The sequence below is a fragment of the Melanostigma gelatinosum genome (assembly GCF_949748355.1).
Source record: "Melanostigma gelatinosum genome assembly, chromosome: 5".
Taxonomy (NCBI): domain Eukaryota; kingdom Metazoa; phylum Chordata; class Actinopteri; order Perciformes; family Zoarcidae; genus Melanostigma; species Melanostigma gelatinosum.
Genome location: NC_136638.1, coordinates 20841397 through 20985575, shown reverse-complemented (window position 1 = coordinate 20985575; position 144179 = coordinate 20841397). Strand labels below are relative to the sequence as shown.

The 144179-nt window shown below is 42.2% G+C and overlaps 1 protein-coding gene across 3 annotated transcripts; it reads right to left on the bottom strand.

Annotated features, from left to right (window-relative positions):
• Nucleotides 1-29671: 29671 nt before the first annotated feature.
• pcdh19 (protocadherin 19) lies at nucleotides 29672-82902 on the bottom strand. Of its 3 annotated transcripts, none has more exons than XM_079268199.1 (5): nucleotides 80604-82902; nucleotides 77759-78104; nucleotides 54446-54504; nucleotides 52485-52657; nucleotides 29672-32264 (listed from the first exon to the last, which is right to left on the bottom strand). In XM_079268199.1, exons 1-5 carry the CDS (start codon nucleotides 82748-82750, stop codon nucleotides 31705-31707), a joined length of 3285 nt encoding a protein of 1094 aa, XP_079124325.1. In that variant the 5' UTR covers nucleotides 82751-82902; the 3' UTR covers nucleotides 29672-31704. The 3 variants fall into 3 exon arrangements, with proteins under 3 accessions (XP_079124325.1, XP_079124327.1, XP_079124326.1); XM_079268201.1 differs by having other exon boundaries at nucleotides 77972-78104; XM_079268200.1 differs by having other exon boundaries at nucleotides 77759-78086.
• Between the last annotated feature and the right edge of the window lie 61277 nt (nucleotides 82903-144179).

The following is a 144179-nucleotide window of genomic DNA, read 5'->3' as shown; positions in this document are numbered from 1 at the left end:
GGCAACTCTAGGTATTTTTTGTCTTTTTCATCAAGTGAATATCCTCTTTTTAATAAATAAGTCCTGCAAAAATTCTAGCAAACTATGCAAATCAAAACAGTGATAATAATATTGAAATGTGGAGCAAAAGACAAACTAGTGCTAGAGTTATTACAGGATGTGGGAGCCTGATTTTCAACTCTGATTTTGACTTTGGTTACTCAGTTTACTAAGAAGGGTGTTTGCGTCTTTTTCAGTCAGGGAGAAGTCCCCTTATTGTGGGACACACAGCAAGGGGAGGTTCCGACTGCGAATCTCAGATAGCTTTCTAATGAACTCCGACCAGAACTTTTGGATAAGTGGGCTGAGCCAGAGGGCACGGAAGTGATCTTCTGTTGAGGTGGGACGGCTGTGATGAGTCAGAGTGAGCAAATGGAAATATGTTATGGCTCTGATGAATAGCTTCGTCAGCCTCAGTCAGTGACCTTGAACCTCACTCAGTAGTCTAAAGAGGTAGGCTCTATCATGAGCACATTCACATCCCTTCCATTGAAATATGGTGTCTCTTGACTTCCCATGATGAAGCCATGTCCACTTCCATATGATGAAAGATTCGAAGAAGCGTCGACAAACATGACAGCTGATGTAGCTCGCCACAGTATCTTGTAAAATATGGCACAGTTCAGCTTGATGCATTTTGGTTTCACTCCACGTAAAGGTTTAGTAAATACTTTTGCAGGGGAATTTCAACGACTAAAGGTTTGAGTGGCTTTTTAACACAATGCAATTTCCTTTAAACCGTCAGTGCAGACACTACAAATGAGTGCTATTCATTTTGATATCAGGAAACATATGCACCTTTCAGTGAGGGAAAAACTGAGGCACCAGACATGTGCATGAAAGTAGAAGGAACACTAAGGAGAATTTCATTTTCAACGATAAAGCATAACCTTTGAAACGTATTGAGATGCAGACACACATATGAAACATTTAATATAAAGAATAATACCCTAATAATAACCTATATTATTATTATCTCTAATAACTAACAACTAAATGTAGCCAAACACTACAACAACAAAATAGAACCGAACAAATATCTCACAGTGTCACGATTGTCTGCTTACTTGTTCTTATTGAGGAAAATAAGCATGAGTGCAGCCTGGTCACAGTCAGTCTAGCATTCGAATGAATCTTTGAATGTCTGTCGTCATATTTTTGAATTTATCAGTCGGAAAGAATGGGGAAAATATTGTGTATAAATGAAATTAATGGTGCGGTTAGAAGCCCTGTTAATACAGGTGCATGCAGGAGAGGAAACACTTTTTGAAATGTGAAAATGTCGTTTTTGAAAGGCTAAATGCAGGCCTGTAAAACACCCGCTTAGATGGTGTGTTGCGGGCATGCAGACGTGGATCTATCGGGATGCTTGTTTTGCCAGATGAACAGATATCTTTGTATCCAAGGATTGGGGAATTTCCCGTAAAAAGTTCTCTTTTCAAGACCATTGATGCCACTGATATAATGATAATATAATAGCACGATGATGCAAGTGGATTCTTTCAACGAGCAATGAACTTTTCATTCTTAATATTCAGGCATTGGATCTGGAATGTGTAAAAACATGAAAATATGCTAAATAAATAAAAGATACCACAAAACCAAAGGCATATATAAAATAAACTGCCAGACTCCGTTTATGAGAAATGCAATGTCTTATGTAAATGAAAATGCATGTAAACACAGCCGGCAATATTAAGGTAAGCAGAAATGATCACGGTCATATCTTAAGATAAGTCGATTTTGAAATTATTGTGACAAGCCAAAGATTTATAATGAATGAATCGGTGAGTGAAACTTACAGAAAAGAGTTCAACAGATAAAACATAAATTTGAGAAACTGAATGAAAAGTTAGAAGTAGTAAAAGTAATGGCGTGCCAATATTTAGTGTTGATAGACTTTAGAGTGTTAAAATGGCCGAAAGAATGTGTTTTAGTTCGACACTATGCTATAGTGCGAGAATCGGTTCGTGGCAACCAAAAATTAGACTGTCAGATTATTTTTTTCAAAATGATCAGTGACAACAATGATCGAGAAAACATAGCCCCTTCCATCGTTAAAAGCTATCGATTCATAACAGCTGTGAACAGTTTCAAAGGAAAAATGCAACAGAAATTGATATATCAATATGCAGTTTTCAGCATACTGAGCATCAGTACAATCAAGTACAACTGAGAGATCTTTGATGTGGCTTTCTCTCATGGCGACTGCGACGCCATTACCATCACTCACCAGTGTTTGTGTGTCAACATGCTGTAATAATGTTGATTGTGCTTTAAAAGGATGTTACCTAATTGTTGATGGATAAAACTTGAGGTGAAATGATCAGTGGCGAAGTCAATCAACAAAGTATATTTAATCAATTGCTAAACATGTGATGAATTCGGTATTTTTTCCAAAGTAAAAATGCCAAACATTGCAGTTCCTGCTTCTCAACTGTGAGTATTTAATGGTCGTCTATTTTTGTAATACTGGAAACTGAATATCTTTGAATTTGGATGGATGGTCGGCCAAAACAAAAGAAAACTGTGATGGACAGTATATATTTTCTGACATTTTACAGATGATTAAGCTAAAAACAAAGGATAACCACATCTGAGAATGTCCAGGCCTGGGTAATAGCATCATGTCCGTTACATCGGCAGCTCTGTTAGATAACGCAGAATACCAGCAACGACATGCACACGTCCTTGCATAAATAGATATGTAGACAGCGAATGGACATGCAGAAGGAGGTGCAGGATGGGACAATGGCACCAAAATAGCCCTCGTAGGAAGCTGTCTGCATTTGAAAAATAAAAACGTCCCATGAGGGCGCACCGCTGCCAGCCTGTTCCGAGTATCTTTCTGTGTACGAGACAGCAGACGACAGCGCAAGTGCACAATTATGTATTTGTGCAGGGGATGTCAGTGGTTTTGAGTGTACTACTTGTCAATTTGTCTTAGCATTGCATGAGTTATCAAAGTTATGCGGAAGAGAGAAAACCGACAGAGAAAGAGATTAGGGTAGGGGTCCTAGGGAGAGAGCGTGATTACTGCATTAAGCATGCATCAGAGACCCTCGGAGCTGTCTCTGCAGAGGCAGGGCATCTAGATGAATAGCTTTAATATCCCCGCGTTGCGATAACGGAGCAACAGTTGTTTCCTGTTGATGGCTTAGGGGTACGACAGACGTAGACACCGACCTTTGGAAAGCAGTGTGACAACCCCCTGTCCTTTCTACCCCAAAGAGCCTGTGACCCGTCGAGACCCCGGGGACAATGAACCAGCAGCACCAGTGGGAAAAGTCCATGCATGCTGCAGGAACAAAAGGCTGGCTGATGCACTGTTTTCTCTTTTCACATCCTGGTGGGGGTAATCTGACCTTCTGCCTCTTGTTTCGACATGGTGAAGGCAGCACCCACTAAGACGTTGACCTGCAGAGCCTTGTCCTCAACGACCCCCCCCCCCTCCCCCTCCCCCCAAGAACGCATGCACTTTAAACACTGACTTTTTTTTGCCCTCCCCAAAACATAAAGAAGAATCAGATGACGTTCAAAGACGGTGAGAGGAAAAAAAAAGGAAATTGACACAGAGGTGTGATAAATGTTTGAATGCACTCCCATTTTGAAATGCAGACTATGCAGTCTTTTTTTTTGTTTCACTCGTTTGTTGTCAACATACCGAATTCGGCCAAGGAAATGCTGATACTGTGTAATCAGTTTGCCGATATGCTTTATGCAAACAGACCATTACTCTTCAAAGCGCCATGATGAGGCCCATCATGGTGTTTCCTTTGAGCACAAAGAGTCCAAAATGTGTAAAGGAAATGGAATGCATTGATTCCACACGCTGCCGATTGTTCTTTAATACTTTTCGTCAAGCCTTTGTATGTCGACATAATCAACCTGAATAAGAGCCGCAAGCTCTCTGATTTTAAAAATAAACCTTCTTTTTGAAGCCCAATTTACAGCGCTGCTGGGTAACTGCCATGTTGCTCACACCATCAAATGAACGGACAAACTAGCAGAGAAAGACCCAATCAATTAAAAATAGATACATTTAAAGCAAGCAAAAAATAACAGGTAACACAGTGTGACAGGCAGCTTCTTTTTGTCACTAAAATCGGTCCTTTTTATCCTAATTAGCTGAAGTGAAACCTTTCAAGTTATGTGCAAAGGTGTAGTTTAAATAAATAATTAGATTTCAATTTATTTTCAGTATCTTATAGAGATATGTTTAAAAAGGTATTGTCCACTGACAACAGAGAATTCTGACGGATTCCATTTTTCACTTTTCCAACTTCTGTCTCAAGATATTGACACTGAAAAAAAAAAAGATCACAAAGTAATCTCAGTCATCTTCCACTTTCTATATACCCTCTATCTTTTTCCCTTTTTCCTTCACAAAAGACAGATTTGAGTTGGAGTGATAGCTTGAGTGATGACCATCTTGGGAAATGAAATATTTGCTGAAACTCTGTGCCCTTGAAAGTTAATTCACAGGAACACAGAAGGTATGGCGGGAACCGTGGAGGAGAACAGAAATGGGTTTTCTATCTTACTTTATCAACCTTTCTCTTGTGTCTGTCACTTTGCGGTACCATTCACTTCACGTTTACAATACATGTTATTTTTCGGAAAAAGTGACTTTAAAATATGTTCAAATTCATACATCATCATGAAATGACTGAAGATGTTAAAATGTCAGTGTTTAAAATGTGGATACTACGGTGCTTTCATATTTCAGATCAACCAATTTAAGAAACACTGGAGCTCATACTTTACTCATACTGTACTGAACAAAAAAAAAACAGTACAAAAGGCACTTTTTACCGGTATGAAATGTAACGCCAGAACACAAAAATAAATCGACAGCATTTGGCTGCAGAGCTGAAAACAATCAGCAACGTTTTACTGAGTCATTTTTCAAAGCAAAATACCAAACATTTCTTAGTTCCAGCTTCTCAATTGTGAAGACGCACCGTTTTTATTATATTTTGTGAGAATAAATGATTATTTGTGTGCTGGAGTGTTGGGCTGAACTAAATGCAATGCTACGACATCCACTCGAGCTTCAGGAAAATTGTACATTTGTTCTTTTACATTTTTCTGACATTCTACGGACCAAAGGATAAGTCCCATTAAATGTTGTCTGGTGATAATTCAGTCGTCTGAACTTCCATGACAATCATATTATGAGCTTGATGATCGACATACATGGTGGTGACGCACATACTGGTGTGATATTTTGGCGACAACCTATGGAATTGACGCCAATGTGGGAGAAAATGCAGAGTAGGGCGCATCAAGAACAATCAGGCTGTACAGTGCAATGTTATGTCGAGGATGATAAAGATTTGCACTTGAATGGCCCACACGATCAGGCTAGGTCAAGCATTTGTGGGTCTGTCAGTGAATATGTTTAAACAAACCCCTCAAGCAGGAACAAGAGAGTATTTTTCATGGCAGACACATCTTTTGACACAGAAGTGTCACAATGTGCTGAGTGGTTTCTTTTTTGGATGAGCTACCGACTGCTTTTGAAGGGAAGGGAAAAGAGCTGATTTGACTGGTCATCAGTGACACCACACCATGGGGCACTCGTTCAGCTTAATAACCATCAGTGGAGGACCATCAACAAGCAGACATCCAACATCACACGTGAGGAAAGGTAACATTCTGAAGACTCAGGATTGTAGTTGATGACAGCTGCCACAGAAACTAACTGCCAGCACCAAGTCTCTCCTGTCTCTCACTGTGGCTGACTATTGTGCAGCTGACATCCAACATGAATGCTGTGGTGCATCATCCAGTCAGCTGAAAAATCACTGAATGCATCTCCATCTCCTTTCAGGCCTGTGTGACACGAGGACCAAGAAGTGCACTTAAATACACATCTCTTCACCGATACCTCTCACGCCAGCCATTTTCGGGTACACTCTGCATAGAGATCAGCGTAGGTAGGTGTTATGCACTCATTCGTGTTGCCTCGTGTAATAGGCATGCAATTGGCTCAAGCAACCCTCCAGTATGAGTTAATTGCATGTGTAAGTTTTGGTCTACAGAGTCGATGTGGAATATGTTTGGAAGTTTGACATTTACTTTAAGGAACCAATGCAAAACTAAATAAGTGCAGTCCCGCTTCGGCTTATGCTTGATTTTGATGAACAAGAAATACAATATGTGCAAACCTGGCATATAAAAGCCTTGTTCACAGCGCGCCCACGCCGTCTTTTCAACAGACTTTATTGGCACTGTTAACCAGCATCCATGAGACCTGACAAGACATTGCAAGCCAATCTATATTTCTCATTTACCGAGTACAGCCACCCACTTGAGTAATTGGCCAAAAGTGTCAGTGGTACATCCAAACCACCTCTCTGTTTACACTTCTCTCCTTTCTGTCTTTACAGCGTCTGGCGATGCAACAGCGGTGCGGTGTTCTCGGCAGTGATTGCAAGCAGTGAGAGGGCCAGGCCTCTCCGAGAGGCACCTATGGGTGGCTCAGAGGTGACTGCAGTTTGAAGTGCCGTCTGCTTGAAAGGGAAGTTGACCTTGACAAGACAGGAGCCTCTCATTGCCTTGTGGGGAGCAACAGGGAGGGCAAAGGGCGCTTCTGTCTGCCCACATCGCATTAGTTAGACCTAGTGGTAAATGTCACGGAGGACCACACCTCAGCCACAAAGAGATGTTGTCGGGACAGAGGCGAAAGAGACCGCTCCAAGGTTGGACAGTCTTTGCCAAAGGGGAGTTTTGAGTTGATTCCAATGGACCTATCGTTTATCGTCTCCAGGCTAAACAATCTTGGCTGATGTGGTATTTCTTTTTTTCCTCCCAGTAAATAAAGGTGTGAAGGAAATGCCCGACATAGTGCTGTCATCGCTCTGTTTATGTTGTGCTTTGTATTCCTTTAGGTGACACCAAGTAATCTCTGAAACGGCTTATGTCTTTAAATGTAGATGTATTCATCATTATATTCACAACAGTTGAATTGGTCTGGTTGGCATCATTACCATATCCACAAAGAACATTTAGCATGTTTCTAAAGTTTTAATTTCTGTTAGAATTGCATATCGGTGAATTTATTCCTTTTTTATTTGTTGTGCTTAGACCTGAATGTGATAAACATCACAGTGCAGCAGCGCTTCTGAACAGGAACTGTGTAGCCATTTCAAAGTGTCTCTTTTTGCAATCGATTAGATATTACATTTCATACAAGAGCCATTTGGAGTTGCTTATTTTTGCAGTCTCTCTCATATTAAATTTCAAACTGGTTGTTAGTGGTTGCCATCACTCATCATTCAAATGATATTCTGTATGCATCGTCATAGTGCCGGCATAAAGTCACAATTTGCTTCCCATAAATGTAACTGTTAATGTGTGTTTCAATCGGAATACGCCATTGCCGGCGTGCCAGGGTGAATAACAACAACGGTTCGATGTGTGGGTGCTTGTGTTATTTCAAACATTGTCTCTACTTGTTTTAAAGACCATGTCAAAGTATAATTTACAACACAATGCTTTATATGCTGACTGTGCTTCACTGTTTCCGTAGCATATAGTGTTTTTGCAGGACCGTGACACAATAAGGGAAATATGCAGAGCTGAGACCTCCCGGAGCTCTCCTGATCACTCTGTGCCAAATTCCTCATCTCTCTCCACTCTACAGTTTGCTGAAATAAATGAAGTTCTTAGGAAGGGTGATATGCACTCTCTCGCAATAATAAAAAGATGGCGTAGGCATATTCTCAATGTCTCTGAACTTCAATTCTACTGCAGTGTAATTCTCGTGGCTGAACCTCCCGAGTCAGTTCTTTGGACCGGATGAACTGTGATCTGAATGCTACAAAGTTAATCCCATTCTGCGGCTTATTTTGTACTTAAAATACATCTAACTGTAAAGCAACACCCTGCAGATGTGAGTAAGACCCTGACTTTTGTATGTAGTTTAACTACTGTAACAAAATTCGTATTACTTAGTATACATCCATACTTTGTCTTACTGTGTGATCACTTTCAAAGAAACAATCATTGCAATCCCTCATATAACCAGTCGGATGATTTTGCTTAAATCCTCCATTAATAAAACAAAAGTATACAAACTATCTGTGGTATGTGGTATGTTTCCCATTTAGTGGCACAACTCAGCATTTTGTCCTGATGACATTTTAAAACTTGACTAAGGACAATCAGTGCAGCCGTCATGTTTTTCTCATTTGTCTGAACCACACTGCAACCGACACGACTCAGCTGTGTCACTCAAAGAATCACTGTGTCGCGCTATGTCATGTATAGATACATAAACACACTATGTACACGACAAACTAACTACAGTCCAGTCTGATGAATGACAGCTTGCTCTCAGTCACATCACAGATAACAGCTGCAGACTCTGCTTTAATTTCAGTAAATTCCTACGTCAACTTATCAGAGTGTGAGAAAACAAGAGGAGCAGCGATACTCTCATTGTTGATCAAAGTGTCTCACACTGGACGTGCACAGCAACCCTCAATAGGTCCGACAACAAAAATGACAAGATGGTTACCAATTGAGCGTCAACATAAACTGGTAACTTCTGTATATCCATATCTATAAACCTTCTTCAGTGCAGCGAGGACAACTTTGATCAATAGGCAGAATAAAACTGTTTTTGCAGAGCACTACACACACTTGTCAGGATTGGATAATTAAACTTGGCAAACTGAACAAACTCAAGGAGGAGAATGGCTGCAGGTGCTCCACAGATGTATTCTGAGATGTCCTGAAATAACTCAATTTCTTTAAATTAACACAGTTATCACTTTAATTTCCTTTTTCCTTGCCCCCTTAAGCGCTCTCTTTCTCAAACTATTTTGACATGGTTCAGCACTCTTGGTCCACTCTTTCCTGAGCAAAGTATGACCAATGCGTCAAAATGCTTATATAAGCCTGTCAAACATCCACTGCAGTACAATCCTCTTCTCCAGTTGATGGAACATTGGCACCACCCCCTCCAACTGGTCAGGACAACCAGCAGTCTTGAGTTTGGTGCCTATATGAGCTACAAGGTTAGAAATAGTTACATTAACAGATACCGTGGGCCTCAGAACCAGATCCGGTCGTTTTACATGCATGTAGCAGATTCAGTACAGCAAAGACTGCCCAGAGCTTTGAGCTGAATTGCTAGATTAGTCCATTATTGATCTGTCAACTGACTCAACTCAAGCAAAAAGGCCAAACATTTGCTGGTTTCACTTTGTCAAATGTGAGGATTTGCTTTGTCTCATGTGATTGTAAACTGAATATATTTAGGTTTTGGACTGTTGGTGAGATGTAGCATTCCTTATTTTATGATTTCATGATCAAAACAATTAATTAATGAATGAATTAAAATCATCATAGTTGCAGCCCAATAACAGTTATCGTGCATTTTTTATAGAGTAGTAAATACAAAGTAAATGTTAACTATGGTTTACAGTACAGATGTACGTACGTCTCCGGCTCCGGCTCCGGTGTGTCCTTGAGCAAGACACGTAACCCCAAAATTGCTCCCGTAGCTGTGCTGTAGAAATGTGATATAATCTGAATTGTACCTCCCTTTGGATAAAAGCGTCTGCTAAATGACTGTAATGTAATGAGTTGAGCGTTCAATACATTTGCACCTTAGATTTACTGTATACATATAGTATATAACACTACTGTAGTTTAACCCATAAGTTTACTCGATCTATGTCTCTATGTATCTGCAGATCTACTGTATCCACGGCATGTCAACGTATAGATATACACGATGACAACATCATGATGCAGACTATACTAGGTACACTGTAGAACACGACGAGGTCTAAATGTCAACAGAGAAAGAGAAGGGCATGCACACCTAATGTGTGTTTAAGTTGCATTATTACAGTTTCATATGACAGCCCATCTGAATGACTGCTGCAGCCCACCACTACCACTTCAGCACTAAGCTGTGCTACTCCACTCATAGCAACAAAGGTAACAGACTGTCAAAGGGCAATAATACCAACCACTGACTGAGCACCACAGGCCAACATGTCTGTGTAAACTGCAGCTTATAAAAACAATGTCACACAGAGATGAATCCATAGCAGAGCCGATGTTCATTAAGCATCACAAGCAGCTCAACCAAGCCAAACCGAGCCACAATAAACATCCAGCCTCTGAATGCTGCACCATAAACAAACAACTAGCCACCAAACTGTATCACACTACACAGAGTTAATGGAGTATGGTATTACCTTGAGAAGAGTTTCCTCCTTGACTTTGTGAGTGCAAACCCGATCCATCCAATCCTCAAACTCCATCGATCACATCGGGACGGACTCCGTAGGCAGCAATGACAGCACACAGCGTCAGTCCGTTCTGGGCCAATGACAGCAATGTACAATCAATGCCAAACCTCCTGATGGTGATGAAATAAGCTATTCTCTTGGTACACTTTGTCCGGATGGAAGGAATGCAACAGGTCACTGGTAAGGGAAGATGTTTCCTTTAAAAGGTCATCGTCTCACAGATTGATTCAGCGGTTTTTTTCTGTGACGTTTGATGAACAGCAGCTTCCTTGGCATGCTCCATAACAGCTCTTCTTTATTTACATAAATATTGTCCTTTTTTTTTATGTGGTTCCCCTATCTCTTTAAACATCCATGACATGGCGCATGGGCAGAGTTCCCTCTCATCTTTGCTTTATCTGCCCCAGTGCACCATAAGAGCTGTCAGTTTACAAGCCTTACAAAAGCAAACACTGCTTCCGTTGCTGATGACAGCCCTGATGCTGGCGGTGAGACTAATGTGTCTGCTGCAACAATACCATTATCTTCGCTGCTGATGTCTGATTATGGCTACTCCTGGCAGCAGGTCTAACTGATGACAGCACCTGTTGCTGATCATCCGACTTCAGAGGCCGTGTCATGTCCCCCGTGGTGCTTTAACTGATAAAAAGGTTGAGATGTTGGAAACGTTTTGAACTCGTAGTCAGGGCATGCGTCTCTTTCTGGATGCTAGCTAAACGGGCCAATAACGTAAACCATTTATGTGAACATGGCTTGAGATTTCTGCATCGTCACTGACCGGAGAGCTGCTTGCCAGTACTTTTAGTTTTGAGGCTTGATTACAGTAAGCTGTTAATACTTCTGTATTGTCTCTTAAGGTCCAGTGTTAAATGATTAAACGCAAATGGCCCTATCTGGAACAAGTGCTTGCTTTGTCCATTCTGGGCTACTGTAGAAACATGGCAATGCAACATAGCGGACTCTGTGAGAGGACCTGCTCTGTATGTTAATGTAAACGGCTCATTCTAAGGTAACGAAAACACAACGATTCTTATTCTCATTTTCAGGTGATTATACACCAAAGAGAACATAGTTATGAATGTCATATTCCATTTCTGCCATTATATTTGGAGGTGTTCTTTGTCCTTCCCATTTATATACATGAGGGAGGCAGAATATGAGAAACGCCTCAAAATATAATGCAGTTCACTACAACGCCACCACTAACTATGACCTTACTCAGTCTAAAACACATGTTGAATTCACACCTTTTTGTTTGGCAGTGTCAAAAAAACATTGTAGTCATACTACAAGTAGACAACCTTTCCATATAAATATATATTCATATAAATAAATGGTTATTCACCGCTGCATTGGACAGTAGAAGCCCCTCGTCATTTCAGTGAAGATTATACAACAATTATTTAGTTTGCAAAAACTAAATACAGCTCTCATGAGGATCTAACAGCGTCCCACTGGATAAGACCCATGGGATATGTTTACAACTGACTCAATGTTTACAGTTGGTTTATACAAGGTTCACAACCTGATTTACATTTGGATGAAATTACTTGTGTTGCCTGGGTTCTGTTTATGGTTGTTACATTCAATTCCTCAGGTCCTTACAAACCAAGAGCACGTTGTAATTACCCAGAGTTGCACGACACTGATGATGCATCATGGAGACCAGAATCTTTCATACAGCAAAACACAACTGTTGCTCAGTTGCATACTTTATTTTTGCACATGACAAATCCTGCTTGAATTGTGGCCTCGGAATTGTTTTAATCCATGAACATGGCTCACTTTCTTTGCTTATGTCTTTTCACTGTGCCTACAACACCCCAAACTATGAAATACTTGAGGGCTGAGCTGGATAGATCTCTTTTGAAAATAAGGCTGTGATGGTTCTTAAATAAGACAGAGGTTTGCCTCGTGGGAAAAGCTTTTTTTGAGTTTTTCAGAGATACAAGATAAAGCTATCATTAGCATCTCCTGGGTATGAGCTGTGTCCAAGGATACTGTGCCTGTGAAAACACTTCCTGTGACATTCCACTGTTTGGTTCTCTGCAGTAACCTTGGCAATTGCCTCAATCGCAGGGAATTAATTCCAGTCATGCCACTCCCTCCCCCTCCCCTGAGTTGTATCGGGCCCATGCATCGTACTACTGGCCCTGATTCACCCTGAATACCAGCCAAGCCCAACGATTTTCAGGTCCCCAGGCCCCTATTGCTATCTGTCTGCCTCCACCCTCAAAATGGGCCAGTCTTTTGTCTGCACACACGTTATAGCTGCCAGATTGTGGTAGATTCAGGCCTTCTTTTATATCCACACTCACAGATGATGTCAAAATGAAAAGCTTTTCGTTGCTTAACAATGTTCAGCCCATATAGAAGACTGTGTATGTCAACCTTCAATTTTACCAGGTAATCCACAGTTTCAGGTTGAATTTGATTTTAAACCTCAAAGGCTGAAACATTTAAAGCTGCCATTTAAAGCAACATGATGACACGTTTCATGTTCAATGTATAATATAAGATCTGCATCATATTTAGGCCAGTATCGATTTCAGAACAATAAGGGAAAGTTATGACAATTCAAAGTTCCTATTTGTAATGTTGTCACATTAAAACTGGTAGGCATTTTACAGCAGATGTGCATCAATGCATTTCTAGGTAAACGTGCATTCCGTCAGGCCATGAGGCCTTTTTCCAAGGAGCTTAGGCAACGATTATTGCTCCCAGTCTCAATTCAGAGTTTAGTCTGCAAACAGCAGCTGCTTTCTCCCATTGTGCTGAGTACAGCCATGCCACTAAGCCTGCCTATTTAAAGGGCCATGTAGTTGCTCTATCCAATATATGGGCTGCTGTGATGCCAGGCAGGTAGCCTTATTTCCATTGCCTCAGCTTTGTAATGCACAATTAATGAGCCACCTCGCATGGGTTAGACAAGGCCTTTTAAACACTGCGGTGCCTTCAAGAGCACTATTATTTGGCTTTTGACATGCTAGACTGGCCACCTAGAGGTTGATATTTTACAGGCTTTCTATTTGGGCCCACTGTTTAATGACATCTTCATTGGAAGCCATGGTCCAAACTCTTACAGGACTCTGTTGGGAAGGTTTTGATGAGTCATATTCGACTATTGAGGGGGGGGGTCACCTCACAACAGGAAGGCCATGCTTTTTAAACCTAACTCGACCAAATAGAGCCTTTTAGTGTTTTTAGTTGTGTATGTGTTTCGTGCTCTCCTGCTCTCTCTATGTCTGTGTGGGTTTTACAACAGAATGTAGGATAGGTAAATTGGAGACTATGAAATTGTTTGTAGCTGTGAATGTGAGCGTGGGGTTGTGTGTCTGTGTATTTGTATGTTAGCCCTGTCATATGCAGGTGGCCTCTCACACTGCCTTTTGCCCAGTGTGTGCTGGAATAAACTCCATCCCACCATGAGCCTGAACAGGAGCGCTTCAGAGAATGGATGGATGGATAAGTGAATCAAACAATGCACGTTTTACCATATAGGATTTAGATAAAGGTTAAAGGGACATTTTCTTTATGGTTTTCAGCACTTGAGGTTTTCCTTTTACAAACCATTGTTGGTGGTGTTTTTATCGGCAAAATTCCGCATAATATATATCCTTTATGGATTTGTGTCAGGGGTAAGGAGAAATTATGCATGAATGCTCATGTAAAGGAATGGTGACTGGGAGGAGGTGGGGGTTGAGTCTACAGTGGGAGGTTGTCTTGGACCAAAGGCATGTGACTGGGAATGGCTGTAATTGGCTGCAGTGTGGCGTTATCTCATTAATATGGAGCCCAGGGGAAGTTGACAGCCAACTTCCTCCCTCTGTGTTTGGTTGTTTGACTGTATCTCCATTGATGCTAAACGCAGTGCTCCCAGGGCACCCCATGCCTGTTGCCTGCTTCGTTAAAACCAAGAAAATGAATGTTAATGTCATGCAGACTTGAAGCTGCATGTAGCAGAAGGGGGTCGTCAGTCTAAAGGCTTACAGCCGATTTCTGGGTGTACTTAATAGGGGCTATTCGGGAGGGTCCAATCCTGCAAGAAGGCATGCTATCAATATGCAAAGTGATGTTGACACCTTATTTCCCTGTCTGCAGGGGACTGTCGCACAATGTGCACCTAATCAAATCACGGGACACATATGGTAAAAATGGCCAACTCTTAATCACTTGGAAATATACAAAATAAACATGCTAGGTATAGTTCCATGGTCTGATTCCCTACAAGAAATGTTGAGAGTGCAAATACATATTTATGGAGTTCACTGGCAAAGAGTGAAGTAAATTGAAAAAATTGTGTGCATGGGCAACCTTGATCTTGGGAAGGCAGTAAATATTGTCAGTAACCACCACAGTAACATTTATGACAGCAACCACTGCCTGTTTTCAATTTACTTGACACCAGTAACACCAGCAAGCAGACGTGCCAATTCATCCATGGATATAAGTAAACAGCCCCAGACAGCAGCATCATACACTCTCTCTAGTCCATAAACTTGCTAGAAGGACACAGATCAGACAAGAAATCGGAATCTCATTCTTTATGACTTATTAGCACACATTTGGAGAAGAGGCACTGCTGAAAAAACACGGCGTTCGACACAGGAATAGTTGGACACTTTGGGAAATATGCTTATTCGCTTACATGAGTTAGACAAGAAACACAATGATTCCACTCTTATCTGTCTGTTAATTAAGAAGCCACCGGCAGGAGACTGTTAGCGTAGCTTAGCACGGTCTTATACAGTCTCTTTTCGACTTCTCATCTAACCTTTGACAACATGAATAAGTGTATTCCCTATGTCTAATTATTCCTAAAACATCCATTCATCCAGTGTAACTACTCTGTTTCACGCTGTGCAGACCCACTGCTTCTGCACTCCAATTCATACAGTCAGCGCCGTAAGTTTTCAGGGAGAAAATGTAAAATGCAATGGTCAGGGTTTTTCACGATATGAGCCATGTGTGAACTTCAGAAGATAAATTACTTCAATGAGGAGTGAACATCATCTCTAGCTAATGATTTAAAAAGTCTCAAAACCACTTAGCAATTTCTTGTTTTTGTTCAAAGCTAATGATCAACGAAGATCTGACATATGGACAGTCCTTGAAAGTATAAATGGCGTCAGAGGAGGTCTTGGAGAAAAATATTGACAGTGGTAGAAAGAAGTAGAAAGTCAATGTTGAATATAGCAGTGTTACATGATCAACACCGGATTAAGGTCGAGTGAAGAGACTGCCCTGAACTACTAATGTGTCAGTCCCTCCATCAGACTGCAAGCAATGAGCCAATGAATTATTAATTATGAATACATAGAATTCTCACTGGGGAGCTACCCTGGATTCTCAGAGCAGACAACCGTAGAGGGACGTTCAAGGTTAAAGGAAATAGGTATGTAAGGATAAAGACACTGGAAAATAGCTATGATTGGTTTAAAACACAGCACTGTTGAAGGCTCCCCACTAGCCCTGCGGTCGTATCGGCTCTTTTTCCAGTTGAATTTCAGCAGCCTTAATAAAACTTCAATTAACCATCAGGGGTCCATCTTCCGGCTCACCTCCCTAATCCAGTTTGATGGAAGCAGTTAAAGAATCAGCAGAGACAATTTAAAGCCCTCCCACCTTAGTGAGTGTGAGTGTCAGATACTTGTTATAACAGTGATACCCGTTCACTCTCAGACAAGGTGTGGAAGGCTGCATCATGTAGTTTCACACTTTCTTAACCCTGTCTCTCTTTAGCTTCCCCAATAATTTGTAGCTCTATAAACACTGCCACGATGTAGACCTGATGTCACACTGGTTAATTGGCTCTGACCCCTGATGCTTGAATTATTTATGTACTTTGAAGAGAGAAACCCAACAAGCCTCCCTAATTGAGACAAGCAACACACAAGCACACACACACACACACCGCTGTGAAAGGGTGTGCAGATCCCCGACATTATAGACGCCTCTTGAGCCCATTGCCATTCTTTTTCTTAGCAAATTGGATATTTTTAATGAGGGACCACCTCGTCGCTCCAACATTGAGCAACAGCTAACCACAGCTGGATTTTAGGGTAAAAAAAACCGAACAGATTTTCATTCTGTACCAGATCAGTTCTCAATTATAGGTTTCCTCATATTTCAAATATCGGTAACAATACTTTTTAAATCTGCTAAACTCTTCTAAGTTGTCACAACCATTAAATCATTCAATGTCTTCCAATATGACAATAATAAAGAATGATTAATCAGCACATGCAACATTTTGTTAGTTGCAAATGTTAGTTCAATTTAGGACTTTTTGAATATAGTTTATTTCTTTTTCCTTTGAAATTACTTATTTTATACAATCAACACAGGAAATTATAATAATACAGGAGGTAATACTAAATGTAAACTGTAATTTGTTGTCTCATTTGAACCTCTTTCCTTATAATTTCATTAAATGCTTTGGAAAATGTTGTCCCCTTGTCCAAGTTGGCTCCCCTGTTGGAGCCGAAATGCGCTGAGCAAAATAATCATCTCATCAATAACGTGACAATTTTGTAATTACATTCCATCTTTTTCCTCCAGGGGTGTCTTCAGAACATTTGAAGGAAGAACTAGTGACCAGAGAGCAACAATGAGCAGAATGCCATTTGTGAGCTCCATGGTGCGTAGTTAATAACATAACAGCATAATTGCAACACTTTCTTGAAAAATAATCTTTAAGTCTTTAAAAGGGACAATGGCTCACAAATATCATACCTCAGCCAAAATACAGTGTACACATTGTTGTTTGGGTGTCGTGAGGGCTGTCATGGCTTTCATCTGTTGTTGTCGCAAAATGGGAGTCAAAGTGCATTTCATGGACCAGCGCTTTGTTTGTCTCCCTCAGAGCAGACATGTTTGGCAGAGACACTGAATACATCTTACAACATGTGCTGCTGTGGTCAATAAGAGGAGAATTTGTATCCGTCAACCTCAACCTCACTCTTCTATTCGTACTGTTCTGTACTCTATAACTACTTAAAGGACTTGAGAACTTCATATACAAGTTGTATCTGTTGTTTATGATTTTTTAGTATTTAACCATTTCTGACCAGAGCCCATTTTTCCGACATATCTACCACCATAATCAGTTTTGACCCAAATCTCATCTACTGCTCCACAACAGTAACTTATGCCTTGCTTGCCAGTTCATGCAAGTCCCCAATACACTCCAACAAGGTCCAACAGCTTCAGTACTGCTATGTTTACTCCTCAGCAGCCATCTGCTGCTGTCTGTTAATACGTGACACTGTGTAAATAAGCTCAAGAATAAATAATTGTCACGCCATGCATAAACTGAAAATGTCTCATTAGAATAAGTGTCTCAGCATGCGTCAGCATGATGGACGTCAGAAAACTTCACCAAACGTCTTCATAGAAAGTCTCAATGTATACAAGAGCTCACCTGTAAGACATTCTTCTATCAACTTAATGTCTGCAATAGTACACAACAATAAAGCATTTTATAATGATGAATGGTTTGTATAATGCTAAAAGCTGTACGTATTCTAACATGAACGACCAAGTCAAACCTTACTGCATAAAGAAAACACAGCTGAACAACTCCAGTCAACACCAAGAGGCCCGAGACTTCACTCAAAGATGCTATTAATGAATTGTTATCATTGGTGGTGGTCATGTTTTTGTTTTAGACAATTAATGTAAATAAATGGAAACGTGCCTGTCGATACACGCACAGAGAAGTGAAGGGGGTCTGCAGCTGTCGGTTTGTCAAGCAAGGTGATGGTGATGTTATGCTCCCTATATGCCTAATCATGTAAAACACACAAACATGGTTGTGATTTGTTGGCTGCCAGTTTTCCCCACAACCAGGGTGAGCCAGCGGTTAGATCAAGCCAGCTGGATGCTTCATGTCCACTTTCACTTTAAAGCCATTTCAAATCAAGAGAGACTTCATTTAGAGAGGACAAATAATGTCATAGTGCACAATAAAGACCATTGTGGTGCGAGTCGTTGGCGATTAAAGCCCATGGTGATATAGAGGGGGGTGGTGATGCCTCGGTTAGTACAGGAATATTACCTCAACAATGTGATTGATCGTGAACTTAGAGTGAATGCTCAAAGTCAGCTGACAAAGTAGAAGCCAGAGAGCAAGAGACAGTGATATTTGTGAATGAATGCGCGTGAAAAGAGAGTCCTTCTGACTGAGCATCTGCTAAACTTAGTTAATCCAGGTCTGTCTTTGTGTTTTTGCGTTGCTGTTATTTGACGGAAATTAAACAAAAACACTCCCAACAAACAAAATCGACTTACTTGAACTTCAAGTTATCAGGAAAATACTATCTGCACCCCACATTAGAGATCAAATTCCCAGGTTAAGTTACATTACAAGAAGTTATCAGGGCTTTCATCTATTAGTCTGCAGGTACATAAATGCATGTATTTCTTTTATGCATTTTCTTTCTTCTCCAATTAAACAGAACCACAATAAACCAAAGAAGATGAGAATGAATCTAGTCTTAGGTTCATGACAAGTGTGAATATGTATGAGTTCTGCACTCAAACTCTGTTGTTGTCCATTTATGTAAAGTAGCGTGTTGAGCCAGGTATATTGAAAATATTTAGAGTTGAAGCAGGGTCCTATCTCCTTCTCTCCATATGTCTATTTCTATCTTCATCCATCTACATGTATGCACAGAATATAAACACTGTCAAATATGGCCACACTGTGACGTTAAGTACCATGGATGTCATCTTTGACAGGAAAGCGGTAGCTATAAAACCTTTTCAGGCTTCATGTGCATGTTTATGTTCATGAGAAAATGCATACATATGATACTGCCTGCTGCAACTAATCCCTCAAAAAGCGGGTCTATATATGTACTATATGAGGTCTTCCATGCACATCTTCATGGCACAATCAGTTAATATTGACGCCTATGTTAATTTTGACTGGAAGTATTTATGGATGTTTAATCCGGGATTTGAAAAGGTTAAACTTTGCTGGGGTTTGAGTCGAACAAATATCAAACAAATGAAATGTCAAAGTTGGTACCCATGAACAAATGAAATGTCAGGGACAATACCTTGGCCCCAGCCCTGGCTCATCATCTCCAGGCAGTCATATTTGTAGTCAGACATAAGAGGGCAGACCAAATAGGCTTTCTTTCACTGAGCTGACCTATTAGCAACCTATTATTTGAACTGCTGAATGAAAAGTGCCAGGGTCCCTTCTTCAACCCACCGCAGACAGTTAAGGTCACAAAGTAAAATCCTGTGGTACTTTCCTCCGACCTTTGGCTCCCGACTCTGCTTTCTCCTATTTCCTCTGCCTGGCACAGAGCCACGATTCCTCCCAGTGTGGACAGTCTCCCATGCACCAACTCTGACTATCAAAACAACAGTCATTAGGCAAATTTGCCCTGGTGCAGGATTACGTTAATTATCATGAAATTATCACTTCATTAAAGCAGGCAGAGATAAATTATCTCTGATGAACCAAATGCAAAATGAGGAAATAATGATCAGTCCACACAAAATTAAAAAAAATTGAAATGAAGAGACTGCTAGTTGAAGGAAATCAAGTCATTGTGTTCCAGAGAGTTGGTCCCTGAGAGACATTGCAACATGACAGAGCAAGTGGGTTTCCACAGGACCACCCACCCCTTTACCCAATGCAGTGAAATCTCCCTCCCCAAGCCTCAACAGAGCCTCTACTTTCCCAGCAAATTGCAAGCATCATTAATCATGCCAAATACCATTTTTAATGAATGTCTACATCGGCCCAGTAACGCTCTTTGTTTCCAGGCAAAAGGCTGTGGCGCTGCAGCAGAGTGTGATTTTATAACTGTACTGACGATTGTTTTATTTCATGACCTCACTACGACCATGATGACGAGTATCTAGATGTCTCTATCCAACCAGGTTCATACTGTTCATTTGCTTTAAAACGAAAAAATATTGAAATATATATTCTTTGCTTATTTGTGAGGGCAGTGGCAAAAAGAAATCTGGCAACTGATAGTTATTTGTCAGACAGTGTGCTCCATTTAAACATTGAATAAATCAGTGAGACAACCTTGTTTTCCACACTGCAAGAGAGGACTATGGGAAACATACATTTAAAAAAAATATATGGTTTGTCACATCATTCGCTCTTTTCCAATGATCTCTTTAAGGTGCGACAGAAGACAATAAATCCCACGGGGTGCTCAGATATTCTTTTTCCCCGAGTCTTTGCTTTTGATGATCTAAATGACTGCAGCACAAGGACTCTGGTGTCTGCTTGAATTATAATCATTAAAATAACCATCTTAACATAACACAGTGGCCAACCTTCCATTGCTTAGCAATATCAACTGATGTGCAGTATGTAGCCTAAGAAATAAAGTGTTTCTATTAAGCGCCATACACTGGTTGGGAGAGAATATTGTGAGAGGATCATGGGGAAAATATTGCCTCAAACCACCCTTGACCTTTTATCTCCTTCATAATTTATTCATGTACTCATCCGTTGTTTTGTAGCCGACACAACTATGTATTTTCCTTCTGTGTATTTTCCTAGGACCGTGTGAGTACAAGTACAAACCAGTGTTAAATGCCTCATTATTTATAAAAATAACGTGGCAGCTAAGGGGTTGTTTGTAGTCGTCATACTATGGCCTAAACCTGGAGGTATATAACTGAAGGAAGATCATTGACTATAAAATCTCGGTCTATCCTCATTGCCGTTTCCAATAACCTTCCCTCTTCCATTGCAATAGCCTGCGATAGACTGTGCTGATCTAGGGACTTGATGAACTGCACCACTGAAGCTGTAATGCAGACTCCACTGAATCCCTTAAGGACCTTCTCCTAATGGTGGCACACTGTTCCATAAAAATGCGAGTTTGCTTTGCAAATTGCGGTGCAGGTTCATTAGAAGCCATTGTGTTGGATTTGAGAATAAGTTCCCAAGTGATTCAGGGAGAGAGGCCAAAGGAATCACCAGAGACGGGGGAGGGAAGTGTCTTATACACACAGTGTGTATTTCTAGATCTATAGTATCGGTTTTACCCTCTCCCCCTCTCCTGCAGTGTTGGTGGCATCACTTAGGCCTTCCACTGTTTGAGTGTTTCAGGGTGAAAACCTCACACCAGGTTACTTATTCTTCATGAGGTCACATTAAACAAAGGCACTTACTCTCCTGGGATTCATGACTTCTAGGAGCTCCGCATTGCTAGAATGAGCTGCATCAGCAAGACGAGTCAGAATACAACTTTCTAAAAAGGCACAAAATACTTTTACACATCAATTTGAATTCAATCACCAGAACTGAAGTTTTCACAGTTTAAAAAAACCGAATGGAAATAGTAAGAATGGAATTTGACAACAAAAAAAATTGCACCAGAGATGACTTGCATTGCATGGTGAATCAAAACATGCGTGGCCACAAGTCTTGGTAAATCTTCAGCCATTGAATGCTGAACTGAAGCGAATTTTAGCGACACAATCCTCTCAGCATGGTGATATACACACCGCTGTGCCGAGTATCCCGGTGTCCAGTAACAAATTACATAAACCACCCACAAGAAATCTGTGAAGATGCATTTGTGATGATGCAGCTATACTCGCCACTATGGTCGGAGCGCACTCTTTCTATGCTGGCGCTTCATTCCAGACAACTTCATGATCTGCTTTTTGTGCTGTGGACGAATCTGTCTGCAACAATTTCTGCAACTTAGGCTCAACAAAAACCGTGTCTAATTTTCTTCCACCAGCTGCACTGGAACTGCACACACCTGTAGCCAAAGCTCCAGGCGATCCATTCACTTTTGTTCAGAGATTTAAATAACATAGAGAACAATAAGTAGCGTGCACTCTACACACTGTTCCAATTTCAGCTCTCTGAGTAATCTCATTCTTCACTGCAGAATAGTGAGATCCACTCAACCCTTTTCCCTCCCTCCTCTTATAAGAAGTGCAAAAGCAGTCATGTGTAAATAGTATGCATATGTAAATGTGTTGACACTTAATTTGCACACATTGTCGATCTCGAATAGTTTGATCATATGGAGTTTATGTACAGTAGGCGTGCACGTTATGCATCAATGCATACTGAAAAGATACACCTTTTGTAAACTAACACTCAATTGGCTACAAACTGGCTGTAACGTATGAGGAATGGCCTTTAGAATAAACCCTGACATAAAGTGAAGGGTTTAACTCGGTAATACTTTTTAAATCTCTTTGTTTTACAAACTAAAGTTGTAATGATCCCTCCAGCTGTTCTCTAGAAATTACATTTATTTACTATAATCTGCAAAAATGTTTCGAAAGAAACAAATTTCGTTTTTTTATCAACATAATCAGGAAATGATGATTGATTGAATGTTTTTGATATTGAGCGTATTTGCAAAACGTATACAATCTCGCTCTACAATTAACTACTGCATGATAAACACATGGGCTGGGCTGTAGACAAAGCAAGGAGAAGCTCGGATAAGAGCACACAGAGGGAGAGCGACTTCATTCTCTGTTCAGGGAGACATTACTCCACTATATCTTTACATAGCAAATAGGTGTTTGCTGCTATATTAACATATATAGAATGTTAAATACATACAAATGCTGTGGTAGCATAAATGTCCACATCGGATCTGTCACAGGAATATAGCTGAATCAAAAAAGGCCGATATCACTTTCTCAAAGCAACATTTCGAGTGAATATTAAACACAACAACTAATCATTTAGAATTGTTAACAACCAATATTTTTTGGATCAGATTTCTCTACTGCAGCTCAGTGAAAACAGCCTTGTTCTGTCACAATGGCACATCACAGGGAAATTAATTAGGTGACATGCAGGACAAAACTAGTGTTTTTTTTTTTATATCCCAGCTGCCAGCCTTTGATCTTTCCACTGTTTAAATGACTTTGTTTGCTCTGTCAGCAGTAAAATACATCTTTCGTGGCTTTTGTACAAATGTCTTGGAGCCACATAGATCACAGTAGGTAACTAATGCAAGGCTACAGTGCAAAGGGAAATCAACACCGTTATTGTCAATATAGTATATCAGCAGAAATGAAGCAGAAGTTGCTTCACTGAAGTTGAAAAGAAAAACAATCTTTTTTAACAGCTAAACAAGGTCACATGAGAGAAATCAATAATTTAGTTTTGACATATTTTGTGACACTTTTGTTTTTTTATCACTGACAGCCACATTTGTATTCTCCTTTAAGCAGCAGAAGTTGTGTTGGGAAAGTAATAAAAGCTGTAAAAAGTAGCCATATCTTGTATAAATATTTGTTCATTTAAGTCATTTTTGCAGTCGAGCTGACAGCCACAATAGTTGAAATTGATCTTCAGATGGTTTGTGTCTCAACCTCTAAGTTCCAAGTTGCTTAAATGTGACATAGTTATTTCACTAGGACCCGACACACCTGACAGCTGACCTCAAAGAGCTAATTTCGACAGAGGCAGGCTCTCCATCGCTTCATGGCCAACTCAGTTGGAATTTATCAATCCTCAGTGAAAATAGATGACCCCCGCTTGCCAACTAACACACACACAGGTTCTGCTCCTGGGTGAGAGGAAATGCTCAGTAGTTTATTTATAATTTGAAACCCATCACTTTGATTATGTTTAATCTGTATGTGCTAGAAACCATTGGCAGCTAAATCAGAAGCGTAATAGTCACAAATGGCGTTGCCAGCCAGTGGTCTTTTGCTTTTAGGGGATTTAGGGGCTTTAAGGCAGATGCAATAATAAGGAAAGGGGCACTGAATGGAGAAAACCAGTGGTTTACCAGCCAGTCAGACAGCTCTCTCTCTCTTATTGACTGCCTCCACTTCAACATGTTGACTCGGCCGAATGACCGCTGATGAGGGCCAACTACAGCCAACAGTGTCGCACACATTGCAAAAGCTGTTGTGTGATTGTGCTAAAGTGGTCATCTTCATTCGCCATTACCTCGGTGCTTGCAGAGTATTTAGTGTTACAGGCCTCCCTACCAAGAAGCTTATTTTCACTGTTGCATTCCTCTTTACATGCACACAATGGAAGCATTATTTCCCCTGGCACTCCATGTGAAAACAGAGGTCCCAGAAACAGGCACTGAACCGTGTAAACTGCACAGCCTGCTTGAAAACAGTATGTTGTATGGTAGCAGAACAACAAAGGTTAAAATCAATATGTCATCAAATGCATTGTAGATGATGAAGAAAGCAGGTTAAATTCAGTGACAGCATGAATCACACAGAGGTACCCAACCTGTTTTGCACCGGTTTCATGTAAGACAATATTTTCACGGACCGGGGCCTTGAAGGTGTGGTGGAAAAACACGACGAACTAAAATGATACGATCGGCAAGAAAACAAATATAAAATGCATAAATAAATACAACTCACAATGACGCTGAATCAGTGGGAGCCCTGAGCTTGTTTCTCTGCAACGAGACGGTCCCATCTGGGGGTAATGGGAGACAATGACACCCGAAGTGTGTTCCTGATGTCCAGTCTACTCCGCCATTTTGTTTTGAATCCCGCTTCAGGAAGAGGATGTTGGAAATGGAAGCAGGGTTTTCAGTGCTTTAGTGGCGATCTCAGGATATTCAGCCTTGATTTTAATGCAAAACACCAGCAGAGTTGTTGTCTCAAACATACTGTAGCGACCCTGTAAAGTGGGTTTGCCGGTTCTGTGTCGGGAGCTTGTGATTGTGGGGTTAGACCGGAACCGGAAGGAGGGTTGTTGTTCTGTAACACACTGTAGTAGTTCGACGACTAATGTTCGCTACAGACTCGGAAATAAGAGTGACGGTTGTGATGAATAAACCTATTGAAAGGACCGTGTATTGTAATGTTCCACTTACAGAGTCGGAGGACTCTGTAAGTGGAACATTACAATACTTTTAAGGTCACCGTCATTTACAACCTCCAGCAGCTGATCTTCCTCTGTCGACACATATACTGCAGAGCGGGTTTGGACGTCAGAATTACTCCTGATATTTAATCAGACTCCTGATATTGTCTGTTAAATGAAGCTTTCATTTTCTATGAAGCTGTAGGCTCTTCTTCTGGCTCCTTAGTGGCCTTTCTCCCTTTGCAAAGAAGCTCTCCAAAAGTTATTTTCTCATTTTCGCTTGTTTGCAGGCTTCACTTTTGAGGTAACGTATCACGTGACCGAGACAAGCGTCTTGACATGTGTCACGAGGCACAGGCGGATGATGAAATTGCGAGAGAATCCGGTCATTTTTCAAAATAAAACGTCTTTCAGACTCTAATAAACAATAAAACGGAAATAATATTTATAATAACATTTATTCTTTCTGTGCGGCCCGGTACCAAATATTATCCTATATTTATTTATTTTAAATGTTGTTTACTGTCACTCTGCTGCCGTCCAAAAGGACAGAGGGGTCAAGCAACATACCCTTGCCTGGGTAAAATAAATCATTGCCAAGCAGAGGGTTTAGGTCACATAATCACCCCTCCGATAATGCATGTCCATGGAGAGGGCTGGTGAGATTCATTTCTGTGCTACGGCTGACACTAATGGAGGCTTTCAAAGGCCACAGTCTTTAATTTCTTGTCCCTGCTATCAGCGTTATATCCTCAAGAGAGGGGGAGGTCAACTGCCCCTGTCCCACAGCCCCAGAGCCTGTATGGGCATTAAGGGCTGAGAGAGGTGGCTGAGGTCAGGCTGGGATTGCTGCTGGAGATGGCAGGCTGAGGGGTCCTGAGGCTCATCGGACCCTTCTCAGACAAAGAGGCTTTACAGAGCAGCTCCCAGGTCAGTCTTATCAGGGCATCACTAATGGTTATGATATGATCTGTCTAGCATCACTTCCAATTAAAGCTTGCCGGGGGAATGTGGCTGCTCCCCATCTCACTGAGGGCACGGCGGTGTTCAGTGAATGTAGACTATTGTTTGAGCCACTCATTTCAGTGGCGATCAAAGTTCCATTGTGACTACCACAAAGGGAAATGGCCACTGGCCAGGCCTGTTAGATATTTCGTTGTGGTGGGGAAATGGAGAGTGGAGGCTAATCAGTCTTCTTACTGATAGTAATGACCAGCCCACTCATTGTGACAGAGACTAACCTCTTCCATACAACACAAAGCTCGAACAAAAAAGGTCCACCTTCCTTTTGGCCAGGAAAAATACGTCCCCGAAAGCCTTTATAATTTCTACGAACTTTTTCTGGCTTCACACAATAGTCTCTGAGCGAAAACCTCGATTCTTAGAACTTGCCACCTTCAAATGACTGTGACTACAGTCAAGTCGGAACAGTAGCAAAGTCTGACCTTGCCAACCACAGTGCAGTGCAAGCCAGCGTCCAACAAGGACTTGAAATCTCCGTCCAGGCCCAGACTGGAGCTGTGCAGATTTGGTGTGAGGATACATACCGGGGCGAGGGGAGACCAGCTCTGTGCCGATTTCGTTTATCTCCAGCAGTGATGATAATCGTCTCGCTCAAAGGTGTGGATCTGTGGAACAAACCATTATCTGTTTAGGAAGTCATCCAGGGAAAGTGGAAAAGTACATGATCTATGAAATTGCACAAAGCCTAGTATTTTTTGTTGAAGATATTTGGTAGTTTTAAGTTACAACGAGTTAAAACGAATTGCTGTGAGAGTAAAAACTTTTTTCTCGAGCTTTGCTGCCTTGTGACTCTGAAGTCTTGACCACTTCACCTGCTTTTTTCAGTGGAGGAACATTATACAAGAGATGTGAGCCTAAATGCTCAGAGTCAGTGTCTCATTTTGCATGCTTGAAATAAAAAAGAACGTAGCAAACTGCAGTGGACCAGGGAGAGAGAAGCATTATTTGTAGATACAGCAATTGAATTAAACATCTCATATGGTGCATTCAAGATACATCAGATAACAGAACCAGACCATTTTATGTAGCTACAGATTGCATTATTTTATCATCCGTTAAGGGTTTAACTGCTGATGTTCAAAGATTGCAACAAAACAGCAAGAAAGCGGGACATTTATCTTACTTCACCACATCAAACACGTTGCATGCCTGCCATCTAATCCCGTAGTGAACCCCCTACCAGAGGTTAGTGAAAAGGAGTTGGTCATAATGAGGCAGGAGCAGCTGCAAGCCTTTTGATAGAATGAGGTCACTAGAGCGACAGAGATCAGTGATTCTGATTGGGGGTTGGTCGGAGGGGCGTCGCACTCAAAAGAACTGGCGACAAACTATTTTGTATTGAAGGAATGCAAGGCTGCAGGCCCTCCTCCTGCTCTTTTTCAATGCATGTCTGCGTCAGAAATAAATCATTTTAATTGTTCTCTGATTCCCCCGCTCACCATTCTGCAAAATGATAATTGAAACATTAATAGGATGGTAATAGGATGTGTGTCCTGGTAACCTTTGATATAAATCTCGCCTGTAAAGGAGAATATTCTCCATGACCACCATGAATCAGAAGTAATTAAATGTGTGTGGATAAGCACCATTTTAGGGATTTACAAATATGGTTTGTGCATTGCAAATAAGGTTTGATCCTGGGGGACACTGTTGATATGGAAGACAACGTATTTTAATAATAGGTTTGAAAGAATTACTGCAATAATATAAGTTAGTTTTAAGGTGAATGATTATGAGACGGGCTTCTTTAAAATGCAGTTTTTTTTGCCCTTCCGTTGGAGGCAGTCCCTTTAGCTCAGGCGAGTTTGTTATGGAGACCCAGGGGTCTAAACTCTACTGAATGGGCATGTGTAGCTCACATGAGTGGGGCAAAATAGTGGTATTGCCCATGAGAAGAGAACTTAGCTGGAAGAAACAAGATCCTCCTTATAGACTAATGGATGTGTTAGCGAAGGCGCTTTCAGACCAGCTTTCATGTTGGCTCCACCAGAGGGTATAGAGGGAATGGCAAATTAATTATAGAAATGAAGCCAACCTCTTTTTCTTATCATCGGGGGCAGCTGTGTGTTTCCCCCTCACTCGTTTCCCTTTTTCTCTGTCTACAGTGCTGGAATGTGTCCTGCTTGACATCTACTCTCTGCTTCTCCTCATCAATTCATACAAACTTACTCAAGAGAAAGATTTGTTCATGGGGGAGGTGAAAAGTGGAGCCTTTATTGAGTGGAAATGTCATAGAAATTGTTGCAGACTAGCAGAAGAAGAATCAGGCTCCGTCTTGCCTCTCAACTTATTTCATAGCTTTGAGACCCTTCCACTCCAAGTCGACGAACAGATCAATATTTCAAGTGGGATCTGGTGCTGTGATGACATCATTCTGTTGGCTGTGAAAGCGCATTGAACAACCAGCTGAATGTGAGTCTCAATGACAGGCTACATGGTCCTGATCAGCGTCTGTGTTGCAGTCTTCTTTTGAGAGACATTTGGAGATGTGAAACGTCTCAAAAATGGCATGTGTGACCCCCTCCAGCAAATGAAACGAGCACCACCATCAGAAGCAGACACTAGCGCACACTCACCTCACTTATTGGACCATTCCCAAAGGTCCGCTTCGGGAATAATGGGAAAGAGCAACAGTGAATGCATGGAATATTAATGCAGAGTTGCAGCCAGCCTCCACTCAAACTGTTAATTTCCATTTCATCATGACAAATAGAATAGACATCACTCCACGTGTTGTCATGCTGTTTTCAATAACTGTTCTTCGGCGTTCACATCCATCACATTACAGATTGTAAATGTATTATGGCAGACCTAAATCTAGTTCAAAATGGAAGATGATGCATACTGTTATAGCACCACACACATTTCTGGTTTGCAGACTATTCAAGTTCATCGACAATCATTTTAGTGCACATTAAATGCAGATGTTAAGTCAAATGAATTTAAAATGTGTTTCATAAATGTCCTTGGTTTTTGGCTTGTGTACATATTTGGTTATCAAAAAGTTTCAATGAAAGTAGGATTCCTTTCTCTGCTGCAACAGTGTACCCTTATTTAATGTTAGTACTGGTAATTTGATTGATCTGCGTGGACAGGCACTAAAAATAGTGAAGCCAAACTACTTATTTTCAAACAGTCATTCTTTATATATGTCGATGAGCCACGCAGACAGTTGACCAGCTGCGAGGCAGACATTGTTAGCTGTTGCTTGTTTGAGAATGTACTTTCTGTGACTCCGTAAATGTGTTACTCAGCATCTTGATTCAAAACATGCGACGTACGGAGTCAATCTTCGTTGCCAAAGGAAATGCCCATCCGGAGGAACGACGCCTGGAAACTGTTTCCACAAATGAGCCCAAAAAAAAGTTTAAACCTCTTTTGAAAAATGAAAATTAGCTCCAGTATAATTACATTTTTTTTTTTGAACAAATATTCTGTAGAACTTTAAAATTGTATTGAGTAAAGACAATGAAACAGAGCAGAGGACATTTAATAGTTTAATTATAAGCTGCTGTATACATTCAGTGATTATTCCAATTTTCATGTTGCCAGAAGCCATGGGTGAGACCAGCAAAACATTCAGCTACAAGATCTAGTTTGTTGTATGCAATTTGTCAATTTTCATTCATATTTTTCCACATTGTACATAGTTTACTGCAAAGCAACATAAAACCACATTGCTGATGTGCAACACGGTTCTTCCAAGACCTTAGTTTGTTCAAACATGATTCCATCCAGTCTGTTGTGTGGCGCTCGTAGGAGAGGAAAACCCTGTTTATACCACTCTGGTCTGAACCTTATCTTTGAGATCAGCTGAACACAGATGGCGCAGGCTGACGGCAGTGCCGAGCAAAGCTAGTCTTCGCGTACGAATGCCCTCGATTGAGGCTGAAAAAGTCTCGTTTAAACTGGATTTGACCCAATAGGAAAGGCGACTCGATTAGACTGATAAAATCGGTGGAACCCCGTGACCAGCATGACGAACACTGGGAGCCGTTCTGCAACATCCTGCAATTTTTAAGGTTTTGTTTGCATCTTTTTTTGGTTTCTTTTGCTATCTCACTCTAAGCTCATTTAACTGACACACTAATGTTGGTGCTGATATCGCTTTTTTTGTTGTTGTTTTTTTTTGTCTTTTTACATTTTCTAGTAGCCCACACAGAAACTTGATGGCACAAGAACTGACCAATCAGAAACTCTTTACAACAAGGTAGACTGCAACAGTTGCCAGGGGTCACACAGTAAACAAAAAATAATCAAAGTTCATTTTGAAAATAAAAAAACAAATCAGATTCAATATAAAAGCAAAAGACAAAAGCAAGTTAATTTCAAGTATAACTTACTCATAAAATAACTACACAGCATTAAATATTCTCATTATACATTTTTAAATTATTTATAAAATATATTTTGGCATATATGTTTTTTTTTTATTTTTGTGTTTGTGTAACAAACGCTACTGTAGCTTCAGTTGAACACCAATGTTTATTTGTTTTTTTCTCTTGAAAACATTAAAGGGATTGTCACATAACGGGTTATTAAAAATGATAATAGTAAACCCTATAGAGAGTTTCACATAGCAAGACATGAGTGACGATCCCTTCTATCCTAGCCCCATAGTCAAAAGTCAAAAAAAGTACAAGACCAGAGCACAATGTTCTAATTTGTGCTCCACTGGCTACAATCAAGGTTGGGCACAGGAGATTTCAAAAAGTCTTCTTTTTTTTCTTCTTCATACAACTCAATTTAAACACAAGGATCCATCTGTCCCATTTTCAGTGTTCAGAACGGCCGGGCAGATAGCGAGAGTTCGTTTAGCTCCGTCCTTGATAAAATATAAATACTGTAAAGACCTCACAGTCTGATGACACTGGGATGTCCTCAGGGATACGCGGAGAAAGTTTCTCTTATTAGTCAGGGAAAGAGGCAAATGAGACATTCCCCTGAACGCACTGCAACCTGTTGAAGGAGTAAATTGGGAATATCTTTAGATGAATCCTGTGTATGTCGTTTATTACATTGATGGCGCTCACTATACAAAGGAACAAAGAGCGATTTTGGCAGCTAGAACAAACTGCAAAACCAAAGAAGGCAAATATCAGTTTGTGATACAAAAGTAGTTCAAAAGGCATAACTGTACTCATGAATTGGCCTCTCAGGTGTCCAAACACGCAGTGTCCCGCTTTGGCGCAAGTGCTGTAGAGGTCCACTGGGCATGTCCACGCAGTCAACAGTAACCTGCCTGTCCACTCGTTGCAGACTGATAGAAAGAAACTGAACAAAAAGCAAACAAGGAAAAAGTACTGCGACTACAACAAAGCCACATCCACTACCTCGGCTTGAGCACACAACTAGCCGCAGCATATTACAGTTCATGATCCTCAGCACGAGCTGGTCCTTGAATATTGTATACTGCAAATGGGTGTGTCTCTCTACTTCCACAGCCTGACTTTCTTCTTTGTACACACAGCTGTTGCGGGGTACATATATGTGAGTTTACACGGCGCGTGTGTGTATGAATGTTGCTTTGTGTCACAGAGAAGCTCGCTAGAGCACAATGTCCTTCAGGCGCTTGCTGCTGGGGGATTCCTTGTCTCGGCCATCGTGGAGAAGCGTGTTGATCTCCCTGACAGCTGGCTCACTGTCCTTCCCCTCAGGCTGCCGCAGCAGGCTGTGGTTGGCGATTCGCTCTGCGTCGCGGCATTTCAGCGTGTTGTAGGCAGATGACTGCTTGGACAGTGGGCTCTTCAGGTGCACGGGGGAAGTGATGGGGCTGGCCGCCTCGCGCCCGTTGCCAGCTTCACGGACAGCCCCTCCATTGGCCTTGGGGCTACACACCTGAGACTCCTGAGTCCGCTTCCCCTTTAACTCTCCCCGTTCCACGTCCTCAGGCCCATCCTTGCCGAAGGTGGCAAAAGTCCTCTTGGTGGTGCCGTCCTCGTAGTGGGGCACGTCCACTGTGGTAGCCTCGATAGACAGAGCGATGACATTACGACCGTGCTCGGGCGACTTGGCACGCGCCGGGATGGGGAGGCGAGGCATCCAACAGCGGTCAGAGTGGCCAAGGATGCGACACTCGTCCTGGCAGTGAAAGCCTTCGGCGGGATCTGTGGTGACACAAAAGAAAGAGAAAACAAGATTGTTACATTTGGCTGTTTCATGTTCAACTTTTACACTCATTTGCACAAAGATCTCAAACAGTTTTTTCTCCCACGTGGCCTTGATTTGATTTAAGTAAGTCAAACTTGTCATGAAATAATAGAAGAACTAAATGAAAATAACTGCTGCATTCTGTTTTCATCAAAACAGCCCAGGTTAAACATGTCTGAATGATCTGCTTTCACTTGCAATGCATTCCTGCCTCTGCTCAAGACTGCAGTCCCGTTAACACACTGTTACTATCACACTGATAACTAGAGCTGGATGGTTTGGGCACTTCTAATATGCCAATTAAATGGCATATTGTGCATTACATAAAAGTCCTGTAGTCTTGTACAATTGGGTTTTGTGTCGCAACACGAGATGAAAGGCAGGTTTAAACAGTGCAATCAGATATCTCGCGGAGAGAGACAACAGACGAGTTGCGGTGTTGTTGCCTGCTTCATCTCTCTCTTCCTCTCTGTCTCTGTCATCTGGCGCCGTGTTATAAATATGTAATGATGTTTAACGCCGGAGTGAAAAAAAAAGATTCGCCTGAGTCGGTATAACTGCACTCTTTCCTACTTTGTTGTGTTGGAGGGGGAAGGACTTTCAAGAGAGTTTTTGCCTCGTTATGACAACAAAAGAAAGTGGCACGCTCTCTTACTCATACTGAGATGCTGTAATTATGTTTTCCCCGTTTGGTTTAATTTCACATATATACGAACACGACAATTGCTGAAAAAGCTTGATTCTAGGAATCTGTGAAGAAACACTTCCAAAATGATTCAGCCCAAGAAAACATAACAATTCCAAATCTCTCACTGCCGTGGTGCTGTGTTTTCCACCTGCTCCAATCTTGAGAAAGAACCTGCTACGGAGATGCGCAGTGACACATTTCTGCACTCCCCTACTGCTTGTTTCACTCCTAGCAAGAGCCATCCTCCTTTTCAGAGGCCCAAGGTGACAAGAGGGGATTGTGAGAGGGATTGCCATCGACCCAAATGCATACGCTTACATCTGGCAATCGCAGCTTGACAGATCACCTAATTAAAATCACTAATGATCTGTTTTTCTCCCTTCTTCCCTGCACTCATGAGAGGCACCTCTGCTCAGACCCTGGGGATCGATATTGAAAGATTGGAGACGGGCTTTTCAGGGACAGATTTGCCAGAGCTGTCCCTCATAAAGTATAATCTGATGAGGCCGACAGATAACTTGGTGACTAAATGACTGGATGCATGAGTAAAGGGTATCGTGGGCTGTTTGAACCCAAATATGGGAGATTGAGTTCTGGAGGAATCATCATGCCTGAAGACAGAAAATCAACACCAGCACACACACAAAAAAAAGAAAAGCGTGAGTGACCAATGTCCACATGAGCGCTTCATAGAGAAACAGAGGCGGCACAGAATTAGCTTCCTTTGATCATGTTTGTGTCTAGATGCACATACGCACACTGACGCAAACACAGACCTGGCTTTCTCCTCAATAAATGCAGACTGGGACCTCCTCTTCCTGACAAGGGACGGCATTGTAACAAGCCTCTCAAATGTATGTCTCTTATAGGAATTCTTTCTGTGTAAAAATGACCATCAGCTTCATGAAATATCATTACACAAAATCATCCCTATTATCCAGACTGCATGAAATAGGCCGTTTTATAAAATCTCTATCCAGTTAAAATCATCTTATTAGGCCAAAAGGAAAGAATGAGCAAATTGAATATATTTCCCACTCTTGTATGTATGTAAATTTGCATGAATGCTGATTGGTCCAAGGGACTGCACCGGCGGCAATCAAGGAGACAAAAGGCATGAAGCTGGGGATTTTGTTCAAAGAAAAGGGATCCAATCAGAATGTGATAATGTAATCAAAAGTCTTGACGAAAGACTTCACCAGGTACCAGGAACATAATGGAGCGCGATGAATACATAAAGAAAACATGCCCACACACTAGATTAGATTGTCCACTGCGAAAGTATTTTTAGAGACCTTTCAAATCCTGTGTTGTTTTTTAAAATCGATGTAGCTGCTTTGTCATTAATTGTATTTTACCCCTTTTTGATGCCATTGTTAACGATACAGATGCCAGTATTTCAGTCATAACAGTAATGTGAAGTATATTTGGAAATATTATGTCTTAGTACTTGCTGGCATTAAAAAAACTGTATGTAATATGCATTTGAAAATCGTAATGTCAATTTTCAAATTTCACTTCATTACATTTAGTAATGTAAAAATGTCTCCCAAAAATCATTTTTGACGTGTTTCATGAAGCAGATCCTTTTTTTCTGCGCTGATTCGATTTACAAGCATCTTGCTTATGACTGCAATTCCCTCTAAAAACTTTTGGCTTTTTTTCTATAGCCTGCAGCACTTTGTAAAGCATGAAAAGCCTCTCGGCACAAAGACATATAAACAAGTCCTACGCTCTCTACTTAGCAGAGCACGCATATGCAGTGAATGCCATTTTCTCGCCTTTCCTTTAGGGGTCTATGCGAGAGCAACTGGGTTGTAAATGGCATTGTTGAAAGCCAAGTGCCATTAACACTCTCACATCCTGCCTCATCTCAGAGCTTCATAAAACGCAGATGTTGCTTTAAAAGAGCCACAAAAAGTGGAAGAGCCAAAATTTGAATAAAAAAAGTGACAGGCCATTGACCTCTAACAAAGCACAACCTCTTCCTATTCCAAAAAATGAGCACGCAAACTGCAATGGTGAGAGATGAATTCATGGCTTTTACAGCGGTGCTTAGGTTTGTAAGTCAAAACGAACAGAACAGAAGACAGTGACGCCTTTTCCTGCTGTGAGAGAGTATTCAAAGTCTTCAGGAAAATAAGCCTGCCAACCCGTTCCAGGAGCAGACTTAAAGAACAGCACAGAGCAGGATGTCATTGGGAACATTTCCTATCTCTGATTTAATACCTATTAATTACTTCTTCTTCTTTTCACTGAAGCGTGATAGTTATAGGACAGTTTCCCATTTCTTTACATTCTTTATTAATTACTGAGGGAGCTCCATTGGGAGATGGAGGCCGCCTCTGTTTTTTAGTGCTCTGCATTTAAGATACAAACAGTCTATTGGAAGTGGAGGCAAAAAACTAAATCCATGTACCAAGTGGCACAGCGCTGCTATCAAATCAGACATGATGCGATTTAATACTGAATAAAGGTCCAAAGACTGGCAAAGGCACTGGGGAGCACTTTAAATATGTATGTACTGATGCGCATGGTTTGGGAGAATAATAAATATTGCCACTTCAAATGCAAAAGCCAAATTCTCCTGATAATGCTGGTCATGTTTTTCTGTTTGTAGTTACCTCGAATCGCATCACTTTGCATCAGCACGGGGAGAAATCCCACCCGTTCCCTGCCATTTCAACTCGCGTCTGCAGCCTACATGCAGCCGATTCAATCCCGTCTCCTTCCCTCAATCAGATGAAGGCGTCTTAATTTCCAGTTACAGCAGGCAGATCTTCAGCTTCAGCACGGGGATCCCACAAGCTGACAAGCTCATTGCTCAATTTACCCCCGCGTACCGCATATAATGATCCCTTCATGTCATACAGCTGGAGGTGATATTTGTTTGTTGCTAATGTGGCAAAAAAAAGAGGAATCAGCAAAAGAGTAAAATCCCCTGACACAAAGGGGAAGGGATGTGTTCAGTGAAAGAGGCAACTCCCCCGAAAAACTCCCTGAGCTTTCGCCAGCTATTTTGCGTTCTGCTTGGCTAACACACAGAGCCTGGCTTGGAAAACACAAGCGCTTCTCCCTCCAAAAATTAGTTCACACAGCCTCAAGGTTGGAAACAATGATGTAATCCTATAAACTGCAGCCACAATAAAACAGAAAGCCAGATTTGAGGGCCAGAGACGGGGAGTTGGGTTGATGTGAAACCAGATTCAGGTGACAACATCTTCATTCCCTATTTCTTAGTTGAACACGAGCCACAAGGCGATGGGGGCTTGCTGTGCGACACAATTCAGTCAGTTTGGTTTTACAGCATGATGAACCCTAAAAAGAATTTGGAACAGCAGCGTGGCATGATAAATCATTTGTACAAAGTATGTCTGCCACTTTTGGCTTAAACTACTTTTTTGTATTTCCTCTGTATACTGACATTTTTGTTGTAGCGGTAACAATGGATGTCCTGATTCTGTTTGTCAAATGAAAAAAGAAAAGACACCCCTGAAGAGACAGCCTGGCAGTACAATGTAGTTATGAAAGCAAATCATTTAAAGCAATCCAAACCTGGATATGCTTTCCTGGTGGCCTGCATAGACTTTAATGATTTCTCTTGCTTTCCTGTTCTTTCCTCACCGTCTCTGATGTTAAACCCGATCAAAAAGCTATCAATTCAATTCATTTTGTGTGACAAATCACAAATTTGGGCTTTACAACCTGTACACATACGACATCCTCTGTCCCGGAACCCTCGCATCAGTACAGGAAGAACCCAACAGAGATCCCTCTCCCAGGATGGACAGAAGTGCAATATATGTCATGTGTACAGAATGATCAACACAACAGATTTACAACACATTCAATACATATGACATCAATTATTCATATAATGAGAGTAGTAATCGATCAAATATTGCTTGTCTATAGTCTGAGACGACAATTATTGAGCTCTGGTGATTGAAGGAGCTCGAACATTATGCTTTAAGTCTTTTTTTAATGCTGTGGGAGAGGACTGGTACAAAAATACGAAGAAATTCGATCTGCAAAAAGTTAAATACATGAGACCTCAGTGCCGATGACCCTTTCTGAGGACAGCCTGGCATGTCTGAGTGGTGCACAGAAGGATTTAATTTGCTGCTAAAATGCTATCCACTCTTCTGCTCTCATCTTGGTGTCTCTTTGACAGTAAGATGGCTGTTTTCTAATTGCTCTCCATATTCATTTTCCATCCTGGCAGTCACATGGCAAAGTCTGATTAAATCTAAATTGTTACTACAGGGTCTTGACGGGGCCTGTGATGCAGGAGCTGATGGAAGTATCACAGGGGAGGAGAAATTCATAAAACCACAGGCACCGGCAGCACCGAGGACGACGGTCTGCGAATGGTTGGCGCTCAGACACCAAAGCCTGATCCTAACACTGGGGATGGAGCTTAACATGCAGTCTGCCGCAAAGGGCAGTTCTACGGCCAGCTGAGGCCGAGACTTGGCCGAGCAGCCTCCCACACTACTCACCGGGGAGAGTCCAACCACTGCTGTCATCCCAGCCAGCCAATTCAGTCTGTGGGCCATAAATCAGCCTGGAGGCCTGGCTCCTGCGGGAGCGGCAAGATGGAGTGTGATGGTCTTGTTTTTACAAACAGTAGAGGGGCACCCTTACTGCGCCACGCAAGCCATCATTCTCGACACAGCACCGAGTCCTCTCCTTCTCCCCACAGCATCTGGTTCAGTCACATCAAGCTATCCCCCCTTGACACCCCCAGATTCATCCCTCGCAGCTCCCCGCACAAGCCGATCCTTTATACTTCTCCTCCTTCTATCCTCCTCTTTCAACTCACCAGTACTGCTGTCTCACGTAAATTGCTGTGATTCAATAAATCTCTCATTTCTGCCTATCTGACCAGAATTCATTCTCCTCTTCCATTCACAGATTAATTGTCGAGGAAATTACACTAACGGGACAGCCTTGTTAGCGCTGTCGTACGGCTGGTGGAGCCAGGGGTTCATGTGGCACCGGTTCTATTTCCGAGCATTAGTACCACTCAATTTATCAAGAGCGAATTCACTGTCTAATCCATCCAGCACCGCAGAGAGTGTCTGACAGTTTGTCACTTCCACCGGGCCAGCCCGTGTCCTCCCAAAAGCCGATACAAAATGGCACGTTAACTTAATTCTGAGCCACTGTTACGGTCGCAATTCTTTACAAACACTTGTCAGTATCTGTTTTAGAGGCAAGCAACAGCTCAAGCCAAATTCCGCAATTGTTTACTTCCTCTGTGTGCATCCCCTCCCTCGCTGCTGACCCAGCAGCCCAGCCTGTGCATTCTACAGCAGGTCCTGGTGTAAAGAATGCATTTCCAAACTGGTGTTGACAAACAATGCACTAGCTTCTAAATTGGTACAAAAAGCATCTGTTTAACAGCTGTGTAACAGCAGCGGTAAGAAGGAAAAAAAAAAAAGCAATCACTACGCTGTTTTATAAATCACTATGTCACCGCAGAGCACTGTTTTGTTCAAAAGCAGGACTGCCAGGTGGAAACGATGCGAGCTGGTTGTCGTGATGACATGCATGGGTGGGCTGGCATCAGCACCCCGGCAACAAATACTATACGTAACATTGCTTGTTGAGTGGATTCTCTCACCTCATTGTGCTCACTCCTACCATCACTGGCTCCTAGAGGTTGCAGTGTCTCAGCAAGGCTGCAGAAGCATTACCTTTGGCTTCTATCATGACATGTGCAACGCTTGGAGGGGCAGGATTTACTGCGGTCAGACCTCGTGTGAGCTGCAGTTGGTTTAGACACATAATGCATGCCCTGGTTTCATACACTAGATGAGTCAGTGACTGTTTAACCCTCTCACCAGTCACTCTGGACTGGATTTAACTCAGGCACAAAGGCAGAGAGACCTAAGCCTGGCTGCATGAGGCTGAACTTGACGAAACATGAAATATCGGAAAGCCTGCGGGAAGGCCGGTATGATGAACTAATTCTGGTCAGGTTTTACGGTTTGTGTCAAATCACCGTCCATAGAGCAAGCGACTCTTATTCTTGCCTACACGTTTTTCTGTAGCACTCTGCTCAAAAAGAGTTCTTGTGATTTTTTAGAAAGCTATTTTACAGTGTTAGGGATGTGGCTGTACCATTGGATGTGTTGGGAGAATATGAACAAATATAGCACTTAGGATAAAACATCACTAAGTGTAGCAGCACATGGAGATAATCGGACCACAAATCTGAAACTGAGCACTTCCCACAGCATGTTTAAAGTGGCCTTAAATAAATGTCTGCAAAGTATTATGGAGCATATTCAGTATTTAAAATATGTAACTTTTTATGATCAAAATAATAAGAGCATTTTTACGTACCCTGCCGCCTGCTATTTACATGATTGTATTGTCTGCACTTGCCGTCTTGTTATGTGTTGTTTTATCTTGAGGTGTTTTAAGTTTTACACCAGAGGACCAGAACAGAAATAAGCCTTCAGGCTTTATTGTGTTTTCATCCTCAGTCATTTTCAACGCATGTTTAATGGCTGTAGTCCCGAACCCTAACCCTCTGTTTCTTTTAAATCGTCAAATAAATCGAATTGTTCTGGTTACACTTTTAAATGACAAATGCCCAATCACATTTACAAAAATGGTGTTGGAACATGAATTAATATTTATCAGTGCATTATGATGATGGGAGGAGGTTCAAGTGTATTTTGGTAAATGTTTGGGATTATTTAAATACAGCTGATAACTACGAACTGTAAAATGACTTTGAGCAACTTTCTTCAGCAACCATAAGAAATATGAAAGATAAGGATGAAAAATAATTAGAAAAATGTTAAACTGCTTCTTGAGCTCATCTTATTCACATGATTTGATATATTTCCATTTAAAAGAGGATATGTGAGGCAACATCTTGCAGGGAGGAATTCAAAAGCGTCCGAAAGGCAAACATGAGAGAATTTTGGTTGCTTTGCAGGCAATTGAGCTCTTCATGGCTCATTTCTTGACCCTTTCCACAATCAACACTTTGGTAAGTGATGGATAATAAACAGATAATAGTCTACAATACAATTTTTAAAGGGTTTGTTCCATTAATATAATACATTTGACTCTTTCATAGGTATTTTGCTGCTTTCATGGACAGAAACAGTGAGACACACATACTGTCACAAATACTGTTGCTTACTTTCCAGCTTTGCATTTGTTTTTTGATAAAAGTTAGAGGAAGCATTGTGTCGTACTGTGATGTTATGTACTTCACTATAATGACACAGCAAATGTCCCCCGTGTCAAATCTCAGCGTCCAAATTGCCCTTCTAATGATGGGTTTCAAATGAACCTGTGCTTTGGCGCCCCGGGCCCACAGCAACAATACAATGCATTCCCGGAACTCAGCACAGCAGGCCGCTGACGTCCCAGTTGCAGACCTGCCCACTCCACAATGCCAGCCAGCAGCCAGCCAGCCAGCCCGACCGCCTGCCTGCTTGCTTTTGTCTGCTTGGCTCGATTCCTCAACAATGCATCGGCAGAGGACATCTTTAAATACACCGGCACAAATGCAGCGTTTCTGTGTTTAAGCTTGACCGAGCTAGCAAGCTAATTTGCTCCTAAACCCTCGAGTCTGGGAGAAGCAAGGGGGACAGAAACAGTCTCTTAAATTACATGTGTGAATGGGGTTGGGGGGGGTAGAGGAAAGCTATACGAGGAGCAGGGATGGACTGAGATCACTGATGCCAAAACTGCGAGGAACAAAATGTCACTGAGGTCACTTAAATACCGAAACCAAGAGTGAAAATTAGACATTCCTTCATTGGAACTTTAGGTGTGCCATCAGCAGGAATTAAACGCTATTATATTATATTAGGTGTGAGTTTTCAGCAATTGCGATGGGCACCAGAGAAAATACAAACTGCATATGTCAGGGAAATGATAATGATGAGGGGGAAAACAGTGGTTTGTGTGGCATGGAGCATTACCTTAATAAACGACAGGTCCGTGACGATTTAAAAATGTGTCAACACCAAGATTTCGAAACTTTTTATCCCAACAGTTAAAAATCTGAACTTAGCAAGTGTGGAGAAATAGATTTATGATTTAATGGTTTTGGACAATCTATAACCCATAAACATCCTAGAGTGAGAAACCATTATATTCTCACATTTGCCATGAAGAGACATTTCTCAAAGTTTTCATTCCTGATTTTTTTTTGCTATTTCCATTAGCCTTCTGAAATAAAGACAATACTTCAGCACCTGTCGATGTGTCCAGCTCCAGACAACCGGGCAGCATACCAATGTCTTAGGATTCTCTCTCTCTCTCTCTCTCTCTGAGCGTCGCCTCAAAAGAGTGGCCTTCCACAATGAACATAATGTGGCTTCTCATTCAGTCATGTTCGCTTTGTGTCAGCCAGGACCATGTGTTTTATATTCCATTTTATCTTGTCACAGAAGCACCAGCATGGTTCCGGCTCTCATTTTATCCCCTTTTCTGTCTATTTCTCCCTCTTCCTTTTCCCGACAATTTTAACAACCTCCAGAAGTAGGGCACCGGTACATGATGGCATGTAGCGTGATGGGCAGGTTGACCCCAGCATGCAGAAACATATACAGTAAGATGGGGTAGGGGCATTGGGACACCGATCATAGTTTGAAAAGACAGTCTCCCCTATTTGCCAATGAACCAGAGAGTGTCACTCAGGAAGAAGAGATGTACAAAAGAAAGAAGGACAAAACAGCGAGGCCATGGCTGCAAGGTGATACATTAGATCTACACCCACTGGGCTGAGGAAAAGCAACAGGGAGGCCTTTCCAACACTCTATTTCCCTGTCACAAAGGCCATTCAGTTTGCCATCTGGGGGGCACACTGACTCTCTCCCAGCTTCTCCATTATTCACCACAGTGAGGCATGCACCATGATACCACTTAATATCAGACAGTCAGAAGCAATGTCCGTAGCATTAGCCACCCACCAGCCCGTGCTACGCTATACAGAGAATTGTCAGCGTTGAGGCAGTCCACGAGAAGAGCTGTAGCTCGTATCTAAGACACCCAGATTGAAATAGAGGCGAAGACTGATCTGGAGGAAAAGAGAAGGAACTAATAGGCCCATCTTTTCTGATTTAAGGAACATGACTATAGCATACATACGGATGATGGCAGGGGTCTGACACAGTGGTAGTAATTGGATTTCTCAGGCCCCGTGCCCACTCATGATAATATGCTGAGCTGTGACATGAAAAGTCCTTATGTGTGGCAAGGGAGCAAGGTGTAGCAGAGTGGAAGTGACAGGTGTCAAAGATCCTATTCCCTCGCTCCTCAAGTTCCTTTTGTCTGGAGGCAGCTGAGGAACAACCTGCCTTGTGGTAAAGCCAAACACCAGGCTTGACATTTAGTTGCAAATCCAAGCTAGTCAAACCTATGTGGAGTGCAGCGGAGGAGGAGGTGGAGGAGGCGGAGGAGGCAGAGATGAGGAGGACGAGTGGGGCGCTGGAAGCATCATGGATATAAGAGGTCATGGCCTGATTGCTTGCTTTATTTATTTTCTGATGCTAATGTGAGCTGAATATAGACGGAGCGCGGGGTTCCTACGATGTGCCGGAGAACACACAAAGGAGCCCCACTGCAGATCTTACAGTTTTGAAGGGGGTAGCGCAGTGTCTGGCCTCAGTTCCCTCCCTGTCCTCCGGATGCATTCTGGCCTCATCTTTAACGAGGACTATATGAGAGCAGGCACATCATTAAAAAGAGCCATTCTGAGACTTTCCTGTCTGCCATTAAACTTAACAGCCGACCTCTCCCATTACCTTTTATCCTCCCCTTTCAGGAGAACGGAGACAACGGGGTTTGCAAAGTCACATTTGGCTGGCAAGATGCATCCACTGAGTGAATTCTGTCCCTTAGTCAACTCTGCTTAAAACAGGAAAGTTTCCTGGAATGTACCACAAGTATTTTGTTCTGTAAAAGAAAAAATATAACCATATACTGTAAATTAGCATATGAATTAACAGTTACAGTAGTTTGTACATGGTTCACACTAACCTGATTTTCCATAATATATACTAATGTGGTATAATAATTAGCTTAATGCCCGGAAAGATAAATGGTCGCCCGGAGGAAACATCTTAGCAGAACAATATGAAATCGGAGGGCCTTTGTGAATAATGTAAATGTTGATGAATTTACATTCATTTTATTATCCACCACCGCCAGCTACGCCACAATGTAGAAACACCACCCTGCATCCTGTTCAGCTCTTGACCTTTCTCACACATGAACAGAGTCACAACAGGCTCTTACTGCAGTGTGTGCACAACACACTAATTCAGATTGACGAGTTAACTCAATGTGGAGTTCAGGTTATGCACATTACAATTTTGATCTTTGGTCAACTTGAACAATCCTGATATGATCCATAACCATGCGTGTTTCCTTTATCTGAAATGCTCGTGAGAATGTCAATGCACTGAATAAGGAATAAACAGAGCACAGGGGTCTAAAAGACCCGGAGGTTCTTGGATATGAAGACGTGTTGAAAGACAAAATCCAAGCTCAGTCATGTGGAGGCCGGTGGCCCATTAAAGGCTGGGGGAGGCTACCTGGGTCCACACACACTTCTCAGCAGGTCCCTCCTCTCCGTTACTGTGCATTCACTCTCTCATCAATAGTTTATAATCTGGGTCACCGGCAGCCTCTCACTATTGAGACCTACTCAAAATGTTGAATTGCAACATTGTGAGCTCATCCCTGCTAGGTCATCTGGGGGACAGCGAGGGATCACTGACACTAATTGGTGAATGAAAGACAGTAATGACAGACGTGGTTTGGACGACTTGCCTTGAACCTCTGTTTCACTTCTGCTGAGTACAATTCCAAAGAGTATATTCTGCCATGCTACGCTTTACAGCCTATGCAGGGTCTCTGAGAGAGAAATTCTGCATTTCAATGGCTGTAAAGTGTTACAGAATAAATCATTCTCACTGAATATACATGAGGAGGAAAAAGTATGGAAATATTATAGAAGTACGCCTGAGGTAGTAACCTTTTGTTGCCACAACTGAGGAGGACGACATAACTTTACATATTCCCGCTACATATTCCATCTGAGTTATAATGTTGTCAGGAGAAACAAGGTGATGAGAGCTAAGATAAAAACAGGGGGGAGATGATAAAGGCACCGGGGGAGACGATGAAATAAAAGAAAAACAGAATGTAGGAATTCTCAAATGGATTAAAGAGGATGGAGGTATAACAGGTTTTTTTCCCCCCACAGAAAGGAAGTAATAGGGGTTAAAAAAGAGAAATGCACATTGCTGCAGCACAGGAGACCCCCCCTCCTCTCTCTCGCTCTTCCTCCGTTACCCCAGCTGCAGTGATAAATGTCTCTTTGTATTCTGGACAGAAAACTGCAGGCTACAATGTACTTGTCAGAAGACAGCTGATGTTTCCCGTTAAACACAGCAGAGTATATTCTAAATCTTTCCTTTCACAGGGAGAGAAGATAAAACGAAGAACTTGTGCCGAGACACATCGTGCCAGAACCCCCCCGGCACACACCCAGTTACTACACGTTTACCGCTGCACTCCTGTGTGTGTGCAACGTATGCGTCTGCAGCAGGTGCAGCTATGTGCTACTGCACGCTATTTGTACTTTTGCTGAATTTCACAGCATCCTTAATCCCCGCAGCATAGCCATGGTTCCACTATGAGGCCTCATGAATGGGAGTCAGTACTACAGGTAATGGAGCTGATTATTGCTATCTGGGCTACGGGCCAGCTGCCAGACTCTGCCCTGCCTAGAGGGAGCACAGGCCGCCTGGTGTCTGATATCCTGGGATCCCTGTAATACAAGCCTTGCTTTGGCAGTCACTCTGTGACTATCCTGCCGACTTCCAGCCACACACTGAGGCTCCTTTGAGTTAGTCTATGTGTATAGTATGTCCTCATCGGGTTGTTTACTCCACATGGTATCAGTCTATAGTCATACCATTTCAGCAACAAGGCTGTGGTAAGGCATGCTTTTTGTAAATGTGTATCGGGACTCATCTGCTATTTTATGTCTTCGGGGCAGAGTGGTTCTGGTTGCCAACTTGTACGCACGCAAATTACATTCCTGACAAGACAGACAACAAGGACTTATCAGTTGGGGACACATTCCCTCTTTCTCTCAGCTGACCAGCAGCCATTGGAGTCGTCATTTCTGCTAAAACCCCAACGTGTTAGAGTGTCCAGACCAGTGCTGGTTAAAAGATCCCATGTTAGTGGCGTCAAATTACCATTCCCAGTAAACCAGTGATGTGATTCACAAGTCATTTTCAGAGTATTACAGTGACTGGCTTGGGTGACATCACAGATCAAATTTAAATGGACATTTGATCAAACTTTGAACGATTCATTATCTCTGAAGGAAAAATGATTTGCCTTGGCTTCACTGTCACAATTCGGGTGCATGAGACAGCCTCTGCACTTCACTGTTTGTGGGTGGGAAGGATGCAAAATAAAGAACAGCATGGGGGAGGAGGCTTTGTCAACCTCTCATGTTGAAAATGCATCACGTAGATAAGACGAAATGCAAATTGTGTTCGGATTATAATCCATGGAAGCAAGCCCGCATCAAAGATGGAGGTACAAGATCCTGGTTTAGGTAGAAATGGGACTGCAGTCTTATCACTTGCCTTGTGTTTCATCGGAGAAGGAGTTGTACCCCTGCAGTGACCTGAAAGAATTAAAAACACAACGGTGCGGTTCGGGAAAATGAACTCCGCCTCGGCCCCTCAGACACGAACTGGAATCAATCGGAGCCACAAAAGGCGAATAGACTGGAGAAAATGCTCCAGCTCTGCTACTGGAATTCTGTTTCCCCCTACCAGTAGTATTTCTCTCTTGTGCCATCTCTTTATCTTCCTCCCTCACACTCTCTCTGCCCCCCTCCTCCTTCTCTGATTAACCTTTAAATACACACACCTGCAGGCACACACACACACACACACACACTCCATATACTGTGTACACACCCTCTCAGACAAGATTTAGAATTCAGGTACTTTCTCCCCTCGCTTTAATACACACGATGCCTCCATCAACTTCAGCACATTACCTGCTCTTAATCTCCCTCCCTCTGTCTGGGATCATCCTGATCCCCCTGTTTTCCCATCTGCTGTCAATCGGGGCCCAGCTTGGCCAGGTGCTCAACAAACAACTGTGATTCACTTGGTTTCTGCGGAGATTATTAACACACCTAGCATGCCACGGCGTCATGAACAAAATGGAGCAATGGAGATCCGGAGCCCTATTTTCGCCCTGTCTCTGGGTTTCCTCCCTCCCTCCCTCCCTCTCTCTCTCTCTCTCCCTCCCTCTGCCGCGTTGTGAACTGAATGCCAGGATTGTCTAGAAAATGAGCTGTCAGTGGAGGGCCTGCGATGAGACACATCAGGCTCATTGTGAGCGCGAGAAAATAATGAACTATTCCCATTTCTCTCTCCGATATGTTCAATACGTTATCCGTGACAAGTGCAGAGAGATAAGCAGTCCCCTCTTGAGCTGATTAAATACTCTGGGTATATTCAGGAGAGCTTTGGCAGAATGAGGGTTGAGGCGATGCCATCCTAGTATTCGAACATGACGATATGTTTTCAGTCTGGGCTGGAGGAGCAGACCCGCTGCGTGCCTTTTTGCTCGTGGCCGTGTTAGTGTGTGCAGTTGAGGAAGAGCAAGCTTGAGGCAATGCTTGTAAAACGGAAGAGAATCAAAACATGCCAAGTTTGTTTAAGCACTTCCTCACATCTTTTAACTTATTCCCTTGTGGATTCAAGGATGGGCTCACATAAGATTTGTTTTTAAAAATAATTTGTTTGGTTTACTTATTTATACCGCAAACAAACACCACCAGCCACTTATTTTAATTGAGAACAGACGTGAAAGCAGTGTAGCTGCCGGCCCTGTCCAATTCGTTTGTCGGAGGTAAGATTTTAGCTGGTGCCCCTGGCATTCCAGCCAATTCCACCACCAATCATTGTGTTCGGGATCACAAATAAACTGCATAGATTTATGTCTTTGAGATTAAGCTACGCAGATCCCACTTAAAAGAAAAACTGTTTTTCTCAAAAACATGTTGTAGGTTATTCCCCAAATACCTGAAAAGTCTTCCCAAATGTCCCTTAAGGTGGGAGTAACTGACATTTACTCTTGCTATTTAGTAAATTAGCTCATGCTATCGTCCAAAGCAAGCTAACAGCCCTCCGCTTCAACGGCAACTACTAGAGCCGATAAACTATTCATTCATCACGTCACCTGTCCTTTCTCCGTTCATCCTCCTCTTCTCCGTTCATCCTCCTCTTCTCTTCTTCCTTTCGTTCGCTGGGCCCCACTAACCCAGAAAATATGGCCTACATTACAGGCTACGGAGTTATGGTGTGGGTTTTTTAGGAAATATCTATTTAAATAGTATAACAATCGTATTACTAAAAAAAGTAATACATTGTGAACTTGTTTTGTTTCCTTTCTAGGAACCTCCTGAAACCGGATTGCTTTAATCATTGAGAATAAAACAAAGATGGAGAAAGGAAATCCACATCTCTCCTCTAACTGATGGAGGTTTATTTTACCGGGGGCAAATTCAATATTTGTCGGCTCTTTTTTTATTTTCATTCTGTAAAGTATAATTTCACTAAGACAGAGCCAGAGACCTCACTGAGTCACACAGTTTCATTCAGTGATGTAAGCGCGATAAAAAAAGACGAGCACAGATGGACACAGCTTGAAATGACATTTTATTTCCTTGAACAGTACTTCCTCCAGTCTCTACATCTCGGAGGCAGAATCTGCATCTTGGTTGTTCATTACAGACCTCACTACACCTGCTAGCAAGCCGTCTCCAGTGTGTTTGAGCACGCAGCGCGTGTGCACTCTATCTTCCTTAATGCTTGCATTGCACCGCGCTCTTTGTCACTGTCAGCCATTTTACCTCCACCAAGGGTTACACATTAGATTAGGCAAATCCAAATCAAAATGGATGGTCCCAGTATAGCGTTTGTATGTTAATCTCATCGTAAAACATCATAACGCAACACGTGTTGTTGTCAGCCCGAATCACAAGACGACTTTTGGTGCTTAATTCAATCAAATGTTGTTTGAGAATCAGTCAAGTCCTCTGGCACAGTCACACAGTTATCTTGGAGTGAGAGAAGGAAAAAAGAAAAGCACTTCTACCTGTCAGAGAGATTGTTTCCTCCTTGCCTCTTTTTATTTTCCCTCGCTAAGACTGCTTACTAGACTCTCAGCTCATCTCTCCAGCTCTGTCTGCCTCACACGCCGACTCTCTCTCCCCCTCTCCTGTTGTCAGCACAGCCCTGTTCCTGTTGCCTTCCTGATTCTGACACCTGTCAGCATTTCCGTCGGTCGATCAGTGAACTGGAAATGTTCCCGTGTTGAATTTAGGGAAAGTTTTCAGCAGAAACATGTGACGTGCCTTTACGCTTTCTTTAATTCAAGAGGGGAAGGGAACTGCCTGACTGGCACAAGGTTGGGAGATGTGGGTTGGAGATGTTTTCAGTCAGTAGATGGAAACAGACGAGGAAGACAGAACGACATATGGAGGGTGATGGGGAGAGAGAAAGGGGGGGAGGGGCTGAAATCAATTAGGAACAGTGAAACCCTGTGGATCTGCTGATGGAAGAAGGGAATATGGAGAAGTCTGCGGCCCACGTAGGGGGCTTCCATTCCTGGGCTCCAGCTTCAGGCACACACCCAAAGGGAGCTAACAGATAGATGAGATATATTCTCCAGAGGTGGAGGCTGAGGAATATGTCAGAAATAAAAGAGGCCTGTTCCCTAATTGAGCAGTCTTGGATCCTTGTGAGTCTAATAAGCCAAGAGGCAGGTCTTTTTATCGGGTTTTCTTAAGGAAAATTTACACATTGACCTGGAAATTATTCCAAAACAAAGAACCAGAACCCTCTAAACTGCTAAATCGGACAGTGTGAAGCGACATCATGCCCTCCCTTTCCGTCCCGCGGAGATAACTCAAGCGATTTAACAATACATGAATCTTAATCCTTAAAAAACACGGCTCATCCATATCCGGGAGGAATTAAAGTGTGAGCTATGACAATCGAAGGAAGTTGAAAAAAGAAAAATAGATTTCGCTCTCTTTGTCACCAGCCCCCTCGGAGTCTGTTCCCTCGCTTCTCCTTTGACACTAATGGTTCTACAGAGCCAAAGCTAGCATGTCGCACATTTCAACCAAATCCCCCTAACTTCACAGACATGCCTGTAAAGACAAAGACAAATTCATTTCATATGGCTCTTCTCCTCAGTTTACAGCTACAGCGATATCGTCCATCGCTATTCTATTGGCAGATATGATGGAGCCATTACATGTTAAAGATAGCCCCTCCTTTATAGATTCAAAGAGATTTAATGTAATTTGTTCTTCAGATACTTCCTAATCTAATCCACTGGGTGAGGATATTTCAGGTCAGGTTTGCAAAAAGAGCACACACGCCTCTTTAGACTCTTGGCAGGGATTCAACAAAGAGGCATTCGCTTCGATTTGAGTCAAAGATTTCTTCACAGGCACTTCGCTGAAAGTTACCTGGCGCAGGAATAATGAATAGCTGTTGTTGAAACATCATCAGTGATAGGGGGAAAAAAAAGCAGAACTCTGATGGACAAAAGCCAAATATCAGACTGCTAAATAAAAATGCCCACTGTGATTCAGAGCAGGGCGAGTTAGCGGCTGAATCTCGTCACACAATTGGATTCCCACATGAAAGCACACAACGGGGATGCAGGGTCTTTGTGTGAAGGTAACGGCTTGTCTCCTGGGCAAACAACACCTTTACATGGTACTGGGAATGGTAAACATTTGCACAGCAAAAGCCCGAGACTTTAACCCTTCTTCCATCCCTCTTCAAGCTTCCTTTTGTTCTCAGCACTTAACACAAGAAAACAGAACAATAAAAAACACACAAAACACAAGGCACTTCTATCCTCGGCTTGTGTGTGTTGTTGTCCTTTGGCAATTGCAGTCTCTCAACTTTCTTTCTGCTTTCGCTGGCAGAAGAGGCGCACTACACAAGAGAGTTGGTCCCAAAAGACATCTAAGCAGCGGGGTGTTTAGTGAACATGTCTATTTGTTTTCTGGCAATTCCCTGCAAACACACAATAGCACCAGCAGATAGTGTCCGTTTTTGTCAATTAAGACAGATGAGCTCAGAGTGAAACCACATCATCACATGACCGTAACCACTGCGGCTCTCGTATTATAAAAACCTCAACTGTTCTATTTCTGCCTTCGTTCTCAAGTGACTGTGCAGAGAATAAAATGGAGGGAAAAGAGCGAGTGTTCTCCTGAGGAGCACCACAAAAAGAAAAATCTGATGACGTGAAATCCTCACACAACAGCAGAGACGGATTCAACTATGCGTCATGCTGAATCTGCCCATCTCTGTCAGCCCGCCATGCCCTTTAACTGTGTAATTGCACCGTTGAGATGGTAATAGGGACGATTTCATTTGCCACGTCATTACATTTCTGCACGTGTCGGGATCTTTGGTCAAGTCGTTTAATAATTATGAACAGCAGCTCATTACTCTCTGGTGTGACCACTGCTGCTGACTGACGTTCTCAACAAAGGGATGGGAAGCTTCCAGTGACGCCAGTCTGTTGAGTCCTTACTGAGGGCAAACAGCGAGTCTTTAGCTGAGTGCAATAAAAAAATTAATGAAAAAAAAAGCCAATAACAACCCACCAAATTGTAATTCCAAACAGATACTTTGTTATCGTCTATTTGTTCTGGTCAAATGAATGGACAGCACTGTGAAATAGCCACTTGTTCTGTTTACCAGCAATGTGGCGATGCATTATACATTCCGGAGGCATGCATCCATTTTGCTGAAACAGATAGGCATTGGTGGTGCTAATGAAAAAATAACTGCCTCAGAGGGTTCTCCTCACTTGTAATATTCCTCATGTACATCATTTGTAATTGTCTCCGATAATGAGATCCCACCACTAGAAGACCTGTTCGCGTGCGCTTTTTTTTAAGGCACAGGATTTTTGGGGGGTGTTGTGAAGTAATTACAGCTGGCAACCAAGTAAGCAAGTTCACTTTTCATTGCTCATTACCGTCTGAAGCCGTCGAGGGAATGGCCGGTACAAGTTGATTCTAATGGTCGCCACACTTCCTGACCCGATTAACGTCTATCTGAATATCGTGCCGCGAAGGCAGGTCCATTTGTGTGACTGTACTCGAGGTGAAACGAAGTGTAGGTTGCCTAATCGTATTATTCCCCAGTCAAACAGCATCAACAGCCAAATTGCTCCAAGTGAAGCATCTGGTTCGTTAAACGTGCCAAGGACCAGACAAGGAAGAGCCTTCCAGTCTTTTTGCTTCTCCAGCCACACCCACACAATCCACAATCCGCCGATAAAAATAGACAAATAAAACACAAAACAAATCCCTTAATCTTCAATCCTTTATGCATTTTCACAACCTAGGATTCATTTTTTTCGTCACCTCTTACTCATTTAAAGGTCTTCCCTATATGAGCTGAGTGGAATAGTGAGAGACTGGAAAGTGTTAGTTGATATTATTAACTGAGGGAAGAAAAACTAAATTAGGCACAGGTTCCCAAATTGTAGCACAGTGCAAATGTACAGTTCAGATACTGCGAGTGATTTCTGTGAGTGCTGTCCTCAAGAGTATACTTTTAAAATAAAATGTCCGGTATTGCCACCTCACTCAGAATAAAACTGCTCATGTGAGCCTTTCTAAAATGTCTGCACTTTTTCACACACAGAGACCGACTCTGGCGTTCTGCTGAGCTGTTACACCTGTGCATGTGGTGTTACCTTTGAGCTGGGTAAATACCCTCAGGTGCATATCGTAACATCCTGGTGTGCTCCAGACAGCTCTCGCCGCTCTCTCTCTCTCTCCCTCTTACTGACCCACTCTCTTCCTCAGTCTGACTGGCAGTAGTTAAGAACGAACATGACCCTTACACTGACTTCTGCCAACCAAGTGGATGTCTTTTTAAACGGCGAGTCAAAAATGAAACATCAACATTAATTCCCTGCTAAATGGTCCGACTGAATAATGGATGAGGGCACATGGAGATATGTAGATTTCCACCTTCTACCTTTGTGAGCCTGATTGCTGCCATTCAAGCGCGTCTGAAGTTGGCAGACATGGCTACTATCAGTCAATAATGTTGCTTAAGCCTGTATCAAAGGGTAGCCTTAGCTGTCAGAGATCCCTGACATTAGCTGCTCGAGCAGGACATCAAAGACGAAAAAGAAAACTGTGATGTTATTCAAACTTGCACATCTGAAGCTCGCAATGGGCATAATGCACCTTAAAAGATGCTCCTGTGGCATAAAAACACACTGCGGTGCACGCACGAATACACAGCGGTCTTATCTCGAAACTGAACACACTCCAAAGGATGTCGCAATCCTCCCCCCGTACAGCTCGCGCACACACTCGCGTACAAGTAACAGCTTTTCTTACCTTGGTCTGGCAGCTGGCAAACATTGGGGGGGACAGTCATGTTCAGCACATCATTGACAGCCGTGTCAACATAATGTCCTCTCTGGACGTCGTGTTCGCTGTCGGTCTGGTCGCTCTCCTCGTGGCCGCTGTCCTTCAGACTGTTCCCCTCCAGGTCTTTGAACGTCGACGTGCTACATGGGGGCCAGAAGGGAGGAGAGGGATTTGTTGATTAACTGTCACATCACCTTCTTTCACACGCTCTACTTGGTTCCCGCGTCTCTGATGGTTTGTGACGAGCTGTCCGTCTTTCTCTCCCTTTGTTCATGTCCTTTCTGTTTGCCCTTTTCCGTGGTCTGTTTCCATGAATTCCAAACAGACGAATCGTGATTTTGTGGTTGTTGTTGTCTTCGTTAAATTGTACGCTTTTGAAAAAGAACAAAGCCTCGCCCCAGCTTCTACGCTGGCAGTGACCATGAAATAAGAAGGAAGTTTTAAATCTGTTGAAAGCCTTTTTGGATTCGGTGCACATTTTTTGTTTTTAACTTCACAGATAGCATGGCAGCTATGGGGTGTCTCAGACGAGGACATTTTGGATGGATGCTCTGACTTCAAGGACATAGCATTGAACAAACAGGAGGCACTCGCTCACTACAATCAAACAAATACCGCAGTAATCAGGAATTCCTGGAAGGAAGATGGATGGAGGAAACGCTGGAAGCATACAAGCTGAGCATCTGTCTTGTTTGGGGCTCACAGTCAATAAAGACGGTGGGGTGGGGGGGGGGGCACAATCAACAGCTGCACGGTAACAGCATGATTTCCCTTCATTTGATTTCCATCCCACTGGAACAAATTCCGCTTTACAAACAACACTAAATAGGGGTGAATATATGAACAACATGTGTTCTTGTAGGAGAGGAAACACATATGGATGAGTTGATATAGAGGGGAGGACGGCGTGGACGGAGGAGAAAATGAGTGTCAAGAAATGTGTGCAAACAAGAAGAAAGGTAGCAGAAGTGAAGGACAGTGCAAGGTAGCTGCATTCCCGGACCCAAGCCTCACATTTTCCAGCCTAGGGGAGAGGATTGCAGGTAATGCCTGCTCTCTGATGTTATCACTGTAATTGCACCTGTCCCAGACCATAGGCTCACTGGCTCCTGAGGGATTTCTTTGTCGTGCGCTGCAGAGGCCCACACTTGAATGCTCTTCGTTTACATTAATGCCGGGAATCTTTTTTTTTCCGGAGGGGGAGGGAAATTGCCATAATAGGTTTTTAAGAAAGGCCGGGAGGGCCCTTAAACAAAAGAATGACTGGAATGTTACATAGCTGCAGGTAGAAAGGAAGAATTGTAATTTTCTAAATGAGCCTGGCTACAAAACCCTGGCTAGAGGGAATTATGATATGACCCCCGTCCCAACCTCCAACCCTGCATTCCTGCAACCTTATCCAATATCCTGGTTCTGGTTGAAGGAAATACAAAGCACATTGAAAACATTTATTCTTAACTTCTTCACCCAAGAAAACAACATCATCATTATTGCCTATTTATGAAGCTATTCATGTTTTGAAAGCCGATGAAGAAATGCACTTGAGAAATCTCGTGAATGTCATTTAATCATCGAGGGGTTGTTTAAAGCCTTAAACTGATGCAGTTTAAGCCAGATGTTTTGCAAATGAAGCAAATTACAGGAAAGTAATAAGGTTATCTGTAAATATGAAAATCATTACTTGCTTATTCTGCTGCTGTGTGTTATCTAATAAGTTTGTGGCTCGTTTCAACAAATGTCTACTAAACGCACGACGGAGTAATGCTATTTATCCCAAAATCGTATCATCTCACTGCAATTACACCGAACGGAAAACATACAGGAGCACATGCAAACTGCTGCACCGGTAGCTGTGCACTCATTAGATAAAACAATTACAGATAACGACGGTAACGAGGTGCTGGTAACAATTCCTAATCAACACATACCTTTTAATGAGGTGGGCTCTGCTGTTCACGTAACTGGAGTCAATGGAATAGTTCTCCGTCTGCAACACAAGGATGTAGGGGGTGGGGGGAGTGAGTGGGTGGGGGTTGTGGTTGAGGGATGATGGGGGGGGGGGGGCAACATAGAGAGGTACTTTTAATAATGGAAGCAACCAAAATAATGTTAGCAGTAATTGGCTTTCAGTTGAAATGTTATTTTCCACAAAGGCCCCGGTGCGCTGCCTCGACTTTCAAAGGGCTGAGTCCTATTCTCTTTCAAAGCACACACACACACACACACACAGAGAGGCTGACTGCGAGTTGAGAGCTGAGGAGAGTGCTGCAGCGAGCGCAGCCTCTCGTCTCCTCTTCACACTCCCCGCGCTCCATCCCTTGCTCCATCCCTCCGCTGCCGGTCAGCCCGCCGTCTTTAAAATGGAGTCATTAGGACGGACAGGCGATCATGCAGACAGAGGGAGAAGAAAAGTTTCCCTTTCCCTTCTCTGAACTCTTCACTTTTACCATGTTTGAGAAGACATGAATGTGGAAATATTAAATAAATAACTGCAAGAGAAGTTAAGAGTGTACCAGGGGAATCTTGACTCTGCAATTGCAGATGAAAAGGCTTTTAGAATATGCATACGCTAGATCTCTGACCCACATTAGAGAACACAGTTCAAAGGCACCCCACATTCATTTTTTTTTGTTTCTCCGACATTTATTTAGCAAGGAGAATGTCGAGTAAGAGCACATGGACAGAGGAGTTAGTGTACACTGAGCAGGTAGCCCCTCCTGCCTGCCAAGCTTCTACTCACACTTGTTAAGATGTCAGGGGGCCAAAGGGTATCAAAGCCTCTCAAAGGACTTCCCCAGTCCTGCGAAAAGCCAGGATACGACCCTTTCGACAAACTTTGATAAGATGCAGGTGTTTTCTGCAGAAAGAAAGCAGAGCCTTCACTTAAAATTCCACGGCGCAGATACTGTATCCTGATAAAAAGCTGAGAGTCAATGGCAGACTTCCGAGGGAAGTCTACAGAACCGATATCAAAGCCCTGTTGAAAAAAAAAAAAAAGTCACCCCTATGATAAGGAAGGTTAATGCAGGCACTGGAGCACAGTTGCTGATTATAAAGTGAGCCACACATTTGACACAGGCCTGCTGTTGAGGTAGCAGCGGCCCGGCACAGCTGTCATACATGGTGACCAAACGGATTTGGATTTAAACTCAATATGCGACTGTGCGCGCAGGCTCCTTATTAGATGTTAATGGGGTTGAACTTTTTGAACTTTTTCGGCGTCAGCGTGGAAGTGAATCCACAAAGCCGAGGAGTCGGAGCAGTGAGGACGAGGGAAGCGGCGGAAATGTCAAACATTCGTCCGCGTCTTCTTGGATCTCTTTTCAAAAAAGTACATAAATAAATATAAGTGATGCCGGCAAACCACAGGAGGCAATGTGCGGTGTTTACCTCTGGCAAATAGGTCCCATGACCTGTTTGAAGGCTATGAAAAATGGAAAAGCTTGTTAATGCAACCAAATACATGTCCTTGTTTGTTTAGATTCGTGGTGTTGATGCCATTTACTCAGGGCTTCAAAGACAACATGCTGTGCGGCATTATTATCTGACTGATGCTGTTTAGTTGCTCTAAACATTCAGGAACTTGTATGTATTTCAGAGATGTAGTTGTATTTTCGTACCCTCAAAAGGTGCATATGAGGTCTACCTTCAATCATCAGGCGATAAGCTGCTGTTTGCCTTCTCACTTCCTTTACTCCTAATTATTTTTGCAGGAAGTCTGGATAATGACAGGCAACACTGCAAGGGCAGGCCTCTGATTGGGGCTTGCTGAATTATGATGCAATGTGTTTGCACTGAAGATTAGCATCATTCTGTCTCCCTTGACCGTTTACCCCTTATTAAACTTTAACTCATTAATACAGAGAGGATAACTCATAAAAATGAATTTAATTAACATTTTATTATTAGCTCTTAATTTGGAGCACACCGTGTTTGTTCTCTTGTATTACCCCTGACTCCTTTTGTTCCCGTTCAGCTTGACTCCATTAAATATCAAAAGGTAACTGCAGTGGCAACACACTGCAACTCAGATTGGTTATTAATGAATGATTAACACATACTACTTCATGAATTGTTAAATCATGCCATACACACGTTTTATCAAAGAATAAGAAGATCCTTCTCTTAAAAGATTCATAAATATATATACACAACGCTTCTATCATAGATCATGTGTTGACGTTGATTAATATCTACTACAAAATCGACTGTACATGCATGTCTTTTGTGTTCCCCTGAGCTCCACTTTGGTCCCAGTGAACGTGCATGAAACGACCTCCTCTCCAACAACTGCGCATCCAGTGAGAGACTCATGAAAATGCAAGGCATGAGTAACAAGAGAAAACGTCATTTACAAGACAAGATAGAACATTTCTTGTGAATGTCACTCTGGCTGCAGCCTGTAATTGGTTTGGATGGCAGGTTCTGTGCAAGCACAGCCTGGAGAGGAAAGCAGTATGCCCCGGCCAGCTCTCAAGCTCTTCCAGTCCAGAAATGAAACTGTACTCTCCATAATGCAATTCCCTCTCAGGGTTTTTACATGGAGGCTCTTAAGTGTGTAGTGGGTGAAACCAAAAGAGACTCCTCATAGTATTCAATGCTTTTGCTTCACTATTTCTTCCTCTATAGCTCATGTTCAACACAACAGCGACTTGCTACTCAAAGGTGGAGGTATCCACATTACCTCTATTTATCAAATTGCCAGGGGAAATAAACAAACACTCAACACGTGGGGGCATAGCCTTGGGCATTGGTGAGTCACTCGGGTGCCTATTCTGAGGGAGAATCGGATGCATTAGCCCGAGCTTCCTGTAAAGAAATGTAATGTCTTCCCCCACATTTCTGACCGACCTCAAATTGGAGGATATGTCAATACGTCTTGCTGGGAGGTCAAGTTTCAGGCAAGAGGATGAGGACTGCTTAACTACAGCGAGGACGCCACAAATGGCTATTTAATCAGGTTGGACAATGTGTTGTTGTGATCTAAGCGGCCCCAGTTTGGCGGCTAGAGCCACTCTATCCCCATAATTGTTGTTCCGTTTCATCTGGAGGACTGGAGGGAGGATTGTAGTCCCCGCTGTCGCTGGGTGACTGATAGGTAGTGTCGGGATGAGTGGGGAGGGAAGTGGAAAGAGAGTGGAGAGAGCGAGAGAGAAGGTGAAGGGGAGGAAATGGGTGAGTCTTGACCTGCGGGAGCCTTGCGGTCCGGCTGCTGCAGCCCAGCATCTTTCCTCTTTTCACCCTTTGCACCTTTCGCTCCAGTAAAACCCGAGTCACAGGGACGATGGGCTCTCGCCTCTCTGCCACCGAGAGGAAAAGCAATCTCCTCGCCTAGTTGCTGCCGTAAGATTTGATTTGCCTTCCTCCCAGCGTGACAATTGGTTCTGTAGTCTGGATGCAAGTGTATTCATTGCGTGGGGGCATGGGGAGCACCAGAGAGAAGAGGAGGGGTTGGGAGTGAAGACACCAGTTGTTACACCAGTAAACACCCGACAAGTTCAGCAGATGTCACACAGATAAGAGAGGGGGAAAAAAGAAGTCACACAGCTGCCATACTGTATGTATTACCGAGGCTGATGCAGCACAGAATAACATTGAAACAGGGAAGCAAGTTCGAAAAATATGGACAGATGCAGCGACATGCACTGATAACATACTGTTTTGAAAAAGATAAGCAGTCTTTGTCTGGAATAATTGCCGTTTACTCAATTACAAGATTAAACCTTGCTTAACCACAGACGCATACAGTCATATCTTTTAATAAGCAAAGTAAACATTTGAGATAAACTTTATGCATCAGACGTGAGTTAAACTGCTTAAAAACAGAAGGTATTTAAAGCAGGGCGGGGCAGGTTGTACAAGACTGTGTCTAAAACAATCGAGCATCTAAAAGAAGAAAAATTGATTGCGGGAGAGAGCGTTTCATGTCTGTCATGGATGCGACTCTTTAATGTCACCAATTTAGCTGACGAAAAGCATCAAGCCACGTTTGTGGCGGAAACAAAGTGCTCTTTCTGCCACACTAAAATGCACAGTTTAAACATACAGAACAAGACGAGACCGAATCAATTAAAACTGTCAGATCGAATTTTGCCGCTTCATTCTGCGTTCGAGCAGTCTTGAGGTTGTGCCTCAGTCTTCGTTTAGTGTTGCTGCAGCTCGCTCGCAGACTCCCCTCGGTCGCGTAAAGAAACGTTCGACATAATGCGCCTTGTTATCGATATCCCATTGCTAAAGGGAGAGATGGGGAGAGGGAGGGATTTAAAGGCCAGCAGCAGTTAGAGAATGAAAAGGCTTCATTACCTAGGTTAGGTTGTGATAAAGTAAAAGACAAGTAAGAAAGGAGGAAATTATAAAAAAAACTAAAAACTCCACGAGATGAATGATGGCTAGTGTCTGAAACTGCCTGTTTACAGATGCATGTATTCACCTCATCTAATTTCGCAGTGATGCAGAGGAGTGTGTGTGTGTGTGTGTTTGTGTGTCTGCGGGTGACTTTCTCATCCTGTACACTGTGACTATGAAAAGAAATGCTTCACTTTGAGCCTCTTACACAGACTCTCTCTTTCTGATTTCCTACAAAAGCACGGCTCCGACAATCCCTGACTCGCAGGGCTGAGTTTTGTTTATTTATGGGAGGCAGAAGAGACGCTCTTTGGCCTGTGAGCTGGCCGTAACCCTCCACCCTCTACCCCTAAGACCATCATCACCACCTTCTTCCCCATTATAGAATTTCCCATAGATCCTCTGCCATCTGCGAGATTATAGATTTCCCTCTTCCTTTATAGAGGGCAGGGCCCCTAAGGGAGGATCAGCGGTAAAAAGGGAGAAAGAGTGCCTGAGGCACAGCCATGGTTGTGGATGAGATTACATTTTCTATTTCTGCCTGCTAAAGGGGGCCTGCCGTGATGAATACAGAGAGTTGTTACCATTTAATATAAACTGGCTCCCCTGCAAACTCAAATTATACACAATCAATGGTGACAGAAGGGCACATGTGTGACAAATAACCTGTCACATTCTCTGCATCATTTCACTTCATCACCCATCAATTCACCCCAAACCCAGAAGCCCATTTGGGAATCAATCATGTTTTGTAAGTGAGTGATTCTGTGGTGAAAGGGTTTTTAAAAGCTCCCTTGTGCCGCTGTAGCTTGTACATCTCTGCAGTCTTTGTGACTGGTCAAAAAAAAAAAACTGGGTGAATTGAGGGCTATTATGAGGTCAATTGTGTCCTTAACCAGATGTGTTCAGTGTCGAGTATTGTTTGAGCAAACTAAATAACAGCTTCTCTGAAACACAATGAAACAGATTTGTAAACACAACACCACTTCCTGCTGGCACTTCCTCCTCATTTCTCTTGCCTTTCCGTGTGAAATTGAGCAAATATTTGCTCATTCCAACGAAAACAATCACCCCCTGCTCTCATAAAGTGAGGAAAAGGGCCAAAGTACGAAAGCTATTGCTTGTTCCACCTGTGCATCACCCCCACAGAGGAAGCTGCACAAGACAATGCGGCTGCCTTTCATTCTGAAACAGAGACAACAGTCCAGACCAGTCTCCATGTCACTCAGGCCTACAGGCTCCACAGCAGTCCAGTTAGTAGAGATGTCATTAATTATACATACAGTGATAGAAACAACATTCATTATTCATGAACTTTTCAACATCAAAGCTATTTCCCTCCCTTTCAGCATGATGAAAAGATTTTAAATAATAGGCCCTCTGCAGACGTCTGCATTCCAGCGGAGTCGACTGACGCTAAAGAGGCTTAAGTCAGAGCTGTTGTCTTACCAGAGAATCACCGCTCAGGACCAACATGTTTCAAACTGTTGGTGGCTGTGTGGGTTCCGGGGTCTGTGTTTTTGTTTTGTCTTTGTCTTTAGAGACAAGGGTGGTGCTGATAAGCCTTTCAGATGGGAATTATGGTGTCCACTTAGAATGACTAGGCGTCTACTGCTTCGCCGGGCACATAAGGCTGGATGGAGCTTCATGTAACACCTGTTCAGCGTTCAGGTCTGCATGTTTTTCCAGACTTATTCTATCTCCAAGTCAGAAAGAAAACCAGAGTGTCTCTATGAGATTACGACTCACGGTTTTGCATAGTAAAAAGGGAGGAGGGAGGAAAAAGACTTGACGATCTCGGCTGTTTCCTGAAAGAAATCGGCTTACTTTCCTTAAAGCCAAATCAAACTCAAATAGCCGGAACTTCCCCTTTAGGCAAGTCTTGAGGGATTTCCTTTAATTTGGATGTCAGACTGAAAAGTTTTCACACTCACTCTCATCCCAAAATCCATTAATGTTTGCATGGCGCCACATGAGAAAAGTAGGTAGTGATTCTTTTTTTTTTTAACAGACTCCGGAAATGTTGAGTGTAACATCGAATCCAGGTAGTTTAATTGTTTCCAGGAACCACTGGCAATAAGCACGACAAACATATGTTTTTAACAGCCATTCAATTTCTAGCAGAAAGTGACTAGACAGCGTCTTCTGTTTCTCAGTTGTGCCCTATATCAGCCAGTGTTGAGGGGGAGCATGCTGAATTAGTGCACAAGGAGTCCCCAAAGGTTTCTCCCACCTCCCCTGGGCAGGGCCTTAAAAATAAACATTGAGAGACACTGCAGATTATGTAAACACATTTCCCCCCTAAATGCTTCCATGAGAGCAGTGACTGAATAAAAAGCATAACTTTGAGTCACTTTTGAAATCAGTAAACTTAGAATTCATTTTTGATGAACTCAAAACACACGAGGACGACAGAAAAGAGGATTCTGCGGGCAGAGCTGATCAGCTTGCGCTCCACAACATGGTGGAGCGCGACGCCTGGTGCGTTTTCTCTCAGCAGCTTAAAAGGTGGCTGCCAGTCACATCACATCGGTGCTGCTGTGGTCTCTCCGTCTCCCTCCCTCTCTCTTTTTCTCTCACTCACTGTGACAAGGCATCTTTCCAGACATTTTAGTTGGATGGAGATTTGCAGCAGCTCATTACAGACTGGGAGGCTCCGTGAGCGGATGCAGTCACTCGGAGATGGATTGAGTGGGTCTGTTTATTGACAAGCCTTAATCTGACACTGGGTAAAGGGAATGAGTCACCGCCTCCAGACACGCTACCACATCGCAGCCACTCCAGCAAATAGGGAGGCAGCACCCAGGACACAAGTGGAACTTCATCAGCGCTCATTAATCCAACTACCCCAGGCCACTCGCTCAAACAAACCGTGTTTACACTGCGTGTTGGCTGGATGGAGGGGTGACGAAGCTTTTCAAAAGGGCATGTGTGCAGGTGCTCAGATCCGCAGCGCACACACACACACACACAAACATGTACTCCAGCTCATCAAAAAGCAACCCGCCTTCCTAACCCTAACCCCCGAAACACAATATCGGTTTACACCAGCTGCTAAAACTCAGTCGGCGCACTTTGTCTCGCAAATCAGAGCTGGTGCACAAATCAGGGGTGGACGATTGGGCTCGATGCCAAAGTACGTATCACAGAAAGGGGCTTTTTATTGAACAGATGGGCATACGAGATCTTTTCGCTCGCGTCACACAAGGCTACTCCTATCAGTGATCCAGCTATGGAAGCCTAGTTGGCGTTTTGATCCTGTTTGCTGGTGCTTCAATGTGCATCACATCTGGTGCTAATATTTGGGATGGTCTTTCTAGGCAGCTGTCAGCACCGACCGGATTGACAGCAGAGTATTAGTTGCTTACACATCATCACTTAAATCCGGCTTGTTAACAGGACTGTGACAGGCTGCCATAAGGGCACAGGGAGAACAAAACAACATCCAACACTAAGTGGTCCGACGCTACTGTTTGTTTTCCATTACATTGCTGTTTAGTACTTTGTCTGAGTGATGTGGACGTGTGAATCCTCTTTATTTTATATTTAACAGTAAATATATGACAACAAAAAAAAATCTAAACCCAAGCTAAAAATGAGAAATGTATGTGAACTGTGTAAGCCAGTCACAAACAAAAATAAATCTTTCTTGAAGAAATGCTTACATGCAGGCACACAGGCGCAAAGGCAAAACAAGCAAACACTGTCACAAACGGAATAACGCAACACAGATTTACAGCGGAACACACATGTTCATACACACACACACACACACGCGGTACAGTGGCAGTGGGGCAAAAAGTCGGAGCGGGGCCTGCTGTCGTCTCCGTCAGGGACCGGGAGCCGAGCAGCTTGAGAGCAGGGCCAGTGGAAAGGGGGCCAGATGCAGCGGGCTTGACCCACTCACTTCGTGAGGGAGGGGGTGTGTTTCAGCTGCTGAAACACACAGGGATTAGCCGCACTGACTTTATTTAATTTAATTTGTATTAGGGTCGTCTTTGGGGGCAAACATCGTTTTTCACTGCGGGGGGATATACAGGGTCGTGGAAAACAGCAACAGACGGTGGATCTCTGCCTCCTACCCCTGCAGTGGATTCACAGGAGAAGGCAAGGCACTGTATTCCCAGACCACAGGCGCACACACACACACACACACACACACGCACATATCTTGTTTCCCCCCCTAATTATGTCGTTGTTATGAAGTCGAATCTATCCAATTGAAACCCATCTTCAACCCTGAATCCACCTTTCCACAGCTTGATTTCTTGAAATTGAAGACCTTAAATCCTTTTGTTCTGCAGCCATAAACAACATGGAGCATTTTTTGTGCTCATCAAAGCTCTGCTTTGTGCTCTTGTGCATCTCTTGTTTGTGAGTGTTGCAAACACACACACACTAAGCTGTTATCTACCAAGAACATATCTTGGGGTGGATGTTTATCTGTGCTGATGCAGATTGGAGTTGTCTTTTGTTTATTTCTCCTCGGCTGATACAGTTTGATATCTTATAGCGGAGAAATCCTTTTAGTTACCGCCAGGCCTCCAATGTGCTTTTACTTGTAATCTGGGAATTTAATAAATGAAAGGGAGAGGACAAAATCTGCACACAATTGAATAATTGAACTCCCCAATGTATTGTGTGGAACATGACTTACACTGTTAAGCAGAAGGAAATAACTGCAGTGAGTGAGTGAGTACCCAACATGCCTCCTCACAATAGCTCTGTGGAAAAATATGGCAGCGATCAGCCATCAAGTCTGCTGTATAGCCAAAGCCGGCGGTCATATGAAAGCTCCCGTTCTGTCTTGTGCAGGTGACATGGTCTGAGAGAAAGCTAATGTACCATGCACTGGGAAAAGTAGTTTTATTACAAAAACTTCCCACAAATGAAGAAAAAAATGTGTGAGCTGCAAAAAGCACAGCTTTGTCTCTGCTAGAAAGGAAGGACTGTCTGGAGCCTGTTCAAGAATATCAGGCGCTCACGAGCAATCTCTCTCTTTTTTTTTTCCTCTCTCCCCTAGCCCCTATCAAAAGATGTTACTGTGTAAAATGTCAAAGAAAAAAAGCAAGAGAAGTAATCTCCTTCTCCTTTTTGATCGCAAGTGGAATAATTGGAACCCTCTTAGGCTCATTACACGAGTTGCCCGCCAGCCAAAAGACGGCTCCAACGGCCCCTCTTCATTCATGTTGGATCTTTGGAAAATATCGCTTCCTCTAGTAACAACTCTTTATGAGATGCAATGACTAGAGGTCCTGGTACCTACACTAACGGGTAATCCCACAATGCCTTTGAAAATACATCTTTCAACTGCCACTGTCAAACATCGATTCAGAGGAAACAGCAACAATGTAGCTCAGTAATTATGTCATTATGCATATTGCACTGCACTTCTTAACCTCTCCTGTTTGGCAACGCCGTTCTTCTCAATTACATAAGGTATTGCATATGCGTAGCGAGTTAATTTGGACCCCTATTACCAATAACCTCGTCTTCATTGTTATTACAACCACGCTTGTAATTATTGTGACTCTAATTACTATTACTGTATTACCCAAATTAACCTTATTCTGGATTTAGATCACCTGCCCCGACGGCAGCCAAGACATGCCTATAAGAATGGCACCAATGTCCCTTCAGATAAATCCAGTATAATTAGCTGTGTGCCTTACAGGGCCAGTGTGATGGTAATAATTAGAGCTACAGTAGCAAAGGTCATGCAAAAACAATTTAGAGAGGATGCTGGCTGCATGGGTAATAGGAAGAGAGGAGGAGCAAAAAGAGAAGGGGGGAGCTCGGATGAACGCGATGTGATGATCTAACCCTTTTCCATATTTCAGAGACAGAAGACATATGGTTGTGACTTTACCTCTGCACTCGGTTCATTTTTTAACCAATGCTCTCAAAATAATAGGAATTGAAAACCCATTTTAATGGCAAGTAGACTCCCAGCTAACGTAGTTTCAATGGATCCATGATTAGATTTGAGGAGAGTGCTATAGGGTGCATCTGTGAACTGGTATCAGATGAAATCGATTGGCTGCCTTTGAGGTGTGAGAGCTGCGCCGTCACCCTGTTGTTGCATCTGTTCATTAGCTCAAGTTGAATGTGTTCATGCTTACCCTCAGTTATTGTTATTAGTTGAGGGAAAGCGAGAGAGAGACAGAGATGTGTTGCTTCACCCAGGCGCACAGGTTAATGAGCGGAGTCAAAAATGGCGGCACTGACGTAAACAAGTACGAACACTAAGGTACTTCTATTTCTGCGCTCATCCCCATGTGGCTCGACTCTCTCTGGAACTCCCGAGAGGAGAGCTCAGGGTTCAAGGCCTGGATCCACCAGGAGTTCACTCCGCTCCCTCACCTCCACCACACAGTGAGACAGACACTCAAATATAGCATCTCAAACAACACATATGCCGATGTGTGCTAGATTGGTCTCTATTCCCCTGTTGCACCCCCCACCTCATCCACTCCCAACAACACTTCATTAGCAGTGAGTGACACAAATAGTTTAAACTGTTAGTATAAACCTGATATACAGTATAAACATAGCTCCCGTCTTTGCCAATATCACATGAACCATGCAACAGCTGCTTAACAAATCAGTGATTTGCATGTTTTAGCTCATTTATTACAAATAGAGTACTTTGCATTACAGTCAAAATATTACTGTTTGATGTTTGCATGTGTTTTCCTGGCCTCTCGGCAGCTCATGGTTTGCATTAATTTCAGTGCAGTATTAAAAAGATAGTTTGACATTTTGGGAAATAAGACAATTCACTTTCTTGCAGAGACTTAGATGAGAAGATTGGTACCACTCATATCTGAGCCAGGAAGACCTGAAACAGCTGGCATTTACTCAATGATTCTTGGTTTTCTATAACTTAAGTTGTGGATAGTACCTGGTACTTTCTTTCCAAGCGAGCTGAGCAGATACTAGAAGGTGGAATTAAAACACTTCAGATCACTGATTGGTCAGAGAGAATCGTCCCTAGCACGTCACGGGACATCCTGCATATTTTTATGTCGATCAGCTCACAATCAGCTGAGAATCCGGCCTACACCGACAGGGTACTATCCGCAATGGAAAGCAAAATTGAGAAAAGGACATGGTATCATTAGTCAGTCGAGTCAAGTCGAGCCATGCAGTGGAAATGAGACATAACATGTTGTATCTTTGGTTAAAACCTCAAAACCTAAGGAGTACAAGTTGTAGTTTTACTGAGGGTTTTGTGTCGAAGTATTTCTTGATCTTGTTGATTCTTGTCTCAGCTGAATCCCTGGCAACCACAACTAAATGTCAAACTATTCCTTGGTGGAAGAAAACATGTAAAAACAGGAGTATGATGCTTTAACGGCAATGCTATTTCAGTGATTATCAGCACCACCACTGACACTAAAAACTGAGACGGTCCATTTGCTGTCTACTATTCTTAATTTGTGAAAATTGATATAGATCGACAAAATGTTAAAATTAGGCAAATTGCAATTTTCTGTTATTGTTACTGCTTTGATCAGTTTATCGTTGACAGGGGATTCATGGTATCCATGTGGTTTCAGATCCATATTTTCTCTGCAACAAAGGCTGGAGCCATTTTGTGTCAAACAGTTCATAAATGTCCGTGTGAAAATGATTCGAGGCAACAAGCACAAAGTGCTGCAGGACATCTGATTTAGCCGCTTCATTCAGTTAGAATCAACTTACTGATAAAAATCATCGGGGTGGAAGCGGAGGCATGTGCTCAGATCCATATGCCTTTGTGACTGCGGGGGTTTAAAAACCATAAATTGTGATTATCATTGATCTCAGTTGTCCAATGCCTAATCCCCGACTCGTATCCGCACCGGCCACGTTGGGTGACGATGAACCGTCCTCCCCAACATTTGAAAACCCAAACAAGTGTTGAGGGAAGCAGTGATAAGCAGGTCCTTATCCTTTTAAAGACACTCCCGTAATCCAACAGTGAGGGAGGGAGGGGGCTTCAGCTTTAAGGGATTTAGTCTGGATTATAGCTAGTCCTCCAAATTAAACCAAAAGTCAGCTTTCTGGAGTTGTTACCAGCATTACTAACAAGGCAAACGATGAAGGTCTATAATTAGAAAATGCTCTCAATCAGCCAACAGGCGAACACACGTACGTAATTCAGAAGCAAATCCCGACCAGTCCTCACCTAAACCGAATGTTCTGCCTTTTTCTCCCCTTTCACTTCCCAGCTGACCTCCTGTGACTGCACTCTAAATGTCTTCCGTGCCGTGTACCTGACTCTCGTTGCCAACCAGCTTAGCCACAGACAAGCTTCTCAGCCAGGGCAAGGCTGCTCTATCCCTATTGATGCTGCTTCCCATAGCAAAACAAGGCCAAATCTGGGGCTTAGAGGCTAAAATAATCATTACTGGGTAGCAAACGAATGAAAAGTCAGAACACCAACTCCCATGTCAGTCCTCCCCCATTTTGTCTGCTGTCCTATTGCACATAAACAAAAAATGGAGCAGCCATCACATTAACATTTACAATGGACAACATTTTGGCCCGATACTGAAAAAACAAAGCCAAGACTGTATCCTACTTTTTCCTACAATAACAAATTTAAACAAGAAAAACATGCATTTACCCAACAACATTAAAGGAATAATTCATCATTTGGGGAAATACATTCACTTTCTTGCTGAGAGTCAGATGTGAAGATTGATACCACTCTCATATATGCAAGTCAAATATGAAGCTGGAGCCAAGAGACAGTTAGCTTAGCTTAGCTACACACTGAAAACGAGGGGAAACAGCTAGCCTTGTTCTGTCAAAAAGGAGATAAATCTGCATACCAGCATCACTGAAGCTCAATACTGAAATTAGCACATTACAAAGAATATGTAAGAGGCTTTCCAGAAATATTGAAATATAAACAATTACACCATTTTGGGAAGCTAACTCTTTCCCGCTGCTTGCATTGTTTATGCTAAGCTAGGCTAAACAAAACACAGAGCAACCTTCTTATCCAACTGTCATTAAAAAATGTAATAAGTTAATTTCCATAATGTCCAATTTTTTTATGATTCATATTAATATTATACTAATGGTTCACAGAAAAGGTTCTAGAGGAGTGTTTTAAGCGTGTTCATGGTCCCGTGAGCGAGCACATTTGTCGACACAAGAACAGTCCTTACAGACTGCTTTGATGTAACAATCCCTGAACTAGATAAGGGCACTAAAACTCAGCTCCAGTGACCCTCCTGCCGTGTTCCCCGACAGAGCTTAAAGCACGAAGATTGTACGCAATCTTCCCTTTAACAAGTATACAGAAGCTGCCCTCCCTTATCTCTGGCTCCCCATAATAATGAACTAGGAACGGCTCTCAAATAGAGAACAGGTACATGAAGAGTAATCTTGAACAATGGCGGTTACTGGGGCAAGAACTGCACTCTGAGCAGTCAGACACTGCAGGCCGAGAGCTTTTCATTCACTGGGCTGTCTAGGCTGTGGTATGTCAAGCGGTGGACGTGAGGGGAAAGTCAAAACTGACGTCCCATTGTGCTCTACAGCCAGACACTGACTGAACCCCGAATATTGTTTTCTGATGCCATAAGAGAGCACAAAGAGGCGGGTGAAGTCGTTATCAATTCCCTTGCAAGGCAATCATAACTATTATCATTAGTCGTGTTTTCATCCTCCGAGCTCAGCCCAGAGTGGATTTCTAATCTATTCCCTGGCACGCATTCTTGTCTTTCCAACTTGACCTGGTATCACTCGAGCAAAGACATGGTTTCCCGCCTCCCTAGAAACTAGATATGAACGTAAATAATAGGCCAGGGCCATTTTCTGAAAAGCCCAAATCCCAGGAAAACAAACCCAAGCAAAACAGGCACACCTGGATTGCTTTCAGGAAAACTAGATAATCAAAATGCAAAACAGCCTTTGATAGAAAAATAAGCACACTTCCAACAACAAATCCCCTACACCTAAAATCAGCAAATTCTCCCGCTGAACTTTTATTTGTATTCTGTGTTTGGGTTTTTAATGTAATCACATTGCACACGGCGCTCCATCAACGAGCTATTCTGATTTATGTCAGCCTGAATCAGACTGACTGCTTAGAGCTTTGCAGACATCATGAATGAGAAAAGGAGCCACACATAGAACACATTAGGGGTCCCACCATCTCCTCAGACAGGGGGACAAAGGGTCGGGGAGCAGATAAAGGAGCGGGATAACAGGGGCGAAGGAATGGTTGACGTTGATCGGCCATAGAAAAGGAGGAGAATGGGAGAAAAAGAAAAGAAGAGGCCCAAGACACTGGCCACACAGGGCAGAGGGAACACGAGGGCTCGGAGAGGCCTACACTCGGTCATAGCCCATTAGGCTGGCTGGGTGAAAATGCTACAGCTCATTACATGCTCTGCCTCTGTTCTGTGGATGAACAATGCACAATTACGCTACCCTGCTGCTCCTCTAGCCATGCTGCTGCATGGCTCCGAGGCGGACGATATTGCCGCTATAGTGGCTCGCCTGCCAACAGTCTCTGTGCTCATCAAACATCCCATACATGCGCTCCCTAATGCGCATCCAGGTTTATGTCTCGAAAACCCAAGCGCTGTATGAATTTACTGAAATGAAAGGAGGGGAGAAACGGGAAAGACTGCTCAACCACTGCAGCAAACACAACAAAGGTTTAATCAAACATCTGTGTGTGTGTAACACAATGAGGTTTGGTCCCTTTTGTCTGCTCTGCCGTCTTGGAATTCTTTGAAAGGGTAGACATGTAACAAAGTTATTTTGTGTCCCGCTGAATTAAGTTTCACTCGATGTTGCAATTACTGTAAAGCCATGTGCCAAAATACAGATCCCAAAATAAAGAGATAGAGTGTGAGCAGGCGAGACAAAGTATGGTGACAATATCTGCAATGCAGTGAATAACTAAGCTCAGGATTCATCTATCTACCAGTAAATTGGTCCACTAGAAGTCTTCCTCCTTTCCATTCTGCAATTATGCATGCAGAAGTTGACATTTAATGTGATGGGGGAAATGCTAAGTAACATCCTCCTGCTCCCTCTTTGTTTTAGGCACAAAAAAACAGGACACTTGGAAAGGTCATTCTACCCTGGTGTCAGAGCTGGCTGCATGGGAAAGTTTCCTTTCACAGAGAGTATATTGCATTGTTACGTTCCACAGAACCCAAACCCCCACATTCCCCTGCCACTCAAAAAGTGTCACATCAGCACTCAGAAGAAAGCCCTGGGAACTCTGTTAACAATGTGGCAACAAGTCTGGTAACCTCAGGGTAAGCGAAGACAGTACATTCAAACAAAACAAAACAAAAAGTCTGATAACCATGCATTTTAATCAATACCTTTTCTCCCCTCTGAGCTTTTTGGATGCAATTAGTTTTCGGCCAACTCAAATCATATTGGTCATTACTAGATACTCGCTGATACATTGTTGTTACTTTTCCCTTGCTTCGTTTACTTGGTGAAAAACATTCTGGTTTTGTTGTTCCACAACAGATGAGAAAAGAGAAAAGGAAAACCCCACAGAGGAGGCTGATTGGACAAATACATTGAAGAGTTGATGTTTTCGTACACGGCATGCCAATACACATTGTACAAATGATTCCGTTTTAATATTTCTGAGCCGGCGGGACGGAGCCGAGCACACTCGTCTTGACATACACTGGATACGACAGAGCGAATGCTATTGTGAACTTCCAATGAGATTCCAGTCCTGAATATAACAAGTCTGAGGATTTGTGTTTTTAAACTTGACCTTTTCTTTCCTAAATGAATGTAACCACAGGCATTGTCACCCACAGGCAGCAAGATCTGCATTAATGAGAGATGGGGTTATTATTTTATTATTCTCCTGGAGCCTTTCCTTGTCCTTTGCTTTCTTTGAGACCTGTTTGGCTTTACTAGATTTTGCCACCTTTGTTTTGATTTACATTAAAAACTGCAGGGGTTTCAAACTTTGCAAGAAATGAAAGGTTGCATATGAAGCTTCAAAATGTCTTATTAAATCCATTTTCTTGATGGTCAACCACTTGTTGACTTCCTGTGTGTTGGGACCTGGATTTCAGTGACAGAAAACAGAATGCTGAGTATTTTTGTCAGAGTTTAATTTGAGAAATAAAAAAACAACTCTGCGGGAAACTCATTTAAATGGGTAATTACGTCCACGCAGCATTGCTTGCAGGGCTTAACAAGGTGCGTAATGATGTCCCCTTCCCCAGCGATAAACATCATCACGATGTCCATTTCCTTCACTCCATTTAGCCTTCTCTCATTTACGTGCGGACCCATCAACCTATAAGCCCAATGCCATTATCCCCCTTTTTTGCATTTAGGTACCTCTGCAGTAAAAATCTTTGAACATAAATTGTTGGACGACTAATGCCATTATGTGCCTGTCTCTCGTTCCACAGAAGAAAAACTAAATCCCCTCCCTTTGATGTTTAATAGGTTTACAAGAAAGTTAATTCATTCCACATGACAGAGCTTTTAAAGTAATTTAAAATATATTTTCTTTTTCAGCGCTGTCGGCTTGAAGCAAGTAAAGTCATCTCAAAAGATGGTTGAATAATCAAGTTGATTAGTACCACATGATTTTACTTTATTTCGATGCAACTGTGTGCTTGAGTGTCTCTTGTGTATAACACGGCCGGGGAAACGTCTGTTGGAGCACAATAGTCTGTTGATGTTAAGATGTTCAACCATTTGATGATTTTATCCTGATCTGTCAAACTAAAGAGGACAAATGTCTAAACTTCCCTGACTTCAAATTGTCTGACAATAATCTTGGTGTCTGTAGTGAAGTAAAATATCTTGGTCATTTTTTAACAGAACACATGACCGATGATAACGACATTTCCAGGCAATGTCGTATGATGTATGCACAAGCAAACAGTCTCTCACGCTAGTTTGGTCTGTGTACAGATGGAGTGAAGATGTCTCTGTTCAGAGCATATTGTACTCCACTCTACACTGCACACTTGTGGTCAAACTACAGAACAAAGAGTCTACAGAGACTTCAAGTAGCGTACAATGACGCCATGAGAATACTTTTAAAGAGACCGAGATGGAGTAGTGCCAGTGAAATGTTTGTGGCTGCACGAGTCAACACTTTCCAAACAGTTTTAAGAAATCTCATGTACAAATTCATCTGTAGACTGAATGACTCTGTAAATGGGATCATACTTGTTTTAACCAACATATGGTTCAGCACCACACGCTACCAGTCCCAGCTGTGGAGACATTGGTACAGCTGTCTCTTTGTAAGGCATTGCTAGGCCTATGTACTTTTATTGTTTGTCTGTCTTTATGTATCTGTCTGTATGGACCCCGAGTCTGAAATAAAGTCTATCTATCTATCTATCTATCTATCTATCTATCTATCTATCTATCTATCTATCTATCTATCCTGTATGGTAGAAACTTAAAGGAACCAGAGTTGGGGAAATATGTATGCTGAAATAATACCACCTTCTATGTTTGCAGGTACAGTCAAATAATAATAAGTCGTTTTTTTCATGGGAGAAAAACATTGTGTACCAATAATAGAAATGTGACTTTATTGCTTTCTGTAGAAGTTGATATGGTTTGTGCAATAAAAATCGCCACATCCCAACACCACATTTTACAAAGATAAATACCATGTTTCAGCAGGCAGCAATACAGGTTGACGAAAATCATTGGCATTCTATAAATAGACCTCTCTCCCCTTCTTCCTTTCTGTCTCTCCTCGTTTTTCTAGGCCCTGCCGTTTCTCTACAGTATAGCTATTACTCCCTCTGCATGCTCCTCGCCAGTCACATGCGGTGAAGGACACATACTGTGACATGTGTACATCAAACGTCCGTCACTCATGTGTTTTGACTCTTAAGCTCTTTGGCTGGATGCTCTGATCCTGACGAGAGGATGGCAACGCGGCGGGCCTGGCTGCTTCCGACTGGCTGCCCGGGGTTGTTATGTCATTTCATTGTACCTCTGCAACATCGAGAATGACGTGCAGTGATGGGGTGTGGCGGGTTGGGGTCAAGGCTATAAAAACCCAACCAAGTGTAAAACTAGCACTGGTTGTGCATGAAGCGAAAACCATCTTGTTGAGTAATGTGCAGAAAATCACCCTACAGCTTCACCAGCTCTGTGTGTTGAACACAATGGGAGGAGCCAGCAGAGAAGTGCAATAAAGAGGGCACCGAGTACATCACTGTCACACTGTTCATTTATTTCTGACAGACGAGGCTTTATTTCACCTTACAAACACTGACACTTGAAAAGCCGAGCATTTCTGACGTCTCTGCCTGACAAATAACGCCTCTAAATAATTAAGAGGTTCATCTGCCACTCAATCAGTGCGCATCTGAAGCGTTTGGAGATGAAAAGAGTCATTCTCAAATCCTTTGAAAGGAGGAGACTTTAAAGAATGCAACATACACCTCCCACTCTTCAAATGCATCAAAAATAAATCCCACCAGGATTAGTCTTTCTATCTCTTTGACAAACCGTTCAGAGTTTTGGAGTGGTTTTTTTTGTCATTTGAGAATCTGTTTTAACCGATTTAGACTGATTAAAGGGATCACTCATCACATTTACATAAATGTATACTAAATTGTTTTTAAACCAAAGGTTGTGATCTCGCTCGCTAGAAGATAAGGATTAATTTGCACTGCTATTGTAAACATAGTTGTAAAGGACAGGAGAGTTCTCTCATTTATGAAAGTCTAACATTCATCCTGTTTTAAATGTGTGGACCATAACGGAGGACGTTTTTCAATTACTTTGTGCTGAAAATGTCTGACCCACTCATTCACTTTTATTCACTATAAAATGACTTTGAAAACTGTGAATACAACGCTGACAGTCAGACACTGCAAAAATTAAATCAGGCAATTAACTTCTACATTTGGAAAAGAAGCCCCAGCCAGCGCCTCCTGTTGCAGCAATGCTACACATTCAGCAACAACGTGAAAGCTGAGACGGGTTTTACTTCCACTTTGTGCTCCTCTGCTTTCCATGTTGTCATTTCCCAATTACACTTTCAACCAATTGTTGATGTTCTCTGCTTTCTGATCACAGCGTTTCAACAAAAGCTCAAGGATTCTTCCAGATCCAGCCTGTCGAGATTCATTTTAGGGACTGAAATTTCCACTCTGAATCCGCACCATCCTCTTGACAAAAAACATTCTGTTACATTGAAAAGCTGCTAAAATGAGGGAAATATAAATCATTTTGTATACTGTAAAAAATGTCTACACTGAGGAAAATCAGTTCGCAACTGCAGCAAATATGTAAGTTTTCATTCACACTAAAGCTGCCCTATAAAATCTAACACTACAATGACAGAAACTATTGAAGGACTCTTGTATACAACATTCGAAGTTAAGCCCATCTTCAACACCAGGCCAAAATCAACATTAAAAGAGTACTTTAAATGCAGAATCACAACAATGTTTGATTATCGAAACGTGTTACAATATGCCTCTCGTTTCTCCTTCTGAGATTAGTGAGTCACTCGTATTGATGTAAATGATAATGACACAGCCCATATTTCATATAAATGTGACACTCCATAAGGAATGTTGTGTGTTTCTTTTATCAATTTTCATTGTCTCAGTTAGGTTCATTTGGTTGACGGTGAGAACTGAACAATCAAACACAAAATGTCCATCCATATCTCTTTTGTCAAAATCTGACCCTGACACGGTGTACACTACAACACAGTATTACTGAGACTGTGCATCGATTATCAATCCACTTCTGCCAATACATCCCACACACTGTTGATTTAAGACTTTCCTCTTTGATAACATTTAGTTAGGGCTGGCTCAGGCTTGCGTTGGACCAGCCTCTAGTTATGTTACGACAGGGTTAGACTGCCAGGGGACGTAAACTTACTATTACTGTATTATTATTAGAAGTCAAATTTCTAGTATTAGTAGCCTTAGTGCACATTACAAATTTAAAAAACATTATAGCCAAAGTCCATTCCTTTACTGCATAATTGTCTCCCCTACCAAGTGATTCACTATAATTAAGCCATGGAAGACAGCTCTATTCTCCTGTGAGCGTTCATATTAGTGCTACCACAGGCAGGTCTAACAAACATCTCACAGCTGATGCTTTTCAAAAGAATGGACAGCAACAATGTTCAGGGAGTTATATACTGGTACACATTCTCACAAGGGAGAATATAATGTACACAATGCAATCGCAGGTAAGAGGCCTTCGGGGAGACCTGTCACTGTTATCTTGGCAAGGTCTGCTGTGTTTGTGTGTGTGTACGCGGGTGTGCCAGCGTACTTTGTCTGAAGCAGGAAAAGCTTTATTTCAGCTGCTCTGACATCAGCAGGATGTTTGCTGCCCCACATAAACTAACAATGTAGCAGAACTTTGCATTGATCAAAAACACAATTTACAAATAGAAACCAGCCCATATCCTCTTTGACTTCCCTAGTAAACCTAATCTGACCTGGTATCCACACTCTGATGGCTATGATCATTTCAATCTACGCGTTTGTAAAAATAAACAAACACAGTTATCATCGTGCCCTGGTGAAAAACAAAAATCTCTTTTGCCCAGCATCAATGAATCATGGATAATTATGACGTTGCCCTCAGGATGAAAGCTATTTTTTGCTGACAAAGCAGCCTGAGTAACCACAACAGTGCAGCCACTTGTGTGTCCTAGCCTGTCAATGGGATGTCTATTGGATATGGGTTGAGGACTTGTGGAGTCACGTGGTTTCAAGCCCAAGCTTGCTCATTGTAACACGGCAATTATCAGTCATTTCACTGCTGTTTGTTTGTGGTATAAATGGTATTGTAATTATACCAAAAGCATTTTTAATTTAAGAGCAATATTTGAACATACTGTAGAACTTCTGTCTCTTGCAAATGTCACAATGGGGTGGAAAGAAAACAATGACAACTGTTGTTGCGCTGGGATTACTCTGTTGGAGGTTATATGGCATGGCTCTCGCTATTACTGCTGTTTCTAACGCACTCTCTCAATTACACACACACACACACACACACACACACATACAGACACACACATTCTCTTTTCTCAGTCCAGGGAAAATATGCAAAGGACGGGTCAAAGAGATGTTTGTCAACATCATGTGCAAGGCCGAGAGCAATGGAAGCTGCATGCTAAACAGGTCCGGGCCTCTATCAAGCCAATCAACTGCCTCTAAGCAAATGCGAAAACGTGGTTGGGCTCAGACACCTGGCACTAAGACTCAATCACCCTCGCTCACTTCTTCCCTTCTTATCTCTCGATCTGCCCTCGCACATTTCTATCAAGACTCGCCCAAGCTTTGCGTATGGAATCATCTAAATCAATCTTCAACCTTATTTGTCTCCCTCTCCACTTTTTCATGAGCTGAAACAAATAAAGGCTCCCCTAATCCTGCGGCAAATGTGCTTTTATTGGATGGTTAAGCCACAGAGGCAGGAAGCTTGCTGGAGCTTTTAACAACGACGGTTGATTCCTCTGTGCAGCCAGAGCCACATCTTTCTAGGCTGAGGAAAGGCTGGTGGTGACCTGCATAGCACTATACCAGCGAATACCATCACAGCATACGGGTCACTGCGTGTGCCTGCGGAATCTCCCACCTCTGCCTCCACTGACCAGATAACGCCGCAGGACAACCCCCGACAACATTTCTCATTCCTTCCACCTGTGTTACTCACACACAATCTGAGTCAGAAGCAGCTCAGACAGGCCCAGTAAATCAGCATGCCTGTAAGTAGGTCTCATTGACCCCTCAGGATCCACCGGTGCCTGGATCTCTCTGGATCATCCAGTCAATACATCAATATCCATCTTGTGTTTCTTGTTTTAAGACACATGCTCCCAACCCCCACAGCTTCTTCTTCTCACTGAATGTCAAAGAGAAATTGGAGTCATCAATTACAAGTGTGTGCATGGAGCTGGAGCTTATTTTCTGCTGTCTGTATAGGAGTGAGCATGATGCACATTCTTATACAAACACACACACACACACACACACACACACACACACACACACACACACACACACACACACACACTGATGCACCCTTTCCCTATCACACACACACACACAAACATCCCATGGGATCAAGGACGAGTGGGTCATGAAGAAAAAGGTTTCCAAAAGAATCCAATAGACCAGTTCATACATATGAAAATCTATAAACTAAAGATTAGCTAGTCTGCATACACTCTGTCAGCCTGAATGGTCTTTCAAGTGAGACCTCCCCTGCTCTGCTGGAGCCATGCACGGTACGTCAGGGTGATTCAATGGCTGCCTGTGCAGAGCGGCCATGCGGTAACACTGCAGCCAAATGGACAACACACAGGTAAAGCGTTTAAGCGATGCTTATTCTTTCTGCTAGCACCTGAAATGATGTGTAGTGGTGCTGATTAGTGGGGTCAATACATCTGGCAGGTTCCCAGCACTGACAAAGAGAAGGAAAACAAGTGGAGTAGGAGAGGCCAAATAATCCACTTTGTCAGGCCTCCAAATTCTGCTTGGCAAAGCGCTCTCAGTCACAGGTCAGCCTCAATGTCTCGGCCCCTTGAAATGCTTTGAAGGATTCCACTCAGATCGACTGACAGAGCGTCACTCGTACCATTTCAGAGAGCTCAGCTTTCCATCAACAACAGGGAGACATTTCACTGACATTATACTCTGTGGCACGATGGAATGCCAAATATATGTGTTGAAAGGTGGTGCATCGTTTCTTTACAGCTCAGTCTTAAGATTCTGCACAATCCAGGAGCCAAAATTAAAATAATGAATGAAACGTTTAGTCATGAGAATCAATTTTCAAACCACACCTCCCATTCTCCTCTACCCCCAACACCCAAAGCAGCCCCGCCAAGTATTTAGGACAGAGCACAGCGGATTGTATCTCACCTCTGGCAGTGGCATGCCGTTGATGATGAGGTCTGGCTGCTGGTGGGCCTGCCCAGTGAACGGGTGCTGATAGCCATGGTTGGGAGCTGCATTGCGGGAGTTCTGGTTCTCCACGTTGAGGAAGGTGCTCTCGGAGCGCCTGCAGCCCAGCGGCAAGCTCTGCTGGTGGTAGTCGAAGTAGTTGAGCGAGGAGGTGAGAGACGAGCAACTCACCACATTCATCTTGTCTGTCTCCTCGACGTCGCGTGGCACCAGGCGGATGTCGTTCTTGCTCAGCTTCTTCTTCTTGCTGGACTTCTTCTGGTTGCCATATGAGTACTCCGCCACCCTGCGCAAGTAGAAGAAACTGAACAGACTCAATAAAGCAGTGTTCTGCCTTCCCCTCCCCCGTCCACACAGTCAAAAAGCACGCCCGCCATGCCAGCTCGGGCGCTGCTCGACCATGGGTGCCAGACAAACGCTCATTGCCCGGATCCAGGGGTGGAACAGCACACTTAAATGACTCCCCACTCCCGTCTTGCAATAGAGCTGTTATCCCTTGTTTGTTTGCATTTGCATGCTCAACAATCAACATGTCACAAACAGGCAGACAATATGCAAACATGCCAAAACCACAGAAGCAAAGCAAAAGAACACACTGGTACTGAGCAGCACTACCGGTATATGCAATCATATTCAAAGCACACGACCCACACTAATTCTATTTTTTTTTCTTTCATAATCAAGCGAGCCCACTAGCAGCACGGAGTGCACGAGAACTTTCAAGATTCAAATTCATTTAGCTGTTTTCGGTAACTTGAACTGAGTATTTTGACTTTAACAAGAGCAAATGAGCAACACAGCCACGTTTTATCAAAGCATCCTCAGATTGGGGGAATGATCCATTCTTCCCACAGCCTTGCAGTTTTCCACAAGAGAACAGATGCTAAGTTCTCTATGGTCATGACTACAAACCTCACTGAACATATTCCATTTAATTTGTGATGTTTTTCACCATCTGCATAACTTCAAACTCTGGAGGAAGCCACAGTAACTGTAGTTACCCATGAAATCACAATATCTGGAATGTCTCTGTTCCTGCTTCTTGAACGCCTCTGCCCCCGCTGGCCTTTGCTCCTCGCTAAAATGCATCTCTAATCCTCTGTCGCTTCTAGAATCACACTGGCCAAGACGCACCACTGTAGTTTGTCTTTTTCATTTTTCTTTTAGATTGCATCTTCAAAACAGCTCCCTCCCCCATTCTGCACCCCTTTGATTCGGAGAAAAGAAAAAAAAAGCAGCTGCAAGAGTGGAAAATACTCTATCTCTTTTTCATTTATCATTCTAACATGTTGTCTCTCTACTCCGTGCCCAAATTGAAATCTGGGAGGGGAAATCTTCCGAGTCAGACAGACTGACAGAGGACAAGCAATAAATTGGAGATAACTGCTCCTCATATTCGAGGTGGCGACTGAGAAGCAGAACACATCAATGCTGATTAAAGCTCCCAGCAGAGAGAGTGGCTCACACTAGGAGAGTGAAGTACCGAAAAGCAGTTCTGAATTTGGAATTTGAAGTATTCAATTCATTGTTTCTTCTCTCAACAGTATAACGTTGTCGAGGTGACGTGGAAAATATTTTATTGCATGAAGTAGCTGTTGTGATCGAGATAGCAACACACAGGTATACGTCCGTATGGAGTCGAGTTTCAATAAAACATTTTGGTTTTTGGTATTCTTATGATGAAAAGAGATGTGGATTCTTCCTTTCGACAATATAAAAAGGTAAGTGGAGTAGTCGTACTTTTTCTAAGAGCTACAGAGAGAACATGAATTGATTTTATAATTGAAGCTCTGCAATTCACAAAATGTCGAAACGCACTTAAAACTGGTAACAATTTCAACCAAACAGTAGATGCGAATAAAAATACACAATTCAAAATCTACATTGAGAGATATTGAGAGAAAAAAAGAGCGCAATACTGGGGAAGAATATTTTTTCATGACTACATGCTTGAAAAATGCCCAAAGTTAACTTTGAATTAAGAAAATGATGTTTGGAGCAAAATATGATGATAGCTTCAGGTTAAACTCTCAAATCCAATCTATATGTAAATTTATAGTGGTAATGTGGCACAGGGAAATCAAAGCCAGAGCTGATGTTCAGATTGATGAACAAAGCAATGTTCAATGTGCAAGGTCCGGAAAATAATAATCTGCTCCTTTCCAGGGAAACTGGGTAAATAGTTAATGATGATGTGATTTACGTGACTTTTTATATCTATATTTTAAATTTGGGTTTTTTTTATCTTATTTTATTGCTCCAGATATTCCTTGGTGCAGAAGAAAGCAGAGGCAAATCGGAGTGATCCTAGAGGACTGTCCATAATCACACTGGATTAAAGCTGATAACAGCCAATCAGCCACGGTGGACGTTAAATAATAAATGTCTGGGACTGCTGTTGAACCAGTGGGACGTTAATTGTCCGGCAACACAGCCGCAAATTGAACATGACAGTTGAACCGTCGTATTTATCAGTCAATTGGTTACAATGGGAGGATTATAATCAATCAATCACGTCTCCCTAACACGGAACACTGGGCTTCAGCACAATGTGTCTGATTTAAAGCAGTCGGGTGATTCGTCTAACTCAGTTTCAGCTGTGTGGAGTGGGAAAAGAAATCTGCGGTCCTCACACTCGGGCCTACGTGCTGCATGACAAAAGCAATGCACTCACAACTCGCAGTTTCAGGCAGGACCGCGGGCACAGGCACGGGCGGGCGCACGCTCGCTCCCCCCTCTCATCCATATGCGCGCACACACAACACACACACACACACACACACACACAATATTTAGTCAGTACCTGCAGTTGTACGTCCGGATCTCCTTGTTATCCCTCTTGCACTTGACCGCCACAAAAATCATGGTGACAAACAGGATGGCTGCGATGGAGCCCAGAGCGATGATGAAGATGAGGGACAGGTTGACAGGTCCGATAGGCTCCTGTGCGCTCAGGTCCGGTGATAGGTACACCACGATGTAGGCCGAAGCGGACAGGGAGGGCTTGCCGTGGTCCCTCGCCACCACTGTGATCTCATAGGTAGATTTGGCATTTTCCCCAAACATCCTGGTGGAGCGCACCTCTCCGTTTACCTGGTCGATTTCAAAGAACGCCCTGTCCCCCTCTGAGATGGTGTAGGTCAGCCGCCCGTTCTCCCCCTCATCGTAGTCGTCTGCTTTAACCTGGGTCACCATGTAACCCACCCCAGCGTTTCTGGGGATGGAAACCTCCGCTGTGCCATTAACGAGCGGAGGGTTTGTCATCACAGGTGTGTTGTCGTTGACGTCCAGGACGACAATACGCACCGTGGCGTTGCTTGATAAAGAGGGGTTACCATTGTCTCTGGCCAACACTTTGAAATCAAAAGTCCTGGTGTATTCATGGTCGAATGATCTCATGGAGTAAATGCGGCCCGAGGGGTTTATGCTGACATACGTGTTTACATCCATGTGCTTAATCTCACCGGGGATTATGGAGTAGGAAACGGTGCCATTCATCCCCAGGTCCGGGTCTTCTGCCGACACCGCTAGCAGACATGAACCAGGGAGGTTGTTTTCCATCACCATCTCTTGATAGTGTGGTTTGAGGAAGTGGGGAGGGTTGTCATTTTCATCTGTGACTTTGACGACCAAAGACTTTGTTGCGCGTAAAGGAGGCGTGCCACTGTCTTCCGCTTGGATAGTCAAGTTGTATGTGTCCTTTTGCTCTCTGTCCAGCCTGCCATCAACAAGTATAGTGGAGAAGCTCTCGTATTCTTGAAGTCTGAACGGAACATTGCCCTGCAGCCTGCACTGCACTTTGCCGTTCGCCCCAGAATCCTTATCGGACACCCTCACCAGCGCAATGACATATCCACGCTGCGCGTTTTCACTAACTTCCACCTCCTCTGTGTTCAGTGAGAGTAAACTGATGACAGGTGGGTTATCATTCGTGTCCATCACATTCACTGTGACTTTGCAGTGAGCTGGGATAGAGTTGGGACCTAAATCTTTGGCCTGGACGTCGATCTCGTATATTTTTGCTGTTTCATAATCCAAAACACCGTTAACGGTGATGATCCCGGTTCCGGAGTCAATTCTGAACGTGTCCCTCGTTTTCTCGGTGACGTAACTGTTGAACGAGTACACAACCTCTCCATTAGTGCCCTCGTCGGGATCCGTTGCATTCAAGTCGATGACTAATGTATTGATGGGGGAATTCTCCATCACGTTAACAGTATACACTGGCTCGTCAAAGACAGGGTTGTTGTCATTAGAATCAATTACCTTGATATTTAACTGGACCGCGCCTATTTTAGGGGGGTCTCCTCCATCTTCTGCGCTAATTTCATACGTATAGTGGGACTGGGTCTCCCTGTCCATCGACTTTTGCACAACAAGCTCAGCAATTTTAGACCCATCACCTCTGGTCTTTATTTCTAGTCCGAAAAGCTCATTTGGAGTGATGGAATATGATTGCACTCCAAAGATCCCCGAGTCCGGATCGCTTGCCCCCTCTAGGGGAAACCTGGTACCAGGGGAGGCGTTCTCAGAAATTTCAATGTCAATGTGGCTCGTTGGGAATCTGGGTGCGTTATCGTTCAAATCCTCAATTTCAACCTTGATGACACAGATCGCCATAGAGTTTGACATCACTTCTAGGGAAATAATGCACTTTGGGTTCTGTCGACAAACTACATCCCGATCTATTTTCATTTGGGTTGTAAGGATTCCGGCTGGACTGAGTTCCACCCATCGTGGTTCTGAATTGGAAATAACCCTTAAGTACGGGGGCTGCGGAGCAATCTGAAATCCTTGCTTTAGCGCGTCCTTTGTCACGTTTCCAATTACTGACCCGGGCTTCATCTCCTCGTTTATTCCATACTTTAGGTTGATAACAGCCTCGGCTGCGACCCAATACAAGAGGAACACAGCAATTACTTGTATTAATTCCATCTCCTTGGTTTGCATTGTACCTGTTGAGTGTTTGTCTCAGCCTGATAAAGACCTCGCTAATTACGCACGAGAATGCACGTCGGAGAAAAAACGAAAAAAATGTTCCAAATGAATCATCTCATTCAAATGTCCAGAAAAGTGTTTGGGTGACGAAAAGCTCTTGTGTATGCAAATTATATCATGGCGTAAAAGCTATAATTGTAACAAGTGCCTATTTTACTCTTCTCAGGCAGAGCACATCCTCCGGTCTACTGCAGCGGGCGAAACATTGGGGACGACAGATCTGTGAAAACATGCTGAATCTTCTCACAACAGTGATTTAACCGTGTAAATCCGCGCAGCTCTTCTCAAGAGGCAAACTGGTCTTACACATGACTCATATGATGAACTGTCCATTTCCAAGTGGGCTGAAAGGAGGGGAAATAATCTGACTGCACAAATGAGAATTCCAGTGAGCAAGTCCACAAAATGTTGAATCTTCCGTGCAGCTGAATGACTGGGGTTCAAAAAGTCCGTGTTACATTCTCCGCCTTGATGTCAGCAAATACTTAAATCGCGTTTTGAATTAACATCTTGCTCTGTGTGAGATATTACAAGCAGTGATAAAAATGTCCTTTTCGGCTGTGTGCTTTCAAACTGCACATCGGATGACAAAAAAAGCTAAAAAGGATCTGCAGTCACAAAATGATTCAACAACTCAAGTCCGGATATCTTTGTCTAAAGAACATGGGTGTGATTGAGGGAATGTCTCATCACGTAACTGAAGTCCCGATTACCTTCTTTTTTTTTTATTTCCAGCAGGTTTTGTCTTTCATCCCCTCCGCAAGTCTTGAAGCTTTTTACTTAATTTCCTCGCATCTCACTTGGAAAAGGCTGCACATATCCGGATAATTAGTCCATGAAAAAAGAAAATCCTTTGAGCCAAAAGCCAGTGGGGAGGAAACGACGCAAGAGCCTAGAGTATGTACAAAACGCATTTCATGTTGGGCTGCAGCAAAGTAGACGCACAGGAGCCGATATCCAGCCTGGTTGGGGCAGAAAAACAGAAAGAAATCACCACTCGTTGCCAGTAGGCTGTCTAGTTTGACTCCAACAAGCGCTCCTCTCGCTTCACTGGTGCACACTGGCGGACGCGCAGCTCCGAGCCGAGCGCTCAGTCTCAGGACCTGCAATCCCCTCAGCCAATCAGGGGTTACACAGGAGGGCTGGGAGCTGCTGGTGGGTGGGGCAAAGTACAGCAATGAAACACGGCCAACTACCTGTTCTCCTGCAGATGGACGACTCAACGGGCAATTACAGCATACAAGTTGAAACACGAAGCTGTGTATTAGATGATCGCGAGAGCAACAGTTCCAAAAGCGAGGTCTGGGGACCCGTGGGGGTCTTTGAGACCGTGTCATCGGTGCTCCAGGAAAAAAAAGAAAAGAGTCACAGACTAATTTCTCCCAGTGGAGGCACAGAAGAGATGCTAAGGATAACTTTTCACAGATGTTTTCCTTGTGTTCTCTTACAGTAGCCAATGGGCAATTATTTGACACGAGTCATCTTTTACAACACAGATCTTCTCAATGGGGACCTTGGAGGATATTGTGGACTTAAATGGATCTGTGTCTGACCCTCAGTGACATGTCACTGCATGGTAAACGCTGTACCAGAGCAGATATCACTTTGGAACCAGATAGCATTTCCTGCTTCCTTCTGCTGCATATGTTATGTTTTAAGTTGCAACTGTGCGCATTATGTTCCATCATTCATACCCTAACCTGGCTCCCCTATAGATTATGGATTCAATGGAGCAGCGTGCTGGGAGGGAATCTTGCCATATAAATAATAATAATAAAAGAGATCATTACACAGACACACGTTTGTCATAAAAACAAGGTTTTCTGCCTTAACATTAGCATTGAGCCTCCTTATCGATTACACAAACCCCACTGGGACACACAGAGTTAAATATCATCATATTCTTTCATTGTCTGTTTCACACCTGCATTTCACATTCAATACTTGTGGATGAACACCAGTAGACACAAGCCTACAATGGAGCTAGTTTAGTAATACAGAGCATTGTCATCCAATGAAAAATAATAAATTGCCTTCACTGTAATTAAATCGTTTGTGTTTGTCAGCTGCAAAGTCCACATGTAGAAAGGTTAATAACGAGGTGGGTGGACTGTGACCTCTCTGGCCTGGCGCTAATCATCAGAGGAAAAGAAACAACGAATCAATTATTCGCTGCAGTGCGTCACTTCCCAATTATCTCCGTGTAACTCAGGTCGCGATTATATCGAGGCTCCTTATGACGTGACAAATTAACGGCCGTCACGTGTCAGCCAAAAAATAAATAAAAAAGGAAAACTACTCTGCCAAGAAATAAAAAGAGGGGGGTGAATATAAAGTTCCTCTTGTTGCTCTGCACATATTCTCTCATCACCCTCCCTGAAATATTCTCATTCAGATGGAAGCGACACTCGGTCACAGCCGGTCCTTCACACACACTCTCTCTCTCACACACACACACACACCCTCCTCCAATGCAGCCAGCCTGCTCGCCTCTCTCGCGCGCGCGCGCGCTCTGCCGCCATCGCCCATCCTGTCGAGGGCAGGCCGATTTCAAAGTAACAAGGGTGACACCTAGCGTCCGCAGCCGCCGCTCGATTCTGTTATTCCAGCTTGTCCATTTTTACCCCCAATGAAAAACAACCGCGTGCCACAAGAATAACAATGAAGCACACTGGCAAATCAATTTCCTCTTTCTTTCGGAATAGAAGTCGGCAGTTTGACCATAATTAACGCTGTCCAAGAGGTGAATTAGTTCTGAGCCATATCCAATCATTGTTAATCAATAAAGAGTGATTGAACTGTGTGTGGGAAGCAGAATAAGGTCATTGTTGTGCAATTTGGACCAATCATTTACCTTCTTTATTTACGTTTTTATTTATGACACATACTTATACTGTGTCAGTAAATTAAAGACTGGAGGATGAACAGCAGCAGCTTCACTGGGCCTGTTGCAGGGTACTAGACGGACATAAAACCGTTTATAAAATTCAGAATGTATGACCGTCTCTGTTTCTATATATTACAGGTTACACAAGAGTAAAGGGAAGTCCAGAATTACTCGCCACCATCATGAATATTACTGTTGTAAAATAAAAATAAAGACGAGGCCATGCGATATCCTGAAATAAGCACTGCTAAACGCCTCGGATGGGACATCTTTTTGGTGGGAATATTTTTCTATTCTCTTGCATAACGCAATCCCATCTTGACAAACAAGCAAGTATATCAACAACGCAAGTTGTTTGCTCTTCCATAACACTTTTCAAGACGTGTTGCAATCGCATAAGGAGAGCGCCTGAAGAATCTTTAAGCTCATAAATTCTTAATGTCAGAGAAGTTAAACAGCCGTAGGCACTGGCAGGGGACTTTCATTTCCTCGGGGCTTTCTGATGGCTGATTGTACAACTTAGTGCATGGAGCGTTTTGTATTTCTATCAGTCTGCGATGGTGTTACAGAGGCTTGCATTGGCTGCTTGATTCTGAGCCAAACAGGTGCTCCCTGGAAACAGAACAAAAACACAATAAAATGTGTTTTTACTGTAACAAGATGTCTGCGAATGATCAGGAGACTATGCTGCTTATATGAGCAGGGTTTTTGTTGCTGGACCTTTTGGTTTTTATTGTATTCATGTGATTAATATCACCTTCACAGTGAGTTGGTTCATGTCTAAAGGGTTGAGTTGAGACTTCTGCCGTTTACCCTACAATGTAAAGGTTTAACATCCTTGGCCTTCATGTTTTGGTCCAATTCGGAGAGCTACAGCGGCTGATGACGGATGCGAGGGTTAAAAATATCGCAGATTTTTTCTTACTGCTGCAGTTTAGTGCAGTGTGCACCGCCTCCAGCAACAGGGTTGGTCATAAACTATCGTGCCGTAATTTAGCCACAATGTGATTCTTTCTCTGGGAGAGTGGTGGCATATGTCATTTATGAGTTACAATCTACCTCAACGGCCCTCGTGCTGTCAACGTTCTTTTGTGTCTTTCATTGATTTTACTGCTATGTTAAAAATCCTTACATTTTCTGTTGTGAGTGGTGGTGCATTGACTGCTCGGCGTCAGTGTTTGTTTGCATTGCCATCGTTGTGGTCGGTGAACGAAAGAGGGAAAGTGATTGTGAGAAGGTAATGCGTTTACTTTTCTACTGATTCATTAAACGGTCATGTTGTTGAGGTTCAGGAGTTGATTTATGATTGTTACATTTCTACTGTACATTGACAGATATACAGTAGCAGGTGGCACAATACTGAGTATTTACCTCAGAAATATCAACACATTATCCATCATACTGTTCATTACATATTTGTTGTTGAAAAAATACTCAACAAATGGATGAATAATTAAAAGTCCAAACTTGATGTGTGTGATCGCTTATTGCCTATCAACAGGTTTATAATCTTACAACCATAATATAATAGTTATTGTCTTATTGAAAGTATGTCCATATCTAAATGTATTTCCTAATGCATATTTTAAGGATTTGTGGTGGAAAGCTTGAACCAGTGCAGTTGAAAGTACACAGAGAATGACTGATTTTATTTCATGTCTGGTTTCTTTCTCTGCTGCCAAGGAACGGCACACTTCTGTCGTCTGTCCCTGCTGCTGGCTTGGAAAGGAATATCTAAGCTCCTCTGACAGATGCTGGCATTATCACCCCTGTGTCCTGCGCGGCACTGGAACTCGGCCCGTGCACAAACACGGACTTACAGGAGCTCGCGCAAGACGGCAGAGACAGACAGCGGCGCATCGATTCTGAATGAGCAAGATGGCCACGCTTATTTTGGCTGGAGCTGAAGATGACGTTGTTATTATGGTCCTCATCCATACAGCGTCACAAAAAAATTGATTTCTGCTGAGCACCCATTGCCAGAGGCATACAAAAAAGGAAGGAGAACTGACAGGCTTAATCTATGGGCCTCTCGTCAATGACGATACGCCCTCCACTCCATTCCACACTGTGCCTGTCCATGATACATCAATTAGTATCAACTCTCACCATCCATCTGAGGGTTCAGAGTCCCCTGGGCTCACCAGTAAGTACAATTCAACAGCAAAATGGGCTTTTTCTCTGCTCTTCAACTACTTAATTTTGTATTGTGCTGTTGGTTGTTGCGGTACTACTTTTAATTTAATCCTGTTTTTAATCCGAATTTCCCCAAAGCACTGGCCTGCGACCCCCATGGTGGTTGAGTTGAAGAGGAAAGAGAACAGTGGGTAGATCTCGGCTTTTGTGTCATTCAATCTGTGTTAATACCACTCGAAACCATTTATCTTCCTCTCCGTCCCTTCTCTGTGAAGCAGTCAGTGGAAATAAAAGTGGAAGTATTGTGTTTGTACCCATTCAATCCTAACTGTTACAACAGAGCAAAACCAACTTTTCTCATGGCTGCTGATGATGCACTTGTTGGGTACAAATGTGTCTTTTACCACAAGAGCTGATGCTTTTTACTGCGCTGGCCTTTCTTATACCTGGCACGTGCAGGCAATGGATGCGGATGGTCTCGTATTAAGAGTGGCTATGGACCTTGAAGCATACAGATGCAAGTGAATGAAAGGACTGCTGAATGTGGCTGTTTGAAGTCGCGTGGTTGGTGGGGCCCCTGATCATCAAGAGCTGCATTGATTTAATATGCAGTTTGTTGTTTAAACAATTAATAATTAGCAACCCAATGACCCATTTGCTTCTGAAATGAAACATGTTTAAGAGAAGCTTGTTGTATTTGTGCATAATTTGTTTAGTTATTTATGCTGTTAGACGGCAATTAATAGACTTTGTGTACAGTCCTCTCATGTTTGGAGCCAAATGTGCTCTCACCGGTTCTCTGTGAGAAGTATGATGGATAGCAATTTAAACTCTAAATCGCTATTTGATAAAGTACTGTCTTCAAAGGGAAATTAGTTCAAGAACAATGCTACTTATATAATTTTCACATTTACTGTACAAAAGCATTTGATCAAAAAAATTGATATACAGACAATTTGCTCATCTCTTCTCATTTAATTCCTTAATTTTCCTTTGAAATAAATGTAGACATGCATTCCTGTGCAAAACAATATAATGCCGACAACCATCATCATAATTAATGAGACACTCGTACATTCAGGAAAACTCTACAGTACAGGGCAAACCAAGAATATGTTGATTCGCTCATTGATTTTGTCTTCTCTGCCTGCAGGGGCTCCATTCTAAAGAGAGGACATGCTTTACAGATTGTTGGAGCCTCGCATCATTCTTGATATTTGCCATTCACAATTGTATTTCTCCCAAATCAACAAAGTGCTCCTTGTAACACATTTCATTTTCCCCTGAAATGGATTGACTGCTGAACAGCATTCTTTTAAACATACCTGAATTGGGGAATCGAACATATTACAGTAGCTATGAATGCTTAGGCAACACAAGCTGGTAAAAAATATTCTTTGAGTCAGGGCGTCTCAGACAAAGTCTGCGATATTGATTACAAGTTTTGGAGGTGAACATTTTATAATGCTCGACTGTTTAAAGCACATTTCTTCTCCGTTTCCATAGCATGAAGCACAATAGGTGTAATCACAAGCACAATACAACATCATTTTGATCTAATCATCTTGCTGTGCAGAATCAGTTGTCTTTGTTTGGTGGCCTGGGTCTGTTAAAAGGAACAAATATCGAAAAAAAAACAAAAAAAAAACACACAAACCCAAGGCTCTGAATGGACTAGTCAGGATCTTTGAACACAGAAGTTTCTGTTCACCTGGCGTACAGTCAATTAGCTTTGTGTAGCTGTGGTTATTCAATGGCAGCTCTGATTAATAGGCAGAGCATGGTGTATAGAACACCTGAACATGTAGTATGGTGCCTGGGTGGGACATTGTTGCCATCTGATACCATCTCCACAACACAGTGCTTATCTCATCTCGTCCCCCCCCCCCCCCCCCCCCCCCCTTGGGGGTGTTTACAGCTGTTTTCTCGTCAAGACAAATTAGTACAGCCGTGTGCCTGTTTCACCCCCTCAGAGAGAAGCAGTGAACGGAGACATCATGGTCACTACCTCTCGCCGTGCTTTTGGATTGGAGAATGCTTGGCCATGCTAAGCGGCATTTCGAAGTCGGTGACATATGTCACTTTTAAGTAAATGTGTTTGTTTGCTCTTTGTTTTCATAACCTGGGGATCCAAGAGGATGATAACATATTGTCGGGGTTTTATTCCCTCTCTTATCTATCTATCTAATATCCTCTTTTTTTTTTTTGAGCGGCAGTGATTTAGCTGTGGTAATACTCTAAATCCTGACCGGCCTGACCGGGCTGTGTGCGGTGAAATGAGAGAACGAGGTTATATTCACAGAGGATAACCTCCCTCCACGCAACACACGCATGCATCCACTCGGCCCGACACTGCCACTTTGTGTCTCCCAAAAACACCTAGCAAAATAGATTCCGCACACTTTCACTTAAAACAGAAACCGTGGTGATACAACCAAATAGGTTATGGTCTCACTCTGATAAACGTCGACTTCCTGCTGGTGAAAAATTAGGTTTTGTCAAGAAAATGACATTTGCTTTCACACTGACCATGACAGTGTTGTTAGCAAACCCCAGGTGGCTAAGCACAGCCACTCCTGCGGGCACCCATATGTTGCCTGCTTGATAGATGCAGTAGGGGGGGGGGGGCATGTTTATTGCTTTTCATAATGTGCCACCAGTGTCCTCATGGTAATGAGGACTTTGCCCTATGATTGTGCCAGTTTAAAATGGTACACTTCATCACCTTAATACTGGGCTCCAGCAACATTCGATGGCACGGGCTCCATTAAAGCTCGCCACACATTAGTAGGTCTTGTTATTTCAGCATTAGCTTGTCAACACCTCATCTAAATTTCACCGCTGAACCACATCTGAACCATTTAAATGGAGACCTCGAACGCTTTGGCTGCTTGTGTCGAGAGGAGATAGGAGGTGAGAATGTGAGTGGGTGCAGCACACAGGCGTATTTGTGTGTATGCCACTATGTATGGATGCGAGTGTGCGTGCGTGTCAGCATGTGTTGTAAAAGGCACTCTCCTCCTCAAGAGAGATGTGAATACAAAATAACAGACACAGAGACGGAAATAGAGGAAGAGAGACAGCGAGAGTGAGCGGGAGAGAGAGAGAGAAAATAATCTCCTGCTATGTTATCCCTGCAAAACCTGACAAACCACCCCCGAGACTGATCTGGTTTAGCATTCAATATGGTTAGGGGCTTGTTTGTGCTCCCTATGATTGGAGCAGGCTGGCTAAGTTGGCCTCATAACAGTCCAGTCACAGTGGAGCCCAAGTGGAGTCACGCTGCCTAGGGATGGCAGGCCTGTCTCTATCTGGCCACAGATATCAATAAAAGCAGCAGTGCAGTCTTCTGGGAGGCTGGACAGTCCAAATTTTCTCCCCTGAAGGAGGGTTATTAATTGTCCCGATGTTGTATGTGGTCTGCTTGCACAACATGTTTTTTTGTTGAACATTCTGAATTCCAGGCATGTATCCCAGAATGCAATTAGTCCTCTGCCATTAGATCAAGCGACACATGTCTTCTCGCCTCGTGCCTGGTCTGGAATTACTGTGAGGGGAGGGAGAAAAGAAAGGAATTAGTATGGAAATTAGCTGTCTTGAAAGCCTTTGGCGTTAAAGGTGGCGTAAGGTGTTACAGGAAGGTGGCAGTTCCCTTTGCAGATAACCAAGTGGGAAGAAACGCAGGGATACAGGAGGATTGATTTCCTTGGGAGACTCGTATCCCTCTGTGCAATGTGGGATTAAGGAAATGGCACATGAAAGGCATATCATGCTGTTTAGTATACACTAATTGCGCATTCGCGGGATGGAGTGGTCTGGGATGAGCAGATTGTATTTTAACATCACATGCTGATTTTTGATCCATGGAGAGTTGGAGGTCCTTAACATTTTAAAATAAACACATGAGAGTTTATAATCTTTACTTGAGCCCAATGGAACCAAGCCCAGGCCTTAGAGATGAGTCTGCTTTGCCTTCTGATGCTTTTCCTGACTTACTAGTAGAAATGGTGACAAACTGACACATGCTGAAGCTCCAACTGCAGTAAACATGAAGTCCTTGAAGGTACAGTAGGTTTATTCTAATCTAATGCAGTAGAACCATACATTCAACAAAGCAATATATTATATTACATTATATTTATTTGCAAAGCATAAATAATTAATTAAATGAACACATCATGACCTTCATATCCATTTCAATTCTAACCATTGGCTCAGTGTTGCCCTGCATTAGATTACGGTTGCCAGTTAGATAAAGTCAATGCTCTTTTGAAATGCGATAAAACTGTACTGAACATTGTGAGTGTAATGTGTGAACGATGTGAGACCTGAGAATTAATAGTGTCTTGGCCCCTCAGTGGGAGCATGGTTCAGTCTGATTTCTATATTTTAGAACAGTAAACTGCACTGGTGCTACATGATGTGGTTTCACAGGTTAATGCTCAGTTGTAGACCATTTACATTTTCTCCATTAAGCTTCGCATGCTCATGTACAGATAATGTGTGCACTGATGTGGTTATTAACACAGATTGGTTGATCTCTGCATGCCTTTAAATTGAAGAAAATATCATTTTCTGGTATAACATAAACACTGTTGATTTGTATCCATTATTTATGCAACGAAGGGTTACACCTGCATGTTTTTGACACAATTCTAAGGAGATATTCTTATGACATGATTAAGGTTAGTGAAAATATGAACGTTGACTGTTGGTAGGATATGGGACACAAAAAGCCAACATCCAACCAAAGAGGTTTTGAGGAGCTACTACCACATCACCCTACTTCCAACTCTGCATACGACACATAGTTGACATGGCTGGCTCCAGAGGTCCTTGTCAGGTAAACAACAGGTCACATTGGGCCTTGAACAAAACAACTGTTAAAACAAACCCCTTGTTTAAAACGGAGCTTCTTTAATCTTTTGGGTTCAATCAATCCTCGATGAGTCATTTTAGGCCAAAATGGGGGAATGGTGTGAAGACTTGTCCCACAGTCATATTCATACATATCTATTTCAGCCACATGCACAAGTTCTTCTTTTATTCCATACAACCTCAAGGCATGATAATGTCTTCAATACCTGAATATCTTAGATAATTGCTCTTTCTGGCACCGCCTGACTTCATTACCTCTCTTACTATGTCGTGGGGTGGTGCTGCTTACTTTGGCAAGAGGCAACCTGGCCCTGGAGCTATGGGAATTCCTTTCCCCCATGTGTCAGCTAATGTTTACCGAGGCCTGAGGACTGAGGATGGATCACAGGATTTCATAATCCACTGCCCGTACAGTGGAGCAAGAGCAAAAAAATAATTCCCTTTGTGTCAACAGCTGTTTCATTCATGGGTAATTTCCCCATAGCTAGCCTCACGCTGCAGCCAGAGATAGAGAGAAAGGAAGAGATAGCACGAGAGATGTCCACAGTCAAGTGCTCTGCTTCCCTGGAAACTGCTTCATGATTTGGTTGTAAAGCCTCGCTGTATGTATTCCTCCAGAGTTGTTCCTACTCATTCAGTTTTAACCAACCATGTATTTGAATTTATGAGAGCCATATAAGTCAAGCGATGCAGATGATGTCAGCAGTTCTTTAAGGAGGGGGGACATCTCTGGAAACGCTACTCAACAGTTTTTCCTTTTGCTCCCTGGGCACTGGCTATTGTCCCATAGTTCAGGATAACTGATGCGCTGTGGAAGTGAACTCTGAATGGCAGCACCGGAGGTAAAAGTCACTCAGACCTGAGCATAGACTGTGAAAATCTGAATTTCAGAAATGTGATATTTCATATTGTATATAGAGCAGCAGTGCTTCCTCTTTGATACTCTCGCTTTTATTTTCTGACTGTAGTGGTTGATCGGTTTCATCACTTTGTCAACGCAAACAATGACAACAATATTTGATATTATAACTAAATAATAAGCAATCTTTAAACACGGCAACTATGAAAAAATTGTATTATTTAGTAGATGGCACTTTTTCTCTTCCGTGTCCATGATGCATTGCGTTACCGCGGACAAATGTTGATCAGAGGAATATCTGAAGAGTTGGCTGCAATTTGCATGTGTCCGATACAAAGAAAATGGGGACCCACTCGCGAAAACATGGCAGCACTACTAATAGTCAAAAACTCCACAGGGTGCCTATAAAATATGCACTCCGCAACTACAACACACAAAGCATTTGTCTCACGATTGCCCCTCTTATTGCGTGTAGGTGCACAACAGAGAGGCGAGAAACAGCTTCTTCCAGCCTCTGCTGCAGCTACACTGTTAAACTTCCCCATCAATATGTGTTTATACTGCTGTCACTGCTGCAACCTGGGTCCTCGTCTGCTGTGTCCCTGACTGATTACAAAGGTGGAACAACTTCACACTGTTTGTGGGCGAGCCATCATGGCCCTTTGCAGACCTCAGGATGCTTGTGTACTTTTTCTCTTCCCTGCTCTTGACTGATATCTGGGCTGCACAGGACTGCAAAAACCGGATCATCTTAAGGTGGATAAAGAAGGACTTTCACTATCATAACCCTGTGGATTAACTGGTGCCTTCTCTATGCTGATATGAAAGTGCACTGCATTGCAGAGTATATGAGCACTGCAGGCAGAGTATGTAAGTCAAAGGCGCATTGTTTGGCATTATATCAGTGTGAATGGGTGTGTCACAGTGTTGTGTTCGATGGCAGAGGTTTGCATCCCAGTAGTTTGTTTTTAAACTTATGTAAATACATATAACAGAAAAGAAACGTGGCCAAATGAATGAAATTACAACCTCCATTCCATAAATAGCAACAATAAAGAACTAATAATAGGAAAATTAAATGGCAAAGCAATAGGAGGAAAGCAGGAGAACATTAACAAACCATTAAAGCTAAGACGCCATGGAAGCTAAGACGCTGGTGACTGCGGGTGTAGCCGATGCGGCCCAAACAGACGTGGCTCCCGCTAACCGTCTCCCTGCAGCCCCCGAGCAGCCGGGGGGCCGGGTGACTGCTCCCGGGAGGCTTAAACCTGGGGCGAAGCACTCGACTCGCCAGCAGCCACCTCGCGTTACAAACGGGTCTTCTGCACCCAGCAGAGTTCTGGTCATAGGTAGCTCTATTCTGAGAAACGTGAAGTTAGCTAAACCAGAGGCTAAAGTTACATGTATACCCGGGGCCAGAGCAGGCAACATTGAGTCCTACCTGAAAATACTGGCTATAGATAACCGTAAATACAGTAAGATTGTTATTCACGTCGGCGGGAATGACAGCCGGCTACGGCTCTCTGAGATCACTAAAGTAAATGTGGAATCTGTGTGTACATACGCAAAAGCCATGTCGGACTCCGTAGTTTTCTCTGGCCCCCTCCCGAATCTGACCAATGATGAAATGTTAAGCCGCATGTTATCGTTCACCGCTGGCTGTCTTGGTGGTGCCCAGCAAACAATGTGGGCTTCATAGATAACTGGGACACTTTCTGGGGAAAACCTGGTTTGCTTAGGAGGGACGCCATTCATCCTACGTTGGATGGAGCAGATCTCATCTCTGCAAATCTGACCCAGTTTCTGTGTGGACCTGGTGCATGACAACCCAGAGATCAGACCAGGAAGCAGAGTTGCAGTCTTACACACTCCTCTGAGCTTCCATTAGAGCAGTTACTCACGCAAAACCACATAGAGACTGTGTCTGCCCCACAGCCACTGAAATTAATTAAATCAAAAATAAACGATCGAGGAGTTAAACTAAATAACTTAATCAGAGTTAAAACTACCGCAACAGTACAACAAAATAGGATAATTAAATGTGGACTCTTAAATATCAGATCTTTGTCATCTAAGGCTCTACTAGTAAATGAGCTAATATCAGATGATCACATTGATTTATTTTGTCTTACTGAAACCTGGCTGAGTAATGATGAATATGTCAGCCTAAATGAATCAACTCCTCCAAGTCATATCAATACTCACATTCCTCGAGGCGCCGGCCGAGGAGGTGGAGTAGCAGCCATCTTTAACTCTAGCCTATTATTAAACCCTAAACCACAAGGTTCTGTGCTTGGACCAATCTTGTTTACCTTATATATGCTTCCTTTAGGCAATATTATCAGAAAACACTCTATAACCTTTCATTGTTATGCAGATGATATTCAATTATATATATCGATCAAACCAGACGAAACCAACCAGCTCGCTAAACTGCAAGCGTGTCTTAATGACATAAAAACCTGGATGACCTGCAACTTCCTGATGTTAAACTCAGACAAAACTGAAGTTATTCTACTAGGCCCAGAACACCTCCGAAATCAGTTATCTAGTGATATAGTTTCTCTAGATGGCATTGCGCTGGCATCCAGCAGCACCGTCAATAATCTTGGAGTTACCTTTGATCAGGATTTGTCTTTCAACTCTCAGATAAAACTTATTTCTAGGACTGCCTTTTTTCACTGACGTAATATTTAAAAAATCAGGCACATCCTATCTCAAAGCGATGCAGAGAAATTAGTTCATGCATTTGTTACCTCTAGACTAGATTACTGCAATTCCTTATTTTCAGGCTGCTCTAACAAGTCTCTTAAATCTCTCCAGTTGATCCAGAATGCTGCAGCTCGTGTACGAACAAGAACTAAGAGGAGAGATCATATTACTCCTGTATTAGCTTCTCTGCACTGGCTCCCTGTAAAATCTAGAATAGAATTTAAAATCCTTTTACTTACCTACAAAGCCCGAATTGGTCAGGCTCCATCATATCTTAAAGAGCTTATAGTACTATTATAAACTGGTATAAGCAAAAACTACAGTGGGACTTCCTACACTGAGCACCTCTCTCCTCCTCTTCTTCACCTCCGTCTGTATGCATTGATGTCCCATTAATGCTCATTACTAACTTTACTTCTTCCCCGGAGTATTTGTGCTTTCTCGCCTCACAGGATGACCGCAGTTTTATCTGGACACTGGTTCTTCAACCAGCCATGGCCCTGCTGACACCTACTACGATCTTCATTATTAACATTATTAATCCTATTACCGATACCATTAATGCACAGTACTGATTATTAATCCGATTACCGATACCATTAATGCACAGTACTGATTATTAATCCTATTACCGATACCATTAATGCACAGTACTGATTTTGTCTCTTCCCCGGAGTCCTTGTGCTTCCTCTCCTCACAGGTTTCCATGGAGCATGGTTTCATCTGGACCCTGGTCCTTCCTCCTACCATGGCCCTGCTGACTCCAACTGCTAATATCACTTTTATTATTACTCACATTACTATTTCATACTACCGATACCATTAATGCACATTACTGACCTGCTTCTTCACCAGAGTCTCTGTGCTTTCTCGCCTCACAGGTTCCTGTGTATCCGGGTTTACCTGGACCAGGTGTTGCCTCCTGTCGTGGTTGTGTCATACATTGAATGTGCTGTAACTACATTGAATGTGTTGTAATTCACTATCCTGTTCTACACATGACATCATTGCACTTCTGTCCATCCGGGGAGAGGGATCCCTCCTCTATTGCTCTCCCACAGGTTTCTTCCTCTTTCCTCCCCGTTAAAGGGGTTTTTTGGGGAGTTTTTCCTGTTCCGATGTGAGGGTTCCGGGACAAGAGGATGTCAAATGTGCACATATTGTAAAGCCCTCTGAGGCAAATTTGTAATTTGTGATTTTGGACTATACAAAAATAAATTGAATTGAATTGAATTAAAAAATCCTGCACCATCAGTGACCACCACTTACAGCTACAACCTATTGACTTTTCTAGCACAAACTGTCTGCTGTGTGAGGGTTTTAAGTTTTATTTCATGCATTAAGTGTCTGTGAGATGGGGTTTGAGGAATGTGATGGAGTGGGGGTGGTGTGAAAGTGGCAGGGAGAGGTGTGAAGTTTAGGACAATGGGGCATAGGCCCAGGTGGGGCTTGTTGGACTTCAGCCAATCAGTGAGCTGATCGATGAGCTGAGGAATGCAACTTTGAGGGGACAAAGGGTTTGAAACTCTGGGGGGTTTTCAGATCTTTTGCTGGCCACAGAGGAGGCAGACCAACCTTCTGGGTGGCTCGGATTGGATCTCACATTTGATTTTATATATATAGGTTTGTTTTGTTAATAATTGTGTGATTCGGTTTGTAACTGTTTGTATCTGTTTTTATGCTTCTTGGACACAACTTCTGGACACAGGGAGAAATGGTAACAGCAGCATGTTCCCATTCGCAAAGTATATCATTAATGTAGCAACAGACATCTGAATGAGCTATTATGTGCTATTTTACCATTCCTGCAGAAGCTCTTGATGAAGTTATTGGCCCCTGCCAGGCAGAAGGTCACGTTTAATGGACCACAGTAAAAAAGCTACAGAACAATCGGGAAAGTGACTCAGCACAGTCTTCCTTTTGCAGCTTTGAAATAAAAGCTCTCTGTAAAGGTGACCTGATTAGGCATTGTTCCATCTGGACCTCATTAGGTCAAAGTGCACCTGATAACCTTTGGCTCGAATGACAAGTTGCGTTCACTGCACAAGCTTTATGCAATGGCGTTTCTCATCTTGTCTACAGGGGAGGAATACGGGCAATCTCTGTTACATGGCAGGAAGAGACATCTTCATGAGAAAACATTGATTCAACTCCTGTGTTCTCATATGTTTCATTAACTTTTGCAAGAAAATTATAGATTTTAGCACTATGAGGTGTGTAGGGTAAATTTAATTCAGGTCCAAGGTTGACGGACTATTTGTTTTCAGTATTCACACTACGTGTGGCTTATTGTGTGTGCATGTGCCTACAAATGGGTTCATAAATGTCAATAGACATCATGTCTGCACATGATGGGTCCTCAGGGGCACTTTGCTTTTCTCACAGCGGGCTACAGATGCAAGGAGAAAGGCTTGGATTCACTTTCACCTTCCCGGGCCACACACGGCGGCTATATCACATTCTCAATTCCAAAATTGACGTACACTCAACACAGCTAATTCATGTCAAACTGCCACATCCCTGGCGAAAAGAGGGAATTTCGGACGTTACATTGTAAACAAGAGGCCGCGGAAGTTCAACACATCTGCAAATCAGAGGATGATGGACAAATCATCTCTTTCAGAAACTAATCTCAATGACCGCAGCAACGCTAAAACCTTAATTCTGCATTTTCCAGACAAAAGGCAGCGAGGCTAGCGCCCAGCGAAGTGGCTGCCCCCACCTAACTGGAAGCTCACAACCCCTCAGTGTTAGATAAGGTTGTAATAAGATATCGTCAAAGCCTGGCAACTAATCTGATATTTCACCTCAGTGAGAGATAGGAAAGATATAAAAACGTATTAGGAGTGGGCACTAAGAGGATTAGAGTGTGGAAACGGATGTGTGCCGGCGTTTTTAATCCACTCATGCTTAACCCTTTCAAGCTGCCCAATCTGCTACACGCAAACAATGATTATTTAGTCGCGCTTTCGATGGAGCCGTTGTTTCAGACCAGTAACTCTGCACACACCTCCCACTCCGTCTCATGTAATTTGGTTTTGTGGGAACAGAAAAGGTGAGCAGCGGACTGACAGAGCTCAGGTTTGATTAAGATGCTCTGTCCTGTGACAACACAGCACGGGTCTGTGTCTCTGCTGAATTACTCTGGATTGAAGATTGACTCGGTTGGTTTAGCAGCTGCGCGAGAGCCTGTGTGTAGCATTCGTTTACATGTGTGTTTGTTCAGGTTGGACCTTTGTATGTATGGGCAACCACCCGCATAACGGTGTGTGTTCTATGTTTTACATATGTGTGCATGCAATTGGACATGTCCCTGTTTGTGTGTGTGTGTGTGTACACCAAGCGCTTAGCAGCTTAGTGCAACCTAATCTCACATAGCCACACTTTGAGGACGTGAGATTAAGTACAACCCGACTTTAGAGGGCAATTAATCTTCCTTCCACATCCAGGCGGCAGCTGTAATTTCTGGGTAGGCACGAGTGTGCTGTGTGAAAGGTGGAAACACACGTATTTGACCTTTCGACATATGTGAACGCTGATATTAGTTTCAGGGGGGCAATACCATCGAGGAGCCTTCCAGGAGGGATCGTTGCAGTCAAAATTAAGTCATCACTCTGAGAGAGACAGCTGGGATACGAGCAGTCAAGCCCAGGAGAGCCGTCTTGTTCTGTCATCCAGGTCTGCCCTGAAGGGTGTCGCCCAGCAGCCCACCAATCGCCGCTGTCTATCGGGACAAGACCCTTGTGACTGCACATCGAGCTCAGAAGAAGCGCGTGGATGTAACCTTCGAGAAGGGCACGGCCATTATTAAATCGCAGTCTGCGGTGGGTGGTGGCGACAGGGAGAAATAACAGGTGTCAATCTTCATTACATGTGATCTGCCGCCTCTCCAAATTCCAAATTATTCCCCAATTAAGAAGAAAAACGAAGGCAAGGATGCTCTCCCAATTTGACATCCTAATTAATTACTTCCTTCACATGAAGAATTGACTCATACTTCATGTCACCTTGGAGCCTCCCGTGTTTCACATCGCGGAATTAGCCAGGAGGGCTCGCTGTAAAATAAAAGTTTTCAAAGAGGGCTTTAAAATGTTTTGACAAGTTATAAAAATGTAAGGTATTAATTTAATCATAGTTTACCGTTTGTGTGTAATATCTGCATAATTGCATATGTCAAGGTATTTTTATAATACACGAATAAGTGACAGATGACACGCTGGTTTTGAATATGCCAGACTTGATTGTGAGGAATAAAACTAAAGCAGCAATGGCAGAACTCACTGAAGACATAATTGGTTATGCTGTGAAATGGGCTCGAGTTTTATTATCAAATCAGTTGTGGTGAATTAAAGCAGTGTCTTTCATCCTGTCCTCTCATTTGTTATTCAGTTACCCCATGGCACCCTTCATCAATTCTATCCCAGATTGTAACAGGCAATTTCATCCTTACAATCAATTACAGGTTGATTGAGAATGGTTTACTGTGAGGGCAAAAATGTAAAAAAAGATTGGAAATATGATAATAGTTCTATTGGGTAATTGTACAAATATGAGAAAAAAAAAGATTTCAAGACAATCTCTTGCTGTCCTTTCCTTCCCCTTACTCTCATGCACTCACTCAGAGAGAGACACAAATCACCACGAATATAAAGTTTTTTTACAGGCTGCGCAACAGATTTTTGCATAGATTTAACTTTTCAGTGTGTGCTTGTGAACAGCATAGTGATAGTTTTGCAAGATGCAGATGGCTTGATAAAAAAAACACAACATTCCCTCATAATCATGTCTGCAACATGACAAGTAGATGGGAACATTGCACGTCACTACAGGACTTGGCTCCCTTCACGTACAGTAGTTCATCAGTCAGAGTGTCTCATGTGTGCTGAATGAATGTTTGTCATTCTAGCTCAAAGCCATCGCCCTCTCTTGGTGCAATTTTTACACTTGGCAGAGTGATTAACGCGTGTGAGGCGCGAAATCTGGGTTGCAGAGAAAGCACCAGTGCTATATAGAGTGATACTCAAACTGTACCGTATATATCGGTTGGATTTTCTTTTCTTTTGATGATCACCACTAAATCAATATTGGCTCCCTGAAAGAACAGCCATGTTGTATTATTTGAACTTATTAACTTCCTAGGTGTTTGCATGTCTGTGCTTCTCTTAGCCATGAATGCCAATTTGCTATTTTCATTTTCTCTGCTATATTTTGAAGGTTAAATGGTCCACACAACCTTGCAGAATTGTCTGCAGAACATCTTGTTCAATGAACACTCTGTGAGCTGCAGTACATCTCAGTCTTCCTGTGACTCAACTGCTTAGCAAATTGTCAGACAACCTACAAAGAGAATTATGGGCCCTGAGGGGTCTTGGGGAAATTGCACCACTGGCAGTTTTATCTGGGGGAGCTGCAGGCCCAGACAATGCTCCTCTTAAGTATGATGACAGACTAGAGGGGATGTACCCTGGCCCTTTCTATAAACTTCACAAAACCGTCACAGCTGAAAACTCAAACTCCTGGCATCCCCCGCTGAAGTCGTCGCTGTGGGGCAAAAGTCAACTACCATAAATGTATCTTATCAGCCAACGCAGACAGAACGCATACCATTTCTGGATGTGTTCCATTTGCAAAGTAAATTCAAATTGTGCCAGTCTATAATTCAATAGCATTATACAAATCGTTTTTTTTCTCCATTAATTTGAATGGTGACAAGTAACCCACTCAACAGCCTTGATGAATACAGCGCGTGGAAATCGTCCATCAAAAGTATGGGCTCTGGCTTGAAAACAAAACAAACTAGAACCCAGACAGTTGACTTACACTGTGACAGACTACAGCCAGCAGCTCTCCATGCATTTGCCTTTGGTGTGTTTACATGTAGTCTGCTGCAGGGGATCATAACAGAGGAAGATAGACCTCTAAATGCATGCACAACTAATTCCGGGGAGCGTATTCGCTTTGAAGTGGTTATTAATACGCAGACAGAAGATTCCTGCAGGGATCAAGACGAGACACCAGAAAGACACCGTAGCATGCTGCTGCTGCATCCGAGGAAGCTCATTTCCCTTCCTTTGTCAGGTTAACATGTTGGTTTGATGTTTTCTCTGCCTTTGTTTAATTTGAATTAAACACTGCGGCGATAGCAGGAGAGAGACTTTTGGTAGGACTGAGTTCCCACTAAGCTGTTTGTACATTGGCCTGTTTATGAGGGTGTTTCTTACATGTCGTATTGCCTGTCACATTTGCGATGAAACTCTGCCTCCAGCTCCTCCTAAACACATTTCCCCCTCTTATTTGTGAAATGTGCACTCGCAGTGTGTTGTGCGCAGTGTATGCAGAAGTTTCTCATTAAGCAAAGTAATGAACAGGAGTATCAGCAGCAGGCAATGTGTTTTATCAATACCAGGGATGGAGATGTGAACCGAGCTACACGGCCTCATTTCTGACACTCAGCAGAGAGCAACGTCTAAGTGAGCATTGGACTTTTCCCTTCTCTCTCTACTCTGAGTGAGAGAGATAAACAGTGGAATGAGGCCGACTGTGCATGTGGTACTAGTGGAGCCTCTTGCCGCCTGACCCGTCCATGGTGATGAATAATGAATGAGCAGGACAGAAGCAGTTACCATTTGGAGACAGTTTCCTGATGAATGATTACTGGCTCCATTGGGTCTGTATTTGCATAGGAGATGAAAATGTCGGAAGGAAGACATGGCTGTTACAGTAGTGGAGGCTGTAATACTTTAGACTGCTGAGCAGGCAACTCTTCTAATGTTATAATCAACCAGCATGGCTGCTCATAAGAGACCACACAGAAAACTGAATAACTGAAGATGGGTGAGGGGGGTGCATGGGGTGACGTTTCAACTGAGATGTATTTATCTGGTATCTGTAATCTGCAATTAAATGGGTTTGTCTGCTCTGGTAGAGATTCAGATTTATGTTTGTACCATTCTGTACAACTGTTCCTTTAATAACCACATTCATTACAAGGTGACAATTATTAACAGAGCAAAATAAAAAAAAAAGCTCTGCAACTGAGGTGAGATTCATTTCTTACATATACACACACAAATATAGGCCCACCAGAATAATGAGGTTAAAGATAATGATCACTTTTGCAGAAAAGGAAACAGAACCACTTGATTCATCCCATTGCATACAGATAAAGCCAACCGCCACTTTCTTTACTGTAGCAGCCATGCCTCTGTGTAGCAGTATCTGCTCGTGCTGAAGTGAGGGAGATAAGGATTTCATGGTCATCGCATCTCCTCACAAGGTGGTTGTGGCGCTGCAAGGGAGAGCAAGGCCTCTGTCTGGCACTGCAGGGTGCGATCAAGTGTCCCTGTCAATGTCAGGGCTCTGTTAACAACTCAGAGCAGCCACCTATGCCACCGCTTCTCGCTTCGCCACGCAGAATCTCGCTTGGTTTGATCAGCTTTCTGAGTCGGCTTAATCTCGTCAGGCCTGACAATGAAGGCTGATCTCTGTTCTTCTTAGCAGTGGAATTAACCTGCAGCTCGTCCTATTCAAACGGGGCCCAAGATTCCACCAGAATCCATAATCATTTCTACGAGGGATTTTTGGGATGTATCAAACATTCTCAGGTAAAAGCACTGATCTCCATTCATCCCTACCATGAACTGGCCTGGCTGAATACAAAAAGGCCCTGCTAAATTCTGAAGGCTCCCTTTTAAAAGTGCCTTAGATATGTATATGGGGAAGTATAAGAGAGAGAAGTCATCTTCTTTTCTCTGTCGTTGAAAAGAGATGAGGAGACGAGTGTGTTTTATTGCTCTCAGGGTCGGTTGGAGCTGAGAAGCACAAGAGAAAAAGAGAGTAGGAGAGAGAGAGAAGGTGGGAGCCATCATTACCACAAGGCTACTTAAAATCCTCCATTGAGGGCACTTAATAGAACCATTTGTAATGGAGGCTTCCTTTCACTACACACAATGTCGGCAAAGCAAGGAGATGCTCTTCATGTAGGTGTATAGTGAGAGCAGACACCGGGGGTATTTTTAGTTTTTAATATCTCTTCAACATATTATGTATAACTTTTACACAACGCAAATATTTTAACGTAAATGTTTGCTTGTTTTTGGAACAAGCTAATTTTTTCTGCAACTTTTAGTGAAAAGTGAGGCGTGTGTGGAGACACAGTCCTCTGTAGCTTCGTATTCCTCAACATTTTAAGCCTGCACACTTTCTAGCGGTCCAATCAAATGCCAAGGATTTGGTTTAAACACCTCTTGTAACTGTGTCTGTTTCACTGGGGATGACTCACAGTACAGAAGCTAAAGTGGCTCTTATAGTTAGTTAGCTACAAGCTAAAACTGCCACTCTGAAGATACACTGTTTACTGGTAGTGTACTGGTCATTTGTTAGGGTATTATATTATCATATGGTAATTAAGTGTCATTTAGGTAACTGCATTTGTTTTTATGCTTTAAATCAACTCAAATTATTTTCTCAGTCTCAGTGAAACTGAATCACTCAATGTGTTAATAAGCAGAGCACCCCCTAAAACTAGTTATAAATCTAGGGCTCTGTAGAGACACAATTAGTTGATGAATTGTGTTTACATTGCAAAAAAATGGTTGTTTTTTTTCAAAAGAAAAATGCCAAAAGACAGTTGGCTTCTGCTGTGAAAAAGTAAATAATAGCTTGTTTTCTTATTCTTCTATGAAACCAAACTGATGATCTTCTGGTTTTGGATCATTGTTCATTCAAGATAAGCAATTTAACCTTGGCAACTTGGGCTCTGGAAAATTGTGATGCACTTTAAACAAATTTCTAAAAGTCTAATAGAGAAAACAATTGGCAGACTAATCAATAATACAAATAATCATGAGGTGAAAACCCAGTTCTGTGATTCTGGGAAATGTATAACATGCATTTACTACTCACTACTAAAACTGTGGCTATTTTATTGCCATTGCACCCCGAAAAATTTACAGCATTGATTTATCAAATACGTTTTCAAAGAGGTGGCATGCAACTTAATTGCAAAGTACATGGACTCATGCTTAAACTGATTCATGAGTGGATATTTGCCAATAGTCAGCAGTAAATCAGCCACAGCAACTAAAATATTTGCTCAGGCTGTTCTCTTAAAGACCATATCAAATAAAAAATTGTGCACCTATAGCACAAATAGAGCATGGACCAAAACATTCAGAAGAATTATGCTCAGTGTACGTTGGTGCTGAAATGGGTCCAATTAAATCTCACCGAAGGTTTGGTGAGTCATCTCACACTCAGGCATTTTAATTGACAGCTTCACTTCCATTTCCAAGCATACATGCACCCAAAGTTACATCAATTCACCTTCAGGACAAATACGTATAGACACATTTCTCCTCCACACTCTGTATTTTACAGCAATTATATTGTAATTATACAGTAAGCATGAACTCCAGTCCTGAATAGTGGAGAGAGACACAGGTAAGGATCACAAGAGTGAAACCTCTTTCTCCAAAGATCTAATTCGACTACATCAGGACTGCAGGTGAAAGTCTGTTTTCGTTCCTCCCCTGGGGCTCACACTTAGTTTTAAACAGGATTAACAGTGAAAACTACACACCATCTTGTGACACCAAATCGGGCCAGGAGTGGGGAGCCCAATGGCCCCTTTCCCACTTCCTAAGCGTTTAATTCCAGTGCCTTGCTTGGACCACACCCATCTTTGAACTTGACCTTCATTTTGATTTTAACTACACACCTATAAAGTTAAATGACTGCATCTTCATCAAGATATATAAACCAAAGTATCGTCTCTGTGGTTTCTGTGACAGTAAGTGTCTCCAGGACCACATTTTGACACGATGTATAGGTGTATAGGCCCCAGTCCACTAATAACATGTGTCTAGCATCTATCTAATTTAACCTCAGTCTAAACAGTCACTTTACACAATATAACCGCTGCATGTGTTAAACCATTCAGAGATGGCTGGACAGTGCTGCAGGAGAATGTGTCTGTAAAATCAAAGCCACAACATCATCCACCAAAACAGGATCAGAATTTAGTAGGAGCTCAGCGTGAACATAGCCCTAGAATCTGAAGAGGTTCGTTTGGCTTCGTTTGGTTTCGTTTGGCTTCGTTTGACTTCGTTTGACTTCGTTTGACTTCGTTTGACTTCGTTTGACTTTGTTTGACTTTGTTTGACTTCGTTTGACTTCGTTTGGCTTTTGAGCAGTGTAAGACTTACCAACGGATGACTCAGGGATCTGCGCTGTCACCTCTCTTGTTCACTCTCAACTGCTTTAATTTGAGAACCAGTTCTGGGATATGCCACCGCCAGGATTATTTCCCCATTCATCTTGGTGGGATACATTTATGAATGCAAGAAGAAGGAGACGGTAGGAGTCTGGTGAAGAGCTTTGTTGGGTGGCGTAGGCGTAGGGAGAACAATCTGCTGCTCAATGTCTGAGACATGAATTGTAATAGAAGATTTATATTGGAGCAGTTAAGTTTCTCCAAGAACGTAGGGCTGCATATCACCAAGTACCTGAGTTAATGAAGCATGTATACTGTCAAGGAGGGTCAGGTTATGCCCAACTGCCACTGTATAGAGACATGTCTGTTCATTCTGTGCAGTGAGATACTGCCACAAAGGCCCAGGATCCATTTTAATTATGTCTGTTGAGGGCATTTATGTACCTCATAATTTGTCACAATCTGTGAACTTCCCATCATGGACCTACAGTACAATACATTTGTGCTACTATTCTACGTAACAACAATATTTTCCGAACCTTAACCGAGACAGGAGACAGGATTTTTGTGTTCAAGATGTCCACTATAGACGTTCTGGTGTTATATTTGCTGGTCTTATTTCCTTATTCTCCTTATTTCATATAGTATGTTTTTTGGAGTTAATATCTGTGTGAAATAAAATGTGAACTGTTAGTTGGCGTGGCTTTAGTACTGAAATCATAATGCATTCCCAATTGCCATTCAACACATTTCGTCAAAATGTGCTTTGCCGCGCTTACTGTTGTAAAACCGCTTATCTTCAGGCTAAAACTGTTTCACACAGGCAGCAGAGAAAAAGAAGCATATGCCAGAGGTGAGTACTAGAGCTAAGGGGTGGGTCAACTTCTCTCCTTCAACTCTGGCCCTTGTTCTGAAGCATGGCAGTTGAGGCAATGTGCGGGAGTCGGCTCCACAGGTTGAGCACAGGGGTTAGATGTCGGAAGCGCTGAGCTCTTCTGGCTTAGAGGCGTCTGTGCACGCATGCAAAATTGGCTTTGAGTTCAAAGAGAATCGGTGAGAGCAGGGAGTTGAGTTGAAACCTGTTATTTCTCTCTCTCTCCCCCTCTTACTCTCTATGTTTGATTCTCTCTCCCTCTCTCTCTCTCTCTCTCTCTCTCAAGCCTTTTCTAATGATGACTTTATCTGCCTCCCACTGGAAGGCAGAGGAGCAGTGACCTCGGGGCCTGCAGCACTACGGTATCAGCATTGCAACTGATGCTTTCCTCTATCTCTGCTTTTCATATCAGCCTTCATTCAGACCTGGATAGCCTCGAGTATATGCACAAGAAGAATAATTTAAAGATGTCCAGAATCCCAAACATTCTGTCTTGTACTCAACCCTGATTATCATCAAAAAAGTTTTCCTTAAAGCCACTCAAATGGATACGGATATGAATGTCAGACAGGTGGGGAATTGCCGATGGACTGAATCTAAGCATAGCAATGAGAAAAATAAGATTAAATCTGTGTGCATACCTGTGAAGGAATTTTTGTAACAGGAATAAGCCAACAAATTACAATCTATTTGATCAACGCCATATTGTTTGATGGCAAGACAGAAAAATAATCCTCTGCACGTGCAAGATGGTGCTTGCTAAAGGGCATATGCCAGCAGTTAATCACGCTTCTTTGTAGAGGGCAAGCTTGGGTCAAAATTGAAATGAAGACTGTACAGCTTTACAGGTTAAAAATGTTTTATGACATAAAGCTAAACCCGGGAGGTCATTCTTCACTCACTATTTAGACTGCAGACATGTGCCACTTCCATGATGCTTTACTGATGCCAGCTTCACCAGGATGGTGCTACACGCAGATCCTGTCCCACTCTCAGCAGGTGCCCCTAACTGACCAGTACAAGTCACTAGTGACTTGTTTTATAGTCAATGACATTTTGGAGTTGTAGAGTTAGCCCAGTAGCAAATCAATAGTTACCCAGCGTGTTGTATTAGCAACACATCCTCAGACAGCTTATGTACGGCTAGCTTGGTTAACACTAAACCAACAACAGAAAAAAATGTAACATCTCCAAGTGACCCTTTGCTAAGCCCCACTCCCAGCTGGAGCCCACCCTGTCACCAACTGCACTCACTGCATGAATATGATCGAATTTCTGTGAAAATAAAAAAACAATTTCAGAGATAAGCTGACAGAAGGGTCTACAATATTTGACATATATATCAAAGAAAACCAGCTTGAAAAACAAGAAAATCTGAAACAATTGCATGAATTTATGGAGCAGAGCCGGATAATTGTCGGACCCTGGTCAGAGCTGAGAGATGCTTCGCTATGATTGTCCAAGTCTGCGTTTGAGGGCGGGACTTAGAAAAGGGTCAACTACTGCAGTTAATGGTCCAATTATGGCATTTAGAGGGAACTTTTAAGATGTAGAGGGAACTTTTAAGATGTCTGTCAATTTTTGCTTGGAGGCGGATCTGAGAAAATGGTGACTGTAACATGGTGATATGTTAAACTGGGCCTGTGTCAGGGGTTGAGTGTTTGACTGACACCCACGGCTGGTTGAGGATGAATCTTCTTCATTACAAATGTTTCCATTTAATTGGTTTGTCACTAATGATATTCATATATTAGTCTGCTTCAAGATCAAAGTAATGTGTAATGTGTCTCACTCAAATTCTCTCTTAAATTGCAGTTATTATGGAACTATTCTGCTTGTAATTCTACCAGTGATTTATGTATATAACCGTAGTGTCACTGGGAGGATGTGGAGGTTAGAGACAAGGGTGAATATGTAACCAGTTTCCAACTACTTGCTCATCGGTTTAAAATAATTACAAAAGATAATCCGGCAGCATTACATTTCTCCAAATGCTAATACAACGTAGTTGTGTATAAATATGAACAGAACTCTGTGGTATTGAAGCAACAATTTAGTCAACATTGCTTATTGCCGTGTGATTTTGGAACAGTGTTCGACTTGACTGTCAATCACCCAGTAAAAAGTCTCTTAATTAAAAGTTGTACGACAGTTACTAAATTCAGTTAATTATCCTGTCTGTTCGTCCTCAGTGTTCCAAAAACATTTTCAAACCAAGACATGGGAATGAGTTTGTATTTGTGTCCTTGCTGCCGTCTCAGCCAAAGACAAAAAGATTTGCAAAATGCTTGTGGGTCTAAATTTAATTGAAACCCAATTAAAATCACAGCATGAAAACTCTAATAAGTCAAGTGTTCATCTTTAACAAGTGAAGTTTATAGAAAATGCCTCATTCCCATCACATTTAGTATATATTTGGATTTAACATGGGCGACGAGGCACAAAAGGCTGAAAGAAGAAAGAAAGAAGTGCTTTCACGATGACATGCTGACAAGCAGAACACAACTCAAACTTTAAAATGTGAAATACTTGATTCACCCGTCAGCCTTTGTCAAATTACCTTGATACTGACGATATCAGCAGCAGATTCTTGGTTGTGATATCTCAGTGTTTACAAGAAAAACTACTTGTTTTCTTTTTTCCCCACAGCTTTTTTTTGGTTCAGCAAACAACAGTTCTTTCAAAGGTTGCACTCATTTAAGGGCTCCCAGTTGGGCAGTGACCTGCCGGCTGGGCGAACTGTGTACTCATTTCACTCTATGCTCCTGGCTTGCCCACTCTATCAATAGAAAAAACAGCCAACAACAAAAACAGAAAGCTGCATGTCAGAGGAAAATTTGAAGAGCAAGCACCCCCTGATTCGATGCCAAAATGTATTGAAAGATTATCAAAAATCATTCAAAATCTTGACCTTTTCTCTTTTCTTCATGAGATAAATACTCATTCAGTAAATCTTTCTGCAACAAACAAAGAATAGGTTCACGTTTTTTCCCCGTTATTCTTCAACCAAAACATGCTCTTGTGTGCAATAAAACCGTTTTTAGTTGCTGGAATTGATGCTCTTGTCCATACTAGCTGTAAAAGGTTCCCCACCACTGGACTGTTGGCAAACTTTGCTATAGTAGGGGCTCAGATAAGTGTGCTAAAAATACAAATGCTTAACAATATTTTTAGGACTATACGGTGAAGCATATAAAAACGTGTTTAGCTACAACATTTAAAGGAACTATTGAGAGGACTATTCTATATATTTTTTTGTATACATTTAGAAATTCCCCCCCTGGGTGTCAATAAAGTATTTCTGATTCAGATTTGTGTTTTTTTTGGTAACAGAAAGCTACAAACCTTTTATTTTCTATGAAGGTTTTGCAAAAAAAAAGTCATGTTCTGTACATGGAGAACAAAGTGCTGCACAATGGTTGGACTAGAATGTAAATTGAAAGTTGGCAGAAAGAGAGAAAGAGAGACCTCTGGGCAACAGTTCAAAAAGAATGTAAGAAATCATTGGAAAAGTGGTCACTTTTTCAGTGGTAAAAATAAATTGAAAGCCTAGCCCCAAAATGTGTGCAGATTTAAATAGGAACAAGTTTCTTTTTCAGTGTCGAGTGCACAATAATGCCTATAACAAGCTGGAATTCACAGGTTGCTTTAGCAAACCTATTATTAAAACTTCTTAGTGTAGCGGTAGCACTATTGTAATTGGATCACAGAATATTACAGAATGGTATAACAGTATTCTGTCATTCAACAATATGGGGACATCAATTAAATGGAGGTTTGAATCATTTAAGTCATATGTGGCGCAAAACATTATTCGAATAGTTAATGCATTTGGTGTTTCAATTATACGTTTTTTAACCATGTAAAAATAGCTTTAATTGAAGGAAAGAAGAAAAGCATCAATATAACATATAAGTGATTCCAAACTTTTGAACATATACAGATAATTTGCCAGCATCAGATTTAATAGAAATTCAGTAAAATTACAACCCTCTGCATGCTCAGTCCATTTTCACATTACAAGCCTGCACTACTGTAAACACCATGTCTGAGCTAATGGACTACATGCTTTGAAAACGTTAAGCAAAATAACTGTTTGTAACCTCATATGTGTAAAAATGTGTTTCATATTAGTGCACAGTTGCTCAACATTCTGTAATGTTTTCGAAACAGGACCCAAAATTTCTTAGATTCTCAGCAATTACAAAATTTGCAGAGCTGTGTTCCTGCATTGCTTTAGATTCAGGTCTATTTAGATTCAGGTCTACTTAGATTTAGATTAGGTCAGTACATTTTATTGAGCAGGGCATCGATTTGTACCCAGTATCTTGCCAGAAAACCCCTCACTGAGCAATTTATTTTCCCCTCCTCTGTTCAGTTGAGCTGTGGCCTAACCAAGCAAACTGACTGCAGGTGAGGCTTGAGGTGTGGGAACAACAATAATATCTGCAGGTGACAATACTAAACCCTGCTGCACACACTGGTTCAACTGAGGGCATTTTGACATTTAGGCTGTGCTACTCTGGGTCTGAGAACATGTGGGAGATTATCGCGGTCAGTATGTTCTTGTTTTTACAACATACGGTGGACGTGCCTCCTGCTTGTTGTTGTTTTCACAAGCACAAAATATCTTAGGTTGGGAATTTTTAGTCTTAGGTTGGGAATTTTTGCTCCTTGTATTAGCATACAATTCAAACAGAGATAGCACTGTCACAATATTGCAATGGGTTATATTTTCGTCTCAGTCCAAAGTGGACACATTAACTAGACAAACACTTAGTAGCTACTAAACTCATCTAGAAGTAGCAAAAACAGAAATCAGACTTTTCAAAATGAATTAGTATGAAGCATGTAGACCAGGGGTGCCCACTTTTTCGGCTTGCGAGCTACTTTTAAAATTACCAAGTCAAAATGATCAAGTCAAGTTACGCACACGCCTTCCGTTGAGTCTCCAGTTCTGACGCGAGGTTTTGGAAGTTTCCCAAATCATGGCGCTACAGCTTTAGCTTCTTTAGTAGAAATAAATTGGAAGGCTAACTAATTAGCTCGCCGGAGTTTTGCAGTAGCTCGCGCGGTTCACCACGCATAGCCTACGTGGTGACCCGTGTGTTCGAAAATCAAGTGACAAATGCCATGCGGACATCTCATTTTTTTTTGAATGGCATGCGATCTACCCGCACTACCTCCGCGATCGACGTATTGGGCACCCCTGATGTAGACTATTGGACTCTCTTTACTCAGATACTGAGACATCTTGATCAGGGTTGTGATGTTGCACCTCGTTTTTGTTGCGTAGTTTCACTCCTAAAATTGATAATTATAACATATCTTTATTTTTGCAACATAGTCGGGCAATGCTTTTTATACTAGATACCAATAAGTGTGTAAGTAGAAGTACAGCTGTTTTAAATGGCTGAAGGTGCAACAGCGTGATGAGGCGTGTCAAACTGAGGGAAGAGAAGCTTCAACTATCACACCACTGTAACAGCAAGTGGACTGAGTGCTTTTGTCGTCCCAAGAGCTCCAACAGAGCGATGCGTCTTCCATCTAGTGGATTGTGTGACGCCAATTTCACATTTCACAAACTTTCATTTGTGTCAATCACTTAAAAGATGAGGTGTTAAAGGGTATCTGTGGTACACAAAGATGTTGCCTGAATAGTGACCTTTTCCTAAAATACTGCTGATTATGTGATGTTGGCATTTCAAATCTGATTCCTGCAGTGGGCTATAGGAGCATCAAATGACGCTGTCAGTGCGTTTGGGCCTTTACTCTAGAAAATACAGTATTTTGCTCCCTACTAATATATTGCCACTATTAAGCTTTAAAGCACCAGCAGTTAGTTCCAGATACTATGATTATTCCAATTATTATTTTAAGGTTTCACAGCTGATCATGGAAGGAGAAGTTATAGCTTTCAGTCCAGTACAGTGTCCTTGATGCTTGCTATAACCTTCATGATTATATGTGTGCTTTTACCCAAACCTAGAGTCCTTGGCTATACATCGCCATCACAGTAAGGACAACAATACATCTTGCAATGCATGTATCTTTCTGTACAGTAAATCTCTCTGAAGCAGCGCAATCCCTTCTGGCATTATATAGACGGGTGTACAGTGCAGTACTGTATGCAGCTGTTTGATGGAGAAGGCCATCCACAAACATATCTCACTTGAGCCAGTGCCTGGGGAAGCCGACTGTATTCCAGGCTCCACTACAAGGTGCTTCCAGCAATGTACCGAGCAGAGCATGTGTGGTTTATGAACAATATGTCTGTGAATTTGATTTCTTACCGTGCTGCACTGGCTTCTCACTCCACATCACCTCCCTGACCTCTCCAACATCCACAAAAGAAGCCACTCAAACCCAAGATATACATGCTGCATTCATTACTCCCGCTTCTCAAAAAATATTGAGCAATTACCATGTAAAGGTAACTCTCGGAGTTAACAGGTGTTACAGTGTTACAGTGTTTGTACTGTTCCAGAGATAGTGGGTGTCGCGGCTGGTTTGGAGGTTGAGATGGCTGCCATCCATGTGTTGTTTTTTTCTGTTCAGTTGGTAAAAATGAGGCTTGGTGCTGGAGTGAGGAGAGCGGATGTGTTGCTTTGAAGCAGAACAGGACAGCTGTCAGAGTCAGTCATGGATGGGATGTTCCTATCCACAGCCTATTAGAGAGCTGTTTATCAATGCAGCTGCCAATCAGGCTGACTCCTGGTTTGCCCATTCTAATGTGGACTTCATTTTGGGGCAACCGTGACGCACTGGGTTAAGAGGTCGTCTGGGAACCGGAAGGTCACCGGAAGGTTCGATCCCCGACTGGGACGTGTCGAAGTGTACCTGAGCAATACACTGAACAGCCCGGCTCCCCGGGCGCCTGTCATTTGGCAGCCCACTGCTCCCTATATACAGGGGTGGGTCAAATGCAGAGAAAAATTTCCCCCTTAAAGGGATAAAGATAGTATAAATTCTATTCTAACATGTGGTTCTGTTCATTATGTGTGGCAGGGGCTCCCCCACGCCACAATATTACAATGTGAAAGGTTACAAAACCATAAAGAGAAATCCCATCTTAGACACAGGTCTAAGATGGGTCACTAATAGGCGGACCACGGTCCGGGTCCGGACCCAGACTCAGTTGTTTCCGGACCTGGACCTATAACCGATAGATAATTGAGAACTACTACAGCTTTTCTTGCCTTTACGGCACTCGTTCAACGGTCCAGGAAACACAGACTAATTACATGCGTTGTAAATCATATCAGGTGATGCTATCAGCCAATCAAATGTGCATTCCGATAAGCCTTGCAGCTCGAGGGAGATACACACACGGGAGAGTCCAAGAGACCGAATAGTCAAAGAATTACATGAGACAGAAGTTATTTCACTTGCCGTGCTCCAAAAAGAGAAAAGACCAGAGCATTTAACCAAGAATGAACAGACTTTTAAATGTTCATTTTTCCCACGGGCATTTTAAAACTAGTATGTCTCATCCTGTATGTTTAGAGACCATGACGATTATTAAAAGCTTTACCTAGATCACGCTGAATTTTAATTGAATATCCCTACTCTAGTTGATCAAAGTGTTTTAAGATGGACTTGTGAGTCTAGCAAGAGCCAAGAATAACTATTTTTATGTGTATGACATCAATGTAAAGCCTATGTGGCGAGCAAGAACATGCATCTCATTCTTGTGAGATTAATAGTAAATTACATTATTTGAAAATATGAACACATGTATAAGCTAATCAGGTATGAGTTGTCTTAGATTAAAAACTGTCTGATCTTACATATTTCCTTAGACTACATCGACATTCAAAAACAATGCAGCTTCTCTACAGTATTTCCATGTCTTCTACACGGATCATCAACTGGTGAGGATATTGACTTTTTGCCTAGGACTTGCGGCTTTAGCCTCAGTCCATTAGCCGAATATGATGTATGAAGCCAACTAACCAGTACATATGTAAAACCTTTTTTTATACAAGGTTGTTATCAGCTTGAAACAGTGAAAGGTCACCAGAGACATGCATGCATACAGGGTTTATTTGCAAAAACATAACTCAGTTTTTATTAGATTTTCTTAAATCATGTTATTTTTGGTGTGCAGCCCAGGGAATATCAATCAAACTGGTGTTGGGTTGTTTTGATAAAATATATGAAAAAATTACATTTTCATAAATCCTTTTTTTTTTTTATTGTGCACTCAAGGGAAAATCGGTCAACTGGTGTTGGTTTATTCATAGGCTTTTATCTGTTTTGGCAAATTAACTCAAGCGACAGTCGTAATTTTAAAACGGCAACATAGCCAGTCGACGCCGAGAAATGAGAGGCCGCTTTTGTAATCATTGTTTTAGAATCACAATGATTTCATGTAAATCTGTCAACCGTATCATCACAGTAATTAAGGTGGGGGTATTTTGTGACTGCAGTGCCTCCTGCCAGTTGTTGGCATTGCTGTCCAAACATACACAATTTTAGTTGCACTACATTGTTGATAACTATACATACAGTATGCATGAATTTAGGTTGCATTTACTGGAGGCAACGTTTTCATTTGTTTATTATTTATGAGGAAGTTGCAATACCTTGTGAGAAAGCTCACTGGGGATCCTATGACCCTGGATACCTCCCTCCATGACTTATTATTTTTAGTGATATCCCTGTAAATAAGCAGGGACACATTGTATCCTTCAGGGAAAGCTGCTGTGACTACACAGTCTTATATCTGAAAGTGATAGGAACAGCATGATACAAATTAAAAGTCAAAAAAGTTTGAAGGAGTGGAAGAACAAATGGTGAGCACAGCTGCTCACCTACATTTGGCCATTGTTGGATCGCATTGCTGCTCATTTGCATAAAGTTGAACTAAACTCATCTTTTTCCTGTCGACAAGTCACCGAGATGTCTCTGCCTACTGCCTGTCACTGAGCTCTCTGTTGCGCCTTGTGAGACACATTCAAACTATAAATATTACTGTAAATATTTGCCTGTTCGTTCTTTTTTTTACCGGTATGATCAACAATAATTCATAACTGTTACCACATATAGTAGGTGTCTGTGTCGCCCCTACTGTACTTAGTGTGTTGTTCATTTGCGTTTCTTGCAAATTTTACTTTAACCATTGTCTCTTGTGGAAGGTGTGATTGCATTAGACACTCCTTGAATTTCAACTGTTGTTTCTCAACACCTCGCTGTGTGTAGACCTATAAATGTAATCTCAGTAGGAATTTGGACCAGGCGTGCAGCGGTTAATAATTCAGCTCTGAGCTGGAGGCTTGCATTGAGGTGAACTATGCAGCGGTCTTGTTAAACATTCATGTTCTCAGCTGTGCCTCACCCCTGGAAGGCATTTGACCGCTAGAGCGATAACTCAGGAGGTAAAGGCTTCTCATAGATATTAATATCAATTTGATGTCTGTGGTGTCAGGTCTGCCCCTGCTCGACAATAAGGTCGCTGTTGTTTCTTTCTACCCCCGTTGCAAAGACAGCGCCCGCATGTGCTTGCAGGCTATCTGAACGTGTACATTTGTTGGTGTTGTTTGTGTGTAACAATGCCCGTGTGTCGTGTCAATTATCTTGGAGCGTGGAAGAAGAACTGTGGTCATCTGCCACATGAATACAAAGCACACACATGTACACATATATATATATATAGACATAGATATAGATATAGACAGGCAATAGAGACACTGCTTGACCATGATATATTCAGATAGTAGAGTCACAAGTGACAGCTGCTACACATGATTTCAAGGTGGAGCGTTTGTCTAATGTTTGTTTTTTGCAGTGCTGAACAAAAACAGCAACATGAGAAACAATTATTCTTTCTGGCTAAACATGAAAGTATGGGTACATCCATATCAATAATGGATGCCAGTTGAAGAGATTAAAAGACAATTCATTTTCCAAGACTTTTAACGATATAGAGCAGCATTGTTGAACTGTGTCTCTTTTACTGCAACCCAGAGCATGCTCATCAATCATGCTCACAGTACAACAACACAAATCCGTTCTTTTTTGGGTGGCAGTGATTTATTAGAACAACAGCTGGATATGCAACACTAAATGCTGCACTTTCATAATTCATTAAATTCTCTAAGCATTCATTTTCAGGCAGGTCAGTGTTTGTGCTCAGGGTTTGAGTTCTTCAAAGTTGTGATTGATGTAATTGTCTTTTGCAGTCCCAGACTAAGGAACTGAGCCTGTGGCGACTGGTAACCACTAGTAGGAGAAGCAGGCAATTTGACACAGTCTCTCTTGATACCTTTGCAGCCATCTTGCAGTATGTTTACCTCTAAACAGATAAATGATCATGTCCCAAAACCACAGCTACGCCTGTGCACCAGCAGGTAGCGACCCAATTTTGATCTTTTGTCACACGTAGATCAGATATGTTCATAACACATACAGCTTCCTGCTCCCAGATCAGATATGTATAAACAACGGATGAACAAGATAAAAAAAGTGTCTGTTAGACATTTGCACTCCCCAAACTTAATGTTGGCATTTTCCAAAATCATAGTCACTCTTTTAAAAAAAATAATCATTGGCAGCTTTGGCCTCCCTGAATAGCTTGCTTTTGTTTCCATGAAAGCTTTCTACCTCTGTTGTGTCTTTTAATATTTAGCTAATACCACAATATTCCCAAACCTCAACCAAGTGCTTTAAATGCCTAAACATACCCTTTCACAGTATTGTATTGCAAGAGTGGGTATTGAAGAGGAAGCAAATAAATACTTTGTCAATCATCATTTAGCAGATATGTTCTGTATAAATACTTTATACAGGGGGCGCCCATGTTGTCTATGGGCGCCCCCTTAGTTTAGGGTTAAGATGGCGACCGTAAACCGCAATGTGCCCGTTTCGAGTCCAACTAGGGACTTTTGTTGCACCCTCTCCCTCTTTTCCTCTCATCATCGAATAAAAGGCTTAAAAAAACATCCAAAACAAAGATTGATAAAGAAAAATGTTTCCCCATTATGTTAAAAAAAACATCATATAGCATTCCATTAACCTAAAACTGTGTTTGTTGTTGCAAATTAGTAGTGTGAAGTAATAACTTTTGGTTGTGGAGGGAGACATTTTGTTTCCCATTTCTGGTGACAAGAGGGAACAGAAGAGGAACAGAAGTGCTTCTGGCCTTTCCATGAGTCACGGAGCCCTGCCACTCCTCCAGATGACACTCCAAGTTTAGACGTCGTCTCCAAGTCCATACCCCAACCCCAACTGACCCCCATCTTTTTTGCTGCCACTACAGATGGCAATTTGGCTGTGCCGATATGGTTAGCTTATATCTGTAATGTACTCGGATGATATTAATGAGTGATATTCTATATTTTTCTTGCTGGTCAACAAAAACAAGAACAGACCCAAACCAACACTGATTTGATCCTATTAACTAATGTCATTATTTTGCCTTTTTTATATTTGTGACCAGATTTATATCTTCTCTAGGAGCAAACAGGCTTGTTATGGGAATATCGACAATTAAAGATAATAGAATATCATCAGCCTTATACTTATAAAATTCAGAATACTGCATTTGTGCAAAAACTGTTCCTGGTCCCAGATCCCTCTGTCTAGAGAAATAGACTTCCAGCACCAGGGCCAATTGAAAATACTTGAATGGATTTTAGGTATAATATAATAGACATGTGATTATCATTGCACTGTATAATGGCCCATAGTTAGTCATTTATTTTATTCACAGTCTTTTGAAACAGGTTTTATAGAGGGAACAGAATATGACTGAAGGCATAATAAAGGATATAAAACTACTTCCTCTCACCATCATCACTATTAATTTAATTTTTGATCATAGACCTTTGTTTATCTCGTATGAAGTTATAAATACATGTAAATTCTATGTGGATAAAATGTGAATGAATGAGGCAGTACAGCGTGAATGCCTTTGATACATCATTTAGACATGTTCACTCTTGCATCTCAAATGTACAGTAGGCCTATATCGCTGGTTAAGGTAACAGCCAAACACGAGGGCTTTAGCAAAATCAGTGCATTTCATTGATGTATACTCGGTTAATTCCCAAAACCAGCAGTGCACATTTGTTAGTGTGATCGTGTTTGTGATAGAAGATTTGTTGTCGTAGCTTTTATCCATCAACAGCAGAATGTTACTCCTAATATTCAAAGGCATTTATGTTCAGGGTTTTGAGCATTTGATGGAAAAGCTTAGAAGACAGCATTTTACCACCAAGTCTGTCAAATCTAGATATGTAAACATATGTGACTTCACGCAGGGACAAGGGCACAAGGGCAGAGATCTATCACATGGATGACACCCCCGGATTGTCTCTAAGCTTTCCTGTTGTTGCACACATAAATTAACCCAACCCCAACATGGATCAGTCAATTATGCTGGGGGCGGTGATTAGTGTTTCAACACAAGCGTTTTGGAGGAGGGATTATCAGCCTGTCAGCCAGACTGTAACCTTCACCTTTACAAGGTGAGGATGTTGACTTCAGCAAAAGGTTGAATTGAAACTCTGTGCATGTCTGCAGATAAATAAACTGAAACTAGGGCTCTTGTGAATTTACTTTCCTGTTGAATGAAATCCCTTAACATTATGATCACATTTGGAGGTGAGGCCACAGAACATAAAAGTTAAGTACCATTGCCATTTATTAAAACCAAGACGTTTCTCACACTGAAAATGGTGCTTTCCTGTGTGTAGAGCCACATCATGCCAGTTAATGTTGAGTATGAATGTGAGGATTCACTGTTTTTAAATATTGTAAATTAACATTTTTCTTAACTAAACAGCTCATACATGATAATGGAAATATTCCTTGGTTACAGCCCCAGTAGTAAAATAAAGTAAGGTCCATAATCAATGTATGTATCATCTCCATTTAGTCTGAAAGTCTTGGACAGTATCTGCAAGTTTTTCTGCAAATTCAAAATACTGATGAACGTATATATTCGCAAACACTGCTCTAGCTATCAAGATATTTGCCATATTTTAGCAGGATCTCTTAGTCTCTACTATTGTGTCCTTAAATGTATTAATATCTCCGCCAAGAAGATCATGAGCTTGGTCACGGGTGTGTGCTGCTTGTTGTTGCGTTTGAATGAAGTGTGTCCTACAACGCCTTGAACACCATAGGCGTCTAGACGGGGGGTTAGCCAATTGTGGGTTGTATTTATTCAATCACACACACTGCAGCGGTGATCGTTGCAGACACACCTGGCAGAGATCGGCACTCTACTGAGTGTGCCTTTCTAGTTAGTCATGATCTTTATGTGTTCAAGTCCTTATGTATTGATCCGTCTGTTCTTGTCTTATTTGATATGCAAAATTTGAAAAGCTGAAGTGTGACTTCTATTATTTCATGGTACATATGTACAAGTGTTAAATTGGTAACTAAGGCAGGCTTTTAATACGACTTGCTGTTGTGAAACTGCAGGACTATTGGGTTTACACATCCTCTGCATGGTGTTATTTTGTGAATGTGGGCAGTGTAAATTTCACGCCCTTCCTCCTTTCTTAGCTTTGCTTATATTGAAGTGTCTATACAGTGGAGGCTAGCCACATACAGGATGGTAACGCTTTCCTTTGTTTCATTCAAGTCATAGCTTACCATTGATTATGATAAGGGTTAGTTTCTGTGGCAGATGGTGCAATAAAACAAATGTATGCACCAATACAACACACCATCGTATCATCCCTCTCCCTCTCTTTCATTTATGTGCTCCCTCTCCTCACTTTATCCCCCATCTGACCCTATTCTTCCTTTCTTACAGTCATCTAATGCCGTTTATCTTTCTTAATCTAGTGTATCTGTTCTTCGATCGGCTTGCTCATTCACCCTCACCCACTAACTGATGCAAGGCGAAGTAACTCATGAGGGAATTAACAGGTTGAAATGTATGCTCTTTATCTCAAGCACCGCTGTGATGCATCATGTCCTTCCCCTCCCTGCAAACAGAAGTTCATATAATTAACTTTCAAAGACATTGTTGAACCAACCCTATATTATAGAGGAGACGGGGAGCTAAGCGCCTTTTCCCCATAACTCCAGGGGATTAAGGTAATGACACAGAAAGACAGGAGTAGACAGGTGGCCTGCAAGAAGTCTCCTCCTATTTCATAGAGTAATGAAATTGAATTATAAACCTCGACTAATCTCTTTCACAAAGGTTCGGGAGATATTCCCTCACCTGCAGGTGTGCCAGAGCCAACCAATCAGCACAAGTTATAAAGTCTGATTTACATGTCTTCTATATTCTCCTGACACCAGGACAGTGCGCCGTGTAGCACATACAGTGATTTCTGCCATAGTATATTATACATCTTCTTGTCCACATGATAATCTTACATTTTTGACATACGTTGTGCATTATATTGCATTGTTTTCTACATGGATATGAATTCAAAATACTGACCCTTTGTAGTTAAAACGTACTAAACCTGCATGTATGAGTACAGACGGCTCAACATTGCAGTGGCAGCATGATTATATCCCCTAGCAACAGCCAACAGGTGATGGCAATGGTAAATGGACTTGTACAGCGCTTTTCTCGTCTTCCGACCACTCAAAGCTTTAACGCTGCATGCCATTCATACAGCGCTTTTCTAGTCTTCCGACCACTCAAAGCTTTAACGCTGCATGTCATTCATACAGCACTTTTCTAGTCTTCCGACCACTCAAAGCTTTAACACTACATGTCATTCACACCCATTAATACACTGATGGCAGGGGCTACCATGCAAGATGCCACCTGCCCATCTGAACTAACTAACACTACCCCACACACACACCGAAGGCACAGCCTATGGGGTTTGTGGTTAAATGCTCCTGCAGCAACCACAAGTCTGTAAGATGTTTTAAGAAAAACATGCGTTATGTTTTGTGATGTCATGGAGAGGTATTTCACCAACCACCCAAAATCTCTGATTGGTGGAATTCGCTGTTACCATGGAAATGTTTACCGCACCCACGAATGGTCTGTGAGTCTACGTGCTTGTAGGTGCTGCTCCATGGCCTTCTACCGGCTCTAAAACCGGACCAACGTGGCAGCTCGTTTGTAAACTTTCTCTTAGATTACAAAGATACTTCACTAAAACTGCATAAAAGCGTTTTGGGAGTTTCCGGAGGCGGCTCTGTGTGTTTGTACACAAACCAACAGTCTGGAGGGCTTTTTTTAAGTTTCACAAAACATACAAAAAGGTGACAATGAGGGTACACCACAGGAGCAAAATGACTGCAGATGAAAAAGGGAGGGAAATGAAAACATGTACGGCGCAGCCATAGTACGTACGTCATGGGGGTGTTTAATGTTAATCGGAGTATGCTGCATGTAAACGGAAATATTAGTGTGATATTCAGTGTCATTAGCCATGTAAAAAACTTCGTGGACATACTGTCTTTTTCCGAACATACCAATAAGGGTAGAGAGACAAACACTTTCTGCAGGTAAACGTAGTCACTCACAACCATTACACTCAAACACAGAGCTGCTTGTTGTGCAGTGCACAGTGTATACTTTTGCCTCTATATGTATCTACAGGGAGGCGAGTGTCAAGCTGCATGATTCTCTAAATTTAGATCAAAGCCATGCCAGTCAAGGAGGGGAGCTCATAACTGTCAAAACTTGTGAAAGAGAGGTGGAGAGAGACAGGGGAGCACACACAAGCCCGTGGATGCCGGCTGCATTATTTTGTATGGAGGAGCCCCTCAGCATGTTAATACTCATTCAGTGAGACAGCTGTGGGCATCTCGAGTCTCCCTGTGCCTATGTCTCTCCGAGGCTCTCTAAGCTAGCCCGATTCATCATCCTTCAACAACCCTGCTCTAATTGGGCCACATCCCCACCTGCTGTCACTCACCACCTCCTCCACATTGAGCCGGAAGAGATACAGATGTACCTGGTCCGGCACAGCCCTGTCGCAGCACACCAGCCTCTACATTTGAATTGCATATGTGGGCAGCTGAGCCCCAGCAGCAACACTGAGCTGATCCCAGGCACTGCTCTTTTCCCTCCTGCCTGTCTCTCTATCCACAGTGGTGTGGAAGCATGGTAATGATGTGGCCTATCAGTTTAACCGGAGACGCGGTACCAACGCTCTGGGGCTGGAGGTACCCCTGCACCCCAATATAGCAAGGACATTAAACAGTCCTCCTCCTTGGGTACCATGTCGCTTAAAGTTTTGCGCGGCCTAACTTCATAATCTCTCTTGTCTTATCTGAGTGGAGCCTGCCACTTCAGATAACAATTGCAGATACCCTTTAGCTGCCAAGCAGAGCCAGAAGACATCTAATGAGCCTTTGAGATTTCCCTGCTAAACCGACCATAAAATATCGGGCGTGCATGGAGACGCGGCTTCAATTTGTCTGAGAGGAATTGCATGGTTTCAAGTTTCTGCACAATAGACAAGACAGCAACCAAAAGTCTCATTTGCTCAATTGGATTTTATTAATAAATAAAGGATTACCACATTTGTTCAACGGAAGATTGGGTTACGATTTGTAAGGGCTTGGCTTTGTCTAGTTGGGCAAACCAAAAGGGAGATTTGCATTTGTTCACTCTGTTCCTTTCCTTCTTTCTGCACTCTGTATACTTTAAGTCCTCAGTCAAACATTGCAAATATGCTTGTCCAACCCCATTAGTGGCTGACAGAAGCAAGGGGGGTCACTTTAATGAGTACAGCCGATGGTCCATTGTAAGTGATACTGGCGGATACCAAATGCTTGGGCTTGCTGTCCTGGTGTTCTTCAAACTGTCAAGTTATTGTATCTTGGCATTGATGCGTGTAGCTTGAACATCCAGTGAAGCTTCAGCTCTACTGAGGCGTCTAAAAATAAATGTCAATATCAAAAATGTAAGTATCTGTGTGCAGTCAGGGATGAGACTAACGTTCCTCAAATGAATACTTGAAACAAATTTCCCACTGTTTGAGGTTGGCGCTCTCTCTCACCAGAGAATTGGTGCCACCAAGAACCAGCTCTCAATATTCACACAACTGCAGTGGATGGAAACGCACACTAATTCGTATTTTCTGTAACTGATTTTCTAGATATTCTGTTAAAATGTGCGCTACATTCGGATGTGAACCTGGGTAAAAGAACTTTGGCTAACCTTAGGGAAAGAGCTTGCTAAATCGATTGTCAAATGTTAAAATACAGCTCCTTTAAAAGAACTGCAGGGAAAAGCCTCAAATATTCCTCCAATATCCAGTCAACCATCAGCTGCTGCCATATCCTGTCTTGTAACTTTTGAGACAGGGAAGTTTGAAATGTCAATTTTTATGTTTCAGGGTGCATAAACATGAATACTTTGCTTCTTCCTGGAGACAACATTATGGTTTAAGTGATCTAACCATAATGAGGCGTCAGCTGTACAGACAAAACACAGGATGTTGACTTTGATTGTAAAAACAGGGAGCAATCATTTCAAGTTGCTTTGTATTGATGCAGAGCGCTCTGCAGGCACTGTACATGATGGATCACACAGAGAACTGAGAGTCTCTGGGTCTGTCTCAATACCCAGACTTGCGCTAGTTCCGACCAGTCATGTATTTATGTTAATTGCAGATACAAAAACAAGTAAACATGACATTATTTTGACAGACTTTTGTGTGACAAAAAACATAAACAGGAGTAAAAAAAATGTTCTTACATTTTGTGACATTTGTGGGGCATTTAACCAAAATCGTAATTATGTTTACAACATTTTATTCTTATCAATGTGAATCTTTTTAGTTAAATAAATAAAGAAAAGATTTTCCATTATAAAGTAATTGACAACCATCTGCTGAGGTCCTGCCAAAACTGCTGGTTAAAGCAGATGTTTAAACGTCACCGTCTTTCCAGAACACAGAATACAAGGTTTTTACCTCAGAATTAAACATTTCTCTTAAAAAATCTGGGCAAGAATAAACAGTTTCTTTTAGAGATTGGCCAGTTTATATCTCATGAATAAGCCTTCCTATGCTTTCTTAGTCATTGTTGATCTTTCCAGATCACCAAATGTCTTTCATGATTTCATGACCTTAAAAATGTAATTGTTATTGAACTTTTCATTACTATGATCTATGGAATCCATTAATTGCAGAATTGGTTCTTTGATGCTTGATTCTTCCCGTCTGAACCCCAAGCTTCTGATTGTATAGTACCATACCTGTATATGGTTAATGCGTACATCAGGAAGAATGGCAGACTGAAACCACACACATCAACTTAATTATTGTTTTTCATTTTCAAGTTATCCGTCAATTGTTAGTTGGCAAAGCAGCGTAAAGGTGCATTACCTCGAGCAGCAGCTCGACTGGCGTTCACTGTTTAGGTAATCTTCTCAAAATATACTGTCAAGAGTAACGCTGTGGGCTTAAGTGTACGTGGTGACTCATACCGTTTTACAATGGTCCAACAGTCTATGTATATTTACATCATTTCCATGTCATTACAGGTTCAATCAAAGCTGCTCATGTGCAAAAAGCATTTCCTCATCTAATGTTGTGCTGACACCAAAAAAAAAGAAAGAAAAAAATCCCTGTTATTAGGAAACCATCATCATACATTCTAATTTTTCACAATAATGTAACTTGTGTGTATTATTAGTACAGATGGCATCAAGTCAACGCTATAGATTTGATTTATTAAGCACGTAGGAAACTCATTTGTTCAGTGGCGTAAACTTATACAGTATACACATAGATAGTAAACAGTATACAACAGCAGCACTGTGCAAAAAATGCATCCGTTTCTACCCCTCCCCCATCACACGTGCACACACAGGAAAGAAAAACAGCTGTGGAGGTCCGAGTTATTATGCAACGCAAAAAAAGGGGAAGGGGTCAGTCATCACTGGAAGATTAGACCCTGGAAGAAACTCTTATATTTGAAGTGCTGGTCACTCTGAGGGCCAGTGTTGCATGTGCGGAGATATGCTAATGAGGACATGCTTTGATTGGGCCACCCACGCCAGTGACTCTGGCTGACAAAGGTGCACAAGGCTGCATCCGCCAGCCTCATTAAAGCCCTGTCCAATTATAGAATAGTAATTGATCGTCTGCTTTGTGTGTTTCTGCCCTCTCTCCTTGTCTCCAAAGTATGCCCGAGGTCAATTTAAAATGCATCAAAGCTGTAACATAGTTAAATCCCCACAGACAGTTGCTGGCCTTCCTTGGCTTTTTGTTAAGCTCATACAAGCGTACTAAGTGTTGTCCCCGTTTTCCAGTTTATCATTGCTTCCGCTCACGAATCATGATGCTCTGGGGACTGCAAGGGTGAAACATGGAGGGCTCCTCTTGGACTGAATGCAATGTCGAGCAGGTAAGCCATTACAATTCTGTTCCTGAAAATACATTTTCTCTCAGATATTACACAACGAACAAGAAAAGCTATTAATATGATATAGTTGCATGATCATTAGTATGTTTATGTCTTATTCTCTGTGTGTTGGAACACATGGGACCTGTAGGAGCGGCTCTATGTCAGTCAACCATGCTGAGATCATACTTTTAAGCAAACATTTCCCACCCCAGCCACCCCTCTGCCGGTCTGTTGTTTCAAACTGGGAGAAATTATTTGTTGTTTTCTTTTAGATGAGACAGGGTAGCATGGGATCCTGAACTCTCCAGCGCAAATAGAGAGACATAAACATCAAAGCGTGCTTGTCACAGCCACCGACAACCATCAGGATGTCAAAACAACACCGGAACAAACAAGCCAATGCTTTCAGATCTCCATATTTAGATACGTGCAGCATGTGTGTGTGTGTGTGTGTGTGTGTGTGTGTAAGCGCAGGAGGCAGCGGCTTCCAACAGACTCACAGAGCCCTGGCTCACATATCGACAGGGACTAAGTTCAACTGATTCTTGAGTCAATCAGTCGGACAGGTCTTATTTATCTCTCTTGCTGTATTGCCCCGGCCCGTCATGTTTTGTATGCCGACCAAGATGGCTCCGCTGCTGCCCCATTATGAATACAGACACTGCCTTGTGTGGTCTCATTATTAAATAAGTAAGGGGATGGAGGAGACAGACAGACTTTTTTAAGCCTCGTTGGAGAAGACGCCATGGCCATTAGAGGCTGAGCATTAACAACGGCAAGAAACAACACAAACCAGAGGAGGGGGCGGGGGGAGAGGTAGAGAGTGAATGAGCTGGCCAAGAAGAGGAGCTGTAATTATGGTAATATTGCCACCTTGTTATTATAGCATGTATTGCATGAGGTTTGACAGGGAAAATAGCTCAATCGAAGACAAAGAGCCATCGATACATGCAGCTCATTTTGGCGAGGCCTTATGTAGCTTTCTGTTGTTGTTCTACAGCCTTTTTCTACAGTATTATTATGATAATTCATTGCTGCATCAAAACAAAATAATGATACGCCAGTTGAAATTCATCACTGGACTACAGAACAGCCTCGGTGGCAGGACTGAATGCATTGAATGCAATATGAATTGTCCCTTTATTGATGCCATTCATTATGATGATGAAGGCTCTTGGTAATTATCAATTTTGTTTCAGCACATCTGAGAGCTTTGTGTTGCACACTAATGGACGCCACCGGTGAAACCAGTCATTCAGATTTGTGTCAACGAGTCATTAAGTCGCCTTTGAGGGAAGTCAGCAATCTGATCCATCATGACAATAATGAGACGAAGATGAACTCATCAATTTCACTCTCCCAAGCACTGCACATGGCTCATGGATAGCAGTCACTGTCTGTTCCTCCGCGACTCGCTCTGCTTGGTAGCGTCTTTGACCCTCTTTGTAACATCTTCACATGGGTCTTTTCTGTCACCTTCTTTTCAAGTCGGACTTTATCATCTAAACCACTTTGTTTCTATGGCCCTGTCCATTTCGTGATTCTTTTCGCCCCTCCCTTGCAGAAAACAAATGGATACATCTCCAGCCAACGTGGCACCAAAGCTTATCCCCTCTTAGAGCAGCACACAAGTCATGTCAGACCTTATTCGCACAGCATGTTTCATCACAATTTATTCATTGTGCCGCACAAAAAAACTGCATAAAAAAGAAATAAAACTAGGAAGGAAATATGTGACAATAAATACACTTTTTTTCATCTTTAGTCGTTTGTTTTGCATTTTTTTGTTGAATTAATAAAGGTGCTGTGCTTCTCTCTCCCCAGCATAGGGCATTCGAGAAAAGAGAGTGCTTTCACAAAGTTAATTTGTTTTTCTGTGTTCATCTTTAACTCAAGGGATTTCTTGTACCTAGACTGAAATAAGCTACCTTAAATTGCTTTGTTTTGACATGAAATTTCTTTGTACAATCAGACCGTTCTCGATTTTGCATACACCACACACCTGACCTCAAACGCTGCCTTCCTATGTGATTGCTCATTTAGCCTCCAAGAGCACTGTATCCACCAGTCACCTCAGGCAGCTCCTGCAGTTTCCCTCAATCTGCAGCTCATCGTGAAGCTGGCTGATCATAACCAGCACTTAATGATTCATGAATAGAGAAACTAATGGAGTACTTTACACGTTGTAATGGAATGAGGCCATTATGGTGGAACTAGCTGCTTACTGGGGACTTTGATCAAAGAGGGACTCGGTATATGATCATGAGATGCATGAGATGTGGAGAGATGGCACAGACTGAGATCAAGCTTTTGGACGGAGGTTCACATTAGCATGTCTTTGAAAGGGAGGGTGCATGCTGATACACATTTACTCCCAGGACCCAAGGTCAAATAACTGATGAGGTCTTTCCAAAAGAGACTCAACTTGCCAACAGATTTTTTGAAAGCACCGAAACTTTTGAGATGGCCCTGATCCCAATATCAAATATAATAAATGACAGCGTAGAGGAGACAGACAGGGCTCAGTTTCATAATGCCTTAGTGATCCTCTTTGAAACTCATATCTTGCAAGATACATTAGAGCTCAAAATGAGCACTGTTGCTATGGTTAACGTATGGTTTAATTTTAGACTAATGGCTAAAAGAAAGGCGCATTGACCACGCAGCCACTCCGACCTTGCTCCTCTTCTGTATTTGCATTAAACAACAGAAACAAGTGATTTCAACACACGATGCAGTCATCTTATCTGGGGAACAAAATAGCATCATTTTCACAACCATGATGATTCTAAAATTTGGGAAATACGCTTACTGGCTTTCTTACTTATTTAGATGAGAACGGTCAATACAACTCTGCTGTCTGGATGTAAAATACAGCCAGCCTCTAAAAATGAAAATATGAACTATTTATTATTTTGTTTGTGTAATCTGTTCAAAAAGCACAAATAGTTAGTAAAAATCGAAAAAGGAGATCTAACGTGGTAATTAGTAAGCTCTAGAGGTGCTTGTTGTTTTTTTTTACCTTAAACAGAGCTAGGTTAGCGATAGAGTTTATGCTAAGCTCAACTACTGGCTGTAGCTTCTCATCCAGTGTGCTAACTTTAAGGAGTGGTATTAATCTTCTCACCTATCCTTTAAAAAATATATATAAATATTCCCTGAAGAATTTTGACAGATGACCATTGATGCCGCCTTTTTTTCTGGTTAGGAAAACCACTAATTCCAGTTTGTTCACAAACGTCCCACACTGCAGTAATCCCAGCATGCACTCTGTTGGATGAGCAGTCAAGACATTTTCAAATATCAATCTGATCTTAATGAAAGTCTTTGAAGTTGCATAAAAATCTCTTCACTAGAATGTCATTTATTTTCTCCAGCCTACCAGACTGGGAGGGTACATGCAAAAACAATGCTCTTCACATATCATGCATCCTTTCTATAGACACACACACACGCACACACACACACGCTAACATTGAGTCACCTCTCTCTCTCACTGTCTCCTGCTCTGCTACACTTCTTAGCTTCGCACCCACTTCTTGGGTGCCATCACTTGTTGGAAGGGAAGAAGTGTTGACAATTGTCTTCTCCTGCCTTGTCACACTTCACAAACAGCTTAATTCTCAGACATCCCTGTCAAGAAATGACATTTCATTTTCACACCATTTCTCTCTGCTCTTCTTTCTTTCTTTCATGAATTTTATTTTCGAGCGCACCCCCGGTGCATCGGCTGTCTGGCAGTATCGATATCGCTGACAGGGACTCAAATGAACACTCCTACTGTGTATTATGACAAAGGTAGTTCATCTTAAACATCCAATGTCACCTCAACACGACATGGATACAGCACATCATCTGCCCATCTATCAATCCACCTACCTACCTTGCAACATCCATTTCTCTCTTACTTAAAACAAAAGAAAGCTCTTAACTCATTGGCCGATATTGCAAACAGATTGTGGAAGCAAAAAGAGGTTCTAATGGAGTTAAAGGTTTGAAAAAAAATGTTTGAGGAAATGACAGAGCTATTAATGAAATCTGAAAAGCTCTCTTGGCCGTTTTGCATGCACCTTTGATAACTTTGCCAACTGCATCTAATCAGTTTCTGTCAAGTGCCAGGGTGCCCTCAGTCAAACTCTATTCTGCACCGCCCAACAAATGTGGATGGAAAATTAAGTAACAAGAATATCCAAGATCTTTTGTGGGGCAGATTTGAGGATGTTTGACATTGATGGACATTCGAGATCCACTGTTCTGCAAAATGCAAGTTCTGATGATACTGTAATAAAAGTCTGCATATTATGTCTGTGTGTCTTCACTGAGTATTTGAAGGAGCATGAGATGCATGCTGCTTCCCCATTTCTTTCTTAGCCCAGTAAATTAAAATGCTGCTCCACTTCTTAGTTCTCATAAGATTAGAGAGAGTGCATGTTCTAGTCTGCCGTTTTATCCTCCCCATTACATGTACGATGAGAGCTTAACTTCCTAAGATCAATAGCCAAGTGCTCGTTGGCCGAAGTGACTTTGGTCTTCGGAGTGAATGGCGGTTTGACAGTGCGGCCCACATGAGCAGAAACTAAAGCTTAGAAGAACTGTGCCCGTCTACCTCAAGTCCATTTCCAAGTGTAAGGCTGTTATGACAGGTCCTTTTCATGGTTTAAGTAGGTGACTGGAGGGAACTGATCCAAATGGCCGAAACAGCTCCTGGTATATTATCAAGAGGCCCAGAATTTGAGATTATAGGTGATTACACTCATCCGTCCCCTTTTCTGAAAAAAAGAAAAAGAAATCTGTTTCATCCCCCACTCTGGTGCAGCTTTGGAGGGCGCTGTGGGATGGCTGGCATCCATCACAGGCCTAAAAAAAGCCCAGAACATACGGAACCAGGAGGAGCCCTGGCCCCGGCTTGCAGGGAAGAAGGCCAGTTGGCCAGCGAACAAGAGGTGCTGGGTCTGATCGGGCAGAGGGAGACGCCACTTGGCCGCAGATCACAGCGGTCAGTGGGGACATGGTTGGCCCGCCGGCCTGCGTGGGGAGCTCTCATGGAAAATGGGAGGGGGGAGCTGGGAGTTCAGTGCTGACCTTAGACTCTAAGCTGCAGTCACAACACAGCGGTCCTCCCCTTCCAACCACGTCCTCGCTGTCTCTGACAGCTTTGACTGACGGCTCTCAGAGCTGCATGTTGGCTGCACTCTCACTCGCCGACGCTTATTTAGAGTGAGGGTCATTCACAGTTAATTTGAAACCCATTACCTTTTTATGTAAATAATGTTTTCCACAGATTATATTTAAAAATATATATATCACATTTCTCTTTAGTTGAGAGCTGTTAGAAAACAAGTTTCACAAGAATCACAAGTTTTTGACGACATTGTTTGTTTCGTTTTTGAAACCAGTCCTTGTAATCCATGTGTGGACTTTTTGAATGGGAGCCTGGTGAGCAGACTCTAAAGTTTGACTTGAAAAAACATATTGATCACGAGAGAGTTTTGTCCTCATTAAATGCTGCTGCTTAGGTCAAGTTCACACAGAGACCCTCTTTCTTCTGAGTCATTCTATTGTCAACATGGATGCTGAGCTATTCACAGGGTGGTCAGCTAACAATGCATTTCATTCAATTGTGTAACTACGTAGTGTTTGTGTTTACAGCAGATATGCTCTGGGATAACTGCAGCAAAGAAAAAGAAAATACTTAAAACGCTACGTGTTTTGGAACAAAGCACTTTCTTGCTTTCCTAGCACGGCATGTGGATTCTCTCGGGAGATCATCACGCGAAAGTATTTTCATGCTTCAAGCGATGCTTTTGTGTCTGAACAACAGATGTCCGGGCCAATCAGCATTCTGTGAGGAGCTACTGTCAGCTATGGGTGCGTTTAGGTGTGTGTGTGGCGCGACACGGAGATGCAGCTGTTAGTCCAAAACAACAATTGCTGCTCCTAAAGAGGTTAGTGTAACTGTTGCAAAATCAGTTATATCAGAACTTGGGAGAATCTCTTCATTGAAAGAAGAGCAAAGAACGGCAATTAAGGCTATTCCCGATGTAGAAGATATTCATCTCTCCCGACTGGCTACTGCAAGAGCTTGCTTGAGAGATGGTCCAGCCAATCACCTGAAAATACTTTTACATTTTCAATTTTAACAATTTTCTAAGTGCCCGGCCTTCCCTTTTCCAAACGGTTTCTCAAATCGTTCTGTGTAACAAACCATCTGTCTCGTCAGGTTCCTTTCTTGCTGCCCCACCAAACTTAATAAAGTCCTGATGTAGCAATACCAATCCCCAGCTGCATATGTTTATGAGATGTGAGCAGCTCCACCAAAGAGGGATTTCTTCTTCTAAACTTCTTTTTCATCATTCAAGTATTCGTTAGAGGCCTAAAGATGTAAAACTGTTCAGTAATTCACAAGAAAATAACAATGATTAGAGAAAAATTAATGTATTTTTTTCTCTTTCCTATTCCATTAATCATCCAGCAAGCCTTCAGATATAGTGTTAGAGTCCCAAACCTCAGGTTTGGTTCCACTAAAGTAAAGCATTTCTGATCCACACTGAAATACCAAGGAAATAGGTTATGTTGCATCATGTTGCATTGGCATGTGGTAGACAGAAAGCTCATTGTTCTCAATAAGAGAGCAACAGTGAATCCATTAGGGCTGTGTATTGGCAAGCACCTCACGATACGATAAGTATCGCGATACATGTGTCACGATACGATATATCGCGATACATTGCATTACTCTATTATTTTTTAAATGAAAATGTAAAAGTGGTGCTGAAAATACAACTTGCTGAATACCACCTGGACAATCTAATACGTACATATTGATAACTCAAAACTACTTCAAAAGGTATTTGTATTGAACATAGTCACTCAGCAGAGAACACGCTTAACTGGAATTCTATGTCGTAATAAAACAATTATATGAAAATAAAGTGCATATTGTATTCTCACTATGTCCCTGAACACTTTCTTTCTAAAATGGACTTGCCACAACTTAATTTTAAATGTAATATATATTAAAAATAAACACACAATCGATAGTAGTCGCGAAATATTTTGTTTGGAGGACAGAACAAGAAGAGCTGTTGCACAATGAAGATGTCGCAGTGAAAAGACTTCATTTTGTTTCCATTTCAGGATTCAAGCAAAAGACTTCTAATCTTCCAATTACTACATAATCAATGGAATGAAAGCATCTAATTATTTTTTTTTTCTTGTATCAATCTGCATCAGCGGTCAAACCGCTTGTTTAACAAACTCACATTTTCACAGGAATCAATGTCGAGATTCATCACGCTGCTCTAAGTCACGCTGCAGACAGACGTAATTAATCAAATGATTCAGTGGATGACACTTTTTTGATGTTTTATAGTGACTGGTGAGTTGTCAAGATACGTGCAGTCTGCTGACCAAGATGTGCTTTGGAGAATAACTTAAATATAATGAGGGACTTAATGGTCCTCGCTGATCTGCAGCACTGAAGCCTCAGATTAACGCGACATCCGTCCTCACTTAATTGTCTTGTTATTCAGGACGACGGCAGATGATCAAGAAACAGAGGTGACCGACAAAAGTCCCTTTGTACCTCACCGTCTCAAAAAAACAACTTCCCTCCCCTCACTGCCTTCCTCACCTGTCAGTGCGACACAGAGTGAAAGTCAGGTAAGGACTCTTGCTGCAGGGTGTCACAAACACAACTCAGATGAGGGTCAGACCACACTGCTGGGAGGAGGAACAGCCCTCTGACCAAACGCTGGTGCTCATGATTCATTCATTACACCGTTAACAGTTTCCAGAGTGTCAACAGCTTGTCTTTGAAGTGATAATCTTAACATTGAGGGTGTCCTTGAATTTCTTCTCTCCATTAAAATGGTTAATGGGAAATGATTTATATAATCCAGCAGGGAGGAGTTCCCTGCCTCCTGTTAGTTAAACCATGTCTAATAAATCGTTGGGGAAAAGACAGAAAATATGGGAAGCTCCTAAAGCTTAGGGCATTTCTCTCACAGTTTGCATAGTATGGGTGCATATGTAATTAATCCATTTTTTAATCCATTTGTCATCATTTTATACTGTTGTTATAAGGATCCTGATTATTCCTTTGCTACACCCATAATGCTTTGCACCATCAGGCTTTGGAAGCTAAAGTACAGCAGGATGAGAGAGTGAAGAAAACTGAATGAGCTGGATAATATATGAGAAATAAGGTAGACGTTGCCCCAGGAAATGCCACGTGTTCTCATTCAAGTGCTAAAGCGCTGTAATATCGCAAGGAATTACTGTCCACTGAAAAGAGCAATTAATATGTTAATACAGAAAAACAAAGTAGGTCGCCGTCATTGGATGTGTCAACAAAAATATGAACATTAACACAGAAGATGGCGGTTCGGCTTCTGTTTCTGGCAGTCAACATTGGGTTCTTTTAACTATGACAACAGAGATTAACCCATCCTCAACCAAGAGATATTTTAACCCAAACAATTATCCTTCCCTAACCCTAAAGATGTTGGTTTGGTGTTTCAACTTAACCAAACCTTAGCCACAGCTGTGTTTGATCTTTCATTTTGGTAATTGTTATTTGTAATGATTTTGGAAGGCGCTGACCTAATCCCAAATGGTGGAAAAGTCTTCCTTGTTATCTAAATTACAGATTTTACAGAAGTAAGTCATACGTATCATGGTCCCTCACAAATCTTTTGCACAGCTACTGTCTTCTGAAGTGCACAGAATGTAATATCTGTCAAAGTGTTTTGTACATTGTATGATGTTGTATATATGCTCAATGACTAGGGCTGGGTATCGGAAAATGGCATCGACCGAACAATGTTGGTCCTCACCGCAAAAAAAAAAAAAGCGTAGAGAAAAACAGTGCCGAATTTCTGTGCTTAACAGTAATTGTCAACCAAATGCTTTTGTCGCAGCCAATCCCTGCCAGTGTTACATCATCCAACGTGACTCTACATTTGCAACAAAAATCACTGAAAAAAAGACGTGAACAACCAACTGGATTCAAGCAACAACCAGCCCTTTCCAGAACAACTACAATCATGTTATTCTTTCCAACTTGTTTCCAGACATTGACATAGAGCTTTGTTATTAATTATCCAAGGCAATATTGTGTGCCTTGTACAATTACAGTTAGAGGAAGTAAACAAAAACAAGAACAGATCGGAGAAGTGTTGATTCAACTCTGGTTATTTCTGTTTGCAGTTCATATGTAGTTGTAGTGTTGCTGAGTATCAGACTGTATTATACTGTAAGGTTTTGGGGTTTTCGTTCCTTTATGTGGATGTATGACAGCCCACAGTTTGTCAGTTCAGCATGACATATACAATACTATACAATACATATACAAAGTGTTATACAATAACAGTTTGATAGCATTTTTAGGAGATATGGAAACCCTCAAAGAGCAGTGTTGAGACCAGACTTAAGAACAAATCCCAAAAGGACTCCAGAACTACTAGAATGCAGCTGGCTGATAATTATGTTTTCAACAAAGCAACAATGAAACAAGTCATGCACACAACATATTTCAGAACAACATGTGAGCAGTCAAAAGAAGATGAACATAATGGGAACATCCAGCTTAAAATCTGCCACATCAAAGAAATCTTTTAATACCAGCATGATTTATTTCAACTCTTCAACCTAAAACACGAATATAATTCACTGTTATTCATTGTATGATTAAAGGCAGCCAAGAAGACTGGTGACGATCCCCCAATCCAAGCTCATTTCAAGCTTATGTTCGAAGAGGGGACTTTAAACACAGGCATATGGTGACGGGCTTTATATCATACTTAGTAATCCCAGTGGGGGTCTAATCAATAAAGAACATGATCTTTAGATGTACGAGTCTGTTTTTTGAAGGAAATCCAAAAACGAAGCTTTTTGCTTGCCGTCCCAGCTTTGAAATCTTGGCAACGGAGTAAATTAACCAACATAATAATGTCACAATGTAGCTTTTATTCAATTTGTTGCACAACGATGAAACAATTGATAGACTGGTTTGTGCTCGGATCGGTGTGAATAAAGTTTGCCCCAGATGAAATATACAGTATTAAATGTCTTTTTAAGTTATATGATGAAGGGGAGGACAAATAATGATCTTTTATTGTCCCCAGTTCTCTCAGAAAGATGCCCCCCACAGGACACGGTGTATGTTTAGTTTAGCTGGAGGTAGGAGTTGATTCAGACAGGGAGATAAGCTCTGCCCTTCATAACTGGGCCATTTAGTCCCCTGTGACCCAGCCTCTCTGCCTTTGGCAAACACATAATTTTATTGTGACCCCAGCCGGCAGCCAAACAGTCAGCCTATAAGCCATCAGTAATGAAAAGCACTAATTCCAGCCTATTGAATACAAACGGAGAGGCCCGATTCATATTAATGTGCTGTGCTTCTCCGTTGCACTCCATGTCAACCCATTCATCCATTCACTGCAGTCAGACCACCCCTAGCAGATAGCATCCTCAATTTACTTGACAAGCACAGCGGCCCCTCAAGGTTTGTCTCAACCAAAACAATTAAATGGCTCCGACTGCTGCTTCAGTGGTTCTTACATACCAAACATGTCATCCACATATAGTATGTGACAGTTTGATAAATGACTGCAGCTCATTCGACTGTCTTTTGTTTCTAGCCCAAAGCTGGAGATTAAAAAAAATGAATCTATAATTCCCCTATTTAGTGATCACACATGTTTAAAGGTATGACGCACCCCACAGGAGATTTTGCATGTAATAAAGTGTGTATTCTCAGCCGGGTACATTTGCGGAGGCTAGACATGCCAGCAGGGCTTCACAGCCCACGTCTGGGTGATTCCAACAGCTGTTTCTATGGGCCTATAGGGAGAGAACGTGTCAAGTAGGATGCTTTCTGCTGTCGCAAGCTCCTCAAGGTGTTTATTAAAAAAAATGTTAATGCCATCAACATAACACACACATCAAGACTTGGCCCTTGTGACAAGGATCTGGCAGTACCCAACTGTTTCCACTTGTGGGATGGTCTGGAAGTGTGTACCTGTTTTTCACGCCAGCACAGCAGGAGGTGATAGTGGGCAGCAGACTTCACTGATGAGGCCACAAGGGGTTAACTTTTGATGTCTTAGTAGCTCTAGCGTTGGGAAATATTGATCAGGCATTCTAAATTAAAGGGAGTGCCAATCGAATATTCACTTTGACATAAGTGGACACACACATGCTGTCTACAACCACAGACTCCCACTCTTGTAGCTCTATGCATTTCTCAGAGATCCAGTATATATAATGTTTTAGTTGTTTCAAAGTTATTGTGTTTAATTCGCGTTGACCTAGAGTAGAAAATCTGCTTTTGGCATCTCAGCCAGCTGAGCCAACAGACAGACACTGATTTAGCCATGTCAAGTGGAATGTCAAGTTGAAGAAGATTTCAGTCATTTATACATTTTATCAGCATCAATTGGCAACTGGGGAATTCCATCAAAATCCGTGAGTCTCTTCCAAATCTTACAGGTGCTTGTACTGGAGAGAGATATAATGAAAGTCACATTTTCATTATAGAGAGGCGGGTCATCCAACCAAAATGTCTAAAGAGGAGGTATTATATCACATTATGATCAATATATACTGTATATTTTTTTTTTATCATGAAGACTTTTTCTTCATGCTTTTTAAGTTAATTGCGGGATCTCAGAAGCAGGAAACGTCACCATTCTGCTTTGCACAAGCAACATTGTGTGAGTTGCTTTATTTGAAGTTGCAAATGACCTTTTAGCGACAGAAACTCTTGTGTGTTTTCTTCAACTTAACTGCATCTCTTTTTGAGTTTCTCACATGTCAGTGTGCCTGTTCTCTGTAATCTTTAGTAAATCAGGCACATGCTTTGCTGTGCGCTTTAGTTCCCTTTAATGTAGTTTATTGGTGTGAACATAGATACAGCTGCCCATTAAAGATGTGAAGAAGCTGCATTTTAACTGAGTTTAAAGCATTTCACTCTGTTCCGTCTTGACAATTAGACAGTTGAAATGCAAAGTTATACCGTTTTGAGGACCTTAGACCTGCATATTATTGGTTTTCAATGCAAGATGTAAAATCTGCAGATTATTTTTAATTATGATGAAAATGTTAATGACATGTGATTGATGCAATTGTCCTAAATCTATCACGGATGATGTGCCTCTGATGTGACAAATGAAACAAATTGAATACACCTACTCCCATTCCAACGTCTTTGCACAGGATTTAAGTTGGATTCAGAATTAAATATTATGCTGATGAACATGAGGCATAGCCAGGAGCAAAGTCATATCATCTAAATTTAAAGGTTGCGTGACAAGGTACTTGACATGATCTTGTCCCCGTAGGCTCTGGAACAGCTTACCTGAGGGCAAGAAAACTGGCTAAACCAGTTGCCGGCAGACAAAATGAAACCATTTCTCTCTGACGTGTACATTATTGCAGTGCAGGAATGCTGCTTTCAGATTTATGAGCTGGTGAGATTTTGTTTTTGAGCTGCTGACAGAAAGACAGACATTACCTATAGGGCCCTGTGGTGCCAATTATGGATGCTGAAGGAAGAGTTCTGCCAACCTTTCACTATTTAACAATATCTTTGTTAATTACATCAAATTGGTGCCGTGACTGTGATGCGTATACACTATATGAATGTTGTAATGCTATGAATAAAAATTAATTTAGCAATAGATCATCCTCCCTAACAGCAAGGTGTCCTTTGTGTCAATACCATAAAGACTCAGGCAATACAGACTGCACTGCACTGCACTGCAACCCACAGCCGTCACCTGCTTTAATGGTGTCATTACTGTGACATGTGTAAATACGCAGCATTACCTCGAATGACAACAGAGACCAGGCTACCGTGTTGTCAGTCTCACCATGGCTTCCCTGATCAGCTCCATACCGCATGGCATGTTCACAAAGGAGCAGAACACCATGTCACCAGTAACACCGACGCTTCATTCAACACTGTCTGACTATCAGCGCCGGGTTGAGAGCTATATTCATCAGCCTGCCGTTAATTAATGTCTGCATGATTGAATGCGAGAAGGGGCGCAGGGGAGTGATAATGCACACCTACACGTACACATGCTGGCTCCACTCAAAGATCTGATGATTCGTTCATTCTTTTCTTCCGCTGTTGAAATAAAAATCAGACACGCTGTATTATTTTGTGTCAAATGCTTGGCGAACAAAACCAAGAGTCATTTTGATAGTAATTACAAGCTAGTTGGAGAAAGGCAGAACGTAATTTCGACGGCTCCAAAATCCAACCTCCCGCACAGTGGAGGGAGATAAACAAACATGTACGTATGTTGCCCCTGACTTGGGGCTCTTTGATTGTAACAGATTGGCAAGGAAGGGGGCTATTTGTGAAACTGGGTCTCTGGAACACCGGCTTTGAGGTTCGGGTTAAATGGGATTGCTCCCTTTGAATCATTTTGATGACCCACCGCAGCTGAGTCTGCAGGTTGTCCTGCTTGCTTTGAAGCGTATTATGTGCCGGAGATTGAGCAGAACTCAGGGCTTATCGCGCGCACACACACACACACACACACACACACACACACAGGCTGGATAGTAGGTGACAGTTTAGGCAACTCTCTCGAGGGAGGAGGAACTACCAAATGAAGTCCTTGAGGGTTGGAGTTTTCTGGGAATCAAGTGTGACATTGTCATTTAAAGAATAGACAAAGTATAGATAAGAGTCAGTGACTAGGATTGCTTCAATTTATTACATTCACAGGCCTTCTGCAGTATACAAATAGTAGCTGTCAATCGTCTTTTGCACCAGTCCATCCATCTATTTAAATTACTCTGAAATATCGAAAATGAGCAAACACTATCTTGTGAATTTAAACATTCACGTGGGACTTTTGTTATATCAATCTATTTGGACTGTCAACAAATATGAGTGCATTATTCAAATATGAGCAGCATTCAAATTTAACGGTGATATTTGTAATTTTTTCAATCACCTGATTAACACGGGGTTTGCCAAAAATGTCACAGCAATTCCCATCAGTCATAACTCAGTTAAATGGAGACGCACAGACATCATACACAAGTTGTTGATACAGTATCAGCAGAGCTTTTCTCACATGTCCAAACACCCATACATCTGTTGATAAATCATAGAAAAAAGGTGCCCCATAATAGTCAAGATCTTGGTTGTGTACCGTAGATATTCTGCAAGGTTCTTTCATTTCCATTCGTCACTCATTTATCACCAGATTTGTTGAGTAGTGCAGAATAGAGCTTGACCGATGTCTGTCAGAAACTGATGAGCTGAAGTTAGCAATGTTATCCAAACAGTATGCAAAGTGGTCAAGAGAGATTTTCAGTTTTTATCAAAAGATTTCTCATTTCTTCATAAAAAACAAACAAACTTCCGACTAACTTTAACTTCATTTGGACCTCCTTTTGCTTCCATAATATCATTTTATTTTATTTTTTTAAATCACACAATATGGCCAAATGAGTTAATAGTTTTCTCCTTTTATCAAACACTTCAAACCTCTCTCTCCTCTCTCTCTCTCCCTCCCTCCTCTGTCTCTCTCACAGCGATAATCAATCAAATTACTGTTTTTCAAAACAACAGACATTGACAAATCACCTATTTCATGTGCTTTATGAGCTATTGTGTTGATGAACACGAGCAAAGACAACAAGATACTACCAGCCCACACACATATGCACACCAGCACCATCACTGGTTTTAGTCGTTTAGCACCACATGAGCTCCATCTGTACTCAAAGCCTTCATCGGTGACATGTGGCCTGTCCATTATTGCTCTATTAAAAGCTGCGTGCATGTCAACGGGTCCCATGCTGTTCCATAGCACATATGCATCTTGTATTCTGGCAGAGAGATAAACAACATCAAGCACAGGGACTTCTTTTAACATCAGTCTCCCTTTGATACTTGGCACTTGCATTTGGGGCATGATTGAGATTCGATCTTACACAGAGTACCGGTAAGTGTTAGATGGTACTGTATGAAGAGCGTGATGCCCCTGACATTTGAAAGAGCTTCCTTTGACTGTGTTGGCGTAATACTTATTTGTAAAGAAGTTGTGTTACATTTGCACTTCCTGAAAGTCTTTATTCTGTTTACTCATGTCTGGACAACTTCCCCAACTATCTTTATAAACATTTACTTTTTCTCTTCTCCATCCGACCCTGACCTTTGTGTTGTGCTCGAAATCTCATCTGCCTACCTGCATTCACTACTGGATTAAAGAACACAGACATTCTGATACATACTGACACACTCTTACATGCACGGTCACATAGCCAAACAGACATGCAGCACCTTTATTTCCCCTCTCTGTTTCTTCTCCCCCCGGGTCGTCCGTCTATTTTTGCCCCAGCCTGCTGCTACCTGAGGGGTGGTAAGGTGGTAATGGAGGGCTGACTGAGGCCTGTCACTTCATGCTCTTTCACCCCGGGGACTGTGAGTGGGAAAGTAATGGCCAAGCCTGCCAGATGTAGCAGTCACTTTTAATCAAGTGCAATGCTGTCACTCCGCCTGTATTGATCCCTGTGAAGTCCCCAGGCAGCCTGCCATCGGACCGGTTCCTACAACACAACAACTTTCCTCTCGCCTCTCAAACAACTCCCTGTGTGGTGGCATCTTGGCCAAGTTAATCATAATCCAGCTCCGCCATGAAAAACACACATGTGCAGCAACCACAGAAAACAAGATCGGACAGAGTCATTGCCCCCGCCGTTTACTGTCACACACACACACACACACACACACACACACACACACACACACACACACGCACACACACATCTCCTAGTGCATCGTTGTGATTTCATGTGTGACAGATATTAGCATGTAATTCACATGTCTGTGCCTTTGGCTCTCACTACATTGGTGCATTCATGCATGAGGTTGTGTATCTAAAGACAGCATGCCTTTTAGTGTTACAGGCTTAACGCATCAGGGTGCTTGAGCAGATCCTGCCATCTTCACATTGTTTAGATGCAAGGTTTGCTTCAAATATCGCCAAGGTCAAGTAGCCACTGTGAAGCCATATTTGTCTTGTCTTCACCTCACTCAACAGAAATGCATGCTATTATGAGACTGGGTGGAAGTCTGGATTTGGCACCTGGCTCTCCCTTTTTTTTCCAGAGATCTGTTGCAAGGCTCTGGTTTTATTGTTCATTTACTGAGGCCACAGGGGCTGACTATTACTGGGTCATAACTCGGCAGGATGATGAGGGATGAATTCTAATGTGGATCCATCACCAATAGGGATGGGAGGGAGGTGGCAGGAACGAGAGAGGGAGGACTCATGGGGGAAATGGGAATAAAGTATGTCATGAGCACACACACACACACACACACAAGCACTTCTGTTCACACACATAGGAACTCAGACGTATATGTAGGTGCTTTCACTGTCCTTTCTAGTGGAAATGTAAGTCATGAATGTGCACAATAACCCATCAGATGCGTATTATGGTGACATTTTCTCCAGTTTCTATTTCTATCTCTTTTTTTTACATTGAATTGTATCTAACTTCTATACTATCACACAAGGGAAGTGCAGAGTACAGAGGAGGCACTGCTGCATAGAGGTCACTTTCCCTTCCTGTGCAACACTTTGCTGTTCTTCACTAAAACTCCATTTGTGTGCAAGGATCATGGCGGTCTGGAAGAGAGAGGGAGGGAGAGCAGCTGAAGAATAATCTGTTCCACCATCCAGACACATGGTTGACTCCGTGTGGTAAACCTCACTGACAGATGCTTAGAGTAAGAGTAAAAGGAAAGGTGTTAGGCAATGACATGTGAAATAGAGGGCAGACTGTCGAGCCCCCTGCATTGCAGATGTACTCCACTGCGCCACAGTGGACAGACAACACCGAACAAGGCAGCAATGTGAAGGCACTCTTTTTGAGAGAAATTGGTAAAGGAGGATTTTTTTTTTCTTTCTGTTTTTCCTGTGATTTTTAATCTGCAAGCTGAAGCAACATGTAATTTTATGTGAATGAAAAATGTATGTTGAGTAACAAAAAAGACAAATAGGAATGCAAAATGATGCTGCAGTCAAATAAATCTGACAACTCTGAAGCATCTCATAAAGAATGTAAATTTCCGGTGCTGCTGCCAAAGGAGGTGATATATCAACAATGATGATTATTTTAGGTCTGTCATATAATAGGTGGCTGCAGCAGTAACTTGCAGTTCTTCGCCTTGTATAGGAGCAGAATCATTTTCAGGTTTTAGATTTTTGGTTCAGTTTAGATTAAACTTTAATGAACCCTGTGGGAAAACTGGGTTGTTGCAGATGATGGGAATATAGCTGATAATGATAATAATAACAAAAATAATAATAGAACATGCTGATTATAATGCAGTAAAACTCAGATTGTCTGCAGTGACAGGTTTTCAGGTTTAAGTGGATGTTCAATTGTGAATTGCTACTTATTATTATCGAGGGAGAAGATGCAACGGACGTACAGTATAAGAGTACAAATATGCAAATCGTATTTGAGTTGCTGTCATCACAT

What these genes read in the sequence shown, in the direction of transcription:
- pcdh19 (XM_079268199.1), bottom strand. Translation starts at nt 82,750, where the DNA reads ATGCAAACCAAGGAGATGGAATTAATACAAGTAATTGCTGTGTTCCTC. An exon ending in ATCCGGACGTACAACTGCAG is followed by an intron (nt 78,105 to 80,603) that starts GTACTGACTAAA and finishes GAGTCTGTTCAG; the next exon opens with TTTCTTCTACTTGCGCAGGG. An exon ending in TTGCCAGCTGCCAGACCAAG is followed by an intron (nt 32,265 to 52,484) that starts GTAAGAAAAGCT and finishes GTGTCACCACAG; the next exon opens with ATCCCGCCGAAGGCTTTCAC.